The sequence below is a fragment of the Schistocerca serialis genome, chromosome 10 (assembly GCF_023864345.2).
Source record: "Schistocerca serialis cubense isolate TAMUIC-IGC-003099 chromosome 10, iqSchSeri2.2, whole genome shotgun sequence".
Classification (NCBI taxonomy): Eukaryota; Metazoa; Arthropoda; class Insecta; order Orthoptera; family Acrididae; genus Schistocerca; species Schistocerca serialis.
The window spans coordinates 183,582,267-183,726,445 of record NC_064647.1 but is presented as its reverse complement, the minus strand read 5'-3'; the positions used below and the strand labels follow the sequence as shown (position 1 = coordinate 183,726,445).

At 40.3% G+C, this 144,179-nt stretch overlaps 1 protein-coding gene across 3 annotated transcripts; it reads right to left on the bottom strand.

The window, feature by feature from the left end:
* Nucleotides 1–61,034: 61,034 nt before the first annotated feature.
* LOC126425196 (uncharacterized) lies at nt 61,035–132,667 on the bottom strand. 3 transcript variants are annotated; one of them, XM_050088151.1, is made up of 5 exons: nt 132,506–132,667; nt 115,134–116,205; nt 92,720–93,817; nt 61,413–61,513; nt 61,035–61,060 (listed from the first exon to the last, which is right to left on the bottom strand). In XM_050088151.1, the coding sequence occupies exons 2-4, from the start codon at nt 116,159–116,161 to the stop codon at nt 61,474–61,476; spliced, it is 2,166 nt and encodes a 721-aa protein (XP_049944108.1). In that variant the 5' UTR covers nt 116,162–116,205; nt 132,506–132,667; the 3' UTR covers nt 61,035–61,060; nt 61,413–61,473. The 3 variants fall into 3 exon arrangements, with proteins under 3 accessions (XP_049944108.1, XP_049944107.1, XP_049944109.1); XM_050088150.1 differs by lacking the exons at nt 61,035–61,060; nt 61,413–61,513 and adding an exon at nt 72,480–72,677; XM_050088152.1 differs by lacking the exons at nt 61,035–61,060; nt 61,413–61,513 and adding an exon at nt 72,530–72,661.
* Between the last annotated feature and the right edge of the window lie 11,512 nt (nt 132,668–144,179).

The window sequence follows — 144,179 nt, the reverse complement described above, 5'->3', positions numbered from 1 at the left end:
ATTAGTAAAATACTACTCACTTAGATTTCGATTGGGTCTGTGTTTAATTGGTATGCTTTGCCACACTCAAGAGGTATGCAAATGCTGCATTTCATAAATAAAACCCAAAATTTGCTTGTCAGCAGCGGAAAGAGGTGTTACCTGTTGTGCAGCATTGTAAGTTTTTCACCATTGCACTATGAGCCGAAAATATTTTCTTGCGATTTCCTTATCGATGTTTGATCTGATTATTTGTAGCTCTTTCACAGAAGGGATAAAAACGTAACAGTCAGCGAGATAACAGACGCTTTTTCACAGGTTGGGGTTGGGTTGTTTAGGGGAAAGAGACCAAACAGCGAGGTCATCGGTCTCATTGGATTAGGGAAAGACGGGGAAGGAAGTCGGCCGTGCCCTTTGAAAGGAACCATCCCAGCATTTGCCTGGTGCGATTTAGGGAAATCACGGAAAACCTAAATCAGGATGGCCGGACGCGGGATTGAACCGTCGTCCTTCCGAATGCGAGTCCAGTGTGCTAACCACTGCGCCACCTCGCTCGGTTTTTCACAGGTAAACTCGTTACTACAGAGCTAGCAAAGAGGTATGTGTCTTGCCTACCTCTTATGAGGGCAATAACGGCTAGAACTCGTAAGCCGCTATTTAAAGGACCACATTAGTTGCGATTTCCACTTGCAACGACTTTCCTGGGCTGGAAACCGGAAGTTTACAATCTTTTGTTACACCTCAAGTGATAATAACTCAGATTATTCAATGGAAATTACAGGAAAAATCAAGTGAACTTTGAGGCTTAATTCTGTGCATACCAGGAAGTAACTCGTCGATCACAGAGTTGCCAAACATACCTTGCCTTGTTGCCAAATCTCAGTTACAGTACCAGCAGGAAGAAGACGAACTGATGTGATCCTACAGCGGGCTGGGAAGTAACCATAGGTGGCGTTTCAAAGAAACAGCTGCTATGGATTGGAATACATAATGCATCTGATTCACATTTCTGTAACAAGGTTTAGGGACGGGAGCGTAGTTACTAATGAAACTCAGAACTGACTGAAAACTAAGTAAATCAGTAACTCTCATAGTTGTTTTTATATTTCTTTCGTAATTGTACTCAAAACTTAGAAACTCATTCACAGACCTTTTTGTGCCTTGCTGATAGTCGAGCACAACAAGCAAATAAAAAAAGGAATGTGTGTGTGTGTGTGTGTAAGAATGAGAGAGAGGGTAAAAAATTGTAAAGAAATAGTATCATGGTATGTAAAGAAATCTTTTTTTAAAATGACACGTTCCACATCATTACGAAATGTCGTATTCATGATCTGTGGAAAAATGATTAATCTAATCAAATCTAATCTAATCTAATCATATCATATTGCTGACTAGTCAGGAAGAGGCATGAATTACCGAAATTTTCGTCAATATCAGTAACCAAATCCAAACTTCAAAATAAAAGACGAAAGTTTTTGTAATAAACTGGGACTCCTATCAAGACCCTTTCGTCCCTGTTAGCTAACCACAAAAGATGTCTGATATACCTCCATTCAGAAGTAACAATAAGTGCATGCATTTAAAGATGAAGCACATGATGTGAAGTTCTGTGATGGAGACACGAACCCAACACGTAATCTGACTGTTAACTAAATAAAATCAAATGTTATTATCGGTATATCTTACCAACTGCAAGGTGTTTGAATCTAAAATAAGGACAAATTTTTGGGCCTGAGAGACAATCTAACAACACACCTACCGTCCTTCTTTATCATCCACGACTATAGCTTAAGTATCAATTGCTTACTCACCAACAGTAAGATGTGTGCATGTTTGACCAGAAATAACGACACCTATTGCGATTGTTGGCAACACATGAACAGGCATTGAAAATGCACGTTAATTTTTACTCGCAGGCCGGTGTGCACGTGATAGGGCTTGAAACGAAATTATGAATATTTTTGTACTGGATCAGTATTCAGACCCACATACTTACCTTTGGAGCAGACCTACAGAAGACTGCAGTCTTGGGAAAAGGGACGAAATGATTGAACTACAGTGTTCCGAGAGATTCAGATCCTCGAAAGAGGAGACACGAATTCAATAGCAGTCCAACACCAAATTTTTTAGCGTCTATAGTTCAATCAAGTACAAGTAAAATAAAAGCCCTGTTACTTTAAATAGCTATCGGTACAGCAAATAAAATAAAATTTTCTAACGTAACTAAGTTTACTGGCGTCAGTACTTCTGTTTACCATGACTTTTCCTATGCCATTTCCCAGCATAAACCGGTTCTGCCCAGTTGGTAATGAAGGAACGTGATTTTTAATGCGGGTTCTGGATTCTTGAGATTACCAGAGGTAAAAGTAAATTTGTTTGTGCTTCTTAAAAGTAAATGCCTGAACCTACAAATTGCACCTGTGATAGTTCGTTCCACCAGATCATTGTGGACACATTTCCCAGCCCCAGGAGTGTGCTGTAACGGATGATGTGCTTAGCTTACAAAATTAGTCATGGTGGAAAAAATGCGAGTCTATTAAATGGTTAGGTAGAAGCAAGCTTCTGACGCGGAGATTATGCTATTCTCATGTCAGCAGGATGTAAAGACTCTTCTAGGCATCATAGCCTCGATGTGAAGTCATTTTGAAATGTTGACTAATTCAGCAAATTTCTTAGTTCGAGAAAATCCACTGTGAAGTGTGATGTTACCGGATAATTCGATTATTACCGTAATTATTACTATCATTATCTTCATACCACTGCTGGAACACATGTGCTTGATGATCATTTAATGCCTTTTTGTCATTATCGAAATAGTTGTCCAAGAACAGGTTCTTTCTCTGTCTACAGAGTCCTTTTCATGTTAATATCAAACACCAGCAATTACTCGTAGATTATATTAAAACTAAAGTAATTGATGAAGACATTACTTGATAACAAAAACGCGCTACCTTTCTTCATTTAATTGCGCCTAGAAATGGCTGTCGAATACTGCCAAACCAAAAGCCAACTTACTGCCTTCCCATATACGTTGCTGTCAGTTCCCCCATTTGATTTGGTGAACGTGACCTGTTTCAAGTTGTGTATGACAGAGAATGTTTTAGAAAATCAATTGTTTTCCTTTGCAATGAACAGAAAGATTTTCATTCTAAGCTATCCAAGTTCAAAATTTTCGCAATATTAGTTCAAATTTAATATTTGTTTCTATGATGTAGGAAAGTATTTCACAGTTGCAAAACCCGCATCCGACTCATTGACCTTACATTTAGTTGCTGACTATAAATTCTATCTCAGAGTGACACTAGTTTAAGCAACCTAGTGTAGTGAATACTGTTTGCTAGTGCTCTTTCTCACCGGAAAATACACAGTTCACTTGTTGTCCTCCATAAGTGCACTATGACAGTAATTTCTCTCTGTATGCAATGCATACGGATTGTAGAATTTAGTGGTGCTCTCTCTTCCATTTCTGTATACAATATGCCTGACCTAAATGGGCCCTTATCATTACAGGCCCTGGGCGGTGCAACATCATACTGAAAACAGTAATGTGCTTATACCGACAACCACACTGTTCGTTTTACATGATTTTGTAATCATTTAAATAAAACAACATGACCTTCCAGTGGAAGACATTTCGTCCCCCTTTTCCTTCTGTGAAAGTTGTCAATAAGCTTTTTGCCTTCCAAGCAGCGAAATGCTGCAGAGTACAGCCGGTAAACGATTCATAAACCACGATTTAGTGCCGTTAAGATGATTTCTTTAAACGTTGTCGTAGCTGAAGGAAATTAGTTTCTTCTTAAATCCATCTCAAATAGGAAAAACTCTTTATCCAGGTACGAAGGCTGTAAAACAAACTTTCCACTGTCCGTGTCGGGTTGATCTTTTCATCTGATAGCACTGCATAAGTGTTTTGTCTAAGAGGTATCACAAGTAGTGTTCCAGTAGCTGTGGGAACCATTGCTTGAAAACAAGTTTAACACTAAAGGGTACAGTACTGCTAAATATTCAGAATGATTATCAACCTAAGTGTGCGTTCATCCACAAACTAATGCGTATTTATAATATTGAAGCTAGACTGTGTATCCTTGTCTTCCTTGAGTGGGCATTGGCTCAAATGGCCCTGAGCACTATGGGACTTAACTGCTGAGGTCATTAGTCCCCTAGAACTTAGAACTACTTAAACCTAACTAACCTAAGGACATCACACACATCCACGCCCGAGGCAGGATTCGAACCTGCGACCATAGCGGTCACGCGGTTCCAGACTGTAGCGCCTAGAACCGCTTGGCCACTGAGAGTGGGCATTGGAAGGCGTTTACACACACATATACAATACCATAAATACTTCGAACGCTATAGTTAATGTTGCTTTCATAAACTAATTTTGTTTTTCTTCAGCGTGCAATATGTGTTGTAGATACAGTCTTGGACAAAAAAAAATTGAGCGCCGAGCCGTTCACGTAAGTTGGACAATATAGTCGTGCTCCCCTCAGAATTCTATGTCTGGCGATATGCTCGATCTGGCAACATTGTAGACTGTGGCACTTCCCGGAAGAAGTCTTGACTGCAGTCTGAGTACATCACTCTTGACTACAATCGTACTCTTGAGGTAAAACGCGAGATTAGCCAATACGACGTCTGGCAACCGAAAGCGCGTGTCGAAAAAATTTTTATCGCCCCTTTCCTGTCGGTGCTGAAGCTATGAGTGTAGTTCAAGCGAATCTACGATATATTTCGCTTTCTGTCACATCGGTAATCGCAGTTTGGTTCAACAATATTTTAGAAAGAGATTTCTTGGCCAACCTTCTGCCTCTGAACACCGCATGTGTCTGAGTTCTCTGGGACCCATTAGCTGCCTACCGGCGGGGACTAAGGCACTGCGCTGCCTCGCCTTCTGCCGACAATGTGTGCTCCACTCCTCATTCTCTGAAGTGTAAAATGCTTTAATGTTGTTGAGAGGTGACCCATAAAATCTGTCTACAATTTGTGTTTCACACTCGATAGCAATGAAAGCACAAAACCGTTTTTATTTGATGAGTATTTTATTACACTAGTATGCAATACATCAGTGTGGCACAGAATTAATTTCATCGTTTCTGATCCAATGCGCTATAATTAAAGCATCATATCCTGTTCTTTTTCCTTTCACAGGAGATTCTTCAAATAGTTTATTTTGTCTTTGATTCATGTGTTTGTCAAGGCACAGGGAGTAAATGCAATCTACGTCTACATCCCTACTACGCAAGCCACCTGACGGTGTGTGGAGGAGGGTACTTTGAGTACCTCTATCGGTTCTCCCTTCTATTTCAGTCTCGTATTGTTCATGGAAAGAAAGATTGTCGGTATGCCTCTGTGTTGGCTCTAATCTCTCTGATTTTATCCTCATGGTCTCTTGGCGAAATCTACATACGAGGGAGCTACATACTGCTTGACTCCTCGGTGAGGGTATGTTCTTGAAACTTCAACAAAAGCCCATACCGAGCTACTGAGCGTCTCTCTTGCAGTCTTCCACTGGAGTTTACCTATCATCTCCGTAATGCTTTCGCGATTACTAAATGATCCCGTAACGAAGCATGCTGCTCTCCATTGGATCTTCTCTATCTCTTCTATCAACCCTATCTGGTACGGATCCCACACTGGTGAGCAGTATTCAAGCAGTGGGCGTACAAGTGTACCATAACCTACTTCCTTTGTTTTCGGATTGTATTTCCTTAGGATTCTTCCAATGAATCTCAGTCGGGCATCTGTTTTACTGACGATTAATTTTATATGGTCATTCCATTTTAAATCACTCCTAATGCTTACTCACAGATAATTTACGGAATTAACTGTTTCCAGTTGCTGACCTGCTGTATTGTAGCTAAATGATAAAGGATTTTTCTTTCTATGTATTTGCAGCACATTACATTTGTCTACATTGAGATTCAATTGCCATTCCCTGCACCATGCGTCAGTTCGTTGCAGATCCTCCTGCATTTCAGTAAGATTTTCCATTGTTACAACCTCTAGATATACCACAGCATCATCCGCAAAAAGCCTCAGTGAACTTCTGATGTTATCCACAAGGTCATTTATATATATTGTGAATAGCAATGGTCCTACAACACTCCCCTGTGGCACACTTGTAATCACTCTTACTTCGGAACACTTCTCTCCATTGAGAATTACATGCTGCTTTCTGTTATCTAGGAACTTTTCAATCCAATCACACAATTGGTCTGATAGTCCATATGCTCTTACTTTGTTCATTAAATGGCTGTAGGGAACTGTGTCAAACGCCTTGGGGAAGTCAAAAAACACGGCATCTACCTGGGAACCCATGTCTATGGCCCTCTGAGTCTCGTGGACGAATAGCACGAGCTGGGTTTCACACGATCGTCTTTTTCGAAATCCATGGTGATTCCTAGAGAGTAGATTTCTTGTTTCCAGAAAAGTCATTATACTCGAACATTTCTTTCTTTGATTCTCTATGGTAAATGGATGTGAAACATTGTGTCAATACCTTTCAGAACCTGCTCTATAGCTACTCAGGTAAATTGTTTGTTTTGAGGTCGATACATTAATTAATGGAGAAGTGCATGTTGTTCAAAAGTGATATTTAAAATATTCAATTGGATTTAAGGTGACAAAATTGCCTATATTTGAAGCTATCCAGAGAAAAAGTAAGTTGCTAGAGGCAGTGTTAGCAAATGTCTGTAGAGAGTTCCTATTGTTATTGTGAAAATTTAGCTTAGAGGCCCTATAGTAATCAAGAGGTTCTTTTCCTTCATACTCATCACCCTGGCATGTGAGTCTTAAGTGAATAACAATATTGAAATTCGTATCTTTGACGGTCGATTCGAATTTCTTCAGAGACGCATGTATTGTGAAGCGGCTTGGCAGTCAGAAAGCTGAGATCTATGACCATTAACACAACTTACTGAGCCAAGCTACCAAGAGGACTTGATGTGTAAAGGTTTTCTTCCGATTTCGTTACAGAATTTTTTCTGGAAATTCACAGCTCCATAAAATAAATCAGAAAAAAAACTCGCACACACTAGCCCCTACCACAGTTAGAACTGACGACTCATTGAGACATTGCGACATGAGACAAGGGCGGTACCACAGGGCTATGGACACACTGCTGCCAGCACCCCCCTCTCCTCATGGTATTGGTTGCTCAGCCTGCTAAGGAATCGTGAAAGATAATTAAAGTTGTAACTTATGTGAAGAATAGCATTTCTTTAGCCTAAAAATTGAGTTTTCTGTCTCAGTGTCTTAGTTTACATGAGGATTATATAGCACGAGTCATTCAAATGGAAAGGGAATATAAAGTGAATTTAGTGAGTCAGTTCAGTACCATACGCGGAAGTGATCGTGTCATAGGAGGATACGGAGAGGAGACGCGGGGTTTGGTTAATATGCAGCGTTTTCTCCTACCAGTTGTGTCAAACATTCAGGTGTATAATCTTCCATCACGATTACAGTTTACCACAAAATACATATACGAATAAAAGACTTACCTTGTTACTTTGTTACAAAAGATTATTTCAATACAATAAAAAGTCTTTGAAAATCAACTTTGCCCACCTGTCGCGAAAAGTAAGATAACAAACACTTTGTACCTCGAAATCGATTGCATCTATGTGTAGTCTTGTGATCACACAAGTAGAATTTCATGAATTACACGAGAATGTAGAAAAATGTTGGTGCGAATGGAAGCTATAAGAAACACAGTTAACTAATTATTCTGTGCCATGTAATAATGATTTCAGAACAGAACTAAAAATTATGCCCATTAAGACAGAAACTAAAGTGCAGATGTGGGCACTGTGCAGATCTGCGCTTTTTCATCTTCAGATATATACAAATCAGCGTATTTATTGCTTTCATAATGTTTCCCTCTTGTTTAGTCTTCTAATGATGAAATGGATCCACACCCATGAGTCTGATTGTTTCTTCGTATCCTTCCATCTACTATCTTTGTGTGTTATTGCTTGTGTTCAAAAAGCAAAATATTAAGCCTGCTCCCACGAAGTATTAGAACGAGGTCGCAAGAAGGTTAACGAATTATAATCAAAATACACTTGAGACGCCAATTTGTCTGTCGTCACGGTGTTAAGTCGACAGAAATAGTTGGGTATTATTGCCTGCATTGCCGGCATCCCATTGTTGTCTTCTCTTACTGAGATTTTGATATTACCCTGATCACAAGACTCCGAGATAAATGTGTATATTCTCCATGACGAAACATCCTACATTCCATTAATCCTGATCCATTCGTTCCGTGCATTGGCAGCAATGAGTGATAGAAAAGCTGTTGTGAGGTGACGAATAACAATAACAATAGTAGTAATAACAAATCAGTAATCAAGGATGTTAACTGCATTACAGACAATTGTTAACGATTAACAATATAACCAAAAAAGGCTGTGTGTTCAATTGGCGCACTGCACAGGTGTTCTTACCACTTTGTTACTGAATTCTGTTCTGGCTGTTTGCAGAGAGAAAAGAAAGAACCATGTAGCTATACATATCGCTAGTACAACGAGATATTACCTATCAACTATTCCTGCTTTACATCACGAGACGAACGTGGTATCACCGAGCTGATATTTGAAATACATTCCTGTTTTCTCTCTCTGTCTCTCTCTCTCTCTCTATTTATTTTTATTTTTATTTTTTGAGGAAAGCATCGAGAAGCGCGAGTAATAAGCAAGTAGGCATATAATCTATTTACAGTTATTTTCATCAGGATACATAATTCAAAAATACACCTTTTAAGTGTATTACTGCGTAATTCCAATTATTGACAGTCTATTCATGAGCATGCTCGCATTCAGTGGTGAAACCTATCACAGAAGCAAGTAAAACACAAATATGTCTTGCACCGTGCGCAACATACAAACGAAATCTCGCTGCATTGACGTGTTGTTCGATATATTGCTCGGAAAACATAACTGATTCATGTTGCTCAATACAGCTCTATCTGATATCAATTTTGGATGAGTACTAAGTGTATAAAAGGATTTCTTGAAATACACAGAAAGGCACATAGAGGTATTACACCGAAACATAGCTGACCAAGATTGTAACTGGGGTCGACAGCATCGTCGTCTACCACCTTGACAACTCTAATGGCGACAGTGCTTGGCCAGTTACTTACGTTTACTGGTATCAAAAGTACAGCATGAAAACACAAAAATGTTAATAACCCGAAGATCATTAACTTTGGAACCCTTAGTAAAGTAAAGCAGTCATCAGTCGGAAGATTGGTTTTAACACCACAGTGCTTTAATAGGCACGGTCTTGTTGAACGTGGTATCCTTTGGTTTCCTCCGACCTTTGGGTTGACTTTCCTATCCAGTTAATAGGGAAACCTACAGTTTAACGTGGTTTTCGGACCACAGTGCAACTAGGCATTTTTCACATCAACAAACACTGCCCGAGGGGAAATAAGTGTAAAATGGCACATAAAAACCGTGGGACTGAGGGACCGAACCCAAGACCTTTGCATTCGTAGTCTTACCACGACGTAATAGCTAGAACCCATAACTTACTAATAAAATGTATTATTTTTAGACGCTCTTTCGGTGTACGGCACTGAAAATACGATTGTCCGTCCTCAACTTTGGCCTCGATTTTCTCAAAAGCTATGGAGTGTCTAGCAGAAAGCTAGAACGTCCACGCAATTGAAGCCCTATCATGTGCTCACTGGCCTGCTAGTGAAAATTAATGTGCATTTTTAATGTCTGTTCATGTGTTGCCAACAATCGCAATAGGTGTCGTTATTTCTGGTCAAACACGCGCACATCTTACTGTTGGTAAGTAAGCAATTGATACTCAAGCTATATTCGTGGATGATAAAGAAGGACGGTAGGTGTGTTGTTCGATTGTCGCTCAGGGACGAAAAATTTGCATCCTTATTTTAGATTCAAACACCTTGCAGTTGGTAAGAAAAACCGATAATAACATTTGATTTCATTTAGTTAACAATCCGATTACATGTTGGGTTCGTATCTCCGTCACAGAACTTCACATCATGTGCTTCATCTTTACATGCATGCACACATTGTTATTTCTGAATGGAGGTATATCAGACATCTTGTGTACAGATACTCAGTTTTATTAAAACAGACTTTCATTGTAAGGTTATCGTACGTAGTTTTATTTCATTACTTATAACAGTGTGCACAATTTTCGTAAGGGTTCTTTTAGTATTGTTAAAACAATAGTAAATGTGAGAGAGAAATTAATCATCAACGATATATGCGAATTCTCTGATGTTGTCTATAACAGTCTGACAATGCATATGCAGTTTATTGATTACATGCATGTAGAAAACTTGTTCTGAGTTAAAACTGTCAAAAAAGGTTTGAAGAAGAATAAAATGCCACTATCACACGACACCTAATGTAGGAAATGCATTTCTGACGTATTTTGGCACGCTGTGCTCTCCCTATACGTAATACAAAAGTTTCTAGATGCATCTGCTTCCTGGTCGTCTATTAAACCTGAAAAGAACAAAATGTCGCAGAAATTAGCCCTTTTTTTACATGCGACTATTTTGGGCTGAGAAGTGAAGGGAATTATGTTCAAAGTTCCTTTAGATCGATAACTTCAGCAGACAGCAAATTGCCTTTTAAAAGAACGTAGCAGTGAATGTACTCAAACTCGCGACGTCTTATCTAAGGTGTGCGACGATTACCATTGCACTACTAGCTGACACGTAGTTACAGCAGCTCCAGAAGTCTACATTAATTTCTCCAGAACTTCCGCATTCCACAGTGCTGTGAGATAATGCATATGGCCAGATCGAGACTTTGGAGACACAGACAGTTACAGCTTTTCTTTTGCACTGCGTGGCTTTTTTTGACAAACATAGCGCAATACAGTAGCTCAAGTGGAAAGGAACACTCCCTATTTAAATCTCTGCATCCCACAGTGTTGACAGTTCTGTGTAGGTGGCAATTACGTGATTTTATTTCAGTTATTAGAAAATAGTCGAATGTATGCAATGGGTAGCTGGGTTAGCTAGTTCATGGCGATTCGATCGAGCAAGTAAATGAATGTACTGAACATGCTGCAAACAACTACAGGGAGTCAGTGTGTCAGAATTCTCATCCAGTGAGGCGCAAAGTCCCAGAGAAGAGGATTTGGTGGTATGTTGTATTTATGATAGGTTCATACACTTATGGTCTTGGTTCGATTCCAACTTCTACTAATGATTTTTCACCAGTAACCTTTCTTATACAAAGTTATTTATTTCTAGTGATGAAACAAACGGTATGTAGGGTTACAGGACACTTATTCCATCCTTTATTTGAGCTTCTGTATGTCGAAATAATTGGTTCTGAACTGAGAATGCAACTCAAACCGCCCTTAACGCGGAATTAGATTCCTTCGTGACAATACAGCTCGACTCCAATATGTTGTTTGTTCAAAATGCAGATTCCTCAACATCTCCACATATTTCACGTGAATGGGTTTGAATCCTGGCCCAGCACTAAAGTTTTCATTATGTATTATCAAGCTCTAGCATGAGAACACCTGTCTGCTGGTGGATAATAATTTTGTTTTTAATGTATTTTCATGCGTTATCAACACTAACGATATCTGACGTTTTTGACTACCATCGAGGCACAGAATTATTTGTGAGATCACTGCAAGTTATTCCGAGCTTCTGGATGAGAAAAAATCGTTAGTTGACGTTTCTTCATGTGTAGTCAACAACGATATGTGTGGGGTTCGATTCCCAGTCAGCACTTAACTCTACGTCATATTATTTCTAGTTGAAATATGCTCACACGTCGCTGCTGGTATAACAAATCCGTATTTATCGCTCGTTTTACTTAGAATATAACAGCAATAGGTGTCGGGTTCGAGTCCTGGGAAGGAAAGAATTAATGTTTCGTCTCGTTATTTCAGTTAAAACATCTAGCTACTGCCGAGAAAATCCGATATGTCACAGTTGATTTGTCCTTCGATATCAATCCGATTAGGTTTTGGGTTCGAATCCCTGTCTAACACAAAGCTTTACCTCAAGGCATTTCAAGTTAGTTACTTGTGAAGAAGCAATATTTAAAATCTCTCATAGTTTGTTAACAGGCACAATAGATCCTGGGTAGGAATTCCCGTCCGTTAAAAATGTTTACGTTATGTAATTTAAAGTTGATATTTGCTATCTGATACTGTCTAAAATCTAGGTATATCACTCTCTGTATTTCTAGTCGGGAATGACTGTTAGTTTCCGTCAGTCACAAAAACTTTTCTTAGTCTGCATCACCTGGGTTTGAATCTATATGCAGAACACGACGGTTCGTCGTGTCATTTGAATGTCATACATATTCTCAACTAACTGTTCGTGAATAACTTAAATTTTTAATGTCATTTTGTGTTAAATAATAAGTACGGTATGTTACTTTGAAGAGGAAATCATGAATACGACGAACTTACTACGTGCATTACCTATCTACGTAATAATGAGAGTGGTAACATTTCAGGTATGTCATTTATTGTAATAAATGTGAGCTTACAAGCCTTAAGGACAGTCTTATCTGTGGTAAGGTGTTCCCTGATATTTGTAGTATAGTGGTATTACTTTACATCTTGAGTTATTGCGATACAGAGCAGTGTTTTCTAGTGGTGACTTGTTGGAACCATTTTCAATAGTCAAACGACTGTACCGAAGAGCGATTAGAGGATCTGCTAGACAGTTGTGTTATGCGGGTTGCATGCGAATTAGGCGAAATGCAATTCAGGTCGTTCGGATACTTTTGAGCAGACTGTACATTCAAACAAGAAATTCCATTGTTTTAATATTGGAATTAACATTTTTCGTGGACTTTCAGAACAGACAGCTTGTTTAATATTCAGTATTGTGATTATTAATGCCTACTGCATTACATATGACAGAATAACAGACTGCTATGGGACCACAGTGGGTCGCTTGAGTAAACAGTTGCACTTGCTTCATTACAGTCTGCAGTAATATTACAGCCATTTTCATTATCAACAGTACACTGGCAGCTGTCCCTAGTTGTTTTCAGTGCAATTTACTTAGCTCTTTTTTCACATTGAATAAGAAGTAAAATTTTGAGACATGTGTACCTTTCGTTAAAAATGCCAAAGAAACCTTTGTATATGGAACAATCTAGAGAAGAATACTTCAAAAATGAAAAATTAAAAGACTAGATTCAAAAGATGCCGACAGATAAAACAATGGTGCTATGTCGTTTTTGTCAGTCCCTTCTTAGTTACAAGTGTTTGGGATTGAGAGGTCATTCTAAATCTCACAAGCATGTGAAACGACCAAACTATTTTCTTATGCTAGACAGTCTAAAATGAATTTTCAGCCTAAAGTTCCATCAGTCACAACAGCTAGACCCAAGGCTGGAGTGACATTATTGGTGAATATATGTAAGTTATGGCCAAAGCCCAAAGACTGGCCAGATCGCTAACCGGCTGGCCATTTTGCACTTTGGCTGAGAGAATTAGCTGAGTCCGAGTACTTCAAAGAATTGGCGTATATCCAACTTTGACCAGCCATTTCATGAATTGGTTGAAGCATCCAGGCCAAAATGCGATGTGACTGCACATACGTTGTGAAATACCTGGCTAAATCATACTGCATACTGTGATGGGGCAACAATGTGTGGTAGGTAGCACTTATCTCACTTTCAGTGTCAACTGTGCTGTGCACGTGATAGCTGCTGTTGTTTCGGGAAGGTCCTGCCACAGTGTCTTGTTTTCGTCCCTGAGAAATTGGATTAATTGTGAGTGCTGTTATGTTTTCCGGTATTTTTTGTGGTATTTGTGCATCTTTCAGATGTGTGTTAATTAGGTGAGCTACTTTTTAGTTTCTGTCTCTCTCTCTCTCTCTCTCTTTTTAATTTGCTCCCACTTCATCAATTTGTGAAGTTAAGTAAATATGATGTAACATCCCCCGCTCCCCTCACTTGGGGTTTAGCCTTCCCATTTTACATAGAAAACATATTTGCTAAGCATATTTATAGCCTGTCTTTCTTATCTTATATTTTTCTGTGAAAGCAGATGAGAAAATGGCAACTACATTATTTTACGGTTCATTATAACGAGTTTAATTAAACCGATTGTTTTGACAGCTGCCAAATGGCTCTCTACGATCATGCCTTTATGAAATAATTTCTTCAAATAAGTAAATTCAACTTATGAGGCAATACCCCCTTCCTTTCCTCACTCACTCCATTCGCATTCGTGTTCTTCGTCTACTGTAACCTGTATAAAGCACTTTGCTAACAAAATAAAGATCATAAACGTAAATTGTAAAGCTTTTTATTTGTTTCAAACACTTTAATAAAAATATGTTTTTATAGAGAAACAACTAACACTTAGTAGGCCTTTAGTATTCATGTTTATAATCGTCCAACATAAAGGTTCCTGAAAATAGTCGGCCTAACTTAATATATCGCTAAAAAAATAACCTTTTGCTGATATAGATTATTCATATGAAAGACAACATTGTTTGTATAATCTTCGAGCCTTATCATTATGTACCTTCTCAATTTCTAAATTTATATGATCGCTAAGAGAATTCTTTTCAGTGAACTTGAGCTTAGCTACCTTTCACAAAAGATTGACCTCTCTCTGGGACATTGACTTGCCTGCAGGCCAATTAATACACACATTCTAAAAGTTTTGCTACAATTTCGTTTTAAACACAACAACATACATTTGTGAGTTGCAGAGTATGATCACTCTTTCTCAGCTGACACGCATGAATTCAGTCTCTCTCTCTGGAAGGGAACTTTCCAATTTCTGGCACTCATGCAGCATGCCTTTCAGATTCTGGAATCCTGGGCATATGCACAAATAATGCATTAAGTTCAAATCATGTATGCATAATGTATCATGTAAAAGTTAGTAACAGCTATACTTATATGAAATATGTAAAATGTATTTTGACGAAGCCAGTTGCGTATTAAACATGCTGAACGGCTAATAAATAAACATATGAAACATATGAAATCACATTCTACATGAAGATTGGGACATAATGTAATATTGTCTATGCTCGGGCTTAATTTTATAAAACAAAATGTTATCTTTTATAAGGATAGGAGTTCTCTGGATTAGTTAATGTGAAATTTTAATTGACCTCTACCTTTAAATGATAATTGGTGAGGTTTTGCTGGACTAATTGCCGTAATTTTGAGCTCACGTAATTAATGGACATGCCCTAAATCAGTAATCGAATATACTGGTACTTATTATTTGGTATATATATATTCATGATGAAGGTGGGATACATGCAAATGCGAAAATGACATTTGATATGAAAAGCAGGTTCTAGAATATGATAATGACATGGATGCCCAGACAAATAACTGAGCCCACTGGGATGAGAAACTTTGATTCTTCCAATTCTTGGAAAACCGTTTTTCTTTTTTTTTCATCATGGAATCTAGCAGAGACAATGTGTGGCTGTAAAGCAAAAATGGTGCTGAATACTTCAAATCTGCTTAAGGAAATTATTGATAACATAGTGATAGAGGAAGACCTTGAGAAACTCTAACAAGAAAAGGAAGACGCTATAAATTTAGGTACTACTTCCAACAGCGAAGCTGCCACTGTGGAGGCCGAACCATCAGAAAGTCGAGACCAGTTACCTGACAATAACAAGGTGAAAATGTTCTGTGTGGTTTGTGAAGAAGAGTGTAGTACAGCTCATTGTTGTATATCATGCGGTAAAGATGTGCATGCAATTTGAGGAAGAAGTAATGAAGCAGAGAAAGGATATGAAGGGAAAATTACTTGTAAACTATGTTATAATAAACAAGAAATCAGAAAGAAGAGGGCAGGAGCTCACAACAATTTGCAAGCACAACATGCAAAGGTCTTTAAAAGTTCAGACGGAAAATTCCTATCTGACGAAATTGGATACAATGTTCGCATCCGTATACCAGATGCTGACAGAGGTCGCGGAGACCTTATAAGCGTTCTTGCAGTTGTAATGAACATCAACGGCACTTTCTACACGTTGGGAACAGAACATGGCGTTCCCAAGCAGCTATATTCCAGAAACGAGTTCAGTTCTCACTTCTGCACCGAAGAAGAATAATCATGACGAACTATATTGTCTTTAAAGTCACTGATCGGTAACCAAGGATACAATCAATTCCCTTGTTCTACTAAATACGCCACAAATTGATGCAAATGCAGAAATAAGAAAATATTGTTTGATTCCAAATGTCATAAAACCTGAACTTGTAATAAGTGAATATCAGTTGTATTAAGAAACATTTATAAAGTGAATATATTTAAGTTTATATAAGTGAGATCGATAATATAAATAGATTGCATTCAGCTTGAAATTATACATATTCATCCATTCTTTAGTTATCTTCTGTTTCTGGTCGATCTGTGTATGCCACTTCGCAAACTGGCTGGCAAAGATCCCGAACTCTAAAAAAGATCATAGATTGGCCGATCAATTTACAGCGACGCTGGCCATTTCCTGAATTATACAATTTTAAACTGTTCAGTCAAATAGGCTTTGCTTGTTTCTTTGGAGTTCGGCCAATCAGTCCCAGCGACTCTCGAACTGTCTGGTCGAATCCTGAAATCAGGAAAAGATCAGACATTGGCCAGCCAATTTAAAGCGACACTGAACTCTTTGCGACTTGACCAGCCAGTTCCTGCTTTGTCCGATTTCGGGCTTTGGCCGTAACATATACACACTAGGGCGTATACAGTGTGTCGACCATATCAGCAAGCTGAACAGTGTTTCCAAATAAGTTATCTAAAAACGCAGTAAAATGATAAAGAATGTAACATATTCACACTTAAAGTTTTGTTAAAAATGATGTTAGTGATAGTTCGTTTAACATACTTATGGATAAGAGCACCAGCATTACTATTACGAAGCAGCTTGTCTTTTGTACTTCTCAGAAAACAAAGGGTGTGTAATTTCAACATTTTTGAAACTGTTAGGGATGGACACAGGCGATGCAAAAACAGTTGCTGAAGGTGTGAAAGCTGTACTATGTGTCTTTGAATGAAACTTGCAAAAACTTTGTGATATATGCACAGATATGGCATCTGCTACGGTTGGCAAAGACAACAAACAAGAAATTCCAGTCGTAATCATCATACCATATTCTTTGTAACTCCATCAAGGTGGCCCCTTTCTCATTCTATAAAGAGGAATATCAACACATTTGAAGTTAGTTTTTTGAGAAACATACAGTTGGTTACACAGCTCTTGGATAAGGCAAAATGCCTATAATACTTGTGTAATTCACTTTAGGACGAGGATGCCTTGGAGATACTACAAATCACTGGAACAATATGGATCTCAATTGAGCCTGCCTGTGAACGCTTAATCAGTGGAATGCTCTAACGGAGTATTTCAGGGAAGCCTCACTGAGTGAAAAGTGACACACCGCTCAGATACGATATGAAACTTAGAAAGACAATAACAAAAAATCCTTTTCATATTTCTGCGAGCAATTCTGTGAGAGTGCAACGTAATTAATTAGGAACTCAAGTCCAGATCTGCCGCCACCAAGCATCTGCAGGATGTCACCATTTTCATCAGAACACTTAAACAAATGGTGATCATAGATGGGTGTCGAAAGTATTTCCTTTTCATCAACATTAAGAATTTCCTCCATCCCAAGCCATATTTTGGTTGGGCTTTTGAAAATCAAGTAGTAATTTTGAGTATCGGTGACAGAATGACTGTAGATACTAAAACAGGAATTCGGAAAATTTGCATTATCTTTATAGTACGTGTTGTCAATGAGCTCCAATCCGTGTCCCAAAAAATGTTGAATTGGTGTGCAAGGTATAATCTTTAGCATAAAAAAACTTAAAGAAGAGTACAGAACAAAATCACATCAGTAGCTTTGGAGGTACGTGTCAGACCGGTCATCCTGCCTCCCATAAAACTCCAGTGGCAGAAAATCAACTTTGTGTAGCGAGGGAGTGTCAGAAGCAACAAATATGAGGACGCAAGTTAACAGAAGCCTTTTAGTGATCTCTGCAATTTAGTTAAGATACTTATAGTGCTGCCTTGTGAAGCATCCCCAACTCTTTTTTTTATTGTCATTTTACCCCTTAACTCTTTTTTTTATTGTCATTTTACACCTTACACAAGAAGGGCTGGCAGCGGCAACTTTACACCGCTCTTCAGCCACAGGCAGTACAAAAAGAGAAAAACAATGAAGACGCAGAAGTAACATAACATAACGGTGGACAAAAAACAGTAGACACAGTAATTAAAAAACACGAAGCCGTTCACACGCGAAGAAAAACAAAGAATCTATCAGCACTGTACACGAACACTGATGATTGAGATGACGCACGTGAATAATGGAGGGTGGGCTGTGAAAGCACTGAAGCACAAACACGGTGGCACACACACAAAACCAGTGGCGATGATCTCTGGTGCGCTAATATTCACGTGACGTGTGTGAGTCCGGGGACCTGCCAAAAGGGGAAAAGGGAGGGGAGGAGGGAGAGGGGAGAGTAGAGATGCCAGTGCAGAGGAGATTGGGCGAGGAAAGAAGGTATGGGGGCATAGGTGAAGCTCGGGGGAGGAGGGGGGAAGAAGGGAGGAGGGAGAGAAAGGAGAGAGGGTGCCATAAGGAAAAAATACAAGAAGTGGAAGAGGAGGATCAAAGTTGATAGGAGGGATAGATGGAGGGGATGAGGGCATCATCAGGGAGGGGGAGCTGGTGGAAGCCACCTTGGGAGAGGGTATGGAGAGTGGAGAGATGGAGAGCAGGTGGGATGTGGGAATACAGGCGCGGGCAGCGGACGAGGGTGGGAGACAATGGAAGAGACAAGCGGGTGAGGGGGATCAAGTTTATGGGAGGTGTAGTGGATCCGTATCCATTCCAGAAAAAGGAAGAGGTTTGGGAACGGAATAAGGTAGTACATGATCCACATGGGGGAGGGGAGAAGGATGCGATAGGCGAGGCGGAGAGCATGGTGTTCTAAGACTTGAAGGGATTTGTAAAAGGTAGGAGGGGCAAAGATCCAGGCAGGGTGGGGGCAGCACAGGATAGGGTGGGTGAGGTGGAGGATGGTGGATGGGTCCAGACCCCATGTGTGGCCAGAGAGGAGCTTGGGGAGATGGAGTTGGGAGCGTGCCTTGGCTTGGATTGTCCAGAGATGGGGGTCCAGGAGAGGTGACGGTCAAGGGTGACACCAAGGTACTTAAGGGTGGGGGTGAGGGCGATAGGACGGGCATAAATGGTGACATAGAAGTCGAGGAGACAGAAGGGTTTTGCCTACAATGACTGCCTGGGTCTTAGAAGGATGGATCTTGAGCAACCACTGGTTGCACCAAGCAGTGAACCAGTTAAGATGGGATTGGAGAAGGTGTTGGCAGCATTGCAGGGTGAGGACGAGGGCAAGGAAGGCAGTGCCATAGGCGTACTGGAGAAGGTGGATGGGGGTGAAGGCGGCAGCATGTCCACTGTATAGAAAAGGTATAAAAGAGGGGAGAGGACGGAACCTTGGGGAACACCCGCGGAGGGGAAAAAGGTGTAGGAATCCATGTTATGGATGGTGACATAGGTAGGATGTTGGGAAAGAAAGGACCCTGTTGTATACATAGTTCCGAGTAGTCAGCGCGTACACAACTTTCCCACTAGAGCACGCCCCGCTAAGCATAACAGCACAGGTGCCGCGCTCGTCTGTCTCCGCACTACGAGATGGCGCTGTCTTAGAGACAGACCAAATTCTGCTTCCGCCGATCCGCATATTAATATGTAACGCAGACAATGAGATTGCTGCTAACTAGAACCTTTTCTCCTCGCGGATCACACTCGCGCAGTGGTATCTGTATGCGCAAGGTATTATAACGAGTGTACAGACCTCCGATCAGTCAGTCTGCGTTAGTCTGTACCAGTCTATAGTCAAGTTTCAGTCTGCACCTACTAAGATTATGATATTCCTGTACATAGCCATGAAGAGAAATGTATAGACACTTTGTCAAGTATCAGAGATATGTGAGAATAAGATTAACGTACCAAGACCAAAGGAACTTCAGATTGTCAATTGTAAATAGCATCCAGAATCAAGTTAAGTAAGGTCTATGCTTTTTATTATTTTAATAAATGTCTGTGAAAGTTAATCAAGTTCTGTTTAAAGTTGCTCACCGTCAATCTCCTACTCTAAGCGTGCAAGTGGCATTTCTATCATCTGACCTAACGGCAGAAGATAAACACGCCACGATAAGACGACGAGACATATTGCTGACACTCGCCTACTTCGTTAGAGCGACAAGTCAAATAATCTGACGGTGTGTGTTCCGAAGGTCTTACAGTACACACACCACAGATTCGATCAGACAGACGTAGTTGATAGGAAGGGCGACGGTTTGGAGCTTGAAGTGTTGAAGAGGAGACCGGAATGCCACACATGGTCATAGGTGCATTCAAGGTCCAGGAGAGGAAGACAGCGGAGCGACAGGAGTTGAGCTGTACAGAGAGGAGGTGAGTGAGGTGAAGAAGAAGGTCATCGGTAGAGAAGGACAGCTGAAAACCACACTGGGTAAAGGGAAGGAGGCGGTGCTAGCGGAGATGCTGGTGGATGCATTGGGTAAGGATGGTATCCAGGACCTTGCTGAAGACAGCGGTAAGGCTGATGGGATGGTAGGAGGAGACAGCGGATGGTGGTTTGTCAGGTTTAATGAACATCAGGATACGGGAGGTTCTCCACAGGTCGGGGTAGTAGGCGGACAGGACAACATTATAGAGCCTGGCCAGGGTGGAGAGGAAGGAGGCAGGAGCTTCACGAAGGTGGTGATAGGTGACACAATCGTGACCGGGAGCGGTGTTGCGTTTCATGCGGAGTGTAGTGGTGGGGGCATTGAGTTCCGTGTGTGCAATGGTGACCAAGTACTGGAAACCAGGAGCGAGGAGAGGGACAGAGGTGTCAGTTCGATTGTGGATATCCGGGAAGAGGGAGTAATCGAACTGGAGATCATCGGGGATGGTAAAGATATTGGAGAGGTAGGAGGCAAAGTGACTGGCCTTACTAAGGTAGTCAGGGAAGGGTTGGTTATCATGAAGGAGAGGGTAGTAGGGGGGGGGGGAGGTTGATCCGGTAAGGCGGCGGAAGGCTGACCAGTACTTGGTTGAGTTGATAGGAAGGGTAGCATTAAGATGGGACCATGTCTGTCGCCAGTCCCGGCGTTTCTTAGCCGCGAGCAAGTTTCTGATGTCCCCAACTCTCTTGTGATTCCCTTTTTAGGTACTCCACGTCGACGTCTGCTCGTAGATACGTATCGTCGATAGGTTTTCCGGCTTTACTTCCCAACGTGACAGTGACGACTCTCCGATGAGGTGCGGCCCTTGTGTTTTGCTATTACTGCGAGTCTTGTAAATATCGCTTTTATTTAGTAATTTCCCCGGCTAAATCTCTCCCCTTTTATGATTAAGACAGCTCGCGCCACCTTTCGAAGGGAGTGGGGACGTCAAAGAGTCACAAAAGTTCATATTAAGCAGTCCGGTCCGTAAAACACGTAAACGTTCACTTCAGTTAGCGTGTTAGTTAATGCCTACGCTTTCCGCTAGGTGGTGCTGACTTACTGCTGAATAGCTTTGGTTCCGTAAAACCTTCACTGATTAGTACTAGGTAAATGAAATAAGTACAGCACTCTTGTATTTCACTTTCACTCTATATTCAAGGATTAAGATGGTGATGGATGATGGTCTATTTAAAAGGTTCCTAGCCTGGAGGTATCTAAATAGTCCGCAAATGCCGATATGCACGTGCTCTACGTCCAGATTCGCAACTAACGGCACATGACACTTTCAAAAGTCCACACGTTAATATCTGAATACCGGTACCTCTGAATTCACTCGTATCAGCAGATAATTTTAATTTCTGTCGTCCATATGTCTGTGAAGTTCCAATCTAGCACTGAAGTCCTAAAATCCCCTTAATACTCCCTTGCTACCAACAGTCAGAGATCGTACACTACATCACTTTTAATCTCCGTAATATTCTAACAGTTTATCGTTAATCTTAACACAATAAGGTCCAACCTAATTATTGTCTCGCTGACTGACACGGGTTCCCCACCCCTTAACGAAACAATCAAGGAAAAAAGGCGGCAATAATGACGATCAGGCCTTTTTATGGGTTTTTCATCACAAGAGTTTAACGTCACTGCCTTCTCCATGACGGAGCTTCCGTGTCTTTGCTGTACTTAGACATTAAACTACTTGCTGATATACTATAATTTTAATCTGCAATTACCGAACTCTTGATTCTATCCGAAATATGGAATGTGCATAACCGGGACTTTAAGGATAGAGTGAAGAAGATGAGCACACTAAATGAAATCTTGCCGATATTCGACACATCTGTGAAAGAAGTACAGAGAAAGTAGCATAACTTGAAGACACGACCCCTTTGCCACTTGTATCCAATCGCTTGTTGTTTTAGGAGTCTAGAAAAAGACGATGTGTAATTATTACATGTTCTATTTAATTAGCTTGTCACTTTCCATTTTATGAGCATTAGAAGAAAAAAAACATTTTATAAGCATATCATTCTGTAAAATGCAGTTTATTTCAATAAAAATTTAATTTCACTGTCGTGTTTTCACATACCTTCAAATAATTTTCCCTTTTCAAGATGTCAAAAATGGCTCTACATACATTGGGTACGATCAGAGAAATTGTCCTGACGGGAATATGAAACAAGTACATTAGGGAGTTGTATGAGTCTCCTACAAAGAAAAGATTACAAAATTCAAACTTTTTTGGTTGTATGTTTCACATAAATAAATGAAAAGGCCTATTTTATTCGTAGTTCGTTTGTAGCTATAAATTGTAGAGTGACTAGCAAACGTTCCTTTGCTCAAATAGCAGTACGGAAGTTTGCGTCTCATTTGGATATGATGGGCGCTATTTACGTCAACAGACACTCCAGATCATTTGAGTACATTCTGCAAAAGTTATCAAAAGTACCCATGCTCTCGATACCAAGTTCTTGCAAAAGGTTATTATAGGCACCATTTTGCGATCTTCTCATTATCCACTCTCTAACCCAAATACTTCCCTATTTCTTTTTCACGTTTTTCATTACAATTACAAGAGGTGCAGCATATCTCACCCGCCTACTTGTCATTTTATACTTCGACTGACACTGGTAGTGATACTGAAAGCATTAGTAAACAGTATCAACAAGTAGTTGACGCAAGTTTCTTGTCAAAGAACTTGCGGAAGAATATTGCTTAGTTTTTGCACTGCTGTGTAAACACAGCTGCAAGCAGTTCACAATAACTTGCGGCAATAACTTCTGCAAGCGACTTGCTAGTGTAAACCCAGCTTAATACGTAAGATGGTTGCATAAAATTAAGTCAACACATTAAGTAAAATGTTAAATATGAATGTTACGCAGACGGCATACTTACTATAACTTGCGTTTACTACTTGCAGGAAACAGAAATAAATCCTAAAAGCTGCAAGTTACTTGCAGATACTTCTTGCGTGGTGTTCACATTGGAAGCGGAAAACGTGCAGCAAGTCACTTCTGCAATAAATTGCTACGGTCGCAAGTCGACTTGGCGATATGTTTACACTCGCAACTCGCTCGGAAAGTTCCTCCGCGCAAGTAAATTGCTGGAAATAACTTGCTACTGTAAATCCAGTGTTATCGACGACACAGTGGCTCCCATCAGGCCACGACAGAGCCGCCGCTTACGTGGCGAGAAACCCGAGTTCATATTCAACAGATCGCTATCTATTGGAGACAGAAGAAGAAGATGATGACGTCACGATAACAGCATCTGTGTGTCATCATGTGATGATGCTGTGATATGCAAATGATTAGCTTTTCAGGGCATTCACACAAGGTTGGCGCCAGTGGCGACACCAACAATGTGCTGACATGAGGAAAGTTTCCAACCGATTTCTCATACACAAACAGCAGTTGACCGGCGTTGCCTGGTGAAACGTTGTTGTGATGCCTCATGTAAGGAGGAGAAATGCGTACCATCACGTTTCCGATTTTCATAAAGGTCGGACAGTAGCCTATTGCGATAGCGTTTATCGTTTCGCGACATTTACTGCTTTAAAAGGAAATGAAGGACGAGAGATTGGGTTCAGTGTCTGCTCTACTTCCTCCCTTATGACCTCTTGAAGCGTCTCGGTTTTTTGCTCGCTGTGCAACCCAAATGCCTTCTGAACTTCCTCTCTCACTATCTGACGAAGAACACTTGTGTTGGTCAAGATCCAATGACTGTTAGCAGAATATGGAATCGGTGGGTTCAGGAGGGTAATACGGAACACCGTGCTGGATCCAAACGGCCTCGTATCACTATCAGTCGAGATGACAGGCATCTTATCTGCATGGCTGTAATGGATCGTGCAGCCACGTCTCGATTCCTGAGTCAACAGATGGGGACGTTTGCAAGACAACAACCATCTGCACGAACAGTTCAACGACGTTTGCAGCAGCATGGACAATCAGCTCGGAGACCATGGCTGAGGTTAGCCTTGACGCTGCATCACAGAGAGGAGCGCCTGCGATGGTGTACTCAACGATGAACCTGGGTGCACGAATGGCAAAACGTCATTTTTTCGGATGAATCCAGGTTCTGTTTACAGCATCATGATGGTCGCATCCATGTTTGGTGACATCGCGGTGAACGCACATTGGAAGCATGTATTCATCATCGCCATACTGGCGTTATCACCCAGCATGATGGTATGGGATGCCATTGGTCACACGTCTCGGTCACCTCTTGTTCGCATTGACAGCACTGTGAACAGTGGACGTTACATTTCAGATGTGTTACGACCCGTGGCTCTACCCTTCATTTGATCCCTGAGAAACCCTACATTTCAGCAGGATAATGCACGACCGCATTTTGCAGGTCCTGTACAAGCCTTTCTGGATACAGAAAACGTTCGACTGCTGCCCTGACCAGCACATTCTCCAGAGATCTCCCCAATTGAAAACGTCTGGTCAATGGTGGCCGAGCAACTGGCTCGTCATAATACGCCAGTCACTACTCTTGATGAACTATGGTATCGTGTTGAAGCTGAATGGACAGCTGCACCTGTACACGCCATCCAATCTCTGATTGACTCAATGCCCAGGTGTATCAAGGCCGTTATTACGGCCAGACGTGGTTGTTCTGGATACTGATTTCTCATGATCTATGCACCCAAATTGTGTGAAAATGTAATCACGTCAGTTCTAGTATAATATATTTGTCCAACGAATACCCGTTTATCATATGCATTTCTTCTTGGTGTAGCAATTTTAATGGCCAGTAGTGTATTATGGCGACACATAACGACAGAAGAGCAAGGCTGAAGATAAATTAAAGAGCAGGGCACAACGTCCAGGAGAAACGACAGCATCCTACATTCAAAACATCTTGGAGCTGTGTAAAATAGTGGATCCTCAAATGAAGGAGCAAGATAAGGTTGCACATCTCATGAAGGGTGTTACTGAGGACACGTATCAAGCCCTACTCCTGAAGGAGGTTTCAACGACAGACGACTTCACAACATGGTGCCAGTATATCGAGACAATGTGTCAAAAAAGAATGATACACAAGAAGTTTGAATGGCTTCTAAATGTCGTATCGATGTCTGTGATGGAAGAAGAAACTGATTTCACAAGTGTTCTTCGTCAGATAGTGAGAGAGGAAGTTCAGAAGGCATTTGGGTTGCACAGCGAGCAAAAAACCGAGACGCTTCAAGAGGTCATAAGGGAGGAAGTAGAACAGACACTGAACCCAATCTCTCGTCCTTCATTTCCTTTTAAAGCAGTAAAAAAGTCGAGACCCAGGCGAATTTAAGTTCCTACAATGCCGCATGAGGAACTTCTTTGGACAGCCAAGGAAGACTGATGTCTGGAGGACCCAGGATAACCAACCAGTATGTTTCCACTGTGGACGACCGGGACATGTGGTGCGCTATTGTCGAGGAAGGCGGCGGATATTTGATGACGCCCACACTAGAAGACAGCACACTGATCTTAGCCGATGCCAACTTTGGGACGACGAAGGTGAACAAGAAGATGTGGGTGCAGGACGACGTAGATCAGCATGGCTGCAAGCTAGCCGCTGGAGAGGACGCTCCCCAACACGCCAGTCAAGGTCTCCATCGCCGTTTAGAAGCTCCAGCCGATCACCTAGCCGCCACAACCTGGAAAACTAAAGGGTGCGACCTACCTTAGAGGTGAGGCCGCCGAAGAGAAAAATCCTCCACAGGCGATCACTACAAAAATGATAGGAAACTACGTCGATATCCTCATGGATGGCCGACCAGCCCAAGCTCTTGTGAACTCTGGAGCATCATATTCAGTCATTTCGGAGAAGTACCGTCGCCAGTTGCAGAAAACCGTATTCGTCCACAACAAAACATCTCTGCTGAAGGTGGCTAATGGGAAATATGTAAAACCTACAGGAAGATGTGTCATTTGTGTGGGTATTAGTGGCCATACACAGCCCTTAGAATTCATCATCTCACAAGATTGTAGTCATGACGTCAATCTCGGATGGGACTTTTTGAAAGTTTCTCAAGCAGTTATAGATTGTGGTTACTCGAAGATTATCCTAGACTAGATGAGATACTGTGGACAGGAAGATGCACATCTGAGTGTGTGGATGATGTGATCATTGCTGGAGTCAGCGCTAGAAAGGTAGTTGCAATGTGTCATACCATGTATCAGCTCATGAATCTTATAGTGGAGTGCAAGAGAAGCATACCACTGAAGAATAACTTGGTCATCCCAGCCTCTGTCGTCGTTTAAGAATGGCTTCGGTGAATTGTGGATAGTTAATGTCGCCGAGAACCGCAGATTCTTTCAAGACACATGTGCATAGCAAATGCAGAACCGTTAATTGCAGAACAGCTGAGCATCATATAAACCTCCCCTGACGAGTCTGTGGACGAAATTAACGCTACGAGACAAGATCTTCTAGCTCGACTATCACAGAACTCACTAAGGAACAACAGAAGAAGTTACTTGCCTTTCTTCAAGAGTTCTCTGAATGCTTCAATCCACAGGTGAAGAGCAAATTAGACAAATCAATGGTGAAGCACTGAATTAGCACTGGAGACCATCAACCGACAAGCCAGAGAGCATACCGTGTGTCAGCGATGGAACGCCGAATAATTCGCGATGAGGTAGAGAAAATGATGAAGAATGACATAATTCAGCCTTCACAGAGCCCACGGCCGTCACCAGTGGTTCTCGTCAGGAAGAAGGATGGCAGTTGGCGCTTTTGTGTTGAGTACAGGAAGCTTAATAAGATAACTAAAAAAGACATTTACCCTCTTCCACGAATTGATGATACACTAGATTGTCTGTAGGGAGCTAAGCTTTTCTCAACCATGGACATGTACTCGGGATACTGGAAAATTGAAGTAGATGAGGCTGATCGCATTCATCACCCCTGAGGGCCTGTGTGAGTTTAAGGTAATGCCGTTTGGTTTGTGTAATGCACCAACGACTTCTGAACGAATGATGGATAATCTTCTAAGGCACCTGAAATGGACGATGTGTCTTTATTATTTATATGACATTATAGTGTTCTCAGAGACATTTGATGAACACTTAAAAAGACTGAGGGCCGTTCTTAAGTATCTCCAACAAGCCGGACTGAAACTTAATCGAAAAAAGTGTCTCTTTGGAGCAAAAGAAATCAAAATACTTGGGCCCCTTGTGTGAAATGAAGGTGTGCGGCCAGACACAGAAGAGTTGAGAGCTATAGCGGAATTTCCTGTTCCTAAATGTGTTAGAGATGTAAGAAGCTTCATTGGATCGTGCTCTTATTACCGTTGCTTTATCAAAGACTTTTGTATCAAAGCCAGGCCAATCCAAGAGTTGTTAAAAGCCAATGCTAAATTTATCTGGGGTGGTGCTCAACAATATTCTTTCGATATGCTGCGAAAAGCTCTGACTTCTGACCCTGTGGGTTCAAATGGCTCTGAGCACTATGCGATTTAACTTCTGAGGTCATCAGTCGCCTAGAACTTAGAACTAATTAAACCTAACTAACCTAAGGACATCACACACATCCATGCCCGAGGCAGGATCGAACCTGCGACCGTAGCGGTCGACTGACCCTGTACTTGGTCTGTATGATGAGAGAGCACCTAAAGGACTACACACAGATGCCTGTGTGTAAGGGATCGGTGCTGTTCTGGTGGAGATTTCGGATGGAAAAGGGAAGGTTATATAGCCTATGCTTCTAGGACACTTACAAAAGCCGAGAGAAACTACTCAATTACAGAAAGAGAATGTCTTGCTGTGATCTGGACCTTGTGCAAATTTCGACAGTATCTCTATGGAAGGCCATTTACAGTTGTTAAAGACCATCATACACTTTGTTGGTTGACAGGTCTTAATGATCCAACAGGACGACTCGCCAGGTGGGCGCTACGTCTCCAAGAGTACGACATTACTATAGTGTACAAAAGTGAAAGAAAACACCAAGATGCCGACTGTCTCTCAAGAAACCCTGTGCAAGACCATCAAGACTTTGGTGAAGATAGTGACTGTCTCGCTGTACTCCAGGTTCTCTTTGCTGAGCAGAAGAAGGACGCCAAGGTATCTCAAATTATGCTTGCCGTAAATCGGTCAGAGGATGTGACGGGGCAGTTTAAGGTACTTAATGGATTACTTTGCAAGAAAAACTTTGATCTGTTTGGATAGAGGTGGCTACCAGTGATTCCTAAACACATGCACTTAGATGTTCTATATAAATTCCATAACACACCTGAGGCCGGACATTTAAGATTTATTAAGACATACGATATGTTCCGCAAGAGATTTTTCTGACCAGGTTTATTTAGGAGTGTCTGTCACTGTGTCGCACTGTCGAGAGTGCCAGAGGAGAAAGGCAGAAACCACCTGGCAGACTCATACCAATTCCACCAGCCGAAACGCCTTTCCAGCGTGTTGGGATTGACTTCCTCAGACGATTTCCAACGTCTGCTAGTGGCAATGGATGGATTATTGTTTGCATTGATTATCTGACGCGCTATGCCATTACAAAAGCCGTGAAAACAGCCGAAGTATTCGAGGTAGCAAAATTCATCGTGGAAGACATAGTATTAAAACACGGTGCCCCAAGGTCGTTAATTACAGATCGAGGAAAAGTTTTTCAATCGAATCTTGTGGCGGAGATAAACCGTCAGTGCAACATTACTCACCACATGACGACTGCCTTGGGCGAAGGGCGACATGACGATGGACACTGTGTTTCCATTACATTCTGATGACGTGGACGACGACGACCACTACACCGGCCAGGTATTAACCAGAGCTGAGGAAGCTCGGCAGTTAGCTCAACTCCACACGCTGCAGGCTCAAGAAAACGATAGCCGAATGTATGACACGTGCCACAGCCCTATTGTCTACCAGTCTGGTGACCTCGTCTGAATCTTCACTCCTGTTTGGAAGGTTGGTCTCTCTGAGAAGCTCCTCAGGCGCTGCTTTGGACCTTATGGGGTAAATTTACCCAGGATAAATTCGAAGCTCCAGCAACAGGCAACAAGCAGGAAGGTAACGAAGAACGTAGGGGCAAGGGAAGTTCTAAGAAGATCACAGCTAGGATGAACATCAGTCATCGGGAGTGGAAGTATGCAGGACCGATGACTCGTTCCCGAACTAGGACGACGTAACATCAAGACGCTGTTCTCTTAAGGAGGGAGTAATGTCACAAAAGCTGCTGAGTAGCACTCTGGTGTAGTGGATATGATACTATACTGTTGTATCGAAGGTCATGAGTTCAAAACTCACCTGCTCTGTACAATTTTAATTTCCATATTTGATTCGAGTACATTGTAGAAGTATCCACAAATGGCAAGAAACATTGTACTGGAATGTTCTGTAGCTGTATATATATTGTATGTGATCTGACTGGAGGCAGTTTGCTCCACACTCCTGTATGTGTAAGTGCTGAGTAAACCTTCGTGAAGTGAAGTTAGTGTTCTTCATTCATCTACTTACACCTTCCTCTACGCGACAATATTGCTACAGACTCATTCAAAATCTGTTCATATTTGTTCTTTTTTACTATGCTGCGGATGACCTTCCATGTATGTAATTATGCTTAGCACCTGCTCCTTGGACAACAATTGTCCTTTACTATGTTTCACTGGAGATGGGATTTGTGGCTCCCTGTCCAACATGGATGGTTCACTACATGGTTCAACATCTGTTTCAGTTTCTCTTTCACTTGTTAAACACTTATCAACATCATTGTACTCTTCATGTACATTGTCCACACAGTCGAGCTTATATGACATCATATATATATTCCTACTGAAGTTGCTTTTGTATGTTACTTTGTAACACTAAAAGAGATGCCTGTTTTTATGAATAAATTTACTGTACAGTACTTCTTTTTGGCAAATAAACATGTACAGTTTGATTATCCGAACAAACCAGTTTTCCGAACGTCCCCCATTACTTTGGATAATCGACGCTCTACTGTATCTGCTTCCGTGCTTCAAAGCTCAAACACACGTCCGCCATGCTGCAGTTACTTCCTTGGCACTGCTGCCACCTGTTGAAGAAACATAACATTACCTTCTCACAGATATCTAACCTTGTAGAACGGGAAATAAATTGTCTATGACAGTTCAAAGTGTGTATACATTTCTTTGACGCACCCTGTATTAATTTTAATATTTTCAGACAAGATGACACAAATTTAAATATTTATCATAAGCTCATTGGAGGCGATTTTGAATTTGATGATTAAAAAAAAAAAAAGTAGAGTAAATGTTGGAATGATCAATTTGTATTTTTCATGATATACATGACTAGGAAACCAAATGAAGGCAAGTTCAGATATAAAATATAGAATTTCATAATAACACAAGAGTAACAAATCTTTATTCTTGATTTTCTAACAACATGAACATTAAACAAGAACATTGAACATAATTGTTGAACGTTGAGCTTTAAAATAAAAATGTAATATGGAACTGATCTTTTTTTTTATCTTTAGTAAATGTTTCTGAAATGCAACCCAGCAGTTGTTGAAAAAGCCAGTCAAAATAGAAGAGTAAAAGAGCAAGTAAAAGAAAGTTTAAAAATGGAAGAAACTACCAAGAACAGAATGTGAAAAATATAAAAAAGAAGATCAACCTGTTATCGATGCAATCAAACAAGTAAAACAAGGAATAGAAGGTTTAGGTCATAGTGTTCTGAAAGTTATTGAAGGAAATAGAGAGCTTGATAAACAAATGGTTCCTTATCATCATTTTCATCCAAAAGAATTTGATGTTCCAGATGAATTTCCATTTCCACCAATTAAAAGTCCAGATCATGACTATACATTAAAGGCTGATTGTATAAAGCATTTAACCCACAGATTAAGACAGAACATGACCTCAGATCAAAGCTTAACCTGAAAATCTGCATTGTATAAACATTAATACCAGATGATATCACCATGAAGTCAGATCATATTTGACTGGCGAAAATTCGCAGTTCAAAGTCAGGCTCAACTCTAATCGTCGGCCTATAGTGTTGTGGCATTATGATTCATTGCATTTGTTTTTTTTTGTAGATTCCAATTGAAATAATGAAAAAGTTGTTATTAACACAAAAAATGGTAAGTAAATATGATACTAAGACACTCCCACCCCAGTGATTCTCAAAATAACTTTTTCGATCTGCAAGCTTAAGTTAAGGCAACTATCAGCTACAGTGTGTGCATAATGATCAATATTATAATAGCTTTTGGGAGACAACTTGTAATTTATATGATTATTTCAAAGGCATTATATAGACACTTAACAGCAGAGTAAGAACGGAACATTCAAAACGTTTGCAATGAACAGAAGTACAGGATTTTTTAACAGTAACTAGTAACTATTCAGAATCTCTTATATATTTTCTCTCCCAGCCCAAGCAGTAGAAACTACGCAATTCATATTAAATTTTTAACAACCAAACATGCCCTTAAATTGCTATGACAATTCCATGTATGTACGCCGATAAATAGAACATAAGCAAGTCTTGAAATACCTAACCTCATGACACTCATTCATATCAGTCAGTGGCCAAGAGCTTGCATGACTACTATGCAATGCATCACGTGTTTGAACCCATGTCAGATCTCTGATTTTTTTTTCTGTTTGTTACTACTTTCTCCACTTTATTGTTCACAAAGATAATTATAACATTATCATGCTTTTCCATTCCGTACATTGAAACCATGCCTTACTGTATGTTTTCCGAGCGTTCTGGACCACTGTTGGAAAATATTCTGTGTGCAACAACCCTATGTGATATGAATTACATTGTTTCCTTTCGTTTACTTTACAGGTATCTGAGAGTTCAGATGTGTGCACTGAGGACGATGATGACTAGGTCTTGCCAGCCGGTGTCGCCGATTGGTTCTAGGCACTTCAGCCTGGAACCGCGCGACCACTACGGTCACAGGTTCGAGTCCTGCCTTGGGCATGGATGTGTATGATGTCCTTAGGTTAGTTAGATTTAAGTAGTTCTAAGTTCTAGGGGACTGATGACCTCAGATGTTAAGTCCCATAGTGCTCAGAGCCATTTGAAACATTTAAACGACTAGGTCCAGCAAGCTCCCTGCACCTTACATGAAAGGGTGAACCCACTCTTGGAATTAAATAACAACTCATTTAAGCTGATGTTTTGTACATATGTACATACATTTATGCTTGTTCCATAGATCATGAATACAATATTTCGTAATGATGTGGAACGTGTCACTTTAACATAGGTTTTCTTTACACAAAATAATTAATTAGGTAATTAATTAATTTTTTTACATATCTAAGAATTCATCTGTTGAGTGGAAGGAGTTGTCATTCAGAAATTATTTTAATTTGCTTTTAAATGTTGGTTGACTATCTGTCAGACTTTTAATGCTATTTGGCAAATAGTATAGATTTTTGTGCCAGCATAATTCACCCCTTTCTGCGCCAAAGTGAGATTTAATCCAGAATAGTGAACATCATCCTTTCTTCTAGTGTTGTAGCCAAGCACTTTGCTATTATTTTTGAATTGGGATGGGTTATTAATGACAAATTTCATAAATGAATATATGTATTGTGAAGGTACTGTGAATATCCCGAGTTCCTTAAATAAATGTCTGCAACGTGATCTTGGGTGGGCTCCAGCTATGATTCTGATTACACGCTTTTGTGCAATGAATACTTTCTCTCTTAATGATGAATTTCCCCAAAAGATGATGCCATATGAAAGCAGTGAATGAAAACAGGCATAGTAGGCTAATTTACTGATATGTTTATCACCAAAGTTTGCAAAAACCCTAATAGCATAAGTAGCTGAACCTAATCATTTCAGCAGATCATTAATGTGCTTCTTCCAGTTCAATTTCTCATTAATGTACACACCCAGAAATTTTGAGTATTGTGCCTTAGCAACAGACTTCTGTCCGTAATCTATATTTATCAATGGTATTATGCCATTTACTGTGCGGAATTGTATAAACTGTTTTTTCTCAAAATTTAGTGATAGCCCATTTGCAGAGAACCACTTAACAATTTTCTGAAAGACATTATTTGCAATTTCCTCAGCTGATTATTGCTTCTTGTGTGTGATTCCTATACTTGTATCATCAGCTAAGCTCCTACGTTTAAATATCATAAGTAGATGGCCATAATCTGCGCACAGTAGCAATATTTTTGGAAACTCATGTGTACATCCTCTGTTGGAAACAGGAGAAATTCTGGAAGGGATACTTCTGGGAGACAGTGGCTATTAGTGTTGCAGGCATTGGTTGATGCCACTACTTTGTGAAGAAACAGATGCTGAGAGGATCTATAATCGTGCCTAAAAGAATACAAGATTTTCTGCTGAGAGAATGTTTGGCTTAATGCAAAGATGATTTCTCTGTTTGAGTTTAGTAAATTATGCAGCAGTTACAATAGTTGCACAATATGGCTGTCAACACATCAGAGCAGGAGTCTGAAATTGATGACAGTGTATTTGCTGGAAGAGTGTATACAGACATTCCAGTACCTGCAGAACATGAAGTTAACAGGGATCATAATGCAGTGAGAGCGGTATTCATTATGAATGTATTTACGTAAAAAGTTAAAAAATTGGAGTAAATGTACAGAGTCAGTTTGAAAGCCAGATTTTCTTTTTCTTTCCTTTAGTTCTAGTTACTTCTCCATCTCTGGTTACAGAATTCTGTATCAGAACAAAAACACCGTGAATAATATTATAAACTACCTGTTGCACAACAAATTCACCTCAAAATATTTATCAGAACATATGAAAATGTATCAAAACACAGCATATAACTTCAGGATGAAAACTGTCCACAAAGAAATTCCAGTAGGCTACATACCAACAGAGAACGGAGATAACAGCAGTCACAATGCAATGAGTGCGAAATTTATTAACAAGGTATTTACACAAAAAGTACAAGATTGGAAAAATTTACAGTATGTCAGATTAAAAGTCCGATCGTCTTTTTATTTCTTTAAGTTCCAATTCTTTTATTTCTAGTTTGAGAGTTTCCATTGTTATCTCATATTCCGCAAGCAAGCACTGTACTTTGATGTTATGTTCACAAACAAGGCGTTCTAATCTTCTGTTGTAAAACTGGTAATTCTTATCAAGAACATTTTTTGTTCTTTTGGTTTTGTGACGAACGCTGATACTATTACAGAATCCTGACTGGCCTGTTGCATACCTACCTGTAATTAGAGGCAGTGTGGAGTGGCCGCAGGGTTTGAGGTGCCATGTCATGTATTGCGCGGCCCCTCCCGCCAGAGGTTTGAGTCCTCCCTCGGGCATGGGTGTGTGTGTTGTTCTTAGCATAAGTTAGTTTAAGTTCATTGAAGTAGTGTGTAAATCTTGGGACCGATGACCTCAGCAGTTTGGTCCCTTATGAATTCACACACATTTGAAATGTTTTAAAAAATTGGGGTTATTTTCCATGCTAAATACACAATGTTGTGCTATTACAGTGAAGTTGTTACATCGTTTTAGAGCATTGCTGTTCTTGCCAACTCAATGTAAACATTCTGTCTTTCATTTTCATTTTCACTGTCTTCAACAAGAGCAATATTTTCATTCGGAGTTACAGCTGTCTCCTCGTTTATTGATGTTGTGAATGAATTGCAACCAGAGTTATCTGAATCTGTATCAGAACAAGAACATAACAAATAACATTATGAGCTATCTCTTATGTAGTAAACTTGCTTCAAAAGAATTTATGCAATCGTATAAAAATATTTACAAACCACTGCACGTAACTTCAGGATGAAACTCTGCATCGTCATCGTAAGGGTAGGAAATAGGAAAAAAATGTGGCTTCAGGGATGCAATTAGATTTCATCCACTTTCTGTAACAGTAGGCTTTAAGAAATCACTGCCTCCAGTTTTATGCATTTCAACCTTGGAAAGATTTGACACTATTTTTGCTCCAGTTTACATACCACATACATAAAAAATGAAATGTAATAGTTAGAAAGTACATCTTGAAATTATATCTTGTCATGTGCCAATGCTTTCTTGGTCCTTTTCTTAAGATTTTTGTATTACATTTACAAACTTTTCCAATCATGACATGTCTCGATGATTTGAGAATTAAAGTCAACAGCTACTTCTCTCCATGCCTTTACCTTGTTGGTCACAATGACTTTATCTGTTTACTTGTACTCCATTATATCTTTATACACTCCTGGAAATGGAAAAAAGAACACACTGACACCGGTGTGTCAGACCCACCATACTTGCTCCGGACACTGCGAGAGGGCTGTACAAGCAATGATCACACGCACGGCACAGCGGACACACCAGGAACCGCGGTGTTGGCCGTCGAATGGCACTAGCTGCGCAGCATTTGTGCACCGCCGCCGTCAGTGTCAGCCAGTTTGCCGTGGCATACGGAGCTCCATCGCAGTCTTTAACACTGGTAGCATGCCGCGACAGCGTGGACGTGAACCGTATGTGCAGTTGACAGACTTTGAGCGAGGGCGTATAGTGGGCATGCGGGAGGCCGGGTGGACGTACCGCCGAATTGCTCAACACGTGGGGCATGAGGTCTCCACAGTACATCGATGTTGTCGCCAGTGGTCGGCGGAAGGTGCACGTGCCCGTCGACCAGGGACCGGACCGCAGCGACGCACGGATGCACGCCAAGACCGTAGGATCCTACGCAGTGCCGTAGGGGACCGCACCGCCACTTCCCAGCAAATTAGGGACACTGTTGCTCCTGGGGTATCGGCGAGGACCATTCGCAACCGTCTCCATGAAGCTGGGCTACGGTCCCGCACACCGTTAGGCCGTCTTCCACTCACGCCCCAACATCGTGCAGCCCGCCTCCAGTGGTGTCGCGACAGGCGTGAATGGAGGGACGAATGGAGATGTGTCGTCTTCAGCGATGAGAGTCACTTCTGCCTTGGTGCCAATGATGGTCGTATGCGTGTTTGGCGCCGTGCAGGTGAGCGCCACAATCAGGACTGCATACGACCGAGGCACACAGGGCCAACACCCGGCATCATGGTGTGGGGAGCGATCTCCTACACTGGCCGTACACCACTGGTGATCGTCGAGGGGACACTGAATAGTGCACGGTACATCCAAACCGTCATCGAACCCATCGTTCTACCATTCCTAGACCGGCAAGGGAACTTGCTGTTCCAACAGGACAACGCACGTCCGCATGTATCCCGTGCCACCCAACGTGCTCTAGAAGGTGTAAGTCAACTACCCTGGCCAGCAAGATCTCCGGATCTGTCCCCCATTGAGCATGTTTGGGACTGGATGAAGCGTCGTCTCACGCGGTCTGCACGTCCAGCACGAACGCTGGTCCAACTGAGGCGCCAGGTGGAAATGGCATGGCAAGTCGTTCCACAGGACTACATCCAGCATCTCTACGATCGTCTCCATGGGAGAATAGCAGCCTGCATTGCTGCGAAAGGTGGATATACACTGTACTAGTGCCAACATTGTGCATGCTCTGTTGCCTGTGTCTATGTGCCTGTGGTTCTGTCAGTGTGATCATGTGATGTATCTGACCCCAGGAATGTGTCAATAAAGTTTCCCCTTCCTGGGACAATGAATTCACGGTGTTCTTATTTCAATTTCCAGGAGTGTATAATTTCCAGCAATAAATCTTTCTTGTATTGAAAAAAGTTTTTTTTTTTCCCCCTCGCTTCCATAGTTGTAGCATGACACCATCAATAATAAATACTATACTCTGTTGTTCATGATACGAATAAACCTGATGTAGACATTACACCATGTAGTCTTCTGCATGTGCTTGAATCTCATTGGATTTTGTTTCACGTTGAGTGGAAGTCAAGCTGTGACCAGTATAGTAAAGTATGATCATAAGGATACATTTTATGCTTCACCAGCACATTGAACTTGGGACAGCACTGTTCAGCCAGTGGTCCAAGTAACCTGTAATGACATGAGTAGTTACAGTTCAGACATAACAAGAGATGAGCAAGGAAGCAGTATAGCTTCGAATGTCATTTAATTTTTATCGAGATGCGAGATGAAGAGCTGTGTGTGATGCAAAAGCATACTGCAGGGATTTCACCATACTGTTGAATACTGAAGCCACTAAAGGTATTAATTACCGTCAATCATCTGGTAATCTCTTAGCTGCTTCCTTATCCAAATCGTTGAAATAGGTTTCAGTTCTGGAAGTGTCAAATGCTATGTTGATAATGAGCCTATCAACAACAGTGTCCACGAAGCCAACCAGGAGCCACATTGTGAGTTACCAATCTTTTAAATCTTTTTGCTTCTTCTTTTTTCGACTTTGAAATTAAAGAATATAATCCAGATTCATCTATAATCTGTGTTTGTTTTTTGTTATAAGTGAAACCAATCTGAGAGACAAGTCTTACATTTTGTAATATCTTATGCAGGTCTTTATCGAGAATTTTTTCTAATTGCTTGGTTTGTGTGTTTATATTGTAATATTTTGGCAATGTCTTTCCTTTGAACCATGGATTATTATCTGTATTTACAATCAGTAACACTTGCTTATTATTAATGTAAACTTGTTGTTGACAAGATCAGTGACTCACTCCATTAAGTAAAAAACATCATTATTAGAAATTTTAATCTTATATTTGTCAACTATTTTAATCATATGTGAAAACATTTTAGGTTTATATAAATTAAGATACTTCTACTATTTTTGTTTGTAATATCAACGTCTTCTGAAAAGAATAAAGCTCTAACACTTTTGTATAATTTTGGTTATTTCAAGACACATACAATTTTGAAACAACTGGTGAGTTAAGTGCAGAGTCTTTAAATTGTATTACTAAGCCTAGATGTGTTGCAGAAGATTCATTTGATAATTATGGAACTAGTAAAAGCATAGTGTTTACTTGAGTTGCAGCTCAGTTCCAGGACTCCAACAGCAATCGTTATATTTAATTTCATTATATACTTGTACCTATTTTATTGTTGTGATATTATTGTAAACTAATTTATAACTTAAATATGTCTTGCAGTATTAAATTACTATCATAGTAGAGTCGTATTCATGTATTTTGATAATGTTGTGTCTTGACGCTGTCTTTCCAGCTGTGGCTGGTGAATGACATAGAATTGATAGTAAAGGTAATATGTACAAATGGAATAAAAAGGATACAAGTGGTTCTACAAAGGAGTATCTAAAAAGTATTAGAAGTAACAGAAAAAGCAAATATACTGCTATTAGATTTCATCTTGATAGCAATAACCCTGATATTTTAATCTCAAACAAGAGTCGATCACACAAAAATGAATATATGGTCACAAATGTTCAAAGGATCTAGACAGAAAAGGAAATGTGTTAGATCATGCATTTTTTCCAAAGAGGAATAATGATCCAGTAGATATGGATGATGATGAGTTGTGGTACTCGTGGAGATTGAGATGAATATATCAAAACATGAGACAAATCTGTTTGAAGCTTCAGTTCATGAAATTGGTCACTCATTTGGTCTAGATCATTCAGATGTTTAGGAATCAATAATGGTTTACATTTAGAATTATTTCAAGATGACATCGATGCTATTCAAAATTTCAAGGTAAAAAAAAAAAAATCAATACGACTATACTACAATCTACACCAGTAGTACCAAAGGCTAATCCAAATTAATCAAAGCATTGTGTGAAATTAATAAATCCGATCACTTATTACTTGCAAATGGATTTTTTAACATTTTTTATAAGAAGTGAGTGTAGTTTGATAGTGATATGATTGCAGAATTAATAACCGATTGGTTAACATTCTTGCCACAGGATTTACAAAAAATAGATGGAGTGTATCAAAGACTGTATAGTGATGTTATTTTAAATGTTTTTATTATATGTCTTATATTTTTTATCAAATGATGTAGTAAACTCAATTCTGGTATAACATTTTTACTCTTTAATGAATTTTTCTGTATAGTTGGATGAATGTGGTCTTAAATATAAATAATGAGGAATTATAAGTAATCAGTTTCCAGGCTTACCTACAGGATAAAATTCTGCATTCAGATATGTTAATGGTTTATTGTATTTTTTCAAGGATGATATTTTTTTGAATATAATGAATTCACAAACAAGCTGGCACAACTGATTTGTCTTTATTTGGTATCGATTGTTATAAATCATCAGAACTAATTACAAAGGTAATAAATATATTAAAAGATACATTACAAAAATTTGAAATTTAAAAATCTATTAATTTTTTTTATATAAATGGAAGCTCTTAAATCCAAACTGTCTAAATATTGTTAAACTGAGAAATCAACTGATAATTTTTACTTCACAAAAATACATAAAAGATAGTACAGAACGATGTGTAGACAATGTTTAAATGAATATAATGTAAAAGTGTACAATCAAAAACAAGTTCCTTGTGTTTGCAGAAAAATTATTTCTAAATATTATTATAAAAATCATTTATAATGAATTCCTAGTGAAGAACATTCGAAAATATAGTTATAAATGAATAATGATGCAAAACAATAATTGATATATCTACAAAGAATTTTGTCAGGACATGATAAGTTTTGATTGTTTTTAACTTTATCCATCACATAATGATAACCAAAATAATACATGTAATAAATATGTTTTAGAATATATGAGGAATAAGAAAGGAAATCATCCCATACTTAATTTTTAAATACCTACTAAGCAAGAATTCTTTCCAGTTGAATTTTGAAATCTTAACCTTTTACAAATCCAATAAATTTTGATTTTTAATAAATAGGGGACTAAAATGGCGAATCTCACAGTTGTTCAACTTCGTGATTATTGTGAAAGATATAATTTAAGAGGTTAGTAAATTAACAGAATCTGAGTAAATTACATTTATTAATAGACACCAAGGTGGAACTCTTTGGAAACAGTTAGCTTGTTTTAATGATGGAATTTTCGAAACTAAAGAAGATGAATCACTAAAAAAAATATTTCCAGTTTCAAAAATGGCTTTGAGTTAAAAGAAACCAGAGAAGTAGTTAATGATTATCTGGTTAATAAAGCACTTGCTGACAGATTACAAACTGTAAATTTTAAAAATAACAAACTCAATTAAACCTAGCCATTTCTTAACTGAGGTAAAAGCAAAAATTATGAAAATTAAAAATGATAATCTAAGAATACATCAGAGACTAAAAGTAACTTTTAACTTTTGTTGTGAGTACTAAATGCAAAGTAAAAATATTATGGATTTAAAGTTCTAGATGGAAAACTACAGGATCACAAATGAAGGGGGAAGTTAATTAAAAAATGTAAGAATGGTAAACAAAATATTTTATCAAAAATGGGTATTATGGATCAGGGTGGACATTAAATTATTGATTTAAAATTTAGAATTGACAGGTATGTTCCACTGAGGGGATTGTCTTATATTGACTTACCAGATAAAATAAAAAAGCATGTATTAATGTACAGAATAATGAGCAAATATGTTTTCTGTGGTCTATAAAAACTGCATTATATCCTGTAGATAAAAATGTGGGAAGAGTTACAAAATATAAAAATGTTGGTAATGATCATGAGCAGAAACTTGAAAATTTTGAATTTCCAGTAGTGGTTGATAGCATTCCAAAAATTGAGAGTAAAATTAATGCATCTATTAATGTTTATTCATTTGAAGGAAAATATCAAATATATCCATTAAAACTTACAAAATGTATGAAAGAGGGACATGTAAATCTCCTTTATTTCAAGAAATAAAATAATTCACACTACTGTTATATAAAAAATTTATCTCAGCTGGATTTTTATCACATTAATAGACATGAAACTGTAACATTTGTATGTTATTTGTATTTACTCCATTTCAATAGTAAAGAAAAACCAGATAATCAGACATCAAATTGTTCAGTTAAAAAACCATTAAAAGCAAAAACTGCAGAAAAAGATCCATTTTAAAAATTATCAACATACACAGGAAGTTTCACTCGAGATTTATGCTGATTTTGAGAGTATATTATTGAAGATGGATAGCTGTCAACCAACTCCAGAAAATTCATACACAATGAAATATCAAAAACATGAACCAAGTACATTAATGTGAAGTACATTAATGTCACATACATTAATCAACAGTATAAAGACCCTGTTGTACCAAGCTGTCATAAAAATTTATTGAATGTATAAAACAGGAAATAAAATATATTGGAAAATTCATTCTGAAACTGAAGAAATGAGACCAATAACAAAAGAAGAACAATCATGATATGGAAGATAAAAAAAATTGTACACTGTGTAAGTGTCATTACTCACAGGAAAATAAAACTGTTTGTCATCATGATCATTTGACTGTGAAACTATATAAATCTGTTATGTAATAATGGTAATCTGAAACTGACACATCTGAGTTTTGTACCAATTTATTTATGATTCACATCTGTTTGTAAAAGAACTTGGTTATGATAAAAAAAGAGAGATTTAATACCTAATAATAAAGACAAATGTATCAGTTTTGGTAAGAAAACAGAAAATTTGAAGATGAGGTTTATTGACACATTTAAATTCATAGCTTCTGCACTTGACAAACTTTCATCAAATTTGAAGACAGATGAAATGAAAAGCAACTGAATATTTATCCCAGAAGATTTACTCAGTCTAGTGATCAGAAAAGGTGTTTATTCATATAATTACCTCAATTCTTGGAAGAAATTTGAAGAGACACAATTACCAGCAAAATAAGAATTTTACAGTATACTGAATGACTGTGAAATAAGTGTTGAAGATTCAGCAAGGAGGTCAAGAATACCATACGACCACAGCTGGCAGCTTACAGGCAAGCAAAGTCAGGTGTGGATGGTAGCAATGTCGTGGAGACTGCTCTGAAAAGAGAATCTTGATCAATGGATTCCTTGTGGAATCAGCGTTTGGCCCAGGAAATGCACTTGGAGTGACGAAGTCCCGAGTGCTGCCCTAAATACCACTCAGTTCTAGGATACAGAAGAGCCTATTTTCTTGTCGAAGAGAATAGGCCAATGCAGCTTGTTGCCTCCAGCTGTGCTTGGGTCGCTTCCTGATGGTCAGTCCGAGCATGGCTGCCATGTCTTCCAGAAAACTGTTCTCTATGTGTCAGGCATCTTCAAATCATTGACTTGACATCAGTTGCTGATGCCTCAGACATTAAGCCTTGGTACAGCAGCCACCATATGTTCCAATTGAGGAGTGGGAATATTACCTGTCCCGTGCATATATACATTAGAGAAACTTTCATTTGTACATAAGAACTTCTATCTACTTGAAACAAATAATGATGCAAATGATCACCACACCCATACTAGTGGTAACATTCATCTTACAAGCCAGAGAGAGACTGAGTAAATGCTCTGAAAATGTGAGGCACAGAGGCTGTATGCTATACAATGAATTAACTTGCTCAATCAAAAATAATAAAAACTAAATCATGGAGAATGTCATAACTGTAAGGCTCCAACTTTTTTTATTCTGGTGGTAAATTTATAGAGACCAGTTTATGCCAAGTGCAACTTTAACTTTGTTCACAATGCAATATTGAGGAATGTTGTGATAGTTTAGTGTCAATCAATTCTTTTGTTGATATGTATGCTCTGACCTCTACAGTAAACACATCTTCAAATGGTAAACGCTTCTTCAGCAATCACCATAACATGTGACATGCATCATGAATATGATTTTGTGGATACATAAATAAAACACATTACTGACACTTATGTATATCTAATTTATGACTAGTCTAACAGCACAGTGACATTGTTATACACCCAGAGGACAGTTTGCAAGCAAAATTCATTGTTTGACATAAATATTACTGCATAAATTATAAACCATAGTGAATAGTGTATTAAGCACAAAGGAGGCAACATTTAAAGCTACTAACACCATATTATTCTATTTGCAAAACATTTCCTACAAACATGAATTGTTATATTAATTTTTCAAGCTTATAAATTACAACCTGTTGATCCTTTTTAGCTTTCTTATACTACTCCTTTGCTTTCACTTTATCTCACTTGTGGCTCCTTTCTAAATATTTCACAGTGGAACACAACCCCAACCTATTACTTCACATACAGATTGAACATTACACCAAATTTTCATCATCTCACACCAACACTTTTTTTTTTTTTTTACATTTAATTTGTTTTCAGCTGTAGTTGAATAATGATAATCTCACTTCTACATTTCTATTAAAACAAAATACAGTATAGTTCATTCAAAATAACTGACACATCAACACTTTGTACATTACTTATTCTCAAATTGTTACATCATTTCCTACAGCCTTAAGCAACCCTTTCAGTCTCAATACATTTCACTCACAAAATGCTAAACTACCATCTTAAACCACAACATTTTGACTACATCTTACACACAATCAGACACAGCACAGACAATTCTTTCATTAACGCCAAAGTAACAAATCTCTCTCATACGATCATCTCTTTTTAATACGACTGATGATTACAACTGCTTTTATACATGAGATAGCAGTTACCTGTTTTAATATCCCTGGACTTACTATGAACATTGTATATCTTCTATTTAGCTGTTCATTGACAAATAAATTTAGGTGAGAGCAAAATTTTTGACAGGACATTACATTTTCTTGGCCCCTTCAAAATTCTTTTTCCTCTCAAATTTTTAATTCTACTATCTCTACTACAGATTCCAAAAACTGAGCATGTACTGCATACAAGACAGAAACAGTTCATGTGGTAACTGAACAAACTTACAATATCACAGGTAACAGACTAAGCCTTAATCTCACAAAGACTTATATTACACAATTTCAGATGACCATTTAGCACAAGAAGTAGACACTGACAGTCACAGACAGAATGAAACACAACAGCTCTTTGGCGTCCGGACAGATAACAAATTAAAATGTGTGTGTGTGTGTGTGTGTGTGTGTGTGTGTGTGTGTGTGTGTGTGTGTGTGCGCCACACACACTACTGTATGACTGAAAGTCATGAGTGAAGTGTGCGACCTTTTAATGATTTAGGTACACTGCCCCAGAAGATAATTCCATATGACAGCAGGGAGGGAAAAAATGTAACAGTAAACCAATGCTCTTGTCACCGGATCAACACAATGAGAGATTCTTCTAAGACTATAACATGCTGGACTGAGCTTCTCAGTTAGTATATATATTTTTAATTATGATTCTAGAAAAGTTAATAGGTCATGAAAAGTAGTCACTAGATGTTAATGTAACTCCTTTATTTTCAAAATGTGTTTCGGGTATGGCCTAACATCAGATGACCTGCTAAATTAATGACAAATTTTTACATTACTAGTGTGAACAAGTGCAGAATTGTATTTGTAAAGGCATGATGGCTTGTAAACAAAATTCAATTTTTTTTTTACAGAACTACGTACCACAATGCAACATGAGTACAATGCTGTGACAAAGAATTTTTTCAATTTATAGTACATGAAGTTAATATATTCTGTAAGAACAGTAATACTGATATGACAAGGGCTGCTAGCAGACGAATGCATGTAGCGGCTGTCAACACCGCATAAGTAAACTCCCTGACACTAGATGGCGTGTGAGTTGTGGTACTGCTGCCTGCTAGTATATTACTTTTACGTAAGATTCATTTTACAGTAGAAACAGACATTTGTTAAGTCTTAAAGTGGTGCGTATTTCATGCCAACATATAGGCACAGTAAAACATATTACGACAAGTGGTAAAAGATAAAAAACTGAAGTAAAAAGATTAAACCTATGCATAAAATGTAAGTTACAAAGGAACTTGTTTATTTGACACTATAGAAGATAGTACAATTGTACCAATGAAAAATGTAAAAGATAAATTAAGCCAGCATCTCATCTCATCAAAAATGCTGAAAAACCATTGTCTATCATTTCTTTATTGATTATATTATCTGGTTTAGTATGATGATGAGCGTAAATTTCAGGTCTTCTGCAGTGTTCAAAATGCCCAAATGCAGAGTGTTTAAATTATCACAATAGGACATAACAAATAGTCATTTTCCCTCAAATAGCAGCCCAAAGCACTGCCATTACTCACATAATTGTGTTCCCTGAACCTTGTTTTAAAATCCCTTCCCATTTGGACTATGAAAATACTGTCACAGGACCCACATCTAATCTTATAGAGGCCTGCATGACTGAGTTTATCTAATTTCTTGTCCAAACTGTATTGCAGAAAAATCCAACCTGCACTTTAGTCTTCATAGATACATTAGCAGTTTTTTTGCACCAGGGACCAAAATATGACATGGAAATGCAGGTGACCTTGTCTTTTAGTAAAACTGTGTGCTTCTCTACATTATTAAAAATCTTTTTACCCAATTCTTGAATTATTTTTTTCTGCAAACCCGTTAGGTGAACCAATCTGCACTATTGTGTTACTTTCTTTGTTAATTGTAACACTGTCCAGTCCTAACTTCACCACCCGATAGAACACTGAAGAAAAATACACAAGTTTATGTGTCAAAGCATAAACTTTGTCATAATTACCCAGATAAATAAGAAATATATCATCAACCCACATTTGGTAAAGGTACACTGCTCTTTGGAGATACCAAGAAATTTATTCTCTAAAATATTAATAAAAATAGCTGAGAGAAAGTCAGATGGAATAGAGCCCATAGCAAGCCAATCTTTCTGGTTATATGTTTTTTGATTGAAGGTAAAATAGTTGAAGGAAAGAAACAGCCTAGTAAGCTCAATCAATTCAATTGCTTGAGTGTACTCAATTTTTCCAAACTTCAAAAAAAGTACAATATCTAATGTTTCTTCAACAGGAATACTTGTATGGAGATTCTGGATATCAAACAAAGCAGGGACTGCACAACTTGGAAGTTCTAATCTTTTCAAAATGTGCACCATTCCATAACTATTTTTTATACTGCACAAATGATGAAATGTAAACAACTGTTTTATCCTGGTATTACAGAAGTTATTAACTAAGTCGTTAGGGATGTGACAACCACTGGCAATTGAACGGAATGGATGGCCTATTTCATGGAGCCAAACATGATCACAATTTTGACATTTAGCAAAGCTAAAGTGCAGGTTGGGTTCCATACAAAGAAAAATCTTGGATTTTTTGTGACAGTTTGTATGAAAAATCGTTTCTTTTTACATTTCGAATATAGCAGACAATTTGAGCTATTGATACGGGTTTTAAGATCATTATTGAAAGCTGACAATGGCTATTTTTACTTCTTTCATTTCACTGTCTATGTATTCACTGTCATTATCTAATATTACACAATTATTCTTGTCTGCTTTAGATACTAGCACATTATTATCATGTTGCTTAGCGTTAAAATTTTGACAAATTAAATTATTTGAAAATTCCATTTCATGTTCAGTAAAAAGTAAAGCACAACAAATGTCAGCTTGTGCAAAGTTTGTATCTAGAATGGTCAACTTAATCAACACTGAGTTTTTGAGTGATGAGTTAAATATTTTCAGTGAAGTCTTAAATGTCAATCTTCCTTCACAATTAAATGACAGTGTTATTAACCAGTGACCACAGAAGTTAAGAGTGGATGTGAGCAAACAAAAGTTCCAAGCTTTCCATCACATGCTTGAAAAAATCTAATTTACAGTAGATTTGAAACTAAGGATTTGTTAAACTTCCTAGACCTGTGAATTTCAAGGGTGGGCTCAAAACTGAACACAGACATTATCTGTAAGCAAACAACAACAGATTTAACAATTGCAGCAGATTACTGTCATCCAGTTGCACATTAACATGTGTTTTTCTCTTCAGTGTTCTTATCAGGTGGTGAAGTTAGGACTGGACAGAGCTACAGTTAACAAAGAAATTAATATGACAGTACAGGTTGGTTAAGCAAATGGGTTCACAGAAAAAACAATTTGAGAATTGGATAAAGATATTTTTGAATCAGACAGTTTTACTTAGACATGGTCCCCCACATTTCCATGTCATATTTTGGCAAGTGGTGTAACAACATTGCTAATACCTTTAGCAAAGCTGCAGCGCAGGTTGGCTTCCCGCCCCCCCCCCCCCCCAAAAAAAAAAAAAAAAAAAAAAAAAAAAAAAAAAAAAAAAAAAAAAAAAAAAAAAAAAAAAACCTTGATTTTTTTGTGACATAGTTTGGATGAAAAATAAAGTAAATTCGGTCATGCAAGTGTCTATAAGATTACCGTATTTACTCGAATCTAAGCCGCACCTGAAAAATGAGACTCGAAATCAAGGGAAAAAAAAAATCCCGAATCTAAGCCGCACCTGAAATTTGAGACTTGAAATTCAAGGGGAGAGAAAAATTATGGGACGCATCTCGAAATCGAAACAAAGTTGGTCCATTGTAATATGAAACACAATTTAGGTCGAATGAATGACGATACAGCTACAGTAGTTTGGTTCGAGTCGTAAGCTTAGCAGTAAAGTTTTACCAGGTAGCCATTGCTATGCGTCAGGCGTTCCGTCCGTATTTATACGGGTACCCTTCCTTTTCCACGCGCTTCGTCTGGTTTGAATTGATTGCTTATTTTTCTTTGATCTGATAAGCGCAGTTTTCTTTGTTATAGGTGTTTACGTCACTCTAAGCTGAAAATGCATTACTGTACTGTGCCATGCATTGTTTGTCACATTCTGATAGTGCGTGTTTACGGCCTGTCGCCGCTCGCGGCATGGCTTCCTTTTGTGCGCGCTACCGCTACTGCTACCGCTATAGTCTGTCTGTAAACTCAAGAGCGAGCAGCGCTTTTGGTGGGGGATGTGGCCTTTCCCGGAAGAAACCTGCCACTGGCCTACAGGGCAACCCAAAATCAGTTGCTCGTTACCTATCTAGCAGTCTACTTCGGCGTGCAGTCATATACGTCGTTTCTGTTCGTGGGATCTTAGTTGCCAATCTCAGTCAGTTGACTCTGTGTACTCACTGATATACTTCAGTATCCGGAAGTGACGGATAATCGCCCTGCATTTGCAAGAAAATGTGCAGAATACGAAGAAGATACTTGCGCAGAACGAGAGTTCGATCGTCTCTAACGTTATTACAGCTTGTGTTTAAAGGAGGCTACACAAAAAGAACGGTTGGCTAATATTACCAGTCCCAATCAAAGGGCTGCAGTTTATGCAAACGTCAGCCTCGCCAAAATAGGACGCATAAGGAAGGTACGCGAAAACAAGGTGCTTGGTTTACTGGAATCGCCGCGAAGGAAAACTAATAATTTAGGGAGGAAACCCATTGTTATAGACAGTTTCACAAAATCGGTCATTCAACAAACGATGGAGGACTTTTACATCAACCGAAAAATAATGCCCACATTACGGAAATTACTCACTGGCGTGAAACAAAAAATACATTTTCGTTGCAGAAAGATGTTTTACACAAGACATTGCGTGAAATCGGATTTACCTGGAAATACTTTTCAGACATGTTTACGAAGACAATGACAAAAAAAGCAGTGCGAATCGAACTAATACAACACACGTAATTATAAATTTCTGGTTACTTTTTAAGCACTCTTCGTGTTGCAAGAATTGTTAAGTTTTAAGGCAGCCCTTCAAAGAAAACTTCTACCTTTTAGTAGAAACACAAAGTAAGAACAAGCCTTAAATTCTACAGACTGATGCACTATATCTGGTTCGTCTTACGAATAGAGGAACATACATTCATATGAATAGGCATTCGGTTCTATGTTTGTAGTAGAATCCTGACTTCCGTTCTTACGTTAATATTATTTACTCTATAATGTTTTGTTTTCCTTGTAATCTTAACGCATTTGTCTAAAAATAAAAGCAGACGGGACGTATCTGTACACGGCATCATCACAGATTTAAAGCGTGCATCGCGGCAAAGACTGTACTACGTTGTGGAACAGCCTGTAGAAGCGCCGTGTGACGTAGCAGGGTAGGCAGAGTGGGGACTCGCGCGCTCACTCTTCAGTTTACCGACAGACTATATGAGAGAGGAATCGTCTCATTAGCGAAACAATGGCAAGAAACTGCTATTTATTGTTACTTACACTGCTGCTTTCTTTGATAATGATCAACAAGAACCAAATAATAGACTGCATATGATAGAAGATGTTCTGAACGAGAGCTTAACGAAAATTTTTCTCCGTTTGAAAATCTTTGCAGACGCCTCTTTTGTACATTACATTCTACACAGAAATTAGAGTCATCTTAGATTTAAAAATCTAGTCAATTGCCGTGCTTCATTTCGGACTGTATCACTATTAAGCATAAGAATAATACGAATATAAACATGACATGATATGTATATTCTTCCGCGTTTGCTGTTGTCTCACTCTAGTTTCGTAGTTTATTAGGCAGACAGATTTAAATGAGATAGCAGCAAACATGAAACAATACATGGCAAAATGTTTATATGCGTATTATTCTTATGGTGACGAGAATAATGCATGTGATTCACAATTTACAAAAGTTCCTATTAGCAACCATCTCTTCTCACAGATAGGAAAAAATTCAGAACGTAGAGTTGGCCATATTGACAAACATCCCAAACAGTCTTGCCAGTCGGATTTTCGTAGTACATTGAAATGCTGATACATTTGAAGATGAACAATATGGAATTTGTATTTACTTCGTTGGATAATGTATGAAAATGCAGTGGCGAAAGTCGGGGCGGAGAAAATAGCTCGTCTTCCACCTTTTTTTTTTTTAATTTATTTACTGACGCAGAGGTTTTGGCGCCAGTATTTATCTTTGTGCCTACAAAGCATGCTTGTGTAGCGCTACATATATTCGACGGCAGAAGTAAGTTGTGGTGGCACCCACCAACTTTTTTCAGAATTTCCGCTTGCTTTGCGCTCGATTCTAAGCCGCAGGCGGTTTTTTGGATTACAAAAACCGGAAAAAAAGTGCGGCTTAGATTCGAGTAAATACGGGATTCAGGTCCTGTGACAGTATTTACATACGTCATATGGGAAGGGATTTTAAAACAAGATTCGGCGAGCGTAATTATGTAAATAATGGCAGTGCTTTGGGCTGTTATTTGAGGGAAAATGGCTGTCTGTCACAGCCTATTGCGAGTAATTTAAACACTCTACATTTGGAACCCAAAGGCTCTAGAAGACCTTGAAATTTATGCTTATTGTCTTACTAATTCAGATAATGTAATCAAAGAACAAGTAAGAGAAAATGGTTTTTCTACATTTTGATGAGCTGCTGGTTTAGCTGCTCTTTTACATTTTTCATTAGTGCAGCTTCACTATCTTCTGTTTTATTTGTGATGTACACATAGTGTCAAATAAAACAAGTTACTCCACAACTTTGATTGTATGCATAGGTTTAATCTTTTTACTTCAGTTTTTTTATCTTTTACCATTTGTCTTAAAAACTGAATTTTTACACTGCCTACTTAGAAACGTCACCAATACCTGTTTCTATTGCAAAATAAATCTTATGAAAAATGGTGTACAGCCATGCTGCAGTGCCACCACTCACATGTCATCTGGTATATGTGAGTTAACTTATGTGCTGTTGAAAGCCATTACATTCATTTATCTGCCACTTGTCAATGTGATACCAATATTTCAGTTTTATTTGAATACAATAACTTCATTTATTATAAGTCGCAAGACTTCTTTGTCGCAGCATTGTACTCATACTGCATTGTGGAAGGTATTTCTGTTTTTTTTTTTTTTTTAATTCTGCTTAAAAACCATTGTGCTTGTATAAATCCAATACAGCATGTGTTCACATTTGTGATGTAAAAAGGTGTTATTAATTTAGCAGGTCATCTGATGTCGGGCCATGCCTGAAACGCATCATGAAAATAAAAGAGTTCCATTAACATCTAGTGACTACTTTTCATGACTTTTCAGCTTTCCTAGAATCATAATTAAAATATATATACTAACTGAGAAGCCCAATCCATCGTGTTATGATCTTAGAAACATTTCTCGTTGTGTTGATCAGAAGACAAAAGTGATGGTTTACTGTTGCATTTTTTCCCTCCCTGCTGTTTCACAGAATTATTTTCAGGGGCAGTGTACCTAAGTTAAACAAAGTGTTTATTCGGCAACTCGCCAGATCTGAACCCGATCAAACACATCTGAGATGTGATCAAACATGGCGTCAGAGTTCATTGCTCCCCCTCCCCGGAATTTATAGGAATTAAGTGACTTGTGTGTGTGTGTGTGTGTGTGTGTGTGTGTGTGCAGATGTAGTGCCACTGTGTGAGGTAGATAATCATACATGTTGCAGAAGCCCTTACGCTGATCAGCCAGAACATTATGACCACCGACCTCCTATTGATATAAACCTGTCCAGGCATCAGCATCACCTGGTGAGGAATGACTACTAGTCAGACACATGCATGGTGCATGTGGCATCGGTGGGATGCTGTATGTGTGTAGAATGAGGAAGGAGCACACACTATCTAAGTTTGACCGAGGATAGATTGTGATGGCCTGAAGGCTCGGCACAAGCATTTCGGAAATTACATGTCTTGTTGGGAGTGTGAGGAGTGTTGCGCTGAGTGTCTTCAACATATGGCAAAACCGTGGTCAAATCATATTCAGAGGGCACACGACCACCAGCACTAAACACAATGGCAGAGTGTTGCTTGGTCTGGTTAATCTCAATACCTTCTTCATCGTGGCGATGGGGGCGGGGTGGGGGGGGGGGGGGGGGGGGCAAAAATCTGTCATCTTCCAGGGAACAGCTCTTTGACAACTGTACTGTGGGACAGAGGCAAGCTGGCAGCAGCTCCATTATCCTCAAGGGAACATTCACATGGGCATCCATGGGTCCAGTGGAGCTTGTGCATAGCACCATGACAAGCAAGGAGTATAGTACACTGGTTGCAGATCACGTAGCACCCCTTCATGACAATCAAGTTTGCTGGTGGCAGTGGCATTTTTCAGCAAGATAATGCACCATGTCACAAAGCCAGGTAATTTGAGGGCGTGGTATGAGGAACACAGTGGTGAGTTCCACCTGATGTGCTGGCCCTCAACTCGCCAGATCCGAACCTGATCTAACACATCTGAGATGTGGGATCTAACACATCTGAGATGTGGTCAAACATGGCGTCAGAGCTCATTGCCGCCCCCCCCCCCCCCCCCCCGGAATTTATAGGAATTAAGTGACGTGTGTGTGTGTGTGTGTGTGTGTGTGTGTGTGTGTGTGTGTGTGCAAATGTAGTGCCAGCTCCCTCCAGTGATCTATAAGGGCCTCACTGCTCCAACGCCATGATGTATCACCACTGTTATCCGTACCAAAGGTGGACATACTGACTGTTAGGAAGATGGTCGTAATGTTCTGGCTGATCAGTGTTTAATTCTTACTCACATCCCAATACACTTAGTCTATAATGGGTTGTGTAGCTTACAATAAAAATCAGTTTAAGCTGAAATACAATTTACGCATTCACGGTATAATACAAACAATTTCCATTTAGACTTCAGCTCCTCGTCGAGGGTTCTTCCCATTGTCTGTAACTGTCAACAAGGAGCCTTTGGCCCTACCAAGCTTGGTTCCTGACTCCATTCACACACTGCTGCCACAGTGTCATTTCTGTCACAGCTGCTGTCTGGGTAGCATCATAAGAAACAATGGATATCAGACAGATATCTAGTGTTGATTGGGTTCACATGGTAGTTGTGTCTGCGCTTCACTGATGCTGTTGCCAGAATGGATTTGCAACTTTGTTCCTATCTATCATTCACTTATGCTTTTGCTGTGTTGTACATTTTGAAAGAGAGCTGTGATTTTATTTACATACTATAGCTATTCTTATTTGCGAGGTAAGGTAACTCTGTTTCTAATGAAACAGATTGCCATTTTCCTGTAGTAGTATATAGTTCATCTGCTTACTATACACTCAAAATACCATAACTTTTGTTATGTAGTTACATATTTATGATCACATCTTGGTTTGCAACTTATACTAATCATTGTTTAACAACACATGAAGCAATATATAACATACACAAGAACATTTTTTGTAGGGAACTAAAATACCCATTTTTCTTACATAAAATTACTAACAGGAAAGATCTGTACATCAGTACCGCAATGCAAAAGGTTATGAGGCAAACAATGGCATTTTATTTTCATTGTGTCTACAATTGGCAGAATTTTCCAAAGTCTGTCTTAGATTCTCCATTGATACTACAGTACTAACCAAGCATATATTATACCTTAGGTTCAGTAACTGATCTCTATTCATACAAGGGAGGATTGGAAAGTAACACATAATAATTTTTTGTGCCCTGGTATTGGAGCTAGAATGCTGAAATTTCAGCTGTAGCTCAAACTTCAAACTATATTGTCATGAAATTCTAATTTTCATGTGAAGTTCTAGTGAGAGAAGCTTGAATTATGAAAGAAACATTGCGCGCATTTACTGTTGTCATCTTGTGAAAAGTGTAGTTTGATATCTGTGGACCAAAGGGCATAAACCAACTGAAATTCACAGAGACATGTGCGATATGTAGGGGGATGACTGCATGGATTGTAGCAATGTCTCCAGATGGTGTGCACGCTTCCAAGAGGACCCTATGAATCTTAGCGATTCACCACATTCCAGCCATTCGGTAACAGCTGCAACCCCACAGAATGTTGAAGCCATTGAGGCAAAATTTTGAACAACTGATGTGTGCAATTGTGAATCTTATCACAGCAGTTGGGAAGGGAGTGAGACAGGATTGTAGCCTATCCCTGATGCTATTCAATCTGTATATTGAGCAAGCAGTAAAGGAAACAAAAGAAAAGTTTGGAGTAGGTATTAAAATCCATGGAGAAGAAATGAAAACTTTGAGGTTCACCAATGACATTGTAATTCTGTCAGAGACAGCAAAGGACTTGGAAGAGCAATTGAATGGAATGGACAGTGTCTTGAAAGGAGGGTATAAGATGAACATCAACAAAAGTAAAACGAGGATAATGGACTGTAGTTGAATTAAGTCGGGTGATGCTGAGGGAATTACATTAGGAAATGAGACACTTAAAGTAATAAAGGAGTTTTGCTATTTGGGGAGCAAAATAACTGATGATAGTCTAAGTAGAGAGGATATAAAATGTAGACTGGCAATGGCAAGGAAAGCATTTCTGAAGAAGAGAAATCTGTTAACATCGAGTATAGATTCAAGTGTCAGGAAGTCGTTTCTGAAAGTATTTGTATGGAGTGTAGCCATGTATGGAAATGAAACATGGACGATAAACAGTTTGGACAAGAAGAGAATAGAAGCTTTCGAAATGTGGTGCTACAGAAGAATGCTGAAGATTAGATGGGTAGATCACATAACTAATGAGGAGGTATTGAATAGAATTGGGGAGAAGAGGAGTTTGTGGCTCAACTTGACAAGAAAAAGGGACCGGTTGGTAGGACATATTCTGAGGCATCAGGGGATCACAAATTTAGCATTGGAGGGCAGTATGGAGGGTAAAAATCGCAGAGGGAGACCAAGAGATGAATACACTAAGCAGATTCAGAAGGACGTAGGTTGCAGTAAGTACTGGGAGATGAAGAAGCTTGCACAGGATAGGGTAGCATGGAGAGCTGCATCAAACCAGTCTCAGGACTGAAGACCACAACAACAACATAACAGCAGTTCAACGTTACCTGTGGTGCAGTGAACAATATTGTTCAGGACATGGTGAAATTTTGTGAAGTGCTCACTGGGTGCCTAAGAACCTGACAGACAACCACAAGGGCCACCAAATGATAACAATCTTGGGTCACCTAATGTACAACACCACAGAAGGGCTGACTGAAAGGAATCACCACTGGTGATGAGTCAGGGTACTACTACCCATTTCAAACTGAGCAGACCTCAATGGAGTGGAAACATGCTTAGCACCAGTATGAAAAAAATTCAAAGTGTCTCAATCTGTTATGAAAGTGCTTGTGGCAGTGTTTTGGAATATGCACAGAGTGTTATTAGTGGAGTTTGCTGAACATAGGACCACCACAAATGCTTCAGCCTACATTAAAACTTAACCATAGTTTCATTGTGCCCTTTGTGATAAATGCCAAAATATTAATTCTGAAGGTATCAGACTTCTTCATGACAATGCTTGCCCCCAGATTGCTGCTCCTGTTCTTGAGAAAATTGCCAAATTTGGGTGTGAGGTACTCCAGTATCCACCATACAGTCCAGACCTTGCACCATTGGACTTTGATCTGCTTGGTTCCATGAAGAAATTCTGGCTGGCCAATGCACTGCACGAGATGCATAAGTGAAATCAGCAGTCCGCAGATGGTTGTACTCCAACCAGACACATTTTTACTAACAGTGCATATTGAAACTAGTATCATGATGGTAGAAATATGTTGAAAACTTCGGTGACTATGTAGAAAAGTGAGTAAAAGATGTAAGTTCATTTGTTATCTTTTTTTGTTTTGTTACCTATTAAACTTTTCAGTAATAAAATTATTGGGTGTTACTTTCCAATCTTCCCTTGTAGTATCAATAAGAGCACACGATGGAACGGATCTCCGTCAGCACACGGGCAGCCTTGAATACCTCTTACACTCTATCAATAAATTAATCCCAGATGTTATTACTCAGGATTACCCTTTCTTTACAATACTGTGTGTGTTTGTGACCATTCCTGAACCCTCAAAAAAAATTTTTTTTAGGTAGTCAGAAAAACAGTCTGCAGGAAGCCCACTAGTGGAGGATTGCAGAATAAAAAACAGGAATAGGGAATGATTTAGATAATTCACATCACATCTCTTACCTGTCTCTGTAATTATATTTTGGTTCATGAAAGTTTTCAATGAAATCTCATCTCGGGAAAAGCAGTGGTCTGGCACTTTCTGAGATACTGTGAAGATTTGTATACTTCAAGAACTTCTTCAGCACAGATATCATCATTAAATGAGTCCTATACTTGGTAACTGTTTGAAGAAGAGGCCAAAAGTTTGTCATCTTTATCTGGCATAGTGTCATTAAAATCAGAATCCTCTAAGAGAGAACGAATCTTTCGAATCTGCATATAACAAAGCTAATGTGCATCAAAGCTTTCCCATTAAAAAAAACTGCATGAGAAGCAGTGATAGAGAGAGCACATAAACCTGCTTACTCAGGGATAATGTTATGTAGTAAAAACCTAACCCACACAGTCAAGCTAGTAAAAAAAAAAAAAATAAATAAACAAGAGAAATATGTAACCCAGAACATGCACAAACATTGCCAGGTCAGTTGGAGGCAAGGCGACTCAGTCGAGCCAGGGAAAGGTAGGGAGGGGGGCAAGGGGAATTGTCAAACTTGCACCATCTAATATATTATTTTTTTATTACAAGAGCATCATTACAAAATGAATGCCTCTCACTTTTTATACTGAGCCTCGGTCAAATTATGTCAGTTGGTGCTAATTTCTGAATCTTCCCACTATGAAAGACAGCTGCAGCAGAAGATCATCCCTAAATGGTGTCTGACATCAAGGTGAATTTGAAACAAATGTGTCATCAAATTACTCATTACTAAAAAAGGTTGTACCAGTTGAAATTCATCAATAGTATTAAAGATGTATGGATATGCTACAGTAGATGTGAGTAATGTGATACGCGAAATGTATTCACATTTGTGAATATGGACAATCATCAGCTGTACAACAGAATGATGACAATGAAAATTTGTGCCAGACTGGGTCTGAAACCTGGGTCTTCTGCTTATCCCACACAAGTGGACACCTTGCCATTACTGAGCCCACATATCCAAAGGAACTTTGCACCGCACTTCTGAACAAAGCAGGCACTGCAATATCACGAGTAATGTGAGTTGATGTATAACACTGGGTTCAGTTTTAGTGGAAAGGACGTGCACACTAAGCCAAGCCATGCCCAACACCACTCAAGTGCCATTCATCACGACAAACAGTGTCTTGATCAAATTATCCACAATGATTGGCAGAGTATGACTGAGAAATTGTGTGCACAGCCAAATATCAGCTGCAGTGTCTTAGAAAAGACGCTACACAACCTTGATTGTCTCAAAATCTGTGCGAGATGGGTTCCACAGTTGCTTACACGAGACCAAAAACATCATCTAATTGGAATCAGTTGTGAGCCACTAGACTGATGAAAGCTGAAGGTGAGAATTCTCTAATCACCACCACCAGAGATGACATGTGGGATCGCCATGATGGACCGCATTCCAATACAGTCAATGGAGTGGAAACGTGGGAAGCTTCAGGAAAGAAATAATCTGAGGCATAGCCAAAAGCAGGCAATGTGAAGCACACATTCTTCTAAGGCAGGCAGGGTGGGACTCTTTCGGATGTCAGAGACACTGTCTATTCCGAATACTGCAGGGTGATACTGACTACGCTGAAGGCCCAGGTTTCCAGAGGCGGGCCAGAGAAGAAAAAAAATTTCTGCCTGAAAAATGATAATGCCAGGCCCTACAACATTTCTGCAGCTGTGGAACTCACTGGCAAATTTGCCTGGAGTATCCTAACACATCCAGTCTATAGTTCTGAATTACCATCATCATATTTCCATCTCTTTGGGATATTGAAAGATAGATTGTGTGGCCAGGAATTTCCAGGCTCTGACAGTGCTGACAGAGCTGTACGGCAGGTTTTTATGAGAGCACTACATGCAGGCTCTTGTTCATAACTGACAAAAGTTAAAAACTAACAGTGGTGACTGTGTGGAAAAATAAAAGTATATATCTGCAACCCTGTTGTATTTAACTGTGTTGTTGTGCATACAGTGTCTGTTATGCGTTCCATGAAAATAAATGGGAAGCATTAGTTTCAGAACGACTCTAGTGTATTTCAGCTGAATGTCACGCAAATTGGTATCACTAGCAGCTTCGACTTCTTAGGACGTTATCACCAGATGATATGACTGTGTTAGACAGAACCTCACCAAGGTATTACTGAACAGTGTTTACACTGTGAAAGCAACATCTGACCTGTTCTGTTGAACTTTGATGAGGTATTATGCAACACAGTCAAAACATTTGATCATGACTTACTCAGAAAATGAAACTGGTAATGTTACCCATTAGTGTGACCTGAGATCAAAACATATAAAAAACAGTGTTAGAAGTGACTGGATGATGGAAACCAGTTGAGTAAAACAAATCAGAAGGGATATAAAAGGGCCCCTTTTAGGAATTGTACAAAGTGATTTTGCATAGATTTGTGTGTGAAAATAAGATGAATTTTGTTTTCGAATAGGAGTGAGTCAAAGTTTGGTAGGGATGTTAAAAGGGTTATTTCCATAGTTAATAATAAACAAGTTACAAAAAAGAATAACATGAGCTCAGTTCAGATCAACATTGCTCATATAACTGGGAGCAAAGGGGGAGGGGAGGGAGAGGAGAGGAGAGGGGGAGGGGAGGGGGGGGAGGGGGGAGGAGAGGGTTCAGGGTTTGTACTGATGTGTGGCACCTGCAGTCTGGTGGCATGTATATCTCATATCTTACTACTGAACAATGGTAGATGTGGAACTCTTTGTAGAGTTAGTAAAGTCAACTCACAATTATTTAGGAACTTGATTGTTGTTGTTTTTTTTTTATATAAAGGTTGTATTTTGTTATTTTGATATCTGTTCTGAGGGCATCCAAGGACATGTGTCTTATACATGAACAGACAGCGTGTCTACTGGGAGTGGGACAGTGAAATTCTAATTACTTGCTGTTGAAACTCTGTAGACCATGGAATTTTGGCATGAAGGAGTGTAGAATTTTATGAATCAGTGAAAGGCAGGGGGAGACAGAGCAAAATAATGTTGAGGAAGAGAAGGGTAGGGTTGGAGGACGAGGGAGGGAGGGAGGAAGGAAGGGAAGGAGGAAGGGAGGAAGACCAGGTCGTGTTGATAATGAGATCATTCGAGACAGAGTAGAGGAGGAGGAGGAGGAGGAGGAGGAGGAGGAGAGAAGGTGGTGGTGGTAGTGGTGGTGGGTGGTGGTTAATTACAGTCAGTATGAGTTTGATCTAGAAAGAACTTCATTGATTCTCGTACACACCTATAAAAAATACAATCAAAGAGATGTTCAACTGACTTGAAGGTGTTTTGTTTTAAATGAAAGTGGTTGTTTGGTGGAACAGAACACTGCCCAGGAGCGAAGTGTGAGAACATAGTCATAAGAGTATGGTGGATAATCATATTTCAATGGACTACCCACAATTACACACTATCTGATCGAAAGCATCTGTACATGCTGATGAAATACAGAACTGATCAACAGGTGTCAGAAGAGGCAGACCTGCCAATATAAAAGAAGGCAGGGTGTATTTTGCTGTCAGCAGGAGAGCTCAGTGACTTCAAAATTGGACTAGACATTCAACTGAGTAACAAACCCATTAAGAATGTTTCAACCCATATAAAACTTTCAAGTCGACTGTCGGTGATGTGATTGTGAAGCGGAAATGTGAAGATGTGACCACAGCTAAACTGAGACTGGCCATATCCCACATAGTGATGTACAGACTGTTGAGCACTGTGGAGGACAGCTGTAAAAAATCACATGAAATCAGTGGAGGGAAACACTCATGATTTCCAAAGTGCTACCAGCGGTCCAGCAAGCACAGTAGCTGTGTGTAGGGAGTTAAAAAGGAGAGGGTACAATGGTCTAGGACCTACTCATAAACCACACGTATCTTTAGTGATGCAGGAGGTGGTGTAAAGAGAAACACCATTGGACAGTGGATGACTGGAAATGACAGGCACAGAGTAATGACTCACGCTATACTAAGTGGCAATTTGATGGATATGGGTTTTGCGAATTCCTGAAGAACACTGCTTGCCATCATGTGTACTGCCAACAGTGAAGTATAGGGGAGGTGGCGTTATGGTATGGGGATGCTTTTCATGGTTAGGGTGTGGGTCCCCTTATTGTGCTTAAGAAAATGTTAAATGTGGAAGGGTATGAACACAGTTTACAGCACTTTGTACCGTATAGGAATAGTTCGGGAATGAAGAGTGCTCATATCGGCATGATAATGAAACCCGTCATGAAGGAGCGCCTGTGAGGCAATGCTTTGTGGACAGTGACATTCCTGAAATTGACTGGCCAGCCCTAAATCCTGACCTGAAACAAGTGGAATAAGACTCCTTAAATGTACTGGCATTCCCAGAATCCCGGTCCGAACCCAGTAGAATACCTTGGGGACAAGTTTGAACGTCGACTCCACTCCAAATGCCAATTATCTACACCACTTCCTCCTCTGGCTTTGGCTCCTGAGGAAGGACGGCTGCCATCCCTCTACAACTATTTGAAGACGTCACTGTTACTTTTCCCAGCACAGCTCGTGCTGTAATAAAGGTGAAGATTACACACACCTCATATTAATGCCCACTAACAGGTCCAGATACTTTTGATGAGAAAATGAATACAGAGAAATTGTAATCCCTCAGTTTATATTACTGTCTCCATATCCAGTAATAACCCAACTTGCATCAACTGCAGCTCTTCTCTAATGTTCCATTAATGTGTTAACCACTCATCTAAATATGTCCACTTCGACATTCTGCTGCCCCATAATGTCACGAATGCACAGCATGCAGTGAAACCAGTATACCCAAGACTCTGTATACTCACACTGAGTACTGACAGGCACACTAAGATGCCTCATCTGGGGTGCTTTGTGTGTCAAATGTTTCCATTTTCTCCCACAATCACTTTAGTCTGCACAGTGTCACCATCACACAATGCTGTTTTGTTGATCTCTAAGCTCCATCACTTTGCAGGCATATATGTACCTAAAGGATGAAAGTGAAAAACTACAAATCAAAATGCAGAAAATAAATTACCAGTGTTTTTCTATTATAAATGCATGTTTCTAAGCATTAAAAACTCATACCAGTACAGTAAATTCTAATGCTGCTGCTGCCGAAGTTTTTGTTTACTTAATATGAGAAAATTTTAATTCAGTGCTTATGTGTCTAATGTTATATGTGATACTAAAAAATGTCATATGTTGCTATTTTTCCCACAACACTTAAGTGTAATCTAATGTAATCAAATCTGCTAACAAACTACATAAAATCTAGGCTCTACTTGCATTTTACTAGCTGACAAAACATGTACATAATACAGGTATGTTATACATACTGGAAGATATCCCCATACGAGTATCTTGGTCTGAATTGTCATCTATGTTTGAAGGATCAGTTCAGTAATTTTCATCCCACTTCCTCTTCTTGTTCTTCTTTCTGTAATAAATGTAAAAACAGGCAATAAAAGCTACAATTCATTACAACAGTTTCAGTATGTTTCACAAAATATCAGTATCTTTTCCTTATTTATTAAGAAACCTATTTGCTTAGCTTCTATTCAACCTAATCACTTGTAAGACACACATCGTTTAACAGTTCCCCACATAAATTTGCACGAAATAAAACACTATTGAAATAATTAGAGAAGGGAATGGACAACTTTGTAATCTAAAATTATTAATTTGTTACGTGAAACTATACACACTAATTATTAGTGTATTTTTGTTACCAGGAAACTAATCTTGCAAAGTATTCAGAATTTTTGTGAAGTTTAAGAAGTAAAAGAGAGGTAGTGCTAAAACTTAAGTAGTGGCTGCATGACTCTCCCTTTCGTGTGTGTGTGTGTGTGTGTGTGTGTGTGTGTGTGTGTGTGTAAGCGCGCGCGTGTGTGTGCGCGTGCATGTAGGGGGAAGAGGGAGGCTGTAAGGCCTTGTACAAACTTTTGAAATGTTGAAGTTTATTTAAAAAATAGTGGACATTGCTTAGCAATTGGTATTATGTTACAGGAACATTTTATAATATGGCAGTTGCATAAAAAAATCTACTTGATTTCACACGCATATAGAAAAAAAGATACTACTGTAGCTGAAGATAGAAATTGTCTTTGAAATTTAGTATTACATGTTAGATGGTGCACAACAAACTACGTTTGGAATTAATTATAACCTTGTGCCAATTCCCTTCGGCGATGCAGAAGATGAAACAGGTTGATAAAATTAAATATTTAATCACATTTTGGAGACCATTGTGATGGGACACTATAATTAAATTATGTTATCTTATACTGTCCACAAAATGTAAACTGAAGATTTCACTTATATCTATTGCTTTTGTGTTTTACACAGGGTTGGATAAACCCTTCTGGGAGTTCATGCTGCTCTCAACAGGGAAATGGTTCCCTAACAGCTGTTTCATCAACTGCATATTGCTATGAATGTTGCTCAGATGTAATGACATTCACATGGATCAGATTTATTGTAAATCCATTAAAAACTTGGCCACTCTTGTCCCCTCCTCCCTCCCCCACTTTAAAAGGCAAGCTTTCTGGTTTGAATCCCAAACCAACACACAGTTTTAATATACCATAAAGTTCAAAAATTGTGCACATTCCACTGCAGAGTAAAATACTCATTGTAGAAGGCTGTTATTTTCAGCATCTTACACTCTGATTCAAGATTCAGAATGAACATTTGCGGGACATAGCACACACACATCATGTGAAATGTTTGTACCATGAAATGTTTGAGAACTTCAGGTATTCTCAGTTCTTGAAGATGCAGTCAGAATATCAGTTTTTTGATGTTCATCAGGAGTTTTAGCACTGAATGGACATAACCTTTTTTGTGTTTGAGCCATAAAAAGACTTTTTTTTTGTCCAGTGTGATCTTACAAACACAATTATTATTGTTATTATTATTATTATTATTATTATTATTATTATTATTATTATATGTCTCCCAGTTTAGGATTCCCTCATGAAGTCCATGTGAGTACATAAAACACAAAGCAATGTTCATGTAGAAGTTTGAAAGCATTTTTAAGACTTGGTTGATGATAACTGTAAGACATCTCTCCGACAACGTGTCACCCCAAGAGCAGTGACACCTAACAAAAGGAAGTCACTTCAAAACATTGACTTCAACAGATCTTGAATGGCTAATGCACAGACAAAATATTTGTAGCACTGTAGCATCTGTAAACATGACCACCTTATTTCGACTGGGTGACATTATACATGCTTACAGTGCATATTCAAGTATAGAATGAAAAAATATTTTGTATGTTAACAATAACACTGGTTGGGTCCGCTATGTTTCAAAACTCATACTAGATTTAGTCTATTACCTGATCTCATTTACTCTGTTGAATATCTCTGGCTTCTTAAAAGTTCTTATAAGAGAATTCCAAGATGTTTCAATGATTTCTTGTCCCTAGAATCAAATTTTTAATTTGTGTGGCTTCTGTGCTTGTAAAATGGTGAGGTGTTGGTACAACATCAGCAGGTGTTTTGTGGTATTACATCTCGAGGACAGGGAATAGTATAGGTTGAGGCCAGGGAGTTATGGGAATGAAGGATATGTTGTAGAGAGAGTTCCCACCTGTGAAATTCTGAAAAGTTGGTGTTGGTGGAGAGCATCTAGGTGGCACAGATCTGGAGAGAGACTGTGTCCAATAGCTTAAGCTCTCAACATAAAATCCCAGTTATAACATTTTTATTATTTTGACAGGAATTTAAAGTCCCGAGTATCCTCTGGCAATTTAAGAACAGACTTTTTAAAAAAATAAACCCACATTTATATCCATTCCAGCACTGATAGTTAAGTGTTTAGCTGCGAGAAAGCATCTAGTCCTACATTAGTAGCCTGGTTGTCGTGTTTTGGATGAGGTGGTTGCCACTACATATCGTTTTTACTGTGCACAGCTTTGGATACTTGACAACAAAATGCTTGCATTCAGCCTCTCTCTTGCATTATGGTTTAGACTGTAGTGATCCTGAGTTTGACACTGAATTTAGTGGCTCAGGAAGAAGAGAAGAATGCGACGTTACTTCACTGGAGACTGAAAGTGATGATATTTCATCAATTGAGTGACAAGTGCTCGGCAGTGGTACGAGATGAATGCATCAACTGTGCTCCAGCCAGCTCCTCAAAGATTTATGTTCACAGGAAACCACTGTTAAATACACTATGAGACCTCAAGCAACACAGAAACTAAAATATGACATCAAGTTTCAGGATATTTTAATCAGAGTCCAGTGCACAAGTATACCTCGGAATTCTGTTACTGGTAACCTTCAAAATTTTGTAACTCATTATTTCAAGCTTTAAAACTATCTTTATATGTTTATATGTAATGCCATTCATATACGGTGTTTTACATTAATAAAAAATAGTATTTGGGACAATTTGAAAAAAAAAAAATCAAAATGTTAATGTACTTTTAAATGTGAGTGTCTGCCACTCAATGCCTCCTCTATGTGGTAAGTAACATTCTATCCTAATGCAGATTATTGTGATTCCCTGTAGGATTTTCCACAAACCTACAGACCTTACTTTTATTCAATACTGCAGCAGAGCTTTAAATTTCAGACCTTAAAGGTGTAATTAAAAAGCAACAGTTCAAGCCATTGTTCTGTAAGTTGGTCAAGCCATTGTTCTGTAAGTTGACAGTACTGTTACCAACGATATAAGGAATGCCCTACCAATGGTCGTATACCACAGGCAAGCAAAACATGGTGACATCCAAGCCTAGGTTGAGCAAGTGGGTATGCACCCCGTAAAGTAGGGATGGCTGAGTTGTTGGCAGTGGCGATGAGGAGGAGGAGAGCAGAGGATCAGGATTTAAGAGTAGTTTGTAGATGAATACGAATAAGTCAGAATCGGTGTAAATGAGGTAGTGGGCAGGGGGACTAGTGGCATTTAAATTCTCTTTGAATAGGCACTGTGAAGTGGTACAGTGACCGGGCGTATCTACTGCCAGTGGCTGCCGGGGTTTGGGGCTCGGAAGCATGAAAGTTTGCAGTTGGTTGCATTCTCACTGGACCTCTGTTGGTACAAGCAAGCTGTGCCTAGTTCGCAGTGGTTGTCATTGTCAGGATGGCAGTTAGAACTGTGCCTGCAGGAGCTGCTGTTTTCTCCTGGGCCGGCATCACATATGTGAGAGTGGTCAGCACCTGGCAGTGGGTGCATGAGGTGTACATGGGCGACACTGGTGGAGAGTGGTGGTGTGAGTGATGTCTTGCATGCAGTGGGGTGGGGGAATAGCTGGTTGGAGCCGTGGGGAGGTAGCCAGCAATCTGTGTCACAGCTACAGTGGGGAAGGAGTTCAGGGTTTCGAACAATTTACAGGCCAAGACCGTTGCGTTACCTAACGATAAATGGGTGTGTGAGGCCACGGCAGCCAGTATGGGGGCAGCAAGGTGCACAAGCCAGCAGTTTAGGAGCAGGCCCTTGGGGGAGGATGCACAGTTCGACGAGTGCTCGGATGTGATCAAGCAGCAAGGATGGGTGCCTGTCGTTGCACTGGTTGGACTGTAACAAATTATGTGCACGTTGCAGCTCTGAGGGTGCAAAGCTGGATATGATGCATTCTTTTAGTTTAGTGTAGCTGCCAGAGGGGGTTGCTATGAGATAACATCCCAGACTTGAGTGGCAAGGGTCGTGTTGAGCTGGCAAACAACCATTCTGAATTTCGAAGCATCATTTGTGATAGAGCAATCTCCAAAAACTGCCTCGATGGAAGCAAACCATAGGCATGAATCTTGTGGGTTGAAAGGAGCCAAGTGAGCAGCAGTGCGATCGAGGGGAGGGTATAATGATACAGCCTTCCCCAAAATTCATATGAAATGTCTGATACCACATTTTTTATATGCATTCAGATAGTTATCGGACAATTCAGTGCTTCCTAAGGCCTTGTATGTTTGTCTTTATATATATCATTCTGTCCTATTTGATAAAAAAATTGATATTCATTGCGAAGGCATGTGGAATATTCAGGAAGGACGGGCATTGTCGTAATTATTGGTGGATTTTTGTCATTGATAAAATTATGAACATATACTAAATTAAGTAACTAGTCAAGAAACAGAAGTAATAAGTCCTTAGCAATAAATACCTAGAGGGTGCAGATATGTTAGCATGAAAAATCAATACTTCTAATTAACAAAATAGTAATCTAAAAAATCCAATAACAGAAGACCTCACTGTCTTGAGAAACAGCTTAAAAGTTATTACCAAGCAATGTATTTTCATTTGTTATTTATTTTTATGTCTTCCTCTGGAATTAATATTCTTTGCAATTATGTTTCTAATTAACTCTCCAACTGTTTACATCTCACAGTTTTCCAGTTTCCAGAATTTGAGGCCTTATTTGTGCATTTTATGTAGGTAATCGGATAAAGCAAGAGCTTGGTACTACCATTGAATATTAGTAACCAAATACAAACTGTAATTAATTACATAACTAAAATAATACAAGAGACATTATTTTAATTAAAGTTCAGAATGATTTTCTTATGGAAAACTAAAGATATTACTATAAAAGGTTGCCACTGAATATTGTATTTTATACCTTATTCGGCTGTAACATCAGTTGCTTTACATTTTGTAAATTTTAATTGTAACATCAAAATAGTACAAGATTAATAATGCTTTACTTTGGAAGTTTTGTTAAAATTCAGTATGAAGTGATGCAGCATTGCTGCGAGGATTCAGTTTTGAAATTACTTTTGGAAGTCGAAGAGATCAGTGAAGTCTGTCCGTGTTTTGGTTACACGACGAGTGTGACGTTCGGATGTCAATTAATGTGAATAAATTTTGTGAAGCATGAAAATTTTGCATTCATTCAACAATGGACTTAAGTAACATTCAACACGAATCGTTACAAGGGTCTGCAGTCAGCTCATGCTGGGCACGCAGCCCTATTAGGCAGTGCTGTCAGTTGCATGTGGAGTTCTGACACCTCCAAAGTGCTCGTAGGTGCTGAAGTGGCTAACAGGGGGCTGCTGGCTAGAGAGCCCATCAAGCGTGACCACCATAGGGCTGGAAATATGTGGCAGCAACATTGAGACAGAACAGTGCAGGCAGTGTGCCACAGTATGCAGGATGGTGCCGGCAAGCAATATTGCAGAGCAGAAAGTAGGTAGGACACGCACGGCGTGGATCACACAATACAATCTTTGCCTCGTGTTGTTGTGGCAAGGGGTGTTCAGTAGGCTGCACGATAACACTGTGACCTGTCCGGGCACACCGCTCTCAGCTCAAGGAGGGGCGCAGAGGGGTACTGTGGTGTGCACGGTGGGACCGTGTACATGGAGGGGCACGGGGAGGGGTACGACAGGGTGCAAAGGGAGGGCATGTGTGAAGGGGTGCGGGAGAGGTACAGTGACGCATTCGGAGAGGTGGCGTGTGTGGAGGGGTAAGGGAAGCTTGGAGAAGGCAAGGGGGTGAGGGGTGGGAGAGGGATGCATCCAGCCAATCTTATGGGAGCTGATTTTGTGACCGTATGTTTTGTATCCCACCTGGAAGGCAGTGCGTGGGTCTGTTCCTGTAAACTGAAAGGTAGGCTGAATGTAGGAAGTGAGTTGTTGTTGTGGTCTTCAGTCCAGAGACTGGTTTGATGCAACTCTCCATGCTACTCCATCCTGAGCAAGCTTCTTCATCTCCCAGCACTTACTGTAACATACATCCTTCTGAATCTGCTTAGTGTATTCATCTCTTGGTCTCCATCTACGATTTTTACCCTTCACGCTGCCCTCCAATGCTAAATTTGTGATCCCCTGATGCCTCAGAATATGTTCTACCAACAGGTACCTTCTTCTTGTCAAGTTGTGCCACAAACTCCTCCCCAATTCTATTCAATACCTCCTCATTAGTTATGTGATCTACCCATCTAATCTTCAGCATTCTTCTGTAGCACCACATTTTGAAAGCTTCTACTCTCTTCTCGTCCAAACTATTTATCATCCATGTTTGACTTCCATACATGGCTACACGCCATACAAATACTTTCAGAAACGACTTCCTGACACTTAAATCTTTACTCGATGCTAAGAAATTTCGCTTCTTCAGAAACACTTTCCTTGCCATTGCCAGTCTACATTTTATATCCTCTCTACTTCGACCATCGTCAGTTATTTTGCTCCCCAAATAGCAAAACTCCTTTACTACTTTAAGTGTCTCATTTTCTAATCTAATTCCCACAGCATCACCCAACTTTTTTTCGACTACATTCCATTAACCTTGTTTTGCTTTTGTTGATGTTCATCTTATATCCGCCTTTCAAGACACTGTCCATTCCGTTCAACTGCTCTTCCAAGTACTTTGCTGCCTCTGACAGAATTACAATGTCATCGGCAAACCTCAAAGTTTTTGTTTCTTCCCCATGGATTTTAATACCTACTCCGAATTTTTCTTTTGTTTCCTTTACTGCTTGCTCAATATACAGATTGAATAACATCGGGGAGAGGCTACAACCCTGTCTAACTCCCTTCCCCACCACTGCTTCCCTTTCATGTCCCTCGACTCTTATAACTGCCATCCAGTTTCTGTACAAATTGTAAATAGCCTATTGTTCCCTGTATTCGACCCCTGCCACCTTTACAATTTGAAAGAGAGTATTCCTGTCAACATTGTCAAAAGCTTTCTCTAAGTCTACAAATGCTAGAAACGTAGGTTTACCTTTCCTTAATCTTTCTTCTAAAATAAGTCGTAAGATCAGTATTGCCTCACCATTTCTATGGAATCCAAACTGATCTTCCCCGAGGTCGGCTTCTACCAGTTTTTCCATTTGTCTGTAAAGAATTTGCGTTAGTATTTTGCAGCTGTGACTTATTAAACTGACAGTTCGGTAATTTTCACATCTGTCAACACCTGCTTTCTTTGGGATTGGGATTATTATATTTTTCTTGAAGTCTGAGGGTATTTCGCCTGTCTCATACATCTTGTTTACCAGATGGTAGAGTTTTGTCAGGACTGGCTCTCCCAAGTCCGTCAGTAGTTCCAATGGAATGTTGTCTACTCCCAGGGCCTTGTTTCAACTCAGGTCTTTCAGTGCTCTGTCAAACTCTTCACGCAGTATCGTATCTCCCATTTCATCTTCATCTACATCCTCTTCAATTTCCATAATATTGTCCTCAAGTACATCGCCCTTGTATAGACCCTCTATATACTCCTTCCACCTTTCTGCTTTGCCTTCTTTGCTTAGAACTGGGTTGCCATCTGAGCTCTTGATATTCATACAAGTGGTTCTCTTTTCTCCAAAGGTCTCTTTAATTTTCCTGTAGGCAGTATCTATCTTACCCCTAGTGAGATAAGCCTCTACATCCTTACATTTGTCCTCTAGCCATCCCTGCTTAGCCATTATGCACTTCCTGTCGATCTCATTTTTGAGACGTTTGTATTCCTTTTTGCCTTCTTCATTTACTGTGTTTTATATTTTCTCCTTTCATCAATTAAATTCAATATTTCTTCTGTTACCCAAGGATTTCTTCTAGCCCTCGTCTTTTTACCTACTTGATCCTCTGCTGCCTTCACTGCTTCATCCCTCAGAGCTACCCATTCTTCTTCTACTGCATTTTTTTCCCCCATTCCTGTCAATAGTTCCCTTATGCTCTCCCTGAAACTCCATACAACCTCTGGTTTAGTCAGTTTATCCAGGTCCCATCTCCTTAAATTCCGACCTTTTTGCAGTTTCTTCAGTTTTAATCCGTAGTTCATAACCAATAGATTGTGGTCAAAGTCCACATCTGCCCCTGGAAATGTCTTACAATTTAAAACCTGGTTCCTAAATCTCTGTCTTACCATTATGTAATCTATCTGATACCTTCTAGTATCTCCAGGATTCTTCCATGTATACAACCTTCTTTCATGATTCTTGAACCAAATGTTAGCTATGATTAAGTTATACTCTGTGCAACATTCTACCAGATGGCTTCCTCTTTCATTTCTTAGCCCCAGGCAATATTCGCCTACTACGTTTCCTTCTCTCCCTTTCCTTACTCTTGAATTCCAGTCACCCATCACTATTAAATTTTTGTCTCCCTTCACTACCTGAATAATTTCTTTTATCTTATCATACATTTCATCAATTTCTTCATCATCTGCAGAGCTAGTTGGCATATAAACTTGTTCTACAGTAGTAGGCATGGGCTTCGTGTCTATCTTGGCCATAATAATGTGTTGACTATGCTGTTTGTAGTAGCTTACCTGCACTCCTATCTTTTTATCCATTATTAAACCTACTCCTGCATTACCCCTACTTGATTTTGTATTTATAACCCTGTATTCACCTGACCAAAAGTTTTGTTCCTCCTGCCACCGAACTTTACTAATTCCCACTATATCTAAGTTTAACCTATCCATTTCCCTTTTTAAATTTTCTAACCTACCTGCCCGATTAAGGGATCTGAAATTCCATGCTCCGATCTGTAGAACGCCAGTTTTCTTTCTCCTGATAATGACGTCCTCTTGAGTAGTCCCCGCCTGGAGATCCGAATGGGGGACTATTTTACCTCTGGAATATTTTACCCAAGAGGACGCCATCATCATTTAACCGTACAGTAAAGCTGCATGTCCTCAGGAAAAATTACGGCTGTAGTTTCCCATTGCTTTCAGCCGTTCGTAGTACCAGCACAGCAAGGCCGTTTTGGTTAGTGTTACAAGGCCAGGTCAGTCAATCATCCAGACTGTTGCCCCTGAAACTACTGAAAAGGCTGCTGCCCTCTTCAGGAACCACACATTTGTCTGGCATCTCAACAGATATCCCTCCATTGTGGTTGCACCTACAGTACGGCCATCTGTATCGTTGAGGCACGCAAGCCTCCCCACCAATGGCAAGGTCCATGGTTCATGTGGTGGGGGTGGGGGGGCGGCTGGGGGGGGGGCAGTGAGGGGGGGGGGGGGGGCGGGCAGGGGGAGGAAGTGAGTAGGAGCAGGAAAAGATGAAATGCTTTGGTACTGCATTTAAATTGAAATCACCTTTACTATAGAAAGAATTAATTACATTAGGCTTATGTAACTTTGGATGAGATGAGCATGTAGGTGCGAAGCCATACATCAAGTTACAATGGCAAAATATGTAATGGCTTGCCCACTATGAAATAGTAATAATGTTGCTTGGTCGGCTACTCGGAATCGAATGGGCTGAATCTGGAGCAGCGCTCCTAGAGCTGCACAGTGCCAGCTAGAAGGCGCTGTCGTCAGTATCATAGTGCCAATCTAGCAGAGCGCACTGATGTTTTTGTATCGTAGCTATCGATACCACAATGTGGGTTGTGCTAATCAGAATAATAAAAACGAAAAGCAGAGAATTTTGGTGATGAGGCTTGGTGGATTGGGTTAGAGTGGGTCACCAGTGAAGGGACAGTTTATGTTCCCTTCTATATGCTAAGGGGCATACATGACTAAGCAGTGTGCAAGTTAAAGAAGATGACAATATATGACGGGACATGCTGGAAGAGCCGTGCGGGTACTTGTTTGGGATGGAGACTCTGGACAGGGCACACCACAAATGGCCTTTGTTCGATGTCCTCTGGCGGCATGGGAAAACCTATTTCTATAGTGTGCTTGGTGGCAAAGGGGTGCCAAAGTGGTCAGGGATAGAATTATAATAAACCCGCCTGATACGCCTGGTGTGCACTGGACTTCACTACACTATTTCCACTACGCTGCATACAGTATTCCAATTGCTGATACCGGAAGGACAAACAAGACATTTGGCAAGCACCTCAAGGAAACGCATATGAGGAATGTGGTGCAGAAAAACACAGTAGCACTCCTCTTGTTAAATGAACTATGATAGGTCACTGAAACTGAACGTAGGATGAGAATTCTGCGGTTTACACATACAACAGCAAAATGTGGCAGGTGACGATGCAAGCCATGTGGTGTTGTGCGGGTGAGCTGCCAAGAGCACGGCTGGGGGTGTTTCCTCATTGGAGTAGAACAATAGATACTTGAGCGACAGTTCGGTGTGCCTCACATCTGGAAAGCACGGGTGTCTAAGTTCTCCCTCTGGCAAAAGTGACCAGTGGAGATGTTGGGGGCCTGGTTTACGATCTGCACAGCCCATCATTTGCTGCTACAGATGGAGTTGCAGTGTTACATGGCTTTATACTTAATTACAGACTTACTATTTTATCAGTTGATATGTTTTCACCACATAACGTCCGCTGTTTACTCCCTTCTTCATTGCTGAGCGATGTATCACTTTTCGTTCTGACGCCGCAACTCTTCCTTTTCTATATCTTTACTACTTTTTATCTATATAAATGATGAACTATTGGTTTTGCCATTTAACAACTCTTTAATAACTGTGGAAGTATTACAGGCATCGGGTCCCACCTAATGTGTCACCCGCCTATACGTTTTACATGAACCTTTCAAGACTCGATCGATCTGTTTACAAAGAGGAAGCAGAATCTCTCTGCCTTTGATGCTGTCCAACAACGACCTAGGAAGCTTGACGCCCTCACGGCCCAGGCTCTTCCGTGGCTCGCGGTAGTTTGCAGCATTCGTTTTATTCCTTGCCCACCTGCCGCTACGTCGAACTTTCGTGGTGATCGTTGGGCAACGTCTTCCACGTTATCTGCAACATAAATAAACTTTCTTCCCACAGTATTTCTGTAAACCCAAAAACAAACTTATAGAACATAATAATAATAACTGTTCTTACAATTATTCGTATAAGTCTTGGTCGATTTAATGAGGGGGTGGGACAGGCCTAAGCCTTGTGACACCACAGAGTCGATCGAAGGAGTCGCGAAAGACTCTACTTGAAAATGGAAATGCTAACTGATGTAATGAGGAAAAGAAGACTAGAATTTTATGGACACATACACCGAATAGATACTAACAGATTAACCAAGAAGATCTTCAACTTAATAAACCTTAATAAACAGCTACAAATACAAACACACATGGTTCACTGAAATTGACAAAGGTATGAAAAACACAGGAATTAGAATGGACATAGTAGGTAACAAAACACTTTTTAAAAAAGCAACACAAAAGACAGGATTTCAGGAAAGAAAGTGGTCTGCAAAAGAAAGAAAGTGGACACTGGAGGAAAAGGAGCAACACTCTCAAAGAAACCAAAGTTGATTTATTGTACTCTCCAAAAGGGTTATTATAATAAATAAATAAGATGAAAGAGAGTTTAGTGAATGTGGACTCTAAACTGCATGCCTTAAGAGCTATGAGGACTTCACCTTTGCTACTATGAAGCAAATTGCTTTTACTGCAAGTTCCTCGCTTTCCTGAAGAGCTATGACCTATTGTTCACCTTCAGTAGAACAGATTCATTTCACAGTATCAAAGATGAAGGGGTGCTCGTGGCTCATAATGTATGCATTTTTGGAGCACATGTTTACTAGACTTTTTTTCTCCTTGTTATATGAGGAATCCATCCAAAGATTTTCCATCAAGTTTTGCAACACCATGTATATTGTGGTTGTTTGAAAATACAATAAATCTAATTTCTTCCAGAATGCCCTTTAATCTGCTTTCCTCTTCCTTGCAGAGATTCATTGATGCTGCTAATATTATGATCATCATTCTGCAGGTGTGCAGTAAATGAAGATTTCTAGTGCTTGCTTATGTTTGTGTGCTCTCTGAATGTGGTGGAGAAACATCTACTTTTTTGCCCCACACAGAAATTTTCACATTCACCACATTTGATTTTATAGGTTACATATTATGTAAATGGTTTTGTTTTGTGGGTGGTGTGTCTCATTATCATCCCTACTTTATTTTGCACAAACAACAAAGTAGGGAACACACAAACATAAGTGAGAACTGTAAATCTTCATTTAGTGCACAACTACAACACTACAATCATAATACCAGCAGCACGAAGGAACCTTTAAAGGTACTACATACTGTAGAGAAAGGCAGGCAGATTAATGGGCACTCTAGAAACAACTGAGATTTATAGCTCCTTCCAAGAACGACCATGATACAGGGTGAACATTAACAAAACTGCAGGGATGGATTCCTCACTGGAAATGGAGGAAAAGAGCCCTGTGAACATGTGTCCACAAATGCATTGTTGCCACAGTAGATGGCACAGACGAATGACAGTTCTTCTGATTACATGCCGTGTGTTCCTTGTGTGTTGTAGGTGACAAGGATAGTAGCGGCTGTCATGCGGGATACAAGTAATCGTACTTTGGCTGTTGGTAGACTGCTTGCCTGGAGCTTGTACTTGGGTTTGTCTCAATATCCTGTAGAACCCGGTCCTCCAGATCTGGTGTACGCACAGTCTGCTACCTCCCTGCACGTTCATCTGTCTGAAAGGACCATCGATCACACAAATACCCAAAATGGGCTTGAAATGTTCTGAGATGTGGTTGGTGTTTGTGAGGGTAGTCATTTTCATACAGCCGTACTGCCTCTCGACCATTTCCGCCTTCTTAGCCATATACGAACACCATCTCGGCTTGTTCCCAACATGAATACCGGACCATTTGGCTGCTTACAGTACACTGAATCTATCACATAGTCTGCGACATGCGAGGAACATATGGCATGTGGTCAGAGGAACTGTCATCTGTCAGTGCCATCTACCATGGTAGTGATGCACTTCCGGACACATGTTCATAGGACCTTTCCTTTTTTCCTCCATTCTCAGTCAGGAATCCATCCCTGCTGTTTGACAGTTTAACTAATGTTGAGCCTTTATATTCTTAATGAACAAGTAGACCTCAGAAATAAAACTTTTCGCAACTGCTTTAGACATTTACTCTAATGCATTATAAGTGTACACTTTTGGACATATCAACCATTCAAGATATACACTATTCACTCAAAATTACACTACATAAAATGTATTGTCATAATTGCTAATTGACTAGTACCATTGACTGGTTGCTTTTTGATGCATATGCATTGTAATCTCTGTCCAACATCAACCTGCATGTCAAAAATCTCATAAGTACGTGAATGTCAACAAACTACAAAATTAGTTCTAACCCCATTTTATATTGTTGTCAGTACATTGTATTATGTTTTGCAGATGCTTAAAAATGGTGTAAATTCCATTATAACATTTAAAAGCAATACAACACCATTTTTAAAGTAGTTGTTTTGTCTGTAATCCACTCTAGTCACCAAACTGACAATTCCTTGATGCCTAAGAATGTATCCTATCTAAATATCCCTTCGCTTTCTGCTGGTAAACCTTTTAGGGTATAAGGTTGTGGTCTGTTCCTAACATTTTGTCCAGAACTGCACTGGGCATCTTCGGTGGTGTTGCTCCTCCATTGAGTCTTGCTGACTGGTGGGTTGGATGTCTGAGAATGACATATATATTATAGAAATGGAGCATGGCCAGAGTCACACATGAGAGATGATCTTTGACAAAGATAAAACTTAACTATCAATTGTCATCTTGTCAAAGATAAAAAAAAAAAAAAACAGTTTAGTGATTCAGCAGAGTTACTGTCCATATCTCACTAAGTTTCATGGTCTTTTCTTACCTATTAACATAGTTCACCATCTTAGACAAAATTTTAGTTTCAGAAAAGTTGACTGAAGCACAGCATGAAGTTTCCAGAAACAAAAATTTTATCTATGACAATGTAGTAGTAGTAGTAGTAGTAGTAGTAGTAGTATATTTGCATCTACATCTACATCCATACTCCGCAAGCCACCTGACGGTGTGTGGCGGAGGGTACCTTGAGTACCTCTATCGGTTCTCCCTTCTATTCCAGTCTTGTATTGTTCGTGGAAACAAGGATTGTTGGTATGCCTCTGTGTGGGCTCCAATCTCTTTGATTTTATCCTCATGGTCTCTTCGCGAGATATATGTAGGAGGGAGCAATATACTGCTTGACTCCTCGGTGAAGGTATGTTCTCGAAACTTCAACAAAAGCCTGTACCGAGCGTCTCTCCTGCAGAGTCTTCCACTGGAGTATATCTATAATCTCCGTAACGCTTTCGCGATTACTAAATGATTCTGTAACAAAGCGCATTGCTCTCTGTTGGATCTTCTCTATCTCTTCTATCAACCCTATCTGGCACGGATCCCACACCACTGAGCAGTATTCAAGCAGTGGGCGAACAAGTGTACTGTAACCTACCTCCTTTGTTTTCAGATTGCATTTACTAGTAGCAGCTTTATTCATCCGTAGGTCTCTTTTTACAAGGATATACGACATGTCAAAATATTTACAAATTTAGACCAATTTAAAATAAGCTAATTCGTATACACATACACTCCTGGAAATTGAAATAAGAACACCATGAATTCATTGTCCCAGGAAGGGGAAACTTTATTGACACATTCCTGGGGTCAGATACATCACATGATCACACTGACAGAACCACAGGCACATAGACACAGGCAACAGAGCATGCACAATGTCGGCACTAGTACAGTGTATATCCACCTTTCGCGGCAATGCAGGCTGCTATTCTCCCATGGAGACGATCGTAGAGATGCTGGATGTAGTCCTGTGGAACGGCTTGCCATGCCATTTCCACCTGGCGCCTCAGTTGGACCAGCGTTCGTGCTGGACGTGCAGACCGCGTGAGACGACGCTTCATCCAGTCCCAAACATGCTCAATGGGGGACAGATCCGGAGATCTTGCTGGCCAGGGTAGTTGACTTACACCTTCTAGAGCACGTTGGGTGGCACGGGATACATGCGGACGTGCATTGTCCTGTTGGAACAGCAAGTTCCCTTGCCGGTCTAGGAATGGTAGAACGATGGGTTCGATGACGGTTTGGATGTACCGTGCACTATTCAGTGTCCCCTCGACGATCACCAGTGGTGTACGGCCAGTGTAGGAGATCGCTCCCCACACCATGATGCCGGGTGTTGGCCCTGTGTGCCTTGGTCGTATGCAGTCCTGATTGTGGCACTCACCTGCACGGCGCCAAACACGCATACGACCATCATTGGCACCAAGGCAGAAGCGACTCTCATCGCTGAAGACGACACGTCTCCATTCGTCCCTCCATTCACGCCTGTCGCGACACCACTGGAGGCGGGCTGCACGATGTTGGGGCGTGAGCGGAAGACGGCCTAACGGTGTGCGGGACCGTAGCCCAGCTTCATGGAGACGGTTGCGAATGGTCCTCGCCGATACCCCAGGAGCAACAGTGTCCCTAATTTGCTGGGAAGTGGCGGTGCGGTCCCCTAGAGCACTGCGTAGGATCCTACGGTCTTGGCGTGCATCCGTGCATCGCTGCGGTCCGGTCCCAGGTCGACGGGCACGTGCACCTTCCGCCGACCACTGGCGACAACATCGATGTACTGTGGAGACCTCACGCCCCACGTGTTGAGCAATTCGGCGGTACGTCCACCCGGCCTCCCGCATGCCCACTATACGCCCTCGCTCAAAGTCCGTCAACTGCACATACGGTTCACGTCCATGCTGTCACGGCATGCTACCAGTGTTAAAGACTGCGATGGAGCTCCGTATGCCACGGCAAACTGGCTGACACTGACGGCGGCGGTACACAAATGCTGCGCAGCTAGCGCCATTCGACGGCCAACACCGCGGTTCCTGGTGTGTCCGCTGTGCCGTGCGTGTGATCATTGCTTGTACAGCCCTCTCGCAGTGTCCGGAGCAAGTATGGTGGGTCTGACACACCGGTGTCAATGTGTTCTTTTTTCCATTTCCAGGAGTGTATATTTACACACTTATAGTTAGAGACAATCATTAGATTTACTCCTGGTATACAATACTATTTTTACAAATAACTTATTAAATAATGTAATGCCAGTGTTCACTCATACCTCATTATCAGTCACTGCACACACTATATGTTCATTGTTTCATAACATGAACTATAAAACATAGGGATAATTTCCATAGGAATGAAGAAACAATGAAACTTAGCAACATTTGGACAGTGGCTCTCCTGAATCATTAAACAGTTTGTTATCTTTGACAAGACAACAATCAATAGTTAAGTTTTATCTCTGACAGGATCATCTCTGCTTATCACATGTAACTCTGGCCATGTACCCTTTTCTACAGCGCATATGTTGCTCTTAGATGTCTGATCCATGAGTCGGTAAGACTCAATGGAGGAGCAATGCTGTGGAAGATGTCCAATGCAGTTCTGGGCGAAATGTTAGGAACAGAAGAGTTTCATGGAAGGTTTACCAGCAGCAATGTCATTCAGTCATGAAAGCCTTCATTCTATTACCCCTTCATTTACTCAAGTTGTGCCACAAAGCTCTTTTCTACTAAATTGAAATCAGTTCCTTTCAATTAGTTATTCCATCTACCCACGTAATATTCAAAAATTTTCAGGGACACTACATACCAAAGCTTCTAGTCTCTTCTTGCCTGTTTCATCTAAAGTTTATGTTTCACTTCTGAATAATACTCCACTCCAGACAAATAAAATAAAAAAGACTTTCTAATGGTAAAATTTACATTCAATGTTAATATTTTCTTATTTTCAGGAAGGCTATTATCTATTCTACATTTTACATTCTCTTCAGTTCTACAGTCATCAGTTATTTAACTGCTCAAATAGCAGAACTCTGTTTACTACCTCTAGTGCCCCATTTTCTAATCTAATTCCCCATCCTCACCCCACCAGCACCTGGCTACACTTCATTACTCACATTTTACTTTTATTAACATTTGTCTGACAACCTGTTCTCAACATACCATCTGTTTTGTTTAACTGATCTTCAAGTACTTTGCCAAAACTTAAAATGATAATATTATCTGACGATTATACACTTGCCTCAGTTGCCAAAATTTTGTTCTTTATTTTGAGCTTCTAATGATGCATTTTGAGTTACCCCCTCATCAGAGCATTTCATTGTAATGAATATTTCTCTATTTTGTCTCACACTGAACTCTTATGCCACAGTTATGATGAAGGGGAAGCCCAAACATGTCATGAGAAGTTGAAAATACAGAATAATTTTTGGCGACCAATACAAGTGCATAATCATTAGTGTCAACACAGTCACAGATCTCTGAAAGACTTCTTGTCTAAGGTGATGAAATATTTGCCTCACTGGATATATGCAGATGTAAAACTGTGGTACATTTCTATACGTAACATTATGCTTAGTGTGATGAAAATTAGGTTCAATAAAATATGTTTATCTAATGGCGTTACAGCTTCGAAATTTACCCTAAAGGTGTCTCTAGTACATGTTACACTGTATTCTTATGCCACAGATCTCGTGGTGGGGTAATCTAAAACTCATCATCAGAAATTAAAAATAATGAAAAAATTTTGGTGGCCACGACATGAGTGTCATTAGTGCCATCATGGTTGTAGATTTCCTCAAAGACTTCTTATCTAAGGTGATGAAACATTATCTGAACAATATGAATATAAGTGTTTCATTATCGCAGTGATAGAACACATTGTTGTGCAAGGAAGAGTTGCTATTCACTGACATTATTTGAAACTGTCTTAAATACTGCTTTGAATGGAAGCAGGTGTATGAGAAACACACACACATGGTAACACAAGAGATGTTACAGTGGAGGCCTCTCCCATTATTAGGTATGGGGAATAAGAGTCACTTATTGGTTTAAATGGCTCTGAGCACTATGGGACTTAACTTCTGAGGTCATCAGTCCCCTAGAACTTAGAACTACTTAAACCTAACTAACCTAAGGACATCACACACATCCATGCCCGAGGTAGGATTCGAACCTGCGACCGTAGTGGTCGCGCGGTTCCAGACTGTGGCACCTAGAACCACTCGGCCACCCTGGCCAGCAGTCACTTATTGAAAATTAAATAAAATATAATACTGATTCTACTTTTTGGAACAGCAGCCATTTAACTGTGCTAATGATGTTACTGTGTTACTAAAAGGAGGTCCCATCATCTTCAGTATGTCAATACAATTGTGTTGGGAATTCTTACGGCACAAGCTAGTAATGGACATAGGAGTATTTACCTAATCAGCAAATCACTGAAGGATTGACAAAATGTAATTAAACCGTATGGACCCAATACCAGAAGTAACACAAACCAAGTTTTATTCTGGAATGAAATTTTCACTCTGCAGCAGAGTGGGTGCTGATATGAAACTTCTAGACAGATTAACAACACTTGAATTCAGGACCTTTGCCTTACCAGTTTTGCACGAGAACTTCTGTGAGGTTTGAAAGGCAAGATACGACATACCGGTGGTGGCAGTAAAGCTGTGATGATGGGTTGTTACTCGTGCTTTGGTAGCTCAATCACTTCCCCGCAAAAGACAAAGGTCCCAAATTCGAATCTCGCGAGCTTGTGCTCCATCTCTAATGACCTCGTTGTCGACGGGACGTTAAACAGTAATCTTCTTCTCCTTGAATCTCGCTCCAGCACATAGTTTTATTCTGCCTGGAAGTCTCAAATTTTATTCTGCTTCCACATGAAGAGATTCACAACAACAGTGAATGTAGTATGTTGTTGTTGTGGTCTTCAGTCCTGAGACTGGTTTGATGCAGCTCTCCATGCTACTCTATCCTGTGCAAGCCTCTTCATTACCCAGTACCTACTGCAGCCTACATCCTTCTGAATCTGCTTAGTGTATTCATCTCTTGGTCTCCCTCTACGATTTTTACCCTCCACGCTGCCCTCCAGTACTAAATTGGTGATCCCTTATTGCCTCAGAACATGTCCTACCAACCGATCCCTTCTTCTAGTCAAGTTGTGCCACAAACTCCTCCCCAATTCTATTCAATACCTCCTCATTAGTTATGTGATCTACCCATCTAATCTTCAGCATTCTTCTGTAGCACCACTTTTCAAAAGTTTCTATTCTCTTCTTGTCTAAACTATTTATCGTCCATGTTTCACTTCCATACATGGCTACACTCCATACAAATACTTTCAGAAACAACTTCCTGACACTTAAATCAATACTCGATGTTAACAAATTTCTCTTCTTCAGAAACGCTTTCCTTGCCATTGCCAGTCTACATTTTATATCCTCTCTACTTCAACCATCATCAGTTATTTTGCTCCCCAAATAGCAAAACTCCTTTACTACTTTAAGTGTCTCATTTTCTAATCTAATTCCCGCAGCATCACCCAACTTTTTTTCGACTACATTCCATTATCCTCGTTTCGCTTTTGTTGATGTTCATCTTATACCCTCCTTTCAAGACACTGTCCATTCCGTTCAACTGCTCTTCCAAGTCCTTTGCTGTCTCTGACAGAATTACAATGTCATCAGCAAACCTCAAAGTTTTTATTTCTTCTCCATGGATTTTAATACATACTCTGAACTGTTCTTTCGTTTCCTTTACTGCTTGCTCAATATACAGATTGAACAGCATCGGGGAGAGGCTACAATCCTGTCTCACTCCCTTCCCAACCACTGCTTCCCTTTCATGTCCCTCGACTCTTATAACTGCCATCTGCTTTCTGTACAAATTGTAAATAGCCTTTTGCTCCCTGTATTTTACCCCTGCCACCTTCAGAATTTGAAAGAGAGTATTCCAGTCAAAATTGTCAAAAGCTTTCTCTAAGTCTACAAATGCTAGAAACGTAGGTTTGCCTTTCCTTAATCTTTCTTCTAAGATAAGTCGTAGGGTCAGTATTGCATCACGTGTTCCAACATTTCTACGGAATCCAAACTTATCTTCCCCGAGGTCAGCTTCTACCAGTTTTCCATTTGTCTGTAAAGAATTCGCGTTAGTATTTTGCAGCTGTGACTTATTAAACTGATAAGTTCGGTAATTGTAACATCTGTCAACACTTGCTTTCTTTGGGATTGGAATTATTATATTCTTCTTGGAGTCTGAGGGAATTTCGCCTGTCTCATACATCTTGCTCACAAGATGGTAGAGTTTTGTCAGGACTGGCTCTCCCAAGGCCGTCAGTAGTTCTAATGGAATGTTGTCTACTCCTGGGGCCGCGTTTCGACTTAGGTCTTTCAGTGCTCTGTCAAGCTATTCACGCAGTATTATATCTTCTATTTCATGTTCATCTACCTCCTCTTCCTTTTCCATAATACTGTCCTCAAGAACATCACCCCTGTATAGACCCTCTATATAATCCTTCCACCTTTCGGCTTTCCCTTCTTTGCTTAGAACTGGGTTTCCATCTGAGCTCTTGATATTCATGCAAGTGGTTCTCTTTTCTCCAAAGGTCTCTTTAATTTTCCTGTAGGCAGTATCTATCTTACCCCTCATGAGATAAGCCTCTACATCCTTACATTTGTCCCACAGCCATGCCTGCTTAGCCATTTTGCACTTCCTGTCGATCTCATTTTTGAGACGTTTGTATTCCTTTTTGCCTGATTCACTTGCTGCGTTTTTGTATTTTCTCCTTTCATCAATTAAAGTCAATATCTCTTCTGTTACCCAAGGATTTCTACTAGCCCTTGTCTTTTTACCTACTTGATCCACTGCTGCCTTCGTTACTTCATCCCTCAGAGCTACCCATTCTTCTTCTACTGTATTTCTTTCCCCCATTCCTGTCAATTGTTCCCTTATGCTCTCCCTGAAACTCTGTACAACCTCTGATTCTTTCAGTTTATCCAGGTCCCATCTCCTTAAATTCCCACCTTTTCGCAGTTTCTTCAGTTTTAATCTATAGTTCATAACCAATAGATTGTGGTCAGAGTCCACATCTGCCCCTGGAAATGTCTTACAATTTAAAATCTGGTTCCTAAATCTCTGTCTTACCATTATATAATCTATCTGAAACCTTTTAGTATCTCCAGGGTTCTTCCATGTATACAACCTTCTTTCATGATTCTTGAACCAAGTGTTAGCTATGATTAGGTTAAGATCTGTGCAACATTCTACCAGATGGCTTATGGCTTCCTCTTTCATTTCTTAGCCCCAATCCATATTCACCTATTACGTTTCCTTCTCTTCCTTTTCCTACTGTCGAATTCCAGTCACCCATGACTATTAAATTTTCATCTCCCTTCACTACCTGAATAATTTCTTTTATCTCATCATCCATTTCATCAACTTCTTCATCATCTGCAGAGCTAGTTGGCATATAAACTTGTACTACTGTAGTAGGTGTGGGCTTCGTGTCTATCTTGGCCATAATAATGCGTTCACTATGCTGTTTGTAGTAGCTTACCTGCACTCCTATTTTTTTTATTCATTATTAAACCTACTCCTGCATTACCCCTATTTGATTTTGTATTTGTAACCCTGTATTCACCTGACCAAAAGTCTTGTTCCTCCTGCCACCGAACTTCACTAATTCCCACTATATCTAACTTTAATCTAACCATTTCCCTTTTTAAATTTTCTAACCTACCTGCCCGATTATGGGATCTGACATTTCATGCTCCGATATGTAGAATGCCAGTTTTCTTTCCCCTGATAACGATGTCCTCTTGAGTAGTCCCCGCCCGGAGATCGGAATGGTGGACTATTTTACCTCCGGAGTGTAGTATAGAAAGCAATAAAGTCTCATAACTGTAGAATACATCAATATACAGTCTCGTAGGTGAGCATACAATAAGTAAGTAAACATAAATAAGGCCGAAGGTCTGCCAAACTGGGCTTATATTGGGCTGTTGCGCTTGCTACGTCATCTGTCAAGGTTGTGGTATGACCTCTCTAGGCCGACTGTGTAGTGCGCTGTTTGATTATGCGTGCTCATACTGCAAGCTTACAACACTCCTTCCCCTTGGGGAAAAGTGTTCTCTATGCAGATGTCCCTGTCTTCACCAATATGTGATAACTGCTGATGATGTGCTGTCACAGACGAATACAGTCTGAAATGGAGCAGATGCAGACACAGGTGCAGCACCCACCGTAAGGGAGTATCAGTGATGGAGGTGCTGTGTCCGTGTCCACATTCAAGCAGGCCCTCAGCAATGGAGGCAGCAGAGAAGACTGCGGCAGCGACAGGGGCTGTATAGATGGAGGTGGCCCAGTCCCGACTCCTCCACCCAACAATGGCAGCACATAGAGTGAAGGGGGCACAGGAGTTGGAGGAGGCGTGGACCACAATGCGTGTGACAGTGAAGTTGGTGGAGGCAGTTGCAGGGGCAGAGGGCTCTCCAGTGCACGGTCAGTCATGTACGGACGGAACCGGTCGTAGTGTCGTGTCACCGAGCCATCGAAGGTCCACACGGCACAGAGTCAGCAGCCTCAGCAGTGGTGGATGCCTGCTGGTATCCACTTAGGGTGCCAGCCAAACCCATGGATCCAGACAGTGGAGCCCGGGCGACACTGTGGCAAAGCAGGCTCCGGTGGCTGGCCACACATCGGCCACAGCAGATGGAGCAGTGTACGGGGCTGGGGTTTGTGAAGCAGCTCCGCTGGGCTACAGTCAGCGATTAGAGTGAACCTGTATGAACTCGAGAACCTATCGAAGGCTTCCTTGGGAGAAGATTGAGTGATATGTTTTTTCATCTCGGTTGCGAATGGACAGAACAGCCACTCTGCCTCTTCATTGGACTTTGTACAAAAATATTCATAATATTGAGACACCAACTGTGAGCTGTTGTACATAGCAAGTGTATATGGCAGTTTTTCTAAGGAAAAAATCTTGGAGAGGGCTGTGACCACAGCAACCGTGGATGGGGATGGGCAATGGACCAGATGAGGAAACTTTTAGAGAGTGTCAACAACTACTAACCAAAAGGAGTTAAGGAACAGACACGCAAAACCAGTATGAATATGCTCACAGGGGTGCTGTGGGGGGGATGGGCCATGGGGGAAGAGGGGCCTGTGGTGCTGCTTGATGGGTGGCAAACTGTGGACAGACTATCACAATACACACGATTTCATTGTAAATACCTGGAAGGGTAGCAATTTTGTACAAGAAATTGTACAGATGATCAAATGATTTAGATAAGATATCTGTACAGTGTGAAAAGTGGCAATTGACCCTGAATAAAGAAAAGTGCAAAGTTATTCACATGAGTGCTAAAAGAAATCAGCTAAATCTAAATTTTGATTACACGTTAAGTCACACAAATCTGAGGGCTGTAAATTCAACTAAATACTTAGGGATTACAATTACAAATAACCTAAATTGGAACGATCACATAGGTAATATTGTGGATAGAGCAAACCAAAGACTGCGATTCATTGGTAGAACACTTAGAATGTGCAACAGGTCTACCAAAGAGACTGCTTACACTACGCTTGTCTGCCCTATTCTGGAGTACTGGTGTGTGGTGTGGGATCCGCATCAGGTGGGACTGATGGATGACGTTGAAAAAGTACAAAAAAATGGCAGCTTGTTTTGTATTATCGCAAAATAGGGAAGACAGTGTTACAGACATGATACGTGAATTGGAGTGGCAATCATTAAAACAAAGGCGTTTTTCATTGCGACAGGATCTTCTCATGAAGTTTCAATCACTTTTCTCCTCCGATTGCGAAAACATTCTGTTGGCATCCACCTACATAGGGAGAAATGATCATCACAATAAAATAAGAGAAATCAGAGCTTGCACGGAAAAATTTAAGTGCTCGTTTTTCCCACGTGCCGTTCGAGAGTGGAACGTAGAGAGACAGCATTAAGGTGGTTCACTGAACACTCTCTGCCAGGCACTTTATTGTGAATAACAGAGTTATCACGTAGATGTAGATGTAGAAACACTGCAGTGGTCCAGGTGGAGAAGGTGCATGATGTCCTGCTGCAATACCGAGATGATCACAACCCTGGGCACCAACTCTTCAGTAGGCAACAGTAACAAACCACTGAGGCCTGAGAAGTGGCGGCAGACAGCACAATAATTATGCAAAGGATTCAATACTCAGCCCAGTGATTCATCCGACCAATTGTGGTGGTCAAACTGAACAACCTGATGTAAGACAGGATCAGCCGTGATATCCACCAAAATCAAACAACTGGTAATGGGAAGACCATCCACAATGTTTTGGGCTTCTATGTCTACATGCAAACACAACAATTCAGCCCGATCAAATGTTGGATAGTGGCCAGCTGGCAATGGAGAAAGGGCATCCACATGAATGTGTTGTGCTGTGGGTCAGAAATGAATCTCACAGTTATAGCGTGACAAAACAGAGCTCAGCACTGCATGTGATGGGCCATTTTGTCCGGCAAAGAGGCCAAAAGACTGAAAAGAGACACTAGAAATTTATGATCAATAATCAAATACAACTTAGAACCATACAGGAAAACACAAAATTTTTTGAGCATGTCACAACAGCAATAGTTTCTTTTTCTATCTGTGAGTAGTGCTGTTACACCTGATTCAGAGATTTGGAAGCATATGTAACAGGGAGTTTGGAATCATCCACATATTTGCAAACCAGAACAGTCCCAAGGCCACACTGGGAGGTAACTGTGGCCAGTACAAGATATTAGACTGGTTGGAATGTAACTAAGCAAGGTGCAGAATGTAATTTTGACCTTAGAAGGGTAAAGGCAAGCTCACAGGCAGGCACCCAGTGAAAAGGAACTTCTTTAAGTGGCTGGGTGAACCAGGAAAAAAATTTATGGTAGTGGTACACAATCTTTCCGAGAAAGGCTTGCAATTCTTTACCATTAGCAGAACATGCATCAACATACCGTCATAAATGCTGGACACCAGCATGCGAGACTTCAAAACTGAGATAGATGTTACAATACGAGAGAAGGAAAGTTGCTACTCACCTTAAGTGGAGTCACGATAGGCACAATAAAAAGACTCACAGGGTCATAGCTTTCAGCCATTAAGGTCTTTGTCAGCAGTAGACACACACACACACACACACACACACACACACACACACACACACAAGCACAACTTGCACAGACGTCTGCAGTCTCAGAGAGCTGAAACTACACTGCGAGCAGCAGCACCAATGCATGATGGGAGTGGCGACTGGGTGGTGGTGAGGAGGAGGCTGGTGTGGGGAGGGGGAGGGATAGTATGATAGGAGTGGCGGACAATGAAGTGTTGCAGTTTAGACGGAGGGTAGGAGAGAAGGTGCGGAGGGGGGAGGGGCTAAGTAGCAGAAAGGAGAGAAATAAAAATAAATTAAAAGACTGGGTGTGGCGGTGAAATGACGACTGTGTAGTGCTGGAATGGGAACAGGGAGGGGGCTGGATGAGTGAGGACAGTGACTAGCAGAGGTGGAGGCCAGGAGGGTTACAGGAACATAGAATGTATTGCAGGAAAGTTCCCACCTGCCCAATTCAGAAAAGCTGGTGTTGGTGGGAAGGATCCATGTGGCACAGGCTGTGAAGCAGTCACTGAGATGAGGGATATCATGTTTGGCAGCGTGTTCAGCTACAGCCCCATTGTGGCCGGTTACTGTGCCCCCACTGAGAGAATCTCTGCTCTCATAGACCAACACCTTCAATCTATTACCCAGAACTTATCCTCCTATATAAAAGATACCAACAATTTCCTCAACCGACTCTCCACAGTTCCTTTCCCTTTACCACACGGTGCCCTGCTTGTCACTATTGATGCCACCTCCCTGTACACTAACATTCCTAATGCCCATGCCGTTACTCCTATTGAACACTACCTTTCCAGATGCCCTATGGATTCCAAACCAACAACCTTCTTCCTAGCCTCCATGACCAACTATATCCTCACCCACAATTACTTCTCCTTTGAAGGCATTACCTACAAACAAATCCGTGGTACGGCTATGGGCACCCGCATGGCACCTTCCTATGCTAACCTATTCATGGGTCATCTAGAGGAATCCTTCCTAAAAACCCAGAATCCTAAACCCTTCACCTGGTTCAGATTCATTGATGACATCTTTGCTATCTGGACTGAAGGTGAGGACACCTTATTCACATTCCTCCAGAACCTCAACAACTTCTCCCCCATTTGCTTCACTTGGTCCTACCCAGCCCAAAAAGCCACCTTCCTAGATGTTGACCTCCAACTCAGAGATGGCTACATCAGTACCTCCATCCATATCAAACCTACTAACTGCCTGCAATACCTCCACTTCGACAGCTGCCACTCGTTTCATACCAAGAAGTCTCTTCCACACAACCTAGCCACCCGTGGTCGTCACATCTGCAGTGACAAGCAGTCCCTCTCTAAATATACTGAGGGTCTCACTGAAGCCTTCACTGACCGTAATTATCCTCCTATCCTTGTACAAAAACAAATCTCCCATGCCTTAACTTTCCAGTCTCCCACCACCTCCCAAAGTCCCACATTCCGGCCACAGAGAAGTATTCCCCTCGTAACTCAGTACCATCCAGGACTGGAGCAACTGAATTACATTCTCTGCCAGGGTTTTGACTACCCCTTGTTGTGCACTGAAATGAGAAATGTCCTACCCACTATCCTTCCCACCCCTCCTACCGTGGTATTCCGCCGTCCACCGAACCTACACAATATACTCATCCATCCTTACACAACCCCTGCTCTCAATCCCTTACCTCATGGCTCATACCCCTGTAATAGACATAGATGCAAGCCCTGTTCCATACATCCTCCTACCACCACCTACTCCTGTCCAGTCACTAACATCACCTATCCCATCAAAGGCTGGGCTACCTGTGAAATCAGTCATGTGATTTACAATCTAAGCTGCATCCACTGTGCTGCATTCTATGTAGCAACAAGCTGTCTGTCCACTTGAATGGCCACTGACAAACTGTGGCCAAAAAACAAGTAGACCACCCTGTAGCTGAACACGTTGCCAAACATGATATCCCTCATCTCAATGACCGCTTCACAGCCTGTGCCATATGGATCCTTCCCACCAACACCAGCTTTTCTGAATTGTGCAGGTGGGAACTTTCCCTGCAAAACATCCTACATTCCTGTAACCCTCCTGGCCTCAACCTCTGTTAGTCACTGTCCTCACCCATCCAGCCCCCTCCCTGTTCCCGTTCCAGCACTATACAGCCGTCATTTCCCGCCACACCCAGTCTTTTAATTTATTCTTATTTTTATTTCTCTCCTTTCTGCTACTTACCCCCGCCCCCCTCCGCACCTTCTCTCCTACCCTCCATCTAAACTGCAACACTTCACTGTTTGCCACTCCCACCATACTATCCCTCCCCCTCCCCGCCCCAGTCTCCTCCTTACCCTCACCCAGTTGTCACTCCCATCATGCACTGGTGCTGCTGCTCACAGTGTAGTTTCAGCTCTCTGAGACTACAGACGTGTGTGCAAGTTGTGCTTGCGTGAGTGTGTGTGTGCGTGGATGTATGTGTGTCTACTGCTGACAAAGGCCTTAATGGCCAAAAACTATGACTGTGTGAGTCTTTTTATTGTACCTGTCGCAACTCAGCATCTCCGCTGTATGGTGAGTAGCAACTTTCCTTCTCTCGTATTTTTACATTCCATCCTGGATTTTCCATTGTTTGAGATAGATGTTAGACAGCAGAAAAAGTTGTGATTTATCCATGTCACATTTCAAGGTGGCCTGCAGTGCCATGAACAAGGCATGCTGGTTTTACAAATGTTCATCTGTTGGGGAATCTGAGACCCCAATATTATCAAGGTAGTAAATGCAATCTGACAAGAAGGCCGTGAGTTCATCCAAAACTTGCTGGAAAATGGCAGGGGCACTAGCCACATTGGATGGCAGGCACTGGTATTGATATAACTTGAAGGGGGTAGTCACTATAAGGACATATTTGGAATCATCATCCAGAAGCAGTTGTAAGTAGGCTTCTGATGAATTTAGTTTGAAAAAATACTGGTCTCCAGAAAGCTGTGAGATTTCACATGGACAGGGTAAGGGATAGATATCAATAACAGACTGTGGATTTACAGATACTTTAAAATCACCATGGAGCTAAAGGTTCTCCCAGGTTGTTTGATAATTACCAATGGAGTAGACCATTCACTAAAGGAAAGAAGCATGATAACACCCAAAGCCATAAGTCAATCTAGTTCCAATGTAACATGCTCCCGTAAAGCTATTGGGACTGGGCGAGCACAGAAAAAAAAGGAGGTACACCATCAGTTTCACTGTGATGTGAGCCTTGAAAAATGGTAGCACACCATAAACCTTCCAAAAACATGGAGGATTATTCCGAGCAGAGTGCATTCAGTTGTGTGTATAGAACCTGATCTGATACCAGATGTACTTCATCAGAAATAGAGTACTCAAAAATTCTGAATGCATCTAACCCAAATAAATTTTCAGTGTTGGCATCATCAACTACTAGAAAGGTCAAAGGCCGAGCAACCACTTTTCAGTATGGAAGTAGAAAACTGTACCAGTATGGGTATCTGTAGTAATTCACCCACTGATGAGAGACAGAACAATGCCGGTGATCTCAAGAGGTTTGAGAATTAAACAAAGTCACTGCTGCAGCCATGTCCACTTGCGTTTTTAACAAGTACACACATGTACACCAAAGTAGTTTGTTTGGGCCTACTGTGACTTTGGAAATACTGCTCACATTCATGTTCATGTCTGGTGAACAAGGTAGACAGTTGAACACAGACACAATATTCCCATATTTTTATGATGGTTGCACGTCATCCTGTGCTTTAGGCACAGAGCCTGCTCATACTGAACAGAACAACATAGGCACGACAGAAGAGGAGCAGACAGCTGCTGTTGTGACTCTTAACTGCAGCTTAGCACAGCACTGTCCCATGCAGCATAGAGGTTGCAGTTACACGGCCACGTCTTCCCCCTGTAAGCTAACTGACAGTGGCCGAGATGGAGAGAAAGCAACGGTGGCTACTTCCCACTGTGATTCTATCTGATTTTCTTATGTCCTACATACTTCAAAAGACAGAGCAATGTTCAGAACATCTGTGAGAGGGGGATTTTCACATTGTAAAGCATGTTCATGAACTTCCCTGTCAGAGGTCAGGCATATTGTAGCATCACAAACCATTGAATCAGCATACGACTCCTTGTAGACCTCAGTACAAACTGGCAATGATTGCTAAGCCCACAAAGTTCCACTGCTTGAGCTCTGTACGGCTGTTGCGACAGCTTTTGACAGTGGTACAACTCAATGTGAGCAACAATAATGTGAGTATGTTTCCAATGATAATTAGAGAGTAACTGACATTTCATCGAAAGAGAAACTGGCAGATTCCTGAAGAGGAGCTAGCTGACACAAAAGGTGATAAACAAAAGGAGATATCCATGACAAAAATAAAGACTTACACAAGTTGGGGTCAGCAAGTCTGAAAGCTTGAATATGTTGCTGTAGGCATTTTTCAAACACGTCCCCATCTTCATCATACAGAGGAAACGGTAGAGGTTGCACCAACGGCAATGGAACCTGGTGCATCAACCAGGCTGCCAAATTGTTTATTGCCACAGAAAGAGCCTGCTGTTTGTCAGTGGAGCTCACTGTTGTTGAACAAGAGATTGGAGCAATTCTTCAACTGACATATTGGCTGTATATCAAACCAAGAAACAAAACGTGCAGAGTAGAATAGCGCACGCATTGCCAAGTATCTTGTAACATTGTACAGACACAATATCAAAAGTAACACCAACCAAGTTTTATTCTGCTTCCACATGAAGAGATTTGCAGTAACACTGAATGGAGTATAGAGTGGGTCAAAGTCTCATAACTAAAGAACAGATAAATACAAAGTTTTGTAGGTGAGCATACAATAAGTAAGTTAGAAACTTCCTGGCAGATTAAAACTTTGTGCCAGACTGGGACTCAAACTTAGGACCTTTGCCTTTCGCAGGCAAGTGCTCTACCATCTGAGCTACCCAAGCACTACTCACACCGTCCTCACAGCCTTACTTCTGCCAGTATCTCGTCTCCTACCTTCCAAACTTCACAGAAGCTCTCCTGTGAACTTTGCAGAACTAGCACTCCTGGAAGAAATGCTATTGCGGAGACATGGCTTAGACATAGCGTGGGGGATGTTTCCAGAATGAGTGTGTGCTGATATGAAACTTCCTGGCAGATTAAAACTGTGTGCCGGATCGAGACTCGAACTCGGAACCTTTGCCTTTCCCGGGCAAGTGCTCTACCATCTGAGCTACCCAAGCATGACTCACGCCCGGTACTCACAGTTTTACTTCTGCCAGTACCTCGCCTCCTACCTTCCAAACTTCACAGCTCTCCTGCGAATCTTTGCAGGAGACCTAGGTTCGCAGGAGAGCTTCCGCTGCAGAGTGAAAATCTCATTCTGGAATAAGTAAGTAAACATAGGTGAGACCAAGGGCCCAGAATGCTGGGCCTATACTGGGCCGTCACACACATGGCACAGCACTTGCTGTGCTATCTGTGCAGGTTGCGAAGTAACCTCTTAGGCCAGTTGTGGAAGCACTCATACAGCATGCTATTTGATTATGCATGCTCACACTATAGACTTACAACAATATATTATGTGAGATAGTTATAAAGGTTTGACAGATGTGGTGAGAAAAATAGAGATCTGTAGCTGATCACTCCAAGAAAAAAAATTATTCCAAATATGTGTTCATAATCTTAAAGCTTACAGGTAATGCCAAATGTATATGAGCAGTTCATGCTACTCACTAAGACATCCAGAGACAAATTTTTTTTCTTTTTTTTTTTAAATCTGATTTTAAGGAACTTTTGACCCATTACTTGATAATGTGTTCAGAAATCATAACGTGAATGTGTGTACGTTGTGGTATTGCTTTTGTAAGTATAACTGATGTGTGATGCCTGTCATTATTGGACATAATTTTTCCATGTTGAATTAAGTGTGCCTCCTATATGTGTTAATCAGCTGGTACCTCAAGATGATCTGAAAGCATCTGTTGGTGTGTGTACATACATTGCAAGTTTCATACTGTAGAGCTGTGGAACACTCCTTAGCAAAAATACCTTTGTCGTTCTTCTACCAGTTGGCAGATTCTCTCCACGGCTTCCCGGTGCCTCTCAGTTGCCTCACTCCACTCGCGGGTGCCCTTCACTACTTCTAAATTTGATTCGATGAAGTCCACAGTCCACTCCAGCAAAAAATCCCGCTCGTTCTCCAATGCAAACACAGCTGCAGTTGCAGTGACAGCGACAGCAACAGAACGGTCCCGACTGAGTTTCCAGATCACCCAATACTCACACTCGGTACACAGGAAGAACAGTTCAAATCTGTGAAACGCCACCAGAAGTTCCACTGAGGCATCCCAATAAAGATTATTTGCTTCGGCCGAGTACATGTAATACAGAACCTTTTCTAAAATTTGAGGTTTCATATCCGGAAACTCCAGTCGTCCCTTCTTCGACACCTCCGAGCCCGGCTGCAGCATACGGGCGAAGACGGGGCTTCGAGCAGCCAGTATTGCTCTGTGCGCTCCCATCTCAACAGTTCCTGCACACAATATGAAGTCTACGAAATTTCCCGACAGTCGCAATGACTGTAGATCCTGTTCGAAACTCGACTGCCGCACTGGCTTAATTGCTCCTACCCAGTGCTGTACAAGGCACACCGTACTGATTTCACATTCGAGCCTCACCCCTTCTGTATTCTGAAGGAAAAATTTGCACGGGAAACAATGCTGTGACTCTGACCCTTCGTCAATCACACAATCTGTTTTTTGAGTGCAATTCATTCGTACTTTTTCCTTAACACTCAGATCTACTTTTATGCTACGACCTCCTTCACTCTTCAACAGGTGGAAGCGTACTTCGTATGCCCATTCACGAAGTTTGTAGAGTCTTAGCTCCCAGCGAACTGACTCAGGATGGCAGAAATGAGGTGATGCCACAAACTCCCTGCCCTCGGGCCAGTAATTCAACCCTGAAACTGTCCATCCGTAGATCACTTTCTTTCTTTCACAGCACGTGTGGCCCGAATCACACACAGTGTCCGAAATGCCCTCACAAGTCATGGAAATGCTGTGCTCTGGCACACATTCTGAGGCTGAAGAATTTCCTGGTGTAGCATCCGAGTATGAACCAGATGTAGGAGGTGGAGAGTGATACCTACGGAGAAGAATAAAGCAGCAATATTACTCAGTGATATAGGTGCATGCAACAGGGAAATTATCACACACACACACACACACACACACACACACACACACACACACACACACACACACACACACATTGGGGTGGCTCTTATTTATTTATTATTATTATTACTTTTTTTTTTTCCAAGTTTGATTTATTCATCATGTTATTCTCGAGTTGTTTCGACCATGCTTGTGGTCATCTTCAGACCTACAAGTCAAATACAAAGTCTGATCAGAGGGCTACATACATTAAAGAAAATTTTATAAAATTACAAAGTGCTGAAACCATTGTAGAGCCATACACCACACCTGGATTGCTTTTTTCAAGTTTGATTTATTCATCATGTTATTCTCGAGTTGTTTCGACCATGCTTGTGGTCATCTTCAGACCTACAAATCAAATACAAAGTCTGATCAGAGGGCTACATACATTAAAGAAAATTTTATAAAATTACAAAGTGCTGAAACCATTGTAGAGCCATACACCACACCTGGATTGCTGAGTGGCATGCATCAGTCCACCAACAAAGATGACTCTGGAATGAACAAGTCGGCAGCATGGTGGATTACATGTGTGATGTGATCCACCCATTCCTAGAAGCTGCCTCGATGTTCAAACACAGCCACCAGCTGGCTTAGCATACAGTTAGATCCATTGATCATCGATTTCAGCATCTTCCTTTCAAGTGTTGCTCCATCTGGTAGGTGAATCCAGAGTGTAAGTGGTCACTCAAATGTAGGTCATCTGTTACTTCCCACTGGGCAGTGTCTGAGAGGGGTGGAGAGCAGAAAGAGAGGCCAATGGCTGAGAATGACCCAGTGCAGTATATCATGTAATTTTGAAATATATTTGGCAAAACCTTTGCTTTGAGCGACTGCGTTCCAGAGAATCTACATTACTTACCAATGTGTGGATTCTTTACTGCTTACGGCATCCAGTCACTGGTTCAGTGCATATTATACAACTAATTGTAAAATGGCTTAAGACCCTACTTTAGTCCAATGTCTTTCATGTACAGTTGTTCTCTATTTTCTGACAATTGGTAATTGTTCATTTTGTTCATGGTACAATAAAAAGTGTTATCTTATGTACATGTTTCTTTAAGTAAACAGAACCGAACTTCAACCTATAATTAAAGGATGAACTTCAGAACACCTTATGAGATTTATCAAATTTATTAATGAGCCTTCGGCTCTGCTGCAATTACATTTAAGCTCTTAGCTGGTGTACTCAATTGATAATGAAATCCAATCATACAATTGCTTTCCATAAGACATGCAGGAAAGGCAACACGAGGCACACTATACCAGCAGTGGCACAGAAAAGAGTGGGATAGTGTATGTTGTTGATGTACAGCTCCTGAGATATCATGAGGGTCTCCTAAACTCAACCCCTAGGACAAGTTTGGTCCAAGCCCCATAATACATTATGGGCAATTAAATTTCCCAATAGGAGAAATGATTGGGAGAGGTTCTGTGGGAGCCACAGAGTCTATTGCACCTTGTAGAGGTAAATACAGTGAGCAGACTGTGATCCTCTGATCCACACGAACTTCAGCTGCTACTGTTTGTAGGCCAGTAACCAAGAAGAGTACAGAGGAATGATGACAAACACAGCTACACCTCACTTGGCCCTGCCCCAGTTAGGTCCTCCTTGCTGTGGAGGGCACAGCCTCATAGCACAGTGACTTCAGTAAGCTTAAAATTATGTTTCCTTTAAGCACAAGTATACAAGATGCTCCTGGGCTACAATTTTCAGTTCCTCCATGTGTGTCCTGAACCCACTGATACTCTACTCTAGTATGAGAGCCACTTTATCAGTGAGGTTTTTCTTTCACCCAGTGTGCGCTTACTGTAACAGATGGAGGCTTTGTCTGAGGGCTGGAGAGTGTCCCAGGAGGACTTCATATCCCCTTCGCTCCTAAGCAGAATTGTGAGAACTGTCAGACAGAAAGAGCTCAACATGGTCAGACGGTTTACTTCCTGCCTTCATCTGTGGTTCATACTTACCATTAGGGTCTTTTTTTGCCTGAGATAGCTTTGGAGGAACAGCTGTGGCACTAGTAGTTGGATTGCTGGTCTGTTAACCACATTCTGCCTTTGGAGGTGCTGGGAGCTCCAGAATGTTGGTGACTGCGAGTTTTTCTGACATTCTGAGGGCGGGAAGAGCTATGGGCATCAAAATAACAGCAGATTTACAAGTGCACTGAAAAATGCAGGTAGCAATGCTGACATAGCAACCTCAATTTGTGTAGAGGCCTTGGCTGCCATAATAGGCTTTTGAAGAGGTGCATCCAAAGAAGCAGTGAATGGAGTAGGCCACGTGGCCTTATAGATCCTTTTGGCCACACCATACAGGATGTGCTTCAATGTTTTGAGTTCCTGTATCTTCCTTTCTTCAACATAGATGCTGCAGTCTCTAATCCAGACAGCATAATCCTCCGAGCAATTTATAAACTTGGAGGAAAGGAACAAACGATGCCGTCATGGGTCTCTTTATCACATATGCCACAAGTGGCTTGACTGCACATTTCAGTGAAGGAAACCTACCTTGACATGCACTGGAAGTTTCGTGCTATCAGATGCAAGGATAAAGGAGTCTGATTTGACCAGATTGCCTTCTGCCATTTTTATTGTATTTTGCACATCAATTATACCTTCTGGAGCCCACTAATCTCTAGGTTTCTCTTTTGGAATATCTACACAATCTGTGCAAGACACAACACCTTTGCTGTACTTTAAGGTGTTGTATAGCTCCATTTCAACTGCATATTCCCTAAGGTGTTCAGCTTTCTGCAGGTCCACTGCCTATTGGGAACTAGAAGTTGAACCAGCAATGTCCAATTTCGTAGTTGCTTTCACATTCTAGATTCCCAGCAGTGCCCTCAAAAGACTTTCAAATGTAGAAAGGTGAAATCTTCGCAAAGCTACCCTCTTTCCTTGAAACTATTAAAAACACATTCTGACTAGCAGCATATATTCTGTTACTAAAATCAAAAGTACTGGCATTACTTCCCGTATCAGTACAACTGGTGACATGAGCCCTCTTGTTAGGCTGGGTGTTGATATATATCAACAGTATGTCCATTCCACTGGGAGCTGAAATGGCAGGCTCAAGTGTTCCATCTCAAGCCCCCAAGCAACTAGGAAAACTAAAGCTCCACACAGACGTAGCCCCTCTTGCCTGCGTAAGCCTTATATAACCAAGATTCGGCAGGTTCAACAGAGGTTCAACTTTTCCATCTCAACAGCCAGACATGTGATTGGTGCACAGTTCACTTTGAGACTGAGGTCTTTTTTTTATAGAGAAGTTTATACTAGTCTCGCAAAATGGGTAGCAAAGCCGAGATCCCCGTTTCCTGTGACACACAACACACCATCGTCCCACTGCACAGTGCTCACTGAAACAGAGCTTATGGTTATAGAGGACTAGTGAAACTTACGAATCTCTATTTCAGGACACCTGGGTTCACCTAGCTCATACCCAGGAAATGAACACTGTGTTCCCTGAGGTGCTCAACATTTGGCAAAATCTGGGGGCACTTGAGACTTATTCGATGCCACATGTGTGCCAAGCATTACTCCCCAAAAGGAACTTGCAAAACTGTGTACAGAATGTCTACAAGAGAAGACAATTCCCCAAAACTGGAACAATGCTGCAATTATTTTACTTCACAAGGCAGGTGAGAGAAAAAGAAACAACTACAGATTCATCAACCCACTCTCTCTACAAGATACTGACTAAAATTATCACCAGTGGCATATAAATAGTTTCATATTTAATCAAGCAGCGGAGTAAGCTGACTGCAGAAGTGTGTGTGGTAGACAGACCATTTGAAAGTTGTGAAGAAACTACAGAATGGAGCAGTGAATATGAACTATCACCCTGTCTAGGATTCAAAAGTCTTAGAAAGTTTTTTATTCAGTTTCAATAAAGTCTGTCCTGACAGTGCTTGAGAGGCTGTGCATTCATACAACCTACCCCAATACACTGAAGAACATACGAGACATAGCCACAAAGTCTTATTAACTTGAAAAATCAAAGAGTCAAAAAATTTTGTGCAGAACATTAAAAAAATTGAGTAACAGTGAGTACAGTACACCAACAAACAAAGATGTGCCTATCTGTTATAAGCTTCACTTATTGGTGACTGAAATATCTCATGATTGTATACATAATAAATAGATGGGCAAGAGCCACCTGGACAGCCGTGTGCTGGCTGCAGATCGAATCCGCACTATGGGTTAACAATGAGGCAAGGTGCGCTGGCCAGCCTGGATGTGATTTTTAGGGAGTTGTTCATATCCCACTAAGTGAATACCATGTTGGTACCCAAGACCTGTGTCAGTTACATGATTCACAAGCTTTAGAAAACTTTCACTTACTTTCACTCACTTTCACATGAATAACACTCCACCCAGACTACTGGGGTACACATATTCTGTCCCAGGAAGTAGTGGGTTGGCAATAGGAAGGTCATGCAGCTAATCCTTGAATTAAGCATTTCAAATTTGTTAGTAGTCATGCTGACCCTGCCACAAGGCAGAACAAAGGCACGATAAAAGAAGAATAATCTGGTGAGCAAGATGTTTTCCTGTATAAAAAGATTTATGTTAATTGCCTGTTAATCATTCAAAAGTTACACTGAAAATTTAAATACCTTCTTTTTTCCATCTTATCAGATAGAGATCATGCCTTTCAGTGAGTTTCAAACATATTGTTTATTACTGCAATTTACATTAAGAACTGAATAACTATTAGGTCTACAATTTTGCTTCCGCTGTTTTGCAATAGACGGCAGTAGCGGCAACTGGGTTTCAGGTGATTGGTCATAGGTGTAATTCAATAAGCCTAGGCATCTGTAAACATAATGCCATAAAAATATTAGTAAATTTGCGATTGCATCATAAGGTTATTCTCGATTAAGTACGTCAACTTATGTACCCATTTCTTGCCATTTGCGGAAAGTTTTAATTTTCTGCTTTAACATGAAGAAATCTGTGGCTGTGGCTCTTAAAATGCTGGTAAGACCAATGGAGAGGGAACTACGAGGGCCGTTCAGAAAGTAACCTCTGGTTGATTTAAAAAAATACACCAAGTTAAATAAAAATATTTTAATATATACATCTTACAACTACATCTTTGCACTATTTTTCTACATAGTCTCCATAGCGATTGAGGCACTTATCGTATCTCTTCACAAGCTTTGAAATTCCTTCTGCATAAAAATCACCCGCTTGTGCCTGGATCCAGCCTGTGACCGCATCTTTGAGCTCTTCGTCGTCATCAAACCGCTGTGACCCGAGCCATTTCTTCAAATGCATGAAGAGGTGATAATCACTTGGCGCCAGGTCTGGGCTGTAAGGTGGATGGTTGATAACGTCCCACTTGAAGGACTCAAGAAGGGCTGTTGTTCTGTGAGCAGAGTGAGGACGGGCGTTATCGTGCAAAAAAACGATACCGGAAGTCAGCATACCACGGCGTTTGTTCTGTATAGCCCGTCGTAACTTTTTTATTGTTTCACAGTACACGTCTTGATTAATGGTCGTACCACGTTCCATGAATTCAACCAACAACACCCCTTTGGCATCCCAAAACACCGTTGCCATCAGTTTTCTGGCAGAAAAATCTTGCGAGGCTTTTCTTGGTTTGGTAGGCGAATTTGAATGTGCCCACATCTTTGATTGTTCTTTTGTCTCAGGGTTCACGTACTTAATCCAGGTTTCGTCACCGGTCACGATTCTGTTTAACAATGGTTCTCCTTCGTCCTCATAACGTGACAGAAAGTCTAATGCAGAGGCCATTCTTTGAGTTTTGTGGTGGTCGGTAAGAATTTTGGGCACCCATCGTGCACAGAACTTACGGTAACCCAATCTTGCTGTCACTATCTCGTACAAGAGAGTCTTAGAAATCTGTGGAAAACCAGTAGACAACTCCGACATTGAGAAACGTCGATTTTCACGAACTTTTGCATCAACTGTCTGAACGAGTTCGTCAGTCACCAATGATGGTCTACCACTCCTCTCTTCATTATGAACGTTTTCTCGTCCACTTTTAAATAAACGTACCCATTCACGGACAACTCCTTCACTCATAACTCTTGGTCCATACACGGCACAAAGCTCACGATGAATAGCTGTTGCAGAATATCCTTTGGCTGTAAAAAACATTATGACAGCACGCACTTCACATTTGGCGGGGTTTTCTATTGCAGCACACATTTCAAACTGCCACAAAAACTAAACTAGCGCAGGTACGACGTTCACTCGACCACGGCTTGATGCCGACTGACCTGTTGAGTGCGTGAACGCACAGATGGTGTCGCTACTCCCCCCACAACCCGCACTGTGACCAATCGGAGGTTACTTTCTGAACCGCCCTCGTATTAGTGGAAGAACATGCAGAGAATGTTTTCAATGCCTTAAGAACGGTGATTTTGATGTCAAAGACTGGCATGGCAGTGGAAGACAGAATGATTTTGTAGCTACTGAAACAGATGAAGACAGTCACAGGACATCATTATCTAAAGCAACTAATACGTTCAAGTCCAGCACTGAAACACAAATGGCCACAATACAGCGATAGACACATAAAGGTAATTTTGCAGCAAGTCAGTGCTTGACACCATGTCGCAAACCCCGTCAAAATATACATGAAAACATTGAAATGAGAAGTCCTATCCCTCCTGCCGTATTCTCCATATGTTGCTCTCTCTGACTACCACCTTTTTCGGTCAGTGGCACACAGTCTGGCTGACGAGCACTTCCGATCATATGAACAAGTGCAAAATTGAATCGATTCATGGATCCCCACAAAAGATGACCAGTTATTCCACCACAGGATTTGTATGCTATCCAAAAGTTGGGAGAATGTAGTGGCTAGTGATGGGCAATACTATCAATCAAATTTTTTTGCAAGTTTTTCACAATAAAGCTCCGAACTTCGAGAAAAAATGGTGGAAGCAAAGTTGTAGACCTAGTATTTTTGTGAGATAATTGTGGTGTCACCGCCAGACACCACACTTGCTAGGTGGTAGCTTTAAATCGGCCGCGGTCCATTAGTACATGTCGGACCCGCATGTCGCCACTGTGTGATCGCAGACCAAGCGCCACCACAAGGCAGGTCTCGAGATACGGACAAAGACTCACCCAGTTGTACGGACAACTTTGCTAGCGACTACACTGACGAAGCCTCGCTCCTTTGCCGAGCAGATAGTTAGAATAGCCTTCAGCTAAGTCAATGGCTACGACCTAGCAAGGCGCCATTAGTAACATTGCATGTATCTAAAGAGTCTCACTTGTATCGCCACAATCTCCAGATGTACCACAAGGATGGATTAAAGTTAAGTATTCCAGCAGCTACGTACTTTTCTTTATAGCAGTCATTACATATCCTGTTTCAGACCTCACGCACCCTGCTTTGGCTTAGCGCGCGCCTTTCGGCTACTTCCGTGGCGTGGCTGTCTTGCTACGCCACAACAGTTGGCGACGAGTCAACGGAAAGGGTCTTGTTCTTTCTAATTGCTTACATTTACTTGTGTCATGGCTTCGCCAGATGTACTGTCCAACTTTTATCGCTTGCAGAATCAGCAGACGCAGGTGTTATTGGATGCCCTTGGACAGCTCGTCCAGGGTCAACGTGCACTGCAAACCGATGCGGCCACCGCCGCTTCACCGCTACCGCAGCCACAACATGCAGTTGCACCCCCATTTCGTCCCTACGAACCAACTAAGGAAACATGGACGGAGTGGTCACGCCAGTTTGGATTTCATCTCGCCGCCTACAGAATTCAAGGTAACGAGTGGCAGCCTCATTTATTGGCGTGTGTAGGGGTGCAAACGTACCGTGTGATAGTGAAATTATTTCCCCGACACGACGTAGCAACTCTGTCCTATGGTGAAATTTTGTCTGCTTTAGATGCCTATTTCAAGGAAACAGTTAATGTGGTTGCAAAAAGGTATACTTTCTTTCGTACAAAACGTACGGCCGGTCAAACTAATAGGGAGTGGGTTGCAACATTGCAAGGCCTTACAAGGGATTGTGCTTTTGAGTGTGAATGTGGACTCCCTTATTCAGATACTATGGTACGTGATGCAATAGCACAGAACGTTTCTGATGTTCGCATACGGGAACAGATTTTGAAACTAGTTAATCCCTCCCTTCAGCAAGTGATAGACATCTTGGATAGACAAGACACACTTGACTTTGCTCAGGAATCATTTGCAATTTCGCCAACCGTGTGTAACATTAACCGGCCCGCCGGGCGCGCTGCACGGCCCGGTAAACTGCCCTCGCACACGTCCGCGCAGCTGCCGCCACGCTCTAAACCAGGTGTGCCGCGCCAGCATACAAATGCAGTGAAATCATGCCTGCGGTGTGCTACTAGACATTCGCGTGAAAATTGCCCGTCACGCCAAGCTATTTGCTTTTTCTGTCATAAGAAAGGACATGTTCAAAGTGTTTGCCAGAAAAAGCTCAGATCAGACAATCACAACCATTCCAGGCCCTTTGCTTCGTGCCGGAATCGAACCAAGATTCCTCAGGCTCGTGAACCTTCGCCCATGGACATTCATGTAGTTAATTCCACTTCGTCCAGTGCCACTGTCTCTAACAGTGACTGTGTTCATCCCACAAAAAGTGTGCGTCGACGTCACCGGAAATCACGTCAATTAGCAAGTGATGCTGTACCTGTATCAGTTCAAATTGCACGAGACAGTCGCTCTTGTCATCAGCAGGACAATAAACTTTTTGTAGATTTGGACTTTAATGGCAAGGTCATACCATTCCAGCTCGATACCGGAGCTGCAGTTTCATTGCTCAATCACGACACGTACAAACAACTGGGCAAACCTCCGTTGCGTGCCGCAAATGTCAAGTTAAATAGTTATTCAGGTCAGAATATCCCTGTGTTAGGACAGTGCACTCTTCTTGCAACATATAAGGGACAAACAAAACTTGTGTCATTTTACGTTCTTCGTTCTTCTACTGCAGTGAACTTGTTTGGTTTAGATTTATTTCAGTTGTTTAACATGTCTATAGTAAATCAGGTCCTATCAGTGAATCAGACTGTGCCTTCCGCCAGTGTTTCTCGGCTATGAGAAGAATTTGCAGACATTTTTGCACCGGGCCTTGGTTGCGCTAAGAACTATGAAGCACATTTGGAACTGAAAGTAAACGCGCAACCGAAATTTTTCAGAGCGCGCAATGTTCCCCACGCATTGCGTGATGAGGTCGCAAGAACATTACACGATTTAGAATCCCAAGGTGTAATTGAACGTGTGCAAGCTTCTCTCTGGGCCTCACCCTTAGTAATTTTGCCAAAACCTTCCGGAAAACTGAGACTTTGTGTGCACTTCAAGGCAACAGTGAATCCGCAACTCGTGATTGCAACTTTTCCCTTACCCCGCCCGGAAGATCTTTTTGATACACTGTGCCCGGGTAAATACTTTTCGAAGTTGGACCTAGCAGATGCGTACTTGCAAATCCCAGTGGACGCCGAATCCCAGCGCGTCTTTGTGGTTAACACGCATCTTGGTTTGTACCGATTCAAAAGACTGCCATTCGGGTGTGCATCCGCCCCTGCATTGTTTCAGCAATATTTACAAACTGTTTGTGCGTCGGTCCCTACTGCTGCGAACTATCTGGACGATATTGTGATCTCCGGAAAGACAGCAGACGAGCATTTAGCACACCTACGAACATTATTTCAGGTATTGCGACAAAATGGTCTTCGCTTGCGGAAGGACAAATGTGTGTTTTTTGCTCGTGACTTACCATACCTGGGACATGTAATCAATGCCCAAGGCATACATCTGAGTCCAGAGCACCTCCGTGCCATACAAGACTTGCCTTCGCCACAGAATTTGAAGCAGCTACAGAGTGTGTTGGGTAAAATTAACTATTATCATCGCTTTCTGCGCAATGCCTCTTCCATTTCAGCTCTGCTTCATAGCTTACGCCGTAAGGGTGTTCCGTTCGTCTGGACGACGGAATGTGAATGCGCCTTTCACCAGTTGAAATCGGCGTTGCTTTCAAATACTTGCCATACGCCATTCGATCCCCAGAAACCCCTTTTGTTGATGATAGATGCATCAGATTTCGGGATCGGTGCTGTGCTTGCGCACAAAGATGGATCGCATGATCGCCCTATTGCCTTTGCGTCAAAATTGCTCTCGTCTGCGCAAAGAAATTATTCCCAGATAGAGAATGAAGCTTTGGCTCTCGTGTTTGGTGTTACTAAGTTCCATGATTTCTTGTATGGTCGTCACTTTACCATCATCACAGACCACAAACCTTTGACGTCGCTTTTTCATCCGAACAAGCCTGTACCTCCACGTACAGCACAGAAATTCATTCGCTGGTCTATTTTCCTCTCGCAGTACCGCTACGATATCTTGTATCGGTCCACTGCTAAGCACGGAAACGCCGATGCGTTGTCCCGTTTGCCTGTTGCTGAGGATAGAGTATTCGATTCTTCCGAACTTGCTTGCACGTTCATTGATTCAGAAACCGGTGCAGTGGTCGAATCGTTTCCGATTGATTTTCGTCGTGTAGCTACAGCCACAGCTGCTGACCCTGTCATTGCTACCGTTTTGCATTTTGTTGCTACGCAATGGCCCTTGTCAAAGTCATGGATCGAGGATCCGTTGGTTCGCCGATTTTTTGCTCATAAGGAGAGACTTTTTGTTCGACGTGGTGTTTTGTTGTTGCGTTCTGATAATGATCAGTCCAGAGTCGTGGTCCCACGTTCGTTACAGTCCTCTGTTTTACGGCTTCTTCACCAAGGACATTGGGGTATAGTGCGAACGAAACAACTTGCTCGTCAGCACTGTACTTGGTTCGGAATCGATGCTGCGATTACGAATATGTGTTCTTCTTGCATGGCGTGTGCCGAACAACAATCCGCACCGCCGCGGAAAGTCTTTGCACGGCCAAAAGCCACTTCCCCTTGGCAACGCTTGCACATCGATTTTGCTGGTCCATTCTGGAATGCTTGATGGTTGGTTCTGGTAGATGCCTTCAGTAATTTTCCTTTTGTTGTCCGGATGTCTTCCACGACGTCCTCTGCCACCATCCAAGCGTTGTCTGCTATCTTTTGCATTGAAGGTCTTCCGCAGACTATTGTTTCCGACAATGGCACACAATTCATGTCTGCAGAATTTCAGTCATTCTGTCAGGCCAATGGTATTCAACATCTGACATCCGCGCCGTTTTCGCCTCAGTCAAATGGTGCCGCTGAACAATTGGTCCGGACTTTCAAGTCACAGATGTTGAAGTTGAAAGAGTCGCATTCTCGGGAGGACGCGTTGTTGCTCTTTTTGTCATCGTATCGCTCTCAGCCCCGAGATGGTCGCTCGCCGGCTGAGTTGCTCCACGGTCGTCCTCATCGAACCTTGATGTCTTTGCTGCACCCGCCGCATCAGGTTCCTGTGCAGCGGCAGACTTCTGCTTTTGCTCCAGGCAACGTTGTATTCTATCGCAACTATCGAGGTTCACGGCGTTGGCTCGCAGGGCGCATTCTTCGCTGCCTCGGCCGCGCGATGTATTTGGTTTTGGGGGCCTCTGGTGAGGTGCGTCGGCATCTCAATCAGCTGCGCCTCTGTCGTCGCACGGGTTCTGCCGCTCCCCGTCTGCTTTCAGCGACGGTGCCGTCCGGTCAGTGCCCTGGGGACCCATCTACTGGCTCGTCTCATCCCCAGGTGTTACCGATGATGCCTTCCATTTTGCCCCATGGCGACGTGCCGCTGCCGCCTCCGCCGCCGCCGTCTGTCCTCCAGCCGGCGCCGCCTGCAGTGGACACTTCGCTGCAGCCGCCAAACGCCTCCCTGGGTCACGCGCCGCTGATCGCTTCCCGTGACCAGCTGTCCTCCGCCATGGAACTCTTGCCCGCTCCGGACCACATGACGTCATCGCGCGTCGGGTACCCCGACGCAATGGAGGTCGACCCTTCGGCCCCTCCTGTCTCTTTACGGGCGCATACACCGCCTGTTGACGTGCACCCTGGACTAGGTTTTCAGGCGTTTCCTAGCTCCCCTCGGACCGAATGGCCGGGTGCAGGTGGCACAGCCTCGCCTGTTGTTAGGCTCCCCACCTCATCGCATACGTCAACATGGGGTCCTCCCCACGGTGGGCGGAAGCCTTATAACACGACCGTTCGCCGATTTGCGGGGGAGGAATGTGTAGTCACCGCCAGACACCACACTTGCTAGGTGGTAGCTTTAAATCGGCCGCGGTCCATTAGTACATGTCGGACCCGCGTGTCGCCACTGTGTGATCGCAGACCAAGCGCCACCACAAGGCAGGTCTCGAGATACGGACAAAGACTCACCCAGTTGTACGGACGACTTTGCTAGCGACTACACTGACGAAGCCTCGCTCCTTTGCCGAGCAGATAGTTAGAATAGCCTTCAGCTAAGTCAATGGCTACGACCTAGCAAGGTGCCATTAGTAACATTGCATGTATTTAAAGAGTCTCACTTGTATCGCCACAATCTCCAGATGTACCACAAGGATGGATTAAAGTTAAGTATTCCAGCAGCTACGTACTTTTCTTTATAGCAGTCATTACGTATCCTGTTTCAGACCTCACGCACCCTGCTTTGGCTTAGCGCGTGCCTTTCGGCTACTTCCGTGGCGTGGCTGTCTTGCTACGCCACAACAATAATGCCTTCACTCCCTCCCCACCATCTTCAGACGAAGCTCACAGCTGTAGCAATATGGTACTTACCTATGCCTGTGTACAATATACCATTAACTGTCATGTGATATTACAATGAACACTGGCACTTACAGCCACCAGCAATGACAGTCATTGGATATGAATACTTAGATAATTTGTACAATGAATGGCAAGGTATGTTTTTCATTTTCTTTTGGATTAACAAAAATTCCCAATGTCTTGCTTTATGTCCATTGAATCCTGTCGAATATCTTTGCACCCACCCTCTGAATTTTACACAAAGAGGCAAAGCATTATTTTTGTTTAGTATTTTAACTGTTCACAAGAGATTTCCACTGAAACTGATTTCTACGCCAGTAACAAATGTCATTGAAAATAAAATGTACGAGAAAGTAAGAGTAAGACTTCCATGACTATTACATAGACTGCATCTGCTGTTATCTACTTCAAATAATATTCTTCCTCAAGTGTGGCTGATAGTTAAAGTTTCTGAGTTGGAGAAGGCCCAAACTGTGTATCAAAATACATTTCTCAATAATGAATTACAGAATTATCAGGATGCATTTCAAACATTTCCCACACAAATGTACATAACACAGACCACAGTTTCAGACATGTTGATGACATCAAGTGAGGTTTTTTGAACAGATAGTAGCCAGTCTGAATGCTGTGCTTTGAAATGCCAGTTACCTATATGTAGAGTGTGGCCTCTGCACGGTACAGCTCTAGTGGGCCTCCCAAAGGCTCAGTCCCTTCAGACGAGCTGTCCTATATCACAAACAGAATTTGGGAGATGACATATAGGATTTCATCCTAATCAGCTAAAGCTCATATTTGGTAAGTTTTACATTATAACTTATGTTCTATTAACATATGCTGCTCCAAATCACCAGCGCATTGAGGAGCTCTTGAAAATGCCTTGTTTTGGTACAGTTTGTTGTAAGAAAATGATGGGAAACATCATATGGGTCATTAAGTAAATTTCAGATTTCTTTGTTTTTGTATTATAACTAGCATCTTATAAAACTAAGCTGCTTCAAAACAACAGTTTACTGAAGGTACATCAAAACTGTCTCATCCTTCTTACTATTTTTCACAATTAAATGTCAGTTAATGACATACCAGAGATTAATGTCATCCTTCAGGGGGATCACAGAACAAAAGAAGTTCACAGTTGCACAGTGGTTAGAGGTACAGACTTACTTTATCAAATGTGGTTGGTTCTTGTCCTGCTCTCTCAATTTTTTTATTCACCTTTGAATTTTCTAAAGGATTCTAGGACTTTTTTTTATCAATTTCAAGAAGTATGGTCTGTAACATTAGACATTATCTCTCTCTCTCTCTCTCTCTCTCTCTCTCTCTCTCTCTCTCTCATGAGTGAGTTTGCTCCACTGTGTGAGCATTCAAGGGAATATAGACCAATGAATTGCAACATTGTTTTCTATGTCACTGCCTAATTCAGCTGCAATTCAGTATTTAATTATTCATCCAAAAATCACATTCACAGAACAAGAGCCATGATGTCAATGACTCATTGCCATTTTATTGCTCAAACTCAATCACTGAGGACTGAACACATGCAGCTTAGAATTAAAGCGCTAAAATACTAAGCATGCACTGAAGCTAACATACACAGCATTATAGATCTCTTGAAAATGCACTTTTCAGTAAAATTTGCTATCCCTCGGAAATCTTGGCTTGCTGTGATGGACAGATCAGTAGCGTAGTCAAATGTCTGGGTTAGATCTGATCAATAAATGTTGTAGGCTTGAACAGTATGAAAACCACAAGCTGTGTCTGTTCTTATACTCACTTCTACTTAATAAACATTTACTTCACATGCTTTGCCTCAGTGGTTCAGTGGTTAAGTGCCACACAGCAGATCTAAAGGTTTTGCATTTGATCACTGGTCAGTCCAAGGTCTCTGATCTTGCTACGTTGCCGTATAAATGCTGATTTGCACCACAGTTCACATTAAAACATATGTTCATCTACAAAAATGTATGAACAGTATTGGCTACATCAGTTCAGAGGCTGGAGGAACTCAAGGACATGGCCTAATAAAACACTTTGGTGCTCAAACAATGACTGTCTTACCTTTTATGCATTAGCTCAGAAGAAATTCCACGAAATGACAGGGAGTGAAAAGCATGAAAACTAAGCCAAGACCAATCTCTTAAGGTAACACAATTGAGAGAGTCTGGTAAATGCATATAATAGGTGTAAAATATAACAGGACATTTTTATTTATCTATATCAATTTTAATCTCTTCAAAATAGTTACCATTAGATATTATAAAACTCAGGCCAGTGATTTTCAGAGAGCTTTCAGCTCTCTCACTGATGTGTTTTTTAATCTCATTTATGCTTGTCTTTATTTTTTAAAACAGAAAAAAGTTACATAGGGCCATGTCTCGTGAACATAGGGCCATGTCTCGTTAACAGCGGGGTGAGGGCAGTGTTACAGCATTGTCTTCGGTGAAAAATTCACGAACAAGCAAGTCCTTGACAATGAGTGTTCATCAGAGATGAGGGTATCATCAGGAGTGTCCTAGGGAAGTGTGACAAGACTACTTTTGTACTATATATACACTACCTTATTGCCCACTACTTTGGTTGTGTAAACTGTATGGTCTACACAGATTTTTTGTTTTTCTTTAATGGAATTTTATGCTGTTCACAAATTGCAACATCATCTAAACTTTTTGCATTAATTAAGGTCATAGAAGCAAGGTCTTTTCTGAATGTACTTCTGACCAAAAAGCAATTCAGGTAGCTGGAGACCAAGGTAATCATATCTTTTGTGTTCCTGCAGTGATATTTCCCCAGAAACTTTCATTCCCTAACACAAATTTCATTCTATCTAACCAAGCGGTGAAATACCAATTTCCATAGATTTAGCTTCAATTTTTTTTTTTAATATAACAAAATATTTTCTTAAAAATTTTCATCATTCCTTATTTCACCTGCTTAGGGGTTGAACTTCCAAAAACAGTGAAACATGTATTTTTTATTTCTAACAGAGAAGCTAAATACAAATATTTATAGATTTAGCTTTGAAAATGCTTTTGTAACAAAATAATTTCATAAAATTTTTCATCCCCTGTTTCACTCCCTTAGAGGGTTGAATTTGAAAAAGGCTGAAGCACATTTTTTTTTTCTTTCCAAGCCAGAAGTCAAATACAAATTTTCATAGATGTAGCTTTCAAAATGCTTCAGTAGGTCTTTAATAATGATTCACTGGTTTTTTTAAGAAAAAAAAGATCATCCACTATTTTACCCACCAGTATTTGAATTTCCAAAACTTCTGACTGAGATATCAAACACCAATTTTCATAGTCCTAGGTTCAAAAGTGTCTTAATAATGACATATTTTCAAAAAGCCTTTCATCCCCTATTTCACACCCTTAGGAGTGGAATTTTGAACAATCACTTCTTAAATGATGCCTACAGTATAAGATCAACACCCTCTCCAAAATTCAAGTTTCTGTCCTTAGCACTTTGGGCTGGGGAATGATGAGTCAGTGGACCAGTCTTGTCCTGTTTCATTCCTTAGCAGTTGACTTTCCAAAAACAGTGAAACACACATTTTTTTTTTTTATTATTTCTTACTGAGGAGCCAAATACCAATATTCAAAGATTTAGTTTTAAAAATACTTTCACAATGAAATATTGTCATACAACATCTCACTCCAAATTTCAGCCCCTTAGTGGTTGAATTTCCAAAAACAGTGAAACACTATTTTTTTCCTTATTTTTACTGAGAACCCAAATTCAAATTTTTATAATGAAGCTTTAAAAATGTTGCCATAATGAAATAGTTTAATAAAACATTTCATCCTGCAAAAACAATGAAACACACAATTCTTTATTTGTAACTGAGGAATCAAAAACCAATTTTCATAGCTGTAGCTTTAAAATACTTTACTACTTCTTTAATAATGTTTTATTTTTTAAAAAATATTTTAATCCCTGTTTCATCCCCACAGGGGTAAAATTTCCAATAATGCAGAAACACATGTTCTTTATTTCTGACTGAGGAACAAAATACCAGTTTTTGTAGGTCTAGCTTAAAAACTGCCTTAATAGTGACATATTTTCAAAAAAACCTTTCATCCCATATTTCACATCCTTTGGGGTGAAATTTCAAGAAACCCCTTCTTAAATTACCTCAACAGTATAAGATCCACACCCTCTGCAAATTTCAAGTTTCTATCCTTGGGCTGGGTGATGACGAGTGAGTCAGCGAGCGAGTGAGTGAGTGAGTGAGTGAGTCAGTCAGTCAGTCAGTCAGAACGTTGCCTTTAAGAGATACATGATCTGTCAGATATGGTGAGCAGCAATCCGCAACTTTTTGCTGATTATTCTGTAGTATATGAGAAAGAAGCATCATTGAGTGACTGTAGAAGCATACAAGATGACTTTTATGGAATTTGGTGTGCTAGATGGCAGCTTGTTCTAAATGTAGTGAAATGTAAGTTTATGCAGAGGAATAGGAAAACCAGTCCTGTAATGTTCAAATTGGTCTGCTGCCTGACACAGTCACATCAGTTAAATATCTTGGTATACTACTACAAAGTAATATGAAACAGAACATGCACATAAGGGCTGTAGTAGGGGAGAGTTGTAAGAAAGTGTAGCTCATCTACAAAGGAGACCATGCATAGGACACTTGACATCATATTCATAAACCCACTTCTCATCACTAACTACTCCTGAGAAACTTGAATTTGCTGCTGTTTTCATCTGAAATTCAGAAATTTTGCTGTCACATGTTTCATACGTAAAATAACTGAAAAATGTCATGAGATGAGCAAATGATATGCAAACATCAGCAGCAGCTCCTCTGATAGTGATTCAGAGATTTCTCATTATCATTTCTTTCACTGCTTTATCGCTTGATGACATGCTATGATGTCTTGGACACCTGTCATCGTCAATGACTTCACAGCCTTCTTTGAAACACTTATACCATTTGAAAACCCTTGTTTTTACCCAAAGCAGACTTACCAAAGCAATATTCAATATTTTGAAAACTTCCTTGCACATTATTCTATTTTGATAGCAAAATTTAATAGTTCTTTGATCAATTTTTATACACAGTAAATAACTGAAGAAACTAACAAAACACCCGTGGCCTGAAACTTTCTGGAAGATTAAAATTGTCTGCTGGGGCAGGACTGCCATTTGGGACCTTCGCTTTTCGCAAGCAACTGCTCTACTCACTGATCTACCCAAGCACGACTCACAACTTGTCCTCATAGATTTACTTGTGCCAGTACCTCGTCTCCTACCTTCACAGGAGCTCTCCCATGAAACTTGCAAGACTAGCACTACTGGAATGTCCCAAGTTTGAGTCTCAGTCCAACACACAGTTCTAATCCCCCAGGAAGTTTTGTGTCACAACAATTCTGCTACAGAGGGAAAATTTCATTCTGGAAATATCCCCCAGGCTTTGGCTAACCCATGTCTCCCTAATATCCAATCTTCCAGAAGTGCTAGTCTTGCAAGTTTCACAGGAGAATTTCTGTGAAGTTTGGAAGGTATGAGATGAGGTTATGGTGGGAGTAAAGCTGTGAGGATGAGTTGTGAGTCATACTTGGGTAGCTCAGTCAATAGAGCACTTGCCCACAAAAGGCAAAGGTCTCAAATTCAAGTCTCAGTCTGGCACACAGTTTTAATCTGCCAGGACGTTTCATCTCAGTGTACACTCTGCTTCAGAACGAAAATTTCATTCTGGACACATGTAGCCTTTTTGACAATTCACAACAGACCAAATATCCAATATGGCTAACAGTGTGCAGACCCTTTTCAGGAATTTTTTTACATCATAACACTGAAAAAATTATGCAAACTGGAGTAATAGAAAATACAAAATAACAAAATTGGTGTTATTTTTTGAAAACACCTCACATTTGAGACACAAGGTGCATTCTTGTATATATACTGTTAATGTTAATAGCCTGTTAACCATTCCACTTTATTATACTGTGTCATACGGAATAGTTATAGAAAATGAAAGTACTAGAAGCTAATGAAAATTACGAGGTTTGCCTGGAAAGAAATATCACTGGTTCCATCCTAATGCTCCTATTGAATGGAGGATGATCTACTTGTCCAAGCTACTTGGTGGGGCTGTTAGCTTCACAACACGAGCAGTCTCAGTTTCCTCCAACTGCTTGGAGAGTCAGGATGTGTCCCTACCTGAACCTCCACCTGGTTGTCCAATTCCACCTGCGACAAAGTGTTCACTGGAACAACTGCATGCAATCAAATTCTGCAAGAAACTCGGGAAGTTCACTGCCAAAATGTATCAAACAACTGAGCGGGAATTTGGGAATGAACATTTGTCAAAACAGCAGGTGTTTCAGAAGCACAAGGCGTGTCTGGTAGGCTAGGATGAAACAGACAACAAAACTTGCTTCGGAAGCCACGCAATATCAAAAGACAAAGACAGTGCGACTCGTATCCTTCAACTTTTGAACGCAGACCATACAATGAGTGTTTCTCTCATAGCTCCAACTCTGGATGTGCCAAAACGATTGTCCACACAATTCTAATGAATCAATTTCAGAAAGAAGGAAGTGTGGGCAAAACTGGTTCCGAAAATTTTGACTGACTGCCACAAGTGCAATTGAGAGCTCATTTGTGAAGAACTACTGGAATTGTGTAGAAATGTTGGACAATGTTATAAATGATGATGAGTCATGGATTTTTGAATATGACGCTGAGACAGAGACAGATGTGGAGCTCTGTATGGCACATCTCACAGCTCTTATCCGGTCAACTCATGCCCCGAGAAAGCACAGATGAGCAGGTCCAAAGTAAAGGCAATGCCTGTTGTCTTTTATGAACTAATGTTATTGTCCACTGCAAGTTTGCACATCTGACAGATAGTCAATTTTTACATGGAAGTGCTCAAAAAGACTGGGGGGGGGGGGGGGGGAGAAGGCACGGTTGTGCACATCAGGCTGCACATTGGCAGTTCCTGGAAGCTCCACAGAGACAATCTGTGCAGCTACAGTGTCTTCACAGTGAGAGGTTATCTGCTCAAAAACAATGTGGCAGTGCTGCCCAGACCCTCTACAATTCTAAGCTCATTCTGCAACACCCTTTTATTCCTCAGCTTGAGACACCCTTGAGAGGACACAGTTTAGAGACTGTTGACAGTGTGAAAACTGCTCTTACGTGTGCCCTAAGGACATTCCAACCCGGATGTTCCAGGTTGCCTACAACTGGGAATCTCACTGGCAAAAATGTATTGAGGCAGAAGGACCCTACTGTTAAGAATTTTTACGTACTGTACATTTCGGTTAAAATGCAGTTACTGTGTTGTGGCTCTTCCTTTACGTGCCGCTGTTAAAATTCATTTCCATTTGAAAGTTGGTTACTCGACTTTGTACGTACCTGGCGAATGCCACATTTTCATTTTCAGTTATGTTTCTGTCAACCAGATTTGTTAGTGTTGGCGCGGTAGCAATCGTCTGTGCTCGTGGAATTGTTCCTGAGGCTACCGCCTTGAGTTCGTATAGATTAACATGGAAAAACAAGAATGGTTGCAGGCTTTGTTAAAACAGACATAGCATACAGATGTGATAATGATTATGGCCTGAGTATGTCATCTAGTCAGTTTTAATTAACTGTGTGTATATGACTAAAAAGGAATAAATGTCTCACTTAATATACATGGTGAAACTTAAAATAAAGTTGAATTATGTGTGTTTTAATTTACAGCTGAGAATAACCTGTATTTCCACTCTCTGTATCAGGTATTCGCATAGCATATTAGCAGGTTATGTGAGGCTACAGAATCTGATGTCAGTGATGATTTCTCATGCTACTAGTTATGACAAACTATGCCAATTTTAAACTACCTAAGTGATGTGGCTCACATTTGGCATGGCTATTTACCAGCCATCAACTTTGACTTTAAAGCACTATTCTGGAAGAATTACTTGAAGTGAAATATAACAACTAAACTAATCAGAATCCAACAAAAATATAATAATGAAAAGATATATGTCTTGTATTGTATGTTACATGGAACATGACAGAATTTCTTGGGATATTGTCATATTTCCTCATTATAGTCAGGTTTTGAGTTGGCGGAGCCAACAAATGTGACTGGAGGAAGACTGGCTGTGGTGACATACGGACCTGTAGCGTACCCCAGTGATCGTTTTTAAAAATTTGTGGGGTATTTTCAAAATGTCCCAATTTCCAAGATTGTGGTTATTCAGAAACCAAAGACTACAGTTTAAATATTACAGAGTACACTGTTTTATATGACAACATTCTGCACAATATATTCCATTATGCTGCCATGTAATTTCATATTTTCTACATCATGACAATATGTAGTGAACACTATTTTCTCGCTCATTCTGCCACCGCCTCCAATCGTGTGACTTATCATTTGTCACATCCACTTCCCAACATTCACCACGCAAACAGTTATTCACTGCAACACAAGACGGAAAAAGGCACCAACATTGTAAGTGCACTTTTACCTACCTTTCTGATCGATGAATTAGCTTTCATTTACTTTAGTGACATTACTTTCCAGACAAACCTCACACTTTGTCAAATTCAGTGGTGCATTACCTCTCTGATCCTCCGGAGATCAATTTGCTGATCATCTTTGCGGCCACAGGGCACTGGTCAATGATGTCTGCCCAGCCTACGGTCCCCACCACCTTTTCAAGATGGGTCTTAATGAAAGCCAGGCACACCTCCTGTAGGTAGAAAGACGAGGTGAGAATTGCACACGCAGCAGTTACGGCAGCACTATCTATTGTCAGCTTCCTCGCCAGCTCCGATTCACACTCCGACTTTGCGTACGGGAGCCCGTACTTGTCAAATGCCACCAAGAGCTTCTCCGTTATATCACTCGGTAACAGCACACTGTCAGTGTAGACGTAGCGCAAGATCTCCGACACGACTTCCGGGTCCACGTCCGTGATCTCCACACGGCCTTCTCGAGCCTCCTTCGTATCGTGACGGAGCATGGCTGCAAAGACTGGACTGCGCGCACTCAGAATTGCCCTGTGTGCTTCCAGCTGGACACCTCCAGCACACAGTGTGAAATCTGTGTACTTTTTTGAGTCCCACAACCGCTTCAGATCCAGTTTCAGACCACCTGCAACTTCCCAGGTCGGAGGACTGGTGTTCTCTGATACGACTTCCACGATCTCCACTTCAAATTCAAAAAGCCAGTCCTCCCCATTGAACACGTCCACAATGCACTGCAGAGGAGATCTCTCGCCTATTTGAAGAGTGCAGAACTGCAGCCGATATGCCTCGCATTCCGTACCATCCCGACTTGAAACGGAAGCACCGAGGGTCACCCCCACAGGCTGCGAACCGGCGCTAGCCATGAGACGGAAGCACATCCTTGGCGTGCCAACATCATTTTCCAGTTCTGCACACCATTTACTTGAATTTGGATGAGAAAAAATGGGCGATCTAAGATCTTCTGTGGCCTCGGAACAGGCACTCAAGCCACAAACACTCCAGTAGTAGTTGGTTTTCTCCGGTGCCTGTAATGTTGTTGTTCCTAACAGACTTACAGTATCAAGCCTACCGACATCATCTTGAGGTGGGCTATGCCTTGCAGCTTTTACAAGATCCATCAATTGAGAATGTTTGCAATGTCTGTCCTCTAATGCTTGATGCCCTGTTAAAAAAGAATAGGATATTATTACTGTTATACATATGTACAAATTGAACAAATTAATAGAAATTTTCTCCAACTAAAGCAGTATTAATTCATGTGTGGTACTTCACACTGTGAAGGAGACATTCCATGGATGAGGAATAAATTATGGTATTTTGACAGTATTTCAGTTAGCATTAACCACAATGTTTATTAACATTTCTGGAATGAATCTGTTTTGAAACTGACAGATTAAAACTGACAATCACTGGGCCTAGGACCTGTTTTACTCAAGTAATTCACATTATGAGAAGAACAATGTGTTTCAGGAGAAGATTTCCATTCTCTAGGAAAACTTATAAAACTAGCATTATAAACAAAACTGGATAAAAACCATTCTGCTCATTTTATAAAATACCAGACAAAGAGAATTAGTCTGGTATTTCAGAGGATAAATGGTCAGATTTTCATTCACTTCTGTGCAAATATGCTAGGATTCTTGTACGCGTTTTCACTGAAGATGTGGGCATTATCTCCAGAAATGTTGTTTACTTTGCTACCTTAAAAGCATTAATAAGCAATGTGTTTGGAATAGCGTGAAATGACTTTCAAAACTGGATATCATAATCTCTTAGAACTAAAAACTAAGTTTTAAATTACAAGAAGTGTGTCAGAAATAATTATGTAGGCTGCATTGACAAAAGGGTTTTGAAGAGGACTCTGCAAGATGCACAGTTACCAACATTGTACAACATACATTTTGAAGCTCTGAAATCTGGCTGTAGAGAAGAACAGAGAAAATTAAATGTTTGGACAGAGTAGGGAATGATGACATACTTGAAGAGCAAAGGAAATAAGAACTCTACTGCACTATGGCAAAAAGATGAAAGTGAACTAGGTTGGATGCATTCTAAGGAAAACATACACATAAAAATTTTCATTTTAAGGAAAACTAGATGGAAAGAGAAGCAGACATTGAAGATATGATTTGCGGAGAGTTTTTGCAAAAGGCAGTTTTAGCAAGAAACACAAAACTAAGTACAGCTAAAATGTATCTTGTCAGATTTATATGAAAGGGGGAGGCAAGAATGAAAACCTTAAATATATTTTTAATTGAACAAAAATGGAGCACAAGTGTATCATTTTCCAACATAGTCTCCCTGTAATTCGGCATACTTCCTCCAGCATGTATGAAGTGCACAGATTCCTCTTGTCATATTGCAAAATAACACCTGTAGTCAGAAGTCCACATTGCTTTGATCTTATTGCAGGCCAGATCTGATTTTTTAATGTATTGGCATATGACAGACTAGTCGTGTCATGTTCCAAGACATCACCTCGCTCATCCCCAAAGAGTCGGGAAATACTTCCCTGAAGACGTTTGCATCCAGAACTTCTTGGGTTTCGGTGGTAAGGAATGGCATCATTCCTAACTTGCTCTCTTTGTTTCATGCTCGTGGAAGTATATACAGGTTTCATCTCCTGTAACGATTCTCACAAAGAAGCCATCACCTTCTGCTTTAAAGCACCACAAAAGTTCTTCACAATGTCAATGCATCACTCTTTTAAGTTGTGGAGTGAGCTGCCATGGCAGCCATCTTCCATACACTCAGTGAAACTTAAGCACTTCGTGAGTGATGTGATGGGATGGGCTGAGCCATGACTAAGGTTCTGCATACACCATCACACAGCAATTGTGCATCACAATGGCTTCAATTGCTGCAGCAGACTCTGGTGTCACAACAAGGCATTCTTGACCCAGGGGCAGAGCATCTGTATTTCCAAACTTACTACTCTGTTCATGCATTCGCTGCAAAGGTAGACATGCATCATCATACTGGACTTTCATTCACCAATGGATTTCAATAGGTTTCATACCTTCACTGCGCAGAAAACATATGACAGAAGAATGTTGTTCTTCCTCAGAGTATGTCGCAAGCATGACACTCATTTTCAACAGGTACTGTGGTCGCATTTCACTTGAACATAATATGCTGTCACCTCTATGGCATTCCTTACACCACTGGTAACAGTACTGCCAACTTACAGAACAATGGCACGAAATGTTAATTTTTTAATTACACTTGTAAATGATAATGAGTAAATTCACGCCACTTACTCTTGTGTTGCTACCTTTTGGACAAATCATTTTCTGGAATACAGAATTCATCTGGAAGTTTGCATAGTTCTCAGTTTAGTTTACATGCCTTTCAACAACCAATTTCCTTTGCTATTTGGTGTGTTGTTATCTCTACTTCTTAAATTATTTACACTCCACTATTACTTTCCATTACTATACTTCTACTGAACAATTTTTTTATTTATTTTAAAGTTCATTCCACAAAACTAAAGAGAGAACACATACACAAATTATACTATCACTCTTGTACTCAAATTAATGCAATCAGACACTTGCTGCAAAGCATGGTGTACTAAACTTCATTATTTTCATCTACATGCTGGCTATTTTAACTTGTTAGCTCATTATCATCATAAGGTGGTGTGTCTATTGTCAGCTTCCTGAAGCAATTGTTGTCTCCATGTGATCCTGTTCCAGGTCGACTTCTTCATCATCCAGTATTTCCTCTTTCCACTTCATTCAGTATTTTTATTCCTTTTGTTCCTACTTTCTTCTGTCCTTCCACTGTACCTCTGATCCTCTAACTGCTATCATCAGAACACCTTTTCCTCTTAGTATGTGTCCCACCCAGTCTGCTTTCCTTTGCTCAATCACATTTACAAGAGATTTTTGATCCTTTACCATTTACAGTACTTCACAGTTTTATGGTTCTTGTATGCTTCTTGTATGAATTTTAGACATTCTTTCATTTAGTCATTTATATTGATACTGGTAGATTGCTTAAATTTGTATAAAACTTCACATTAGCAAGAATGATAGCTAAATTTTGTAACATATTTTCATGTGTCCAGCTAGGGGGACAATTCCATGTTTTAGGAAAGATGACTGACGAGCAACATAGGTGTGTCCACTTCCAGTCAGCAAAATCATAAGAAAAATCAATAGCAGCTTTCTGTGGTCGGATAACTAGAGTTCTCACAAACATGTATATTTAATGAGTATAGATACCGTTGATACTACATGTCATGTATTTAGGGTAATGTCTTCTGCAAAACAGTCATCCAGACTGCTTCTAAAGACATGTCTGAGACAGTTTGTGTTGGAGAAGCATGAATTTCACTTGTATGGTTGTTGTTCAACATTGTGTTTTCTATGCATGTATCACAATAAATAATACATTTTTTTATAGGAATTTCAAATTTTATGTGGCATATTTGTCAGAAAATTACTTTACTGTAAGTCATATTTGTATCTCATGAATGTAATGAAATTTCCATCTGAAACTGTTGCTTTTGCATATGTATAATTAAAAAAGGTGAGCTAGATTTTGTCTTTGTGGCAGGGCAGTTCCTATCTTCACTCTCAGTAAAGTACAACCATATTTTCTTGGCTACTCTTCTCTCTGGTACAGAGTCGGTAGATGTTGCCGAAATTCGAGCCATTAATATTTTTATTCTTCTCACTGCCAACGTAGACCTGACACTATAGTTGTCATTGTATAATGCTGAACTTCATTTTGATGCGAGTCATTTGTAGCAGTGAGTATCATTTGTATGTGACCTCTCTTACATCATCATATACTTGGGAAGAAGAAAAAAACAAGAAACTGAGCACACACAAACCACTTATTACAGAATCTGTAATAAAGTAGTGTTGCTAAAGATCTCAGCAACACGTCAGGTGGTGTCATTATGTCTGCAATATTTTGATTTCGCGTTCAGCCGTCACATTTAGAGAGCGGTGTCAAGTGTTGATGAAAACCCCAGCAGGGCATTCTTGTGGCAAAATGTGGATACACATATGCACAGCATCAAGTTCTTGACAACAAAGAAAATGTTCTCTGCACGTTATGACTTTAAGAGCATATCGGCAGAGCAACAGCCATTGCATTGTGGTGACGCACTAATCCTTTATAAACACAGTTCTTGGCTCTGGAATTCTTTTCTGTGGATAACATAAACAAAATACAGAAAATTTTTTACACTGCAGTAAATGGTCACTGTTGTCATGCTCTTCAGTCTGGAGACTGCTTTGATGCGGCTCTCCACGCTAGTCTATCCTACCGAAGCCTTTTCATATACATAACTACCACAATGTACATCCATTTCAACCTGTGTACTCTACTGAAGCACTGGCCGCTCTCTACAATTCTTACCCACCGTACATTCCTTGACACTTTCAGCTATGTCCTATCAAACGACCTCTTGATTTAGTCAAGCTGTGCCACAAATCTCTTTTTCCCCCATCCAATTACATACCTCCTCGCTACTTACACAGAATGCATATCTGATCTTCAGCATTCTTCTGCAGCACCACACTTCACAAGCTTCTATTCTTGTCTTGTCTGAACTGTTTCTTGCTCACATTTCACTTCCATTCTAGGCTACACTCCTAATAACACCTTCAGTAAAGACTCACTCACACTTATATCGATATTCGACACTGACAAATTTCTCTTTCCCAGAAAGGCTTTTCTCGGTATTCCCAGTTTGCATTTTATATCTCCTGAACTTCAGCCATCACTTATTTTGCTGTCCAAATAACAGAAGTCATCTACTACTCTATGTGTCACATTTCCCAATTTAACTTCCTCAGCATCATCCAATTTGATTTGCCTACATTCCAACACCAGTGTTTCACTTTTGTCAATGTTCATCTTATAACCTGTTTTCAAGACATTAGCTATTCCCTCCAACTGCTCTTCCAAGTTCTTTGCTTTCTGACAGAATTACAATGTCACTGGCAAACCTCTAAGTTTTTATTTCTTCTCCCTGACCTTCAATTCCCTTTTCAAAATTCTACCTGATTTCCTTTAATGCTTGTTCAATGAACAAACTGAATAACATTGGAGAGAGCTACACCATTATCTTACTCCCTTCCGTCATACCCTTCAACTCTTATAACTGCTGTCTGGTTTCTGTACAAGTTGTAAATAACTTTTCATTCCCTATATTTCAACCATCCTATCTTCACAATTTCAAAGATTGTACTGCAGTCAACATTGTCCAAAGTTTTCTCTAACTCTACAAAAGCTATAAATGTAGATTTTCCCTTCTCAGTCTATAGTCTGGGATAAGTCATAGAGTCAGTATGGCCTTACACACTCCTACATTTTTCTGGAACCCAAATTTATTTCCCTGAGGCCAATTTCTACCAATTTTTTCCATTCTTCTGTAAATAATACATGTGAACATTTTGCAATCATGAATTATTAAACTGATGGTTTGGTAATATTCAAATGTGTCAACTTCTGTCTTCATTGGAATAGGAGTTATTACAGTCTTCTGAAAGTCTGACTGTATTTCACGTCTCACACCCTGTGTATGAGGTGAAACAGTTTTGTCATGCCTGGCTCCCCCAAGAATCTCATTAATACTGAAGGAATGTTGTCTACTCCAGAAGCCTTGTTTTGGCTTAGATATTCCATTACTCATTCAAATTCTTCTGACAAAATCATATCTCCCATTTGTGATATCCAAGGATTTCTACTCGGACTTATTTACTACTTCTTCTCTTTCTATAACATAGCCTTCGAGGTCACTCTATGTGTATTTCTTCCACCTTTCAGGTTACCCTCCTCTGCTTAATACTGGCTTGCAATATAAGATTTTGGCACTAATACAATTGCTTTCCTTTTCTCCAGAGGCACCTAATTTTCCTATAAGTGGCATCATTTTGGCTATCTGTATTCCCTTTTGCCTGCATGTTAAATGCCAATCTTCCTTCTTTCCTTGCTTTTGCCTGCTTCATTTTTATATTTTCTCCTTTCTTCAGTTAGATTCAATATCCCCTGTGATATCCAAGGATTTCTACTCGGCCTTATCTTTTTGAATATGTGATCCCCTGCTGCCTTCACTATTTCATCTCTCACGGTTACTCATTTCACTTCTATTGCGATTCTTACTCCTCTTTCAGTCAATTGTTGCCAAATACTCCCTTTGCAACTCTTAATACCTCTCACTCTTGTCAACTTATTTAGCTCCCACCTCCTTAAATTCCCACCTTTCCGCAGTTCATAATCAATGAATTATGGTCCAATTCCACATTTGTCCTGGAAATGTCTTGCACTTTAAAATCTGGTTTCAGAATCTCTGTCTTAGCATTAATACATTATTTGAAACCTTTTAGTATTTCCAGGTAACTACCACCCAACCTTCTTTCATGGTTATTAAAACAAGAGACAGGGGCTATAGCAATAATAATAATAATAATAATAATAATAATAATAATTAGTTGAGCTTCTTGTATAGAACTATTTTTAAAAACTTCAAGTCTCCTTACTGTACCAAGTGAGTGCACCTGCCATTCTGTTGTGTCCATCAGGAAAACTCTAAGTGTCTCACTAACAGTTCTCCACATGACTGTGTAATAGGAGTCAATCTGGAATACCACTTATCAAGAAAAACTAACTAGCACTGTCTATCTGGGATTAAAATTTAATAATAAACTGCGCCCCAAATCTAAGGACCATGCTTTTCTAATTCACTATCTCAGTTGGTTATTCCTAATGTAACAAAAAAATTATACATTGTTCATTTACCCTCTTAACAATTTTCACTGCACATGAACACACACACTTGCAGATGACTTTAGGACCACAAACTGAAGTTAACTGAATTACTTAGTAATAATTGAATATATTTATAGTCATCTGATTTTTTAATGTATCAATGTCTGTAAATCCAAACTGAAATAACTTTTACTGTTACTATTAGTATATAGATAATGTTTAAATATCTTTAATATGTATTTTTTTAGGCAGGTGAGCATCTGGTTTTTTTTTATTATTGCTGTTGAAGCTGTAAAGTATGCATGGAGCAGTGTAGGACTAGACAGGAGATATGTGGGCTCAGAAAGTTTATGAGACAGTGTTGCAGCAACCATTGTGGCATTTTCCTGAACGTACAGCATCTTGAACCACAGGCTAATATTTTAATAAACACGCTTCCAAAAGCATTTACACCTTGTGTATATAGATCTTACAAGTTAGCTCAAAGACTTGAAAAATGGTTGTACTCTATTCATTGGTCTCTCAACACTCCTCACTAGACAAAATTGCAGAAAAACTCAGGACCATATCCCCACATCCACACTGCCACACTTCTCTAAAATCTCCATGCCTTCCATTCTGCCTGTCTGGAAAAAAAAAAGTTATTCTTCATTCAAACGTTTGATCTATCCCCAACAGAGAATAGCAGCAAACAATTAAAATAAATTTTACAATCTGAAAAGCCCCCCCATGAACCATGGACCTTGCAGTTGGTGGGGAGGCTTGCATGTCTCAACAATACAGATAGCCGTACCGTAGGTGCAACCACAATGAAGGGGTATCTGTTGAGAGGCCACACAAATGTGTGTTTCCTGAAGAGGGCCAGCAGCCTTTTCAGTAGTTGCAGGGGCTACAGTCTGGATGATTGACTGACCTGGCCCTGTAACACTAACCAAAACGGCCTTGCTGTTGTCGTACTGTGAACGGATGAAAGCAAGGGGAAACTACAGCCGTAATTTTTCCCAAAGGCATGCAGCTTTACTGTATGGTTAAATGATGATGGCGTCCTCTTGGGTAAAATATTCCGGAGGTGAAATAGTCCCCCATTCGGATCTCCGTGCGGGAACTACTCAAGAGGACATCGTTATCAGGAGAAAGAAAACTGGAGTTCTAAGGATCGGAGCATGGAATGTCGGATCCCTTAATCTGGCAGGTAGGTAAGAAAATTTAAAAAGGGAAATGGATAGGTTGAAGTTAGATATAGTGGGAATTAATGAAGTTCGGTAGCAGGAAGAACAAGACTTCTGCTCAGGTGAATACAGGGTTATAAATACAAAATCAAATAGGGGTAATGCAGGAGTACGTTTCATAATGAATAAAAAAATAGGAGTGCAGGTAAGCTACTACCAACAGCATAGTGAACACATTATTGTGGCCAAGATAGACATGAAGCCCATGTCTACTACAGTAGTACAAGTTTATATGCCAACTAGCTCTGCAGATGATGAGAAATTTATGAAATGTATGATGAGATAAAAGAAATTATTCAGGTAGTGAAGGGAGACGAAAATTTAATGGTCATGGCTGACTGGAATTCAAGAGTAGGAAAAGAGAGAGAAGGAAACGTAATAGGTGAATATGGATTGGGGCTAAGAAATGAAAGAGGAAGCCATAAGCCATCTGGTAGAATGTTGCACAGATCTTAACTTAATCATAGCTAACACTTGGTTCAAGAATCATGAAAGAAGGTTGTATACATGGAAGAACCCTGGAGATACTAAAAGGTTACAGATAGATTATATAATGGTAAGACAGAGATTTAGGAACCAGGTTCTAGATTGTAAGACGTTTCCAGGGGCAGATGTGGACTCTGACCACAATCTATTGGTTATGAACTGTAGGTTAAAACTGAAGAAACTGCAAAAAGGAGGGAATTTAAGGAGATGGGATATGGATACACTGAAAGAATCAGAGGTTGTACAGAGTTTCAGGGAGAGCATAAGGGAACAATTGACAGGAATGGGGAAAAGAAATACAGTAGAAGAAGAATGGGTAGCTTTGAGGAATGAAATAGTGAAGGCAGCAGAGGATCAAGTAGGTAAAAAGACAAGGGCTAGTAGTAATCCTTGGGTAACAGAAGAGATACTGAATTTAATTGATCAAAGGAGAAAATACAAAAATGCAACAAGTGAACCAGGCAAAAACGAATACAAACGTCTCAAAAATGAGATCAACAGGAAGTGCAAAATGGCTAAGCAGGGATGTCTAGAGGACAAATGTAAGGATGTAGTGGCTTATCTCACGAGGGGTAAGATAGATACTGCCTACAGGAAAATTAAAGATACCTTTGGAGAAAAGAGAACCAACTGCACGAATATCAAGAGCTCAGATGGAAACCCAGTTCTAAGCAAAGAAGTGAAAGCAGAAAGGTGGAGGAGTACGTAGAAGGTCTATACAGGTGGGATGTTGTTGAGGACAATATTATGGAAATGGAAGAAGATGTAAATGAAGATGAAATGGGAGATATGGTACTGCGTAAAGAGTTTGACAGAGCACTGAAAGACCTAAGTCGAAATGAGGCCCCGGGAGTAGACAACATTCCATTAGAACTACTGACAGCCTTGGGAGTGCCAGTCCTGACAAAACTCTACCATCTGGTGAGCAAGATGTATGAGACAGGTGAAATTCCCTCAGACTTCAAGAAAAATATAATAATTCCAATCCCAAAGAAAGCAGGTGTTGACAAATGTGAAAATTACCAAACTATCAGTTTAATAAGCCACAACTGCAAAATACTAATGTGAATTCTTTACAGGCGAATGGAAAAACTGGTAGAAGCCGCCGACCTCAGGGAAGATCAGTTTGGATTCAGTAGAAATGTTGGAACACGTGAGGCAATACTGACCCTGCGACTAATCTTAGAAGAATGATTAAGGAAAGGTAAACCTACGTTTCTAGCGTTTGTAGACTTAGAGAAAGCTTTTGACAATGTTGATTGGAATACTCACTTTCAAATTCTGAAGGTGGCAGGGGTAAAATACAGGGAGCAAAAGGCTATTTACAATTTGTACAGAAACCAGATGGCAGTTATAAGAGTCGAGGGACATGAAAGGGAAGCAGTGGTTGGGAAGGGAGTGAGACAGGATTGTAGCCTCTCCCCGATGCTATTCAATCAGTATACTGAGCAAGCAGTAAAGGAAACAAAAGAAAAGTTTGGAGTAGGTATTAAAATCCATGGAGAAGTAATAAAAACTTTGAGGTTCGCCGATGACATTGTAATTCTGTCAGAGACAGCAAAGGACTTGGAAGAGCAGTTGAAAGGAATGGACAGTGCCTTGAAAGGAGGGTATAAGATGAACATCAACAAAAGCAAAACGAGGATAATGGAATGTAGTCGAATTAAGTCAGGTGATGCTGAGGCAATTAGATTAGGAAATGAGACACTTAAAGTAGTAAAGGAGTTTTGCTATTTGGGGAGCAAAATAACTGATGATGGTCGAAGTAGAGAGGATATAAAATGTAGACTGGCAATGGCAAGGAAAGCGTTTCTGAAGAAGAAAAATTTGTTAACATCGAGTATAGATTTAAATGTGAAGAAGTCGTTTCTGGAAGTATTTGTATGGAGTGTAGCCATGTATGGAAGTGAAACATGGACGATAAATACTTTAGACAAGAAGAGAATAGAAGCTTTCGAAATGTGGTGCTACAGAAGAATGCTGAAGATTAGATGGGTATATCATATGACTAATGAGGAGGTATTAAATAGGATTGGGGAGAAGAGAAGTTTGTGGCACAACTTGACTAGAAGAAGGGATCGGTTCGTAGGACATGTTCTGAGGCATCAAGGGATCACCAATTTAGTGCTGGAGGGCAGCGTGGAGGGTAAAAATCGTAGAGGGAGACCAAGAGATGAATACACTATGCAGATTCAGAAGGATGTAGGCTGCAGTAGGTACTGGGAGATGAAGAAGCTTGCACAGGATCGAGTAGCATGGAGAGCTGCATCAAACCAGTCTCAGGACTGAAGATCACAACAACAACAACAACAATCTGAAAAGTTGTGTTGGAAGCTAGAACTCTGACGATGTATATAACTTATCAATGACCTGTGTCACACAATTTTGTTTTCAGGTTTTCCATGATCTGCCACTAGTTGAGACTTCACTCTGTGTGGTAAAATATTTAGGAACATTAAGTTCATTTGTATACGCTTCACGTTTGATTTACAGGAACCAATGTTGGAAACAGCTGAAACATGTGATATGGAATAATATTTATGCGCTTTATTAACGAGTGAAATGGTCACAGAATCCTGTCCTGAACTGATTCCCCACATTAATAATGTTCTGTAGGGTACAGCATGAGTGAGCTCAGGCCAGTTAAGATGTGGTAAAAATCTGTTGTGTTTACGATTGGGAATGTAGCCTTTAACGAGACTAGGCTACAGTCCCTAAACTTGGAAAAGAAAGCCCTCTCCTACTGTGGACTTTTGGCGTTTTATAATGGGGGAACATGTAAAAATGTTACAGAATATAAATAATGTTATTGCATTTTAAGAACACTTACAAATATTGGAATAGAGAAAAACTTTTATACCCCTTAGAAGGACTGTAGGAATCAGAAAAGGGTTTCACCAGAAAGAACCATAAACTTTAAATAACTTATATCATGGCAGATATCTCACAAGAACTTCTCACTATTAAGTGGTCCAATGTATGTAATTGTGAAACAAACACAGATATTTTACACAGGGAAATATATCTGACAGTGTCATCTCATAAAAAAATTGTGTTATAACAACTTCAACATTTATCACTGGGTTATCATGGTTATAGTCTGTCTGACGTCAGTTCCATTACTTATTTATTTATTGAAACATTTCTCACTGTGCTTGCAAAACCTAAACACAGTTTAGAAGTCTTCAGGCATCCGTTAATAATGATTATTGTTAACCTACAATGTGTTGTAAGTATTTAATTTAAAACCATCACTTTAAGTTGCAAAACTCTACCCGCCAAGTGGTAGCAGAAGAAAATGGCTAAAGGATGTGGAAATGCATGAGCTTTCAGAACCAGTGACTCTTTCTTCTCACAGAAGGGTTAGTGGAAGATGAAGAGGTTTGAAGGAAAAGGGCTGGTAAGGCTTAAGAAATGGTAAGAGTTGCGGAAAAGTCATCCAGAATTCCAGGTCAGGGGAGACTTACTGGACAGGATGAAAAGAAAAGTCCAACTTTTAATGTCTGCAGTGGATGAAATTTGGAAGGCTGTGAACGTAAAGGTGGAAGCTTGGTTAATAAACAAGAGAGATATTGCTGAAAAAAGATGATGAAAGAGTCAATAAGAGTGGAAAGCTAAATTTGTTATACAGAGTGGACCAAAAGTAATTACTGATTTTGCAATTCTATTGATGGTATGTGTAGATAGCAATGAAAGCCATCTTGTTTTATTGTCTAAAGTATGCCATTTTTATCACATTTTCTCCAGATCCTGTAAGCTTCTGATGTTCCTTTGAAGCCAGAAAGATGTCAGGACACCTAACAATTGAGGAGGGGACTAAAAATTTACTAATATTTAAGGTGTAGCAGTCTGTAACTCAGATCAAAAGGTAGTGCAGGGATAAACACAGAAGGCAAGCTGCTCATTTAAGACAGAGTGTATCAAATACTGGAGCACACACTGAGTTGTAACTTTTGGAAAGATCATGGTATACAATAAACTACATTTCTGTAAAAGACTGAGTTTAGAAGTACAATATTTTAGGAGAGGAAAAATATTAAAAATAAGGAGTTACTTCCACTCACCATGTAGAGGAAGAAGAGAGACAGGTCAGAAAATTAAAAAAATATATATAGAAAAATAAAAGGGAGTAAAGAAAAGGAACAGTTACTGGAAAGAAATGCTGAGACCACAGATATTAATGTAAATTTCGGCCAGGCGGATGGGGAGAATGGAGCGCATGTTGTAAAGACAACTGCGTACTTTTGAGAAATACAGAAGGTATGTGTGGTGAAACAGGTACTGAGGTCATGACTGTCATATTGCAGAGTATGCTCATAACAGGATATTGTGTGTTGGCAGTATACACCCTCTGTCTATGTCCATTCATCCTAACTGATGACTTGGTGGTACTCGTACCAATGTAGAGGGCCAAACAATGATTACATAACAGCTGGTAAACAACATGTGTTTTTCAAAAGTGGGCTCTGCCTTTGATAGTACACCTGGTCAATTAAAACATTAAAACCACTGAATCTCTCTCTCTCTCTCTCCACACACACACACACACACACACACACACACACACACACACACACGGTGCAAGTGGTATCAGTGGGCATACTGTCCATGTGTAGAGTGAGGAGGGTATGTGATCTACCTGAGTTAGACTGAGGGCAGATTGTGATGGCCCGGAGGCTCAGAATGAAGAGAGAAACTGCACGACTTGTCAGGTGTTCAAGGAGTGCTGTGACGAGTGTCTTCAACACATGGCGAAGCCACAGCCAGACATCAAGGTGTTGAGTGGCCATCACTCATTACAGATATCGGACATCATAGGTTGGGCAGACTGGTAAAACAGGACAGGTGGTGAACTGTTGCAGCACTAACATCAAACTTTAATGCTGGGCAGAGTGAAAATGTGTCTGAACACACAGTACACTGAACACTCCTAATACTGGGTCTCCACAGCCGACGACCCGTGCATGTGCCAGTGTTAACATCACATCAGCTACTACGACTGAAATGGGCACATGACCATCAGCACTGGATGTTGATGCTATGACAGAGCACTGCATGTTCTGATGAATCCTGGTACCTTCATAAACATGTTGATTGGATGGCACAAATCTGTCATCTTCCAGGGGAACAGCTCCTTGACATCCGTACGGCTGGATGGAGACAAGCTGGTGGTGGCTCCTTTATGCTCTGGGAAACATTCACATGGGCACTCAAGAGTCCAGTGGAGCTCGTGCAAGGCACCATGATGGCCAAGGAGTATCATACACTGGTTACAGACCACATACCCCCTTCATGAGAATCGTGGCATTTTTTAAACAAAATAATGTGCCATATCACAGGGCCAGGTGTCATAATGTTCTGGCTGATCAGTGTAAGTCTTGCTGTTACAGAGCTCACGTAGGTGGTTCCAGGGTGGTGCATCGGGCAGTCTTAAGAGGAGGGACAGTCACAGGGGTCAGAGCCAGAGGGTACGAAAATTTTTTGCGTAAGGAGCATAGGGTGTGTAAGACAAGTGTGTTACAGAAACTTGGATGAGAGGTTTTTTTTCAGGGGGGGGGGGGGGGGCAGAAAACTATTATAGGCGGGCAGGGCAAAATATCAGACAGAATCAACCTTATCCCATAGAGCAAGTCTCTTCTAACACAGGGTTCCGGCTGACTCTTCCATAGCTCAGCCCATTTCATAAAACTCATCAGTCCTTTTCCTTCACCGCCCTTCCATTTCCTTCAACCCTTCTGGCAGGAGGAGGAGTCATAGGCTCCAGAAACTCACCTGTTTTCACAGCTTTTTTGTGTATCTTTTCCTCATGCTACTGCTGCTGCTGCTAGGTGAGTAGTCTTGTTCATCAAACCTGTTATACTGAGTATTTTTGTTGAGGCATCATTTATTGCAACATGTGCCAAAATCTGCAACTGATTGCACCCTGTTGCCTCAATGTCTTCAGAACAGTTTCTTCGACATTTTGAGTGAGGCACCCTAGGCATACACACTGGATGCACAATCTGATCCTTCACATCCTTTCTTGACATTTCCCTAAGGGGTAGCAAAAGTCATGGAAAAATTTGAACTTCCAATGTTAACAGATTTGTACCCATTTGCACATGCTTTCCCTCAACACAGCAGGCTTCCTACAGGTGAAGTTTGTCACAATAGCTCAGTTTCAGAGCAAGACAGTGCAATGTACTGAGATACTACACAACAAGAGTTTGCAACAGTTGGTACCAGACATACCATGGACCTCCATCCACAGCAACAACACTGCAATGCACAAACCAATCCTGCTGACCTTGAGAACCACATGCCCTGGAGTGGCAGCGTTATTCATAAGAGAGAAGTGCACTTGAGTAACCGTGCATAAGATGATGATGATGATGATGTGAATTGTAAGTCTGAACGCCAGACTGAGTCTTGCTAGGAAGTTCCTGAAGAATGTTTAGTGTGCCTTCGATTCGTTGAGTGAGACAGAAATAGTGGCCTATAGATAGACAGTGATTATCCTTCACTAGAAACTGAACAGTGAATAGAATTTTTGTGTATGGACAGAGACCACCTGCCTAGAGTTTTAACTGAGTACTGTTAGTTTGGAACTGTTCTTCGAATAGTACATCAAGGCACAAGATTAGTTTTCTTCAGACTTTAGTTCAGACATTATTTAATTTCTGTCTTTGAACTGTAGTCAACCCAGTACAGATAAAATAAACCTGCATTCTACAACTGCTGTAACTAGTATTACCAAAGCAGAGTAATATATTTTACTATTCACTATTCTGTGTTACTTTCATTGTGTGTATGTGCTGCCCTAGAACCCACACATTTGCTGTACCAGGACACCTTTATTAGATTTTTTCACAGAAGCGAGACTTTCATCAAAGTGGATTCCCCCAGTCTGCAACCGACAGCACTTCAAATTTAATGGTAAGGAGTAAGGGTGTAGTACCCTGAACTGTCCCTCCTATGTACAAAGGATTAAACCCACTACAGACTCACCACACAGTCAAGACAAAAAATAGTGATGAGCACTATTTTTCTTGGAGAAGAGCCAGTACCTACATGACAAGACAGTACTTTAAGTATCTCTGTTATCACCCCACATACCACATCACAATAGCTTCCAATCATTTAAAAGCAGTCCAGAATATTCCAGCTGCTTGTAAACAGGGACAAATGCATCCCACACCCAAGAACTACAAACACAGGAGGGCTCCTTTGATAGAATTACCATATATAATCTAAGCATGCAGAATGAGTATTATAGTGACTGATTGCCCCGTAGTACACCCAATGTATTGGTTCAATCAAAAAGTTATAGTTGTGAATCCAACAAATGTGATCAAAGGAGCTTTCTAACATATTTGAAATTTACAGAACCAGGCTAAGACAAGATTCCTATTTTAGCTAGTTTTAAAATCTCTATTTTTGTGAGGCACTTAGGAGTACGAGTTTTCGATGAACATTGCACCAATTAGTTTAGTCCTGATATTTTGTTCAGTGATTTTTTTCCAACATCGAATTATGTTAAATTTTATATGCAACACATTTTGCGTAAAATACTTCATAAGAAAAGCGAAAGCCAAGGAAATTACAGCCCGATTACGTGCATAAAATGCATACATACAGGCTCACATAAAATATATTGCGATATTATTGGGCGCGTTCTCCAGTTGCTACTAGTAATTTTAGAACCTAGAGCCATGGAAGTCAGTAATGGGAACAAACCAACAGACTCTTGCAAAATCCATTTTCAGATGGCTGGAGATGGTAAACTGCACTGCTTTTATATTTTGAAATGTATATATGTTGGCTGGTTCGTTTGTTTGGAGAGAAAGGGACCAAATATCAACCAGTCCGGGTAGCAAATATTATATAAAACATTTTGGATAAAATGATTTTCGGTATTGGTCCGCGTTATCGTAAACAACTAAATCATGTAAACTGACGACGTTCCAACCGATTTACTGCGGAGCCCTTTCATGAACTTGTACAAAGCAGTTGCAATGTATTGGGACCATAACCTACCCAATGCAGATATCAGTAAGTTTTGTCCAGCGTCAGTGGCACACTGAGATATCAGGTCACATAAACAAATAAAGACCTGTTGCCATTACTATAAACATTTCCGGCATAAATGTTCCGAGGATTAATTATGGATATTTCTTTCGACGTAGTTTTGCTGTCACAACTGTCAAACTAAAATCGGATAGCTACGCTATCACAGCTGTTTTGTTTGTAAACTGAACATCGAGCTACAGCAGGGTCGCCAACTGTGAAGTGCAATTTCCTCCTATTTTGCATTTGAAATTCCCCTAAATCAGGTCAAAAATGCATAAATAGTTTAACAAAATAAAAAGCTATATTATTAATTTTGGGGGGGGGGGGGGAGGGGCAGTGGATAGCAGTGATCGGAACCAATTAAATAACCAACCGTAACACTTTCGACGGCGCAACCGTGTATTGCAATTCTGGAGTGAATTCTAGTGTCCGATAATAAGACTCTTACGCTTGAGCAGTTACGTCATACCAGAGGCAAGCGGTGAAGTAGCGCAAATTTAAAACAATAATCATTGAATCTATCGAGGCCACCGCTGGAAAGTGGGGATTTGGAAAGGAAGAAACTAAAATGTACCACAATAATGGTAATAAATAACGATGTATTTCAAACAGTAGCATGAAATGTTAAAAAACCGACACAGGAATCTTGTAGCGAGTTTGAAATTAGTTATGACTTTTGACGTTTGGCTGACCGGAGCGGGACATGGCGCCGTTGCCCAGGTAACACCAATGGCGAGCCGACTTTCCCTACTACGCAGCCAGCGGTTCGTCTGATAAAGTGCCTCTACGAGTAAATAGCACCACGTGGTATCACGCTGTAGATGCGTCAACGTTTGACTTCTCTCGTAGTAAAGTCGTATTTTCTGTTCTGTAGTCGTCAGGTATTGTGTACAAGTGTTTTGTGTTACTGTTGCGTTAATGACAACAATGCAGTACATCTGCATACGAGATTTGCAATAAAAAGCAGTCTGTGATGTCGTAAAATAGGAAACGGGAGAGGCAAACAAACGCAGAATAACATACCGCTAAGGGAGGGGGATAAGGTAATAAATGATGCACAACACTTAGCAAACTTTGTAAACGAGCATTTTTGAAGTATTACAGAGAATTTACAGCAAACATTCCCAAAAACAAATATAACACCTGTAAACAATGTCACACTAAATACAATGATGTTACTTCCAACCACAGAGAATCAAGTCAATAAAACTGTTCAAAAACTAAAAAATAAAAAGTCAGTAGGCTTAGATGAAGCACCAGTGTGTGTACTGAAACAATGCATAGGGATTATACAAGTCCCCTTGACAAATATAATAAATGAATCCTTCACATCAGGACATTTTCAGAGCAGTTAAAGCAGGCAAGAGTTGTACCTTTGCTTAAGAAAGGTAATGGAAAAGACATAGAAAATTACCAGCCCATTTTCCTACTGTCAGCATTCTCAAAAATAATAGAAGCAATTATGAAAGACAAATTAATGAATTACTTGAATAAATACAGTCTTTTAAGCGAATCACAGTTTGGTTTCCAAAGTGGCAAAAATATGGAGTCACCCATAGTAGAATTCACAAAAGTCGTACTTGATGCTCTTGATAAAGATGAGTGTGTCACAGACATATTTCTGGGGGCGTTTGATACAGTCGACCACAAGATTCTATTAAATAAATTAGAAGCATTAGGCATAATAGGGGTAGCTAATGACTGGTTTCGATCATACCTAACAGACAGGATACAAAGAGTAGAGATCACACATACTAGAAATATATCTAAACATTTAATAAAACACTTATCAGAATCAAAATACATTAATACAGGAGTTCCACAAGGTAGCATATTAGGACCAACACTGTTCCCGATATACATCAATGACTTTCCCAGTAGTGTTACTCATGGTGAAAAAATTCTCTTCGCTGATGACAGCAATATTATAGTCACTGAGAAAACAAGTGAACTCCTTGCCAAGAAACCAAATGAAACTCTCAAGGAAGTTTGTGACTGGTCAATAAGCAATAAAGTGACATTCAACATAAAGAAAACTAATGCCATGAATTTCAGTTTGAAGAGTAAAAACGACAATGTTAAATTAAATGTAGGTGGCACCTGTATAGACTGCATAACAAATGCAAAATTTCTAGAAATGAATACTGATTCTCAGTTCAAGTAGTGTGAACACACAAAGGTACTTGCAAACAAATGTCATCAGCATGTTATGCCCTTAGAATCCTATCACCAGTGTGTAGCATGCAGTGTCTTTTAGTTACATATTATTCATATGTACCCTCAATTCTTAGCTATGGCATTCTTTTTTGGGGAACAAATGCACAAAATATGAGCACAATTTTAAATTCCAGAAAAGAGCCATATGAATAATAACCAAAAATTCTAGTTGAGATCATTGTAAAGATCTGTTCAAAACACTAGGGATTTTAACTGCTCCATGTGAATACATTTCCCAGTCAGTTGCACACATCAAAAATAACATTAGTGATTACTGCACAAACAGCTCTGTCCATGACCATGCAACAAGAGATAAACTCAACATATATTTTCCAAGAAAAAATAAACATAAAACTCAAAACAGCATTTTCACCAAGGAATAAAACTGTACAATAAATTACGAAAAGAGATTTAAAAAATTGCAAAAATGCACTTATTTAAAAAGGCAGCTAAAAAGTACCTGATATGTAATACATTTTATACGTTGAAAGATTACTTAGATAAAACAGAGCAGGGGTTTGATAAAAAATGTTATACAAATAAATAATAATACTAATGATTATAAAACATCCAACATTCCACATAACAGCTTCACTTTATGTTTTTTCCCTTCTTTTTTCCTTTCTAGAAATACTTACCCCCAAGATATGCATAGCACAATACTAACACCTCTTCCTCTTTTTGAGCTCAACATCTCACTCGTTATGGAGGGATGCTGACTCAGTTTTTCAGGGTAGCAAATGGGAACTTGCAGTACAGAAAATGGCCCAGAGATCACCAATGTGTGTGTGTGTGTGTGTGTGTGTGTGTGTGTGTGTGTGTGTGTGTGTGTGTGTGTGTAGTGAGTGGTTATGAAACAATGTGCATATAGTGTGTGCAGTGACTGATAGTGAGACACGAGTGAACAGCGTGGCATTACATTATTTAATAAGTTATTTTTAAAAATTGTATTGTATACTTGTAGTAAATCTAATGAGTGTCTCTAGCTAGAAGTCTGTAAATATATTTGTATATGAATTAGCTTATTTTAAATTGATATAAACTTGTAAATACTTTGAAATATCCTATACCCTTGTAAAAAAATGTACAGATGAATAAAGCTACTACTACTACTAGTAGCAGTAGTAGTAGTAGTATTGCTGTGAAGATAATGTTCTGCTGCGAAACACTCGTCGGAATTCGACAATAGTAATGGACAAAACGCCATGCCACTCTGTTTTGATGCATAAAGCTCCAACAATGCAATGGACGAAAGTGCAAATTTTGCTCTGGGTGCAAAGAAATGTTTAATGAGACAAAGTTTAACCTAGCATGTATAAGGCGAAGTTAATGGAACTTTCAGTGTTGTACAAGCCAAAACTTCACGCGAAGTGGTGGACGGTAAAGGACATAGTTCAATCAGTCTTCATCTATATTATGCTCATTTAAATTCGACAGAGTATAAGGGCCTAGGTGAAAAGTAATGTGGCAAGAAGCAGCAAGAAATTTATGCTCACTGAGATTGAAATGCTGGTAAAAGAAGCTACTGCGAATGTTACATGGCAGGCCTGGTCTTGAGTTGTCAGCCATAATACCCAGAAGGTAGTCGAGGAGACATTGATTCATGAAGGTCAGTGACGAGTTCTGAGGAATACATAACTTCTCCTGCTGCCATGTTAAAATTTTCTCTTGTTAAAATAGAGAAGAGTTTTGAAATATTCATCTCACTAACACTGTAATGCAGTTGAAATTGGGACATAATCCTGAAATAGTGTGTTATTAAACTAAGAACTGAGGGCAAGTCTGTCCAGTAGTTTATGAAAGAGCAAATTCTCTGTATAAAAGTAAACGTGTAACTTCTTTACTTATATTGTTACAAAACTCACAGCAGTTCTCGTTTCGCCAAAGCCCTCAATAATCACAATATTTCTTTGAAAAAAAATCTGTAGTCGCTTGAATATCGCTGTAGATATAGCAGTTCTGCATATCAATCATATGGTAAAACAGTCTCGTAATTGTTATCATCCGCTAAAATCTGTTTCGATATCTCAAAACTTTTATGAGATACGAGGAATTTATGAATATTTCATCCTAGTTTTTTCACTGACACACGAGTTCATGCCGGAGCGCTCTATGTACATTCCATTTGCTCAAGTTTGGAAACAGACAGTGCTATCCTGCCAAGTCTAAAGAGAAATTTAATATATTATCTACATTTAATACACAGCAACACGCAACAAACACAAATTCATGGCGAAACCTATTTTCCATGGCAAACTAAGAATTTCTTGTAGTAATTTATTTACTAGCGAAATATCACAATAACTATGACCATAAACGGAATGATGAGTGGTTCGTTATGAATCTGACAACTTCAAGTAACGATGTAAAAGTTTGTTTAAAATCGTTTCAGAAAGATCGCAGATATCACAATAACTATGACCATTAACGAAATGACAAGTGGTTTATTACTGAATAGTTTGTTTAAAATCGTTTCAGAAAGGTGGCACATCGGACAGCTTGCTGTTCACGCAGTGAAGCGACCCTGCCACGTTCCGCATGTGGCTATCTGCAACACACGTTGGCAACTACGCTTCCCTCCACTCACTCCGTGCTGAACTGTCAAAACTCGCAACTCATTTTAAACGCACTATAATCCTAAAAAAGCCAGTACACAGATAATTTGGCATAAGTAACTAATATTGAAATTGGTAACTAGAACTAACCGGTATATGTTCTCCAATATTTTTTCACAGTAGTTCAGAGAGCATTTACAAGTTCAGAAATTCTATTACATTTAAGTGCACACATATGTTGCAAAAACGATCTAAATAATGAAGCATGCAATAGTTGGAATCGGTAATTAGAAATTACCTCTTATACAGCTTAATTCTAGTTACCGATTCCAATATTTGTCATTTTATTGCAGTAGTTTACAGAGCAATTGCAAATTGTGAAATGCTATTTTTTTTTTCATTTTATACACCTGCCGGAAAAATGATCCAATTATAATCAACCATGGAAGTGTTGGAATCGGTAACTAGAATTTACCTATATTGGAGGTCAATTTTAGTTAGCAATTTCAACCATTCGGTGGTTCATAATTTTGGAAATGTGTGAACTCGGTTTTCGTAGAAATTCTAGAATCCTTTTTGATCTCTGAACTACTTCTAAAAAGTAACAAAATTCGTAGGGATCGGTTCCAAGTTTCTTGTTTCTTTTCCTTTTTTTGTTTCATAATAGTGAAGGGAATAATACCAGATAAAGAAAACCCATAACACTAGTGCAAACACTTGTTGCAAAAACAATGTAAATAACGAACTGCGGAATGGCTGTAATCGGAAACAAGAACTAACCTATATAGCTTAATTGTAGTTGCCGATTCTAATATTTGTTCCTTTTTGTGAATTTTAGTTATCTGTGTACTGGATTTTCTTTTAGGATTTCTGTGTCGGTTTCTCCACATTTCATGCTACTGTTCTTTTATGTTTCATATATATTATTTATTTATTTCATTTTCCTGTTATGTTACATTTTAGTTTCTCCTCGTCCAAAACCCCCACTTTCCCGCAGTACTCCCATTAGATTTAAAAAACATTATTACAAATTAACGCTGTTTCTCAGTATTACGACCTCATAATGCTCTATACTGGTACTGTAATGGATTTAAAGGTTCTCTCTGTTTAAATAACGATAATAATTTATTTCAGATATGTATTTTCTCTTTTTCTGTTTTTATTTACGAGGGTTGACTGAAAAGTAATCTCTCCACCGTTGTAACTCTTCAACAGTTGGCAGCATTGGTATGCGACAGGTCCTGACTTGTTCCGTAGCCTTTTTTCTACAGCTCCAGTTGGCAGGAAGCCTTACCATTTAACAGTTGTATTGTTACAGTCTAAAGTATGGAACCCTGAGCAGACGGTCGGTCAATGTGATTTAAACAATGTGCAGTTATTGTGATTCTTGAGTTTCTCCCGGCGTATTTGATAATCAAAATATCCACGGGTGTGCTGCCGGTCTATAGTGTCCAACGGGCACAATATTTCGGCGATCATACATGTCGCCATCATCAGGTGAACTGACGGACTGAGCTCCTGTGAACGTGCCGGCACGGAGATCCGTATGCTATGGCTGCTCAGAGGGAACTGGGTTCGGTCGCAGCGGCGGACGATTTAAATACCCTCTGCCCGCGGCGCGCTCCCTCCGCCGTCCGCGCCCCGCGCCACGGTCGCGCGGTGGAACAGGTTGCGACGGCGTCTGAGATGACGTAACGTGCAGTTACTGAATTCTTGACAGCAGAAGGTGTCACACCAAAGGAGATTCATCGGAGAATGAAAGCAGTTTCCGGTGATTGTGTTAATTGAGTACTTTGCGTCGTTGGGGGAGTAAGTTTAAAGATGTTGAGGGGGGAACAATGCATTTCAAACAAAGAGTTGGCTATCCTGTGACAGCAACCACCGAGTTTCACAAGCAAAATGTTGAAAGATTGATTCAGGACGATCGTCGTATCACTCAAATGGTTCAAATGGCTCTGAGCACTATGGGACTTAACATCTGAGGTCATCAGTCCCCTAGAACTTAGAACTACTTAAACCTAACTAACCTCAGATTCGAACCTGCGACCGTAGCGGTTGCGCGGTTCCAGACTGAAGCGCCTAGAACCGCTCGGCCACAGCGGCTGGCCGTATCACTCACAGAGAAATTGCAAGCACAATCGAATTTCACAAGAAAGTGTGTGTAACATTATTGCTTTGCAGGGCTACAGGAAGATCTGTGCACAATGGGAATCCCGGATGCTGACTCCTGAAATGAAAGTGCACATACTTGAAATTTGACAGGAACTCCTCTTGCATTATGAGAATGAAGACGCACAGCAGTTACATCAACACTGCTTTCATTGTCTGATGAATCTCTTTTGGTGTGACACCTGCTGCTGTTAAGAATTCAATGACTGCAATTTGCTTAAATCGCATTGACCGACTGTCTGTGCAGGGTTCCATACTTTGTATTGTAACAACACAACCGTTCAATGTAAGGCTTTCCACCAAGTGGAGCTGTAGACAAGAGGCTACGGAACAAGCCAGTACCTGCCACATACCAATGCTGCCAACTGTTGAAGAGTTATGAAGATTTAGGCATTACTTCTCAGTCAGCCCTCGTATTTTCGTTACCTTCAATTCTTTTCGACATAATTCGTGAACTATGGTTGTAATAGTATCGACTGCTACATTCACTTATTTCGAATAAGATCAGTTGGTTTCAAAGATTGTCTATACCTAGCATATTTTGTTGACGTGCCTCTCGCGGGTCCCGAGGAAGCACTTCATGTCATCAGAAAGGCTGAAAGTGTGACAGTGTTGCCTTGGTGACTAGATCTGTAAGCTGCTCTATTGACATAAATGACGTCAGTCACCTGTTGTCCCCAGCCTTCATACTGACCTGCCCTCAGCTGTTATTTTGAAATTTCAAGTCAATACAGACTGCTTGAATGAAGCTGTCGTTATGAGAATTAAATGTAGAAACAAGTTTCGAATGCGAACAATCTCGATTATGATGACATACTAATCCACAGCATAGATAGTTACAGATTATAGAGTCTTACGTGATTGATTGAGGTGAACTGATTACGAATTATTATTTGAATGGCAGAGTGATTGTATTATGCCTTCAGGACAATGTCTCTAAATGCTTTTTTTAACATATTAAGTGAGGCTTACTAATGTAACTACCACTCAGACGTTTGCAATACTTAACTAAGAATTTGTCTTTGCATCCATACCAACAGTAACAAATGCAGAAAAACGGGTCAAATGCAGTAAGAGATATGTAGTGGAACGCCCCTTGCATTTTTGCAGTTTGTGTACGATATATATACGTAATATGCATCAAACACACATCAGATGCTTATTCATTGTCTTAATGTATATTTTCGGGCTTGAGCTAGTAGTTTTATTTTTTATTATAAAAAGTGAGTTAAATATGAAAAAATGCATTTAAATATGGCTCATACAAAATATTAGGCAATGCCACACATCTGTCTGTTACCACCACCTTTATTTCTCATTTTCTGAGTTCACAACCGTCAACATAGTTATCTCTTTTCAACGTAATGTAGACTTCAGACTACGCTACAGAAAACAGAAAAGCTTGTTACTCCAGCCAAGATTTCTAGGGAAGGGGGGAGGGGGGGGGGAGGGAATCCAATATAGTACTCTAGCCCAGATATGTGCTCTTTCCAGTCTGTGCTACTGAGATGATTACATTTTGATCGTTGACATGTAAACAAACAGCTATATACCAATCACATTTTCCAATATGTAGTTTCTCAAAATGCACTTCATTTTTATGTGACATCTTGATAAACAGAGCTTAATGAGGAATTATTAACAGATCTGAGCTAATTTAAGACTGTTATAGATGCAAGTCACTGATTATCAGAGTGTATCAGGTACAGTTAAATGTGAAACAAAACATGTGAAATAAATCATGAAGCTTTAGGTCAGTATAACTAATATTTTTTGATGTTGTAGGCAGTAACAATTTTATTCCGAATAATAATATATATATACGTGCTACACAAGTAACCAAATGGTGCATGGCGGTGGATACCTTGTACCGCTCAAATAATTTTCTTCTCTATTTCACTCGCAAATAGACTGAGGGAAGAAAGGCTATCTATAAAGCTCAATATGAGCCCTAATTTCTCATATCCTCATAGTCCTTAAGTGAAATATACATCGGTGGTGGTGGGACTGTTCTCCAGTCAGCTTCAAACGCCAGTTCTCCAAATTTTCTCAATAGTGTTCCACAAAAAAAACATTGTCTTCTGTCTAGGGATTCTCATATGAATACACTAAGCATATTCATAATACTCACATGTTGTTTGAACCTACTGATAACCTACCTAGCAGCCTGCCTCTGAGTTGCTTCAATACGTTCGTTTAATCTGACTTGGTGGGGATCTGAAACAAACTGAGCAGCACACGGAAATGGGTCATGCTAGTGTTCTACACAGGTGGTGGCTCTGAGCACTATGGGACTTAACATCTGAGGTCATCAGTCCCCTAGAACTTAGAACTACTTAAACCTAACTAACCTAAGGATATCACACACATCCATGCCTGAGGCAGGATTCGAACCTGCGACCATAGCGGTCGTGCGGTTCCTGACTGTAGCGTCTAGAACAGCTCGGCCACACCGATCGGCTCCACAGGTGGTCTAAATGACCTTCCACTCATTCTCAATCTTCCAAAACCTATCTATCATCCAAGAGGAAGAAACTAATAGTTCTAAAATCAATAAATAGCTTTTCATTCAAGTGCTGTTCTTGTCTCGGACTTCATACAAAGCATTTCATAACTTTTCAAATAGTACTGTCAGCCTTACATATAATAGTAATGTTAACCAGAAGATGCATCCTTCAGTCCAAACATTGTACTTAATTATAATTAATTATAGAAGGAGAGGCTCATAAAATAATCCTTTACTTCATATTTTTTAACATCTTGGGATTTCCAGTTTTCTGCCTGATGTCTAGCAGCAACCTGTTAAAGACTTTTGTATCAGAATGTAAAATTCGATTCAGAATCGTAGACAGGGACATTATTTTTACTTCCAGTATTTTGCAAATTCATTTCACCTAACATAGTAACATTACACCTATTATTAACAACAAATATTATTAGGGAGTAAATATACTGAAATTTAAGTGTAAGACTCCTGAGGACCCTGAAGAGATTCGTGTTAAGATACTCAGCTATCAGTTTTACACAATAGTTTTACTCACATGGATAAGAAGTTCTATTAACCTTCCCTGTAAAATTTGTATAAAATCAGAAGCTTTCCATAACAGCCTCCATCATCATAATGTTTGAAATACAGCATTATAGTTACCTGGTTGAAATATCTAGACATAATGCAGCAAAGCGATATGAAATGGAACAGGCATGTAAGGGTTGTAATACAAAGGGCATTAATGGTTGACTTCAGTTTATTGGGAGAGGCTTGGAAAAGCGTGATTCATCTGTAAAGGACTCCGCACATAGGACACTAGTGCGACACATTCTCGAGTACTGCTAGAGTGTTTGGGATCACCAACAGACTGGATTAAAGGAAAATGTGGAAACAATTTAGAGGTAGGCTGCTACATTTGTTACTGGTAGTTTTGGACAACGTGCAAGTATTATGGAGATGCTTTGGGAACTCAGATGGGAATCCAGGGAGGGAAAACGATGTTGAAAAACGATATTGAAAAAAAATTAGGGAACTTGCATTTGAAGCTGACTGCAGAATTCTTTTACTGGCACCAATGTACATTTCATGTAAGTCCCACAAATATAAGATGAGAAAAATTAGAGCTCATACAGAGGCATGTATAAAGTCGTTTTCCCCTCACTCTATTTGTGAGTGGCACAGGAAAGGAAATTAATAAAATCTTCTCAATTTTCAAGTCACGTCAATTTGAAACTCCGAGGAAAGAAAATGACTAGTAGTTGTACAAGATACCCTCTACCACACAATATATGGTGGCTTGCAGAATATGTGTGTAGATGCAAAACCATGTAAAGTTTTTCTCTGCAATTTTTCTTTCTTACTACATTTGAAATTGTGTCAAAATATTATCTTCTATATTCCTATATACTAACTTGTGTGTGCATCTGATCTGTTCCTGCCAATTGGAGGGGGTTGGGGTGGGACGTCAGCACAGCTCTAGGACAAAGAAATTCCCATCATTTTGAAATTCCCGCCAAAATTCGAAATTCCCGCCAAAAGGGTAGGTGGCAGAGGTGAAGGAGAGGGAGTGAGGACCCATGTGGCAGCTGGAGGAAACATATGACATCATCTGGGGTGGAGCAAATTAATTCAATATCAATTTGATATTATTAATATCAATTTGATATCAAATCAGCACCCATTCTGCCCTTACTCCACTAGTGCTCTGACATGCAGTTAGTGCCAAACACAACTGTTCTCATTAGAGAGATTGTCTGTTTCTTAAAAAAACATCGAAAAAATCGTGTCATGCCTTGAGGAAATATCGCAATGGTCACATTTTTTTAGGTGATACCTCCAGCTTAACCTCTAGTGCCCTTTTAAATGCATTCAACATTGGAGGATTCGTGGTAGCACTCGTGTGTCTTGCTGATGTGCTCAGCCAAACATTAGCTCTCAGCAGGTTTTTCCAAAAAGAGACTATTTATGGTAGCAAAGCAACTGAGATCTTGGCTGATACTTTCGCATTTTAGAAAACAAAGCGAGAAAATGTGATTGCAGAATCAGCCTGCTGGATGATCAAGCGAAAAAACTGGCAGATGATATAGGAAGCATCGTTCTAACACCCAGGATCACACCTTGACAAGTTAATTGGCCCAATGTGACTCCATAAAGTACTGAAAGCTATTTTAGTGTGAATGTCTTTATCCCTATTCTTGACGCAATAAACAAT

Excerpts from the sequence above, each read along its gene's own strand:
- LOC126425196 (XM_050088150.1), bottom strand. The coding sequence starts at position 116,161 with ATGGATCTTGTAAAAGCTGCAAGGCATAGCCCACCTCAAGATGATGTC. Across the intron at positions 93,818-115,133 it reads ATCTCCGGAGGATCAGAGAG|GTATCACTCTCCACCTCCTA; the intron begins GTAATGCACCAC and ends TCTTCTCCGTAG. Across the intron at positions 72,678-92,719 it reads CTGGTAGAAGAACGACAAAG|TTTATTTATGTTGCAGATAA; the intron begins GTATTTTTGCTA and ends GTGGGAAGAAAG.